Raw genomic sequence first — 121,896 nt, forward strand, 5'->3', positions numbered from 1 at the left:
GGATATTTCAAAACTTAGATTAAAAAAATGATGTTAAAGGGATACTTTTCTAGAAAATTCTATTTTTAAACAAAATTCATCCCAGTGTTTTTTTATTTTTTAGGAGATTAAGATTTACATTTGTTATTTACAATCCTATGATAATTTTTTTTAATATTCCTAGGTTATCCCTTTATATATATAAATATATACATACATATATATATATATAACTTAATTCTAATAAAATCTTCTCACTCCTTATCTATCATTTTTTTTAATTTTTTTCTTCTCCTCTATTTCTTAATCATAGATGATACATAAAATGATAAAAATAGATAAATGATGAAATGAAATAATATGAAAATGGAAGAATAGGAAGGGAAAGTCAATGTCATTATAATGCACCAAAAAAGAAAAAAAAAGTAGGTAAAAACTGAATTAGAGGAGTTGTAAATAATAAAATATTAATTTATTATTGTTTTAAAAAGATCATGAATAATAATGATGTTGTGAATACTATATTATTATTATTATTATTATTATTATTATTCCAAGCACACTCCACCACTGTCACCCCCAGATTTATCTTCTTCTTCCTTTTGTTCTGCTTCCTCCACAACTTTATCTCTGACATGGGGGGCGCTTAAGAGTTGTGGGGGAGGTTTTAGTCTTGAAAAGGAGTTGTTTGGCGCCGGATGATAAGCGATCCATGGAGGTCGTCGCGTTAGAAGACTAATAACCAGAGATTTATTGCACAAGAGAAACGTTTATTGTATCAAGAGAAGAAATAGATTAAATATATATAAAAGAACAAACTCTTGGAAAGGTTTCTTAAAAAGAGTAATTTATTTTAAAAATAATTAATGTAATATTTATGTGGGGGCTATATAAATTTCATATGTCGAGTCATAAAATATATAGAGTTTTGAAGTTGTAAAAAATTTTAAGTGAAAGATAAAAGATGTAGTTTTGTCATACTCTTCCTGTGATAAATATATCTCTTTTTAATTTATTTATTTTTTATATTTAGTATCAAAGTAAAGGTTAAGCTATGACTTTTTCTGCAAACACTATCTAATTCCAGATCCCTAAAATGACAAAAGAAAATTATGATATATGATATATCTAAATGAAATTTTTTTTAGGTTCCCAAGATATATATGGAAGATTTTATAAGATGAATTTATTTAACCAAGTCCAAGAAAAGGAGTAATGAGTGTAGAAGTAAGAACAATTCAAAGATAGAGAATGAAAAAAGAGAAAAAAACATTGTTCATGATCTATCAAGAGCTTAATGATATAATATTCGAGATCATTGCTCCAGAAATACTTCAAAAGAGATTTGAGAAAAATCATTTAGTGATGTAAATAAGGTAAAAAAGTTTAGTCCAAAGTTTTAAAGTTGAGTTTGAAAAATTATAGTAAGATACTTATGAATCTATTTTTTATTATTTTTTAAAAGTTATTTCTATTATTCATCAAATGAGACAAAATGATAAATAATTAAGTGATCAAAAAGTAATCAAAAAATACTAAGATCTCTGGATCTAAAGTTTGATTTTATTGCTATAGCAATGGAAGAGTCTAAAAATTTAGAACAATTAATGGGTTCTTTTAAGTTCATAAATAAAAGCTCACAAAAAGGGAAGAAGAAAAATCTAAAATTATGTATATCATTATGAATATTATTTCTTTAATATCACTTAGGACTAATCCCTTAATATTATTTTATAGGTTATTGATCTAGGTCACTTTAGTATCTACAAGACCAATACAATAATATAAATATAATTTAAAATATTCTATAAATGATAAAGCTTTTATTATAATTCATATCACAAAAGCCTATCATCCCAAGACACTTTGGTAACTACAAGTTAGATGAAACTTAGGGAGATGATTTACAAATAATATTCATTAATTTTTTTTAATTTAATTTTTGTTAAGCAGTTAAATAATAAAATAACAACCATAATAAATATTGAATATTAATCAGCAAAAAAAAAAACTCATATGATAATCATGATAACATATAAATTATGCCTTCACGTGAAAGATGAACATTATTTTATAATTTCAAATATATACATGTGATTAACCAAATAAATATCCAAAACAATAAAGAGATTTTATTTATCACATGTAAACATATAATCATGATCAAATTCAAACATAATTATAATAAATCATATTTATCAATTTTCTAATTGATGATATAAATTAGAATTCTCAATTTCGTAAGGTAAAACTATAAATATGTTGACAAGATATCAATTAGAATTATGAAATTTATAAAGGACGGAACTATAATTTGATAAAAAAACTAGCCTCGAAGGTAAAATTATAAATATGTCAAAAACCCTACTGCCTACGCCACTGCTGCCTGCGCGTGTGCGGCTACCGCGGGGCTGTCGTCACCTACGCATGGTCGATCGCGGTTCCTACCCGCGTGTGGCTGCTGCTTGGGTGCGGCCTATGCCTGCGCGCGGTTGCCGCTTGACCTACTCACGTGCGACTGTCGCTTTGGCAGTTGTCTGCCCTCGTGCGACCGCTGCATAGGCGATGTGATGCTCGTGTGTGTGTCGCTTAGACGTGACTACCACCTATTGCAACTATTGCTGCGGTGTGCACGTTGCCTAGCGTAGCCTCTACCGCCAGCAGATTTGTTGGTCGTATGTAGCAAGGTTGGCGACGACCATTTGCTTCACGTTCGTAGAGATCGTGTTTACAACAAATCTAACATTACTAGCAGCAGACAACAAAACAGAATAGATAGGAATACAAATCGATGAAATATAGATCATTTAAGCATCGTAAACAAAAATAATAGATCTAATACATTTGATCTCAAGAACCTAGGTTTTGATATCAATTGTAAACATAAAATCTATAATATACTATATTAAATATAGAAAAATCTTTGTTAAGATTGAAATCAAATAAAATTAGATATGGTTTTACGATGCTTACTTTTTGATGTCATCTGAAAAATAGATCTCTGTGTGATCTGCAAAAGCACCATCTTTAGATTCAAGATTGCAGTTAATCTAGAAAGAGAACTAGATCCTTCTTCTGTCTTCCTATCATTTCATAGGACCACTTAGATTTATGATTAGAGAGAAGAGTTAAGAAAGAGACTATAATCCCTATGAGTTATATAACCTCTATCATCTAATCCCTAGAGATCTTGTCTATTTATAAGCAAGAGAAGAGGGTCTATGATAAGTTATTATGAGAGTTCCTCGACATCATATATAATGAATCATACTTTAATATAAACTTTTTTTCTATTGGTTAATATATATCATCAAAATTTAATTAGTTACATTATATATCTTATCCAATTATAAAGGACCACAAAATCTAATCATTCCTTTAGTTAACCCTCCGTAAAACGCTTATACGAACGCGGAGTAGAAAATACACGAGGTTCTACCACTTAGTAAGGTTAGTACCAAGTACATAGTAGTGGTCCATACCGACAAAAAGGTCTAAGTGAGCTCCTCAAATTGTATTTTATCTTTCTAGCGCTAAGCATATCATATTGCCCATAATAATTTTATACTAGAAAATGATTTGTTTCACTTAAACCTATTCTTTTTCTCGTCATTCATTCTATGACGTATGCATTTGCCACATCATGTCAAGACAACTGGATAAATGATCAATATACTCGTAAAAACTCTTAAATTTAAAATATTTCAATAACTAAAAAAAATTTGGCATATTAGATGTAATAAATTTAAGGGGTGAGAATACTGAAATTAAACTTATTAAAAGTATGATAAAAAGATTCATTGCATCAAATGAGAGGTTTATTAATAACCATATTATTAATAATCATAAAGAAAAAAGGGGCTCTCTGAATGCATGAAATTGACAAAGCTTCAAAGGAAACAACAGTCAGCAGATGCTTTGGTCAAGCAGCCGAGCAATCCAGACTAAGCCATGCATCATTTGCTCCGCGTGACATCCTCATCAAAGAACGATGGCATCTTCAACACGCCACTTTCGCTGCGTTGCTGCACGCCATCTGTGAAACCTGCAAGAAACAGTCAACACCGATTTCACTTTCTTTGTGCTCGCCTCATATATTTTGACTGACGCCTATTCTCCTACGTTTTAAGTCCAAATGCTGGGTCTTCCAACTAAAAACTTGATCACCAAGCAACGCAAACATTCCCTTCCCCTATAAGAACTCGATCTGTACAAAGCATTCTTCCTCGAGTTACTACACTTCAGTCTCCTCCCGTCCCCGAGTTCATCTTCCTGCGTTGGGCTAAACCAAAAGCTAGTCATGGAGATCAGCAACGAAGGCCATAAGAACTCATTCCTGTCGGCGTTGGCGTCGTGGTTCCGATGCTTCTTCCGCGCCAATCATGCAAAGGGAGAAAAACCGGCGGGATCGGCTGCGCCGGACGCAGCGATGGTTGCCGCTGCTAAGCATTTCTCTCACAAAGTCAACTTAGGATAGACTCGTGTTCTTGCATGCCACCACTGTAGTTTGTATTAGTGTTTTCTCGTATATATTTGTAAGCTCTTAAGCTAACTGTACATGAAAGAATACGCAAGATTTGCTCGTGCTATGATCGATAGAAGTACCTTTGTGATCATTGGAGAAACTTGATGGGAGTATTGATGAAGCTTTTTTAGTTGTTGATTAGAACATGATAATAAAAAATTGAAAAGCATGCTTTCCTATGGAACAATCTCTCCATGGAAATATGTGTCAGATGACGAATAGTCCTTGTCGTTGTGAGCCAATGATTCTATATGCAGCTGAGAAAGCTTCCAGGAAAACTGTTGTTGAAAGTTGATCCACAGGAGTGCATGTATCATCAAAAAGTCAAACGACCGCACAACCACAAGTCAATTAGAAACCGGCATGAAGAAGAAGACGAAGTCGCGCTTCCCTTGCCCTCTCTTCATGTAGATCGACTGCCTCCTCATCTGCTGCTTCGAAGTCCAAACGCTTACTAATTCTTTGACCTCGGCTGCTTTCTTCTTTCTAGGAAAGAGGGAGCGCAAACACTTGATCGCCAAGAAATGTAAACCTCGACTGCTCGTTACCATCCGAAGAAAGGTCAAAAGCCATCAACTGCAGAGAGATAGGACATGTTGAAAATGTTGTCAATAAGTTTCATCACTTATATTCTAACATATATATACTCTTATGTATATATATAGTGTCACTTTAATAATAATAATAATAATAATAATAAAGCAGCAAATTTAGTTCTTCCATTAAAAACATTTGGTATACTCAAATGTTTGTGGCCCTATCAATCTAGTATCACTTGAAGAAAGTAGGTATTTTCTTACATTCACTTAATGGCAAAACTTGAGTTTATATGTTAATGGAAAAAAAAAAGTTTTAGAAAATTCGGGTTTGATTGAAAGATAAGGAAATTATAAGATTAAATATTTAAGAATATATAGAAGTGGTGAAAACATATCTAATGAATTTAAATTTTTTTAAGAAATAATAGAATTTTATATTAATTCACTATGTTATACACACCTCAACAAAATGAATTTTAAAAATTTTCTGAAGTATTATATTTTCTAGGATACCAAAAGAAAAAAGAACAAAACTTAAGGTTGACAGTAAAAAATACATCTTATTAGAGTATGCTGAGAATTCCAATTATTACAAACTCTACAATCCTATTATAAACAAAGTTATGATATGAAAAAAGTTTGATAAATAACAGATTTAGAATTGAAAAAATTAATGAGTAGAATAAGAAAACTATATTTTCATAAGAGGGTGATATAATACAAGCAAACACCGAAGAGTCTTTGTTTGAATCATCACCTAGATCGGCTAGGTCACATAATTTAAAAAGTCTGATTATAAGAAAAACAAGAACGATTCAGGAGCTATATGACGTGACTCAAAAGGTTGATACTAACAATGATAAACTTTTTTTATTTTATCTTTTTATAGGATAATCCATTAACGTTCGAAGATTGCAAAGAAGAGAAATGACGACAAACTATAAATGAGGAGATTCATGTTATTAACAAAAATGATATATGAGAACTTACTATACTTCGAGAAGACCACCAAAGTGTGTATCTTCAAAATAAAAGGAAATGCACAAGAGATCGACTATGAAAAAATATTCATGTTAATTGCTCGATTAAAGATAGTAAGAATACTTATTTTCTTAGTAGCTTATATGAAATGAAAAAATTTAGAAATGCTTACGGGGCACTAAGATTTACTGCTCTTCTCCTCTACCGCAAACATGCTTGACTACCACAGATAGGAAATCGCCATTGCTACATGAACTATCAAGCCAATTAGTAACAGAGGCTCGGTGGCTCTTACTCCTTGTTTGGCGAAAAGGTTCTTTTCTAGACACCAATCGACCTACAAGCTCAGGACTCCTCAGACAAGTACTGCACTTTGTATTAACGAAGGAAGATATGCCTGGAAAGTTAACGGATGAACTCGAAGTTTTCCATTAGATAAGATAGAGTGACTTTAGTATTTCTTTAAAAAGCTATTATCTACATCAAGAGAAGGTGGTTTAAAGAAAGAATAAAGCCAGCGGACGAGACTGACCATTGGGACAGACAAAGACAATTATCAATCATTGGAAAATCTCTTGTCGACAAGGGATATATGGAATCTCCATAAGAGGAGCTGTGGTGGTATCGTGCTATTAGACTGTCTGACTGGGTTGGCTATTTTCTACGCTCCCAATGACTGTATTGGATGAAGCACTGGAAAGAGAACAAGACAAGGCTCCAATGACTGATTCTACTGCTCCTCCACCCAGGGAAGGAATGGAGCTTCGCTCTCTGAAGAGAGAGTTGAGAGTTCTTGCTTCCTGCCTTCAAAGTAGATTCAAAGAGATAAGATATGATTCCTTCAGCTGTCCATTCACAGCGGATGAAGAAATAACATTGTACAGTGCGAACGCGGAGTAGAAAAGACGCAAGGTTCTACCACTTTACCTCATTCGTTTTCTCGTCATTCATTCTCTATGCATTTGTCATATTATCAACAAAATCTCTTAATTTTTTTCTAAGAAAAAAGTTAGTTTATACTTTCCAGAATTATCTTCTCTAGAAAAGAAAAAAAAGGGGCTCTTTGAATGCATGAAATTGACAAGGCTTCGAAGGAAACAACAGTCAACAGATGCTTTGGTCAAGCAGCCGAGCAATCCAGACTAAGCCATGCATCATTTGCTCCGCGTGACTTCCTCATCAAAGAACGATGGCATCTTCAACAAGCCGCCTTCGCTGCGTTGCTGCACGCCATCTGTGAAACCTGCGAGAAACGGTCAACACCGATTTCACTTTCTTTGTGCTCGCCTCTTCTCCTACATTGAAGTCCAAATGCTGAGTCTTCCTACTAAAAACTTGATCACCAAGCAACGCAAACATTCCCTTCCCCTATAAAAACTCGATCTGGACAAAGCATTCTTCCTTGAGTTACTACACTTCAGTCTCCTCCCGTCCCCGAGTTCATCTTCCTGCGTTGGGCTAAACCAAAAGCAAGTCATGGAGATCAGCAACGAAGGCCATAAGAACTCATTCTTGTCGGCGTTGGCGTCGTGGTTCCGATGCTTCTTCCGCGCCAATCATGCAAAGGGAGTAAAACCGGCGGGATCGGCTGCGCCGGACGCAGCGATGGTTGCCGCCGCTAAGCATTTCTCTCACAAAGTCAACTTAGGCTAGTTTTGTGTATCTTTCATGCGACTGTAGCTTGTATTTCTCAGCATTTTTATGTGATTGAGTTATGAAACTTATTGTTCATAATCCATAAAAAATGTATATGTATCTCACAAAAGTATAGAAGATTACCGCATTATGTACTTTTAGATCGACAATTTCCTTGTTTTCTAAATATCTGCAAGACTGCAATGATTCATCACAAATTAAAAGTATATATATATATATATATATGTATATATATATATATATATGTATATATATATATATATATGTATATATATATTAAGAATATAAATAAATAAATAATAGGATGCTTCTTTCTCATTAATAAACAAGAGGGTTTGGAAATTATTATTTTCTGAAATTTTGAAAAGTTTCTTGAATTAAAATTGCATTAAGTCAACCACATCGTTATCATTAATTTTCATTTTATTGAATTTTTTTATGACTCGATAAAAAAAGAATAAGCTAATGATTTTTTTCCATGTTTTATTTCTTCTAGGCGTGAAAGAGATCAAGAATCCGTTTAAGGACTAAAAATAAATTATTTATTTTGACTTTCTTTACCCATATTAATTTTATGGCCTTTCTTTCTGTTTTCACTCGTATTAATGATTCTCAGGTTATTTGATTAAATATTTTTTGTAATATCTAAGACAATTAGCTGCGTCTCATAGTTGGAGTCCTTTGATCAAATATATTTTAATCTCTAATATAATTAACAAATTATATAATATTTTGGATAAATTCTTGAAAAAATACTCAGCTTTTTCACCACTGATTGATAGAATTATCAAACAATGTTAGCTTTTTACCTAACACCTTTGAATATCTTTTTTTCTTCTTTTTATAATGGATCGGTAAACGGGTCCAGAAATAATATAATGCAGTATAAAAATATTATAATATAATAGTTTTTATAAATTTATGAAAATATTATGCTTTTATTATTATTTTTATATTATGTTATCGTAGTTTTAGTAATATTAGAAAAACTATAACATTATAAAAAAATTCTATAAGATTTTATTTTTTATCTTAATCATACCAAAAAAATATAACACAGCGTTTTTATTCTATATTATAATATTTTTAGTTTTACTGAAAATATTTTAACATAATATAAAAAATACTGTAAATTCATCGATCCACTCAATGGATTGATTTAAAAAAAAAAGTAAAAAAGAGATAAAATGGGGGTTGGTGACAGGGGATATTTCAAAACTTAGATTAAAAAAATGATGTTAAAGGGATACTTTTCTAGAAAATTCTATTTTTAAACAAAATTCATCCTAGTGTTTTTTTTTATTTCTTAGGAGATTAAGATTTACATTTGTTATTTACAATCCTATAATAATTTTTTTAATATTCCTAGGTTATCCCTTTATATATATACATATATACATATATATACATATATACACATATATATATATATACATATATATATATATACATATATACATATACATATATATACATATATATATATATATACATATATATAACACTTAATTCTAATAAAATCTTCTCACTCCTTATCTATCATTTTTTTAATTTTTTTCTTCTCCGCTATTTCTTAATCATCGATGATACATAAAATGATAAAAATAGATAAATGGTGAAATGAAATAATATGAAAATGGAAGAAGAAGAAGGGAAAGTCAATGTCATTATAATGCACCAGAAAAGAAAAAAAAAGTAGGTAAAAAATGAATTAGAGGAGTTGTAAATAATAAAATATTAATTTATTAATTTTTAAAAAGATCATGAATAATAATGATGTTGTGAATATTATTATTATTATTATTATTATTATTATAAGAATAATTATTATTATAAGAATTATTATTATTATTATTATAATTATTAGATGATAGAGGGTAGGGGTGGAATTTTTCTTAAAAAATAAGCTACTTCCGTTCATGTCGTCAGTAGCTTCCGAGCACACTCCACCACTGCCACCCCCAGGTTTATCTTCTTCTTCGTTTTGCTCTCCTTCCTCCACAACTTCATCTCTTACTTGGGGCGCTTGAGAGCTGCGGGAGAGGTTTTAGTCTTGAAAAAGAGTTGCTTGAAGCCGGATGATAAGCGATCCATGGAGGTCGCCGCTTTGAGAAGACTACTAACCAGAGATTTATCGGACAAGAGAAACGTTTATTGTATCAAGAGAATAAATGGATTAAATATCCATAGAAAAACAAACTCTTGGAAAGGTTTCTTAAAAAAGATAATTTATTTTAAAAATAATTAATATAATATTTCTGTGGAGACTATATAAACTCCATATATTGAGTCATAAAATATATAGAGTTTTGAAGTCGTATAAAATTTTAAGTGAAATATAGAAGATTTAGTTTTCTCATACACTTCCTTTGTGTGATAAATATATCTCTTTTTTATTTATTTTTAATATTTAGTATCAAAGTAGAGGTTAAGCTATGACTTTTTCTCCAAACACTATCTAATTCCAGATCCCTTAATTGACAAAAAAAAAAAAATATGATATATGGTGCATCTAAATGAAGGTATTTTTAGACTCCCAAGATATATATGGAAGATTGTAAAAGATGAATTTATTTAACCAAGTCTAATAAAAGATGGAGTAATAAATACAGAAGCAAGAACAATTCAAAGATAGAGAATAAAGAAAGAGAAAAAAATATTGTTCATAATCTACTAAGAGCTTAATGATATAATATTCGAGATCATTGCTCTACAAATACTTCAAAAGAGACATGAGAAAAAGCATTTAGTGATGTGGATAAGGTAAAAAAGTTTCGTCCATAAGTTTTACAAGTTAAGTTTGAAAAATTACAACAAGATACTTATCAATCTATTTTTAATTATTTCTTAAAAGTTATTTCTATTGTTCGAGATAAAATGGTAAACAATTAAGTGATAAAAAGTAATAGAAAAAAAATACTAAGATCTCAAGATTCAAAGTTTGATTTTATTGCTATAGCAATCGAAGAGTCTAAAGATTTAGAACAATTAATGGGTTCTCTTTAAGTTCATAAATAAAGGCTCACAAAAAGATAAGAAAAAAAATCTAAAATTATGTATATCATTATGAATATTATTTCTTTAATATCAGTTAGGACTAATCCCTTAATATTATTTTATAAGTTATTAGTCTAAGTCACTTTGGTGTCTACAAGACCAATACAATAATATAAATATAATTTAAAATGTCCTATGAATGATAAAACTTTTATTATAATTCATATCACAAAAGTCTATCATCCCAAGACATTTTGGTAACTATAAGTCAGATAAAACTTAAGGAGATGATTTACAAATAATATTCATCAAATTTTTTTAATTTAATTTATGTTAAGCAATTCAATGATAAAATAACAACCATAATAATTATTGAATATTAATCAACAAAAGAAAAAGTACATATGATAATCATGATAACATATAAATTATTGAAAGATGAATATTATTTTATAATTTTAAATATATACATGTGATTAACCAAATGAATATCCAAAACAATAATTAGATTTTATTTATCACATGTAAAAATATAATCAACGATTCATATGAGAAAATTATAAATGTAAATCATAATTTATATTTTTAATAAAAAATTAAATCCAATCATAAATACAATCATGATCAAATTCAAACATAATTATAATAAATCATATTTATCAATTTTCTAATTGATGATATAAATTAGAATTCTCAATTTCATAAGGTAAAACTGTAAATATGTTGACAAGATATAAATTGGAATTACGAAATTTATAAAGGATGGAACTATAATTTGATAAAAACCTAGCTTCGAAGGAAAAACTGTAAATATGTTAGAAACCCTACTACTTGTGCCACCGTTGCCTGCGCGTGCACGACTACCGCAGGGTTGTCGTCACCTACGCATGGTTGATACTGCTTGCGCATGGTTGACCACGGTTCCTGCCCACGTGTGGCCGCCACTTGGGTGCGGCCTGTGCTTGCACGTGGCTACCGCTTGGGCTCGACCTATCCACGTGCGACTGTCGCTTAGGCGGTTGTCTGCCCTCGTGCGACCACCGCATAGGCGATGTGATGCTCGCGTGTGTGTGTTGCTTACATGTGACTACCGCCTATTGCAACTACTGCTGTGGCGTGCACGTTGCCCGGCGTAGCCTCTATCGCCAGCAGATTTGTTGGTCGTACGTAACAAGATCGGTGACGTCCATTTGCTTCACATTCATGGAGATCGTGTTTACAACAAATCTAACATTACTAGCAGTAGACAATAAAACAGAATAGATAGGAATACAGATCGATGAAATATAGATCATTCAAGCATTGTAAACAAAAATAATAAATCTAGTACATTTGATCTCAAGAACCTATGTTTTGATACCAATTGTAAACATAAAATCTATAATATGATATGAAAAAAATCTTTTATGCTGAAATTAAATAAAATTAGATATGGTTTTACGATACATACTTTTTGATGTCATATGAAAAATAGATCTTTGTGTGATCTGTAAAGGCACCGTCTTTAGATCCAAGATCGCAGTTAATCTACAAAGAGAACTAGATCATTCTCCTCTCTTCCTATCCTTTCATAGTACCACTTAGATTGATGGTTAGGGAGAAGAGTTAAGAGAAAGACTATAATCCCTATGAGTTGTGCAACCTCTATCATCCAGTCCCTAGAGATCTTATCTATTTATAAGTAAGAGTAAAGGGTCTATGATAACTTATTATGAGAGTTCCTCCCATCTAAGGTATCATCCCTAAGGAATTCTATTTTAATATGGACTTCTTTTCTATTGGTTAATATATATCATCAAAATTTAATTAGTTATATTATATATCTTATCCAATTATAAAGGACAATAAAATCTAACCGTTCCTTTAGCCCACTCATTCATAGCGGATGAATTAATAACATTGTAACTTCAAATGTTTTTGCTAACCCTCCCAAAAGCTCGTGCGAACACAGAGTAGAAAAGACACAAGGTTCTACCACTTAGTAAGGTAAGTACCAAGTACATAGTACCGGTCCATACCGATAAAAAGGTCTAAGTAAGCTCCTCAAATTGCATCTTATCTTTCTAGCGCTAAGCATATCATATTGCCCATAATAATTTTATGCTACGAAATGATTTGTTTCACTTAAACCTATTCTCTTTCTCGTCTTTCATTCTCTATGTATTTGCCACATCATGTCAAGACAACCGGATAAATAATCAATATACTCGTAAAACCTTTTAAATTTAAAATATTTTAATAATTAAAAAAATGACATATTAGATGTAATAAGTTTAAGGGGTGAGAATACTAAAATTAAACTTATTGAAGTATGATAAAAAGATTCATCGCATCAAGTGAGAGGTTTATTACATTAAGAGGAGAAATAGATTAAATGCTTATAGAAGGACAAACCAATATTGATTATTGTTTCTTAAAAGGATTTCTTGAAAAAGAATGATTTATTTTAAAAATAATTAATATAATATATCTATGAGATTACATAAACCCTGATCATAAAACATATAAACTTTTTGAAACTATAAAGAGTTTTAAATGAAAGATAGAAAATTTAGTCTTGTCCGACTTTTTCTTTATAAAATAATAGAACTATCTCTTCTTCTTATCTATTTTTAATATCTAACTACCAGTTAGAAGGTACTAAGATTTACTACTTTTTTTTTTTTCCACTAGCCGCAGACATGCGTTACTACTTGAACTATCAAGCTAATTAATAACCATAAAGAAAAAAGGGGCTCTCTCAATGCATGAAATTGACAAAGCTTCAAAGGAAACAACAGTCAGCAGATGCTTTGGTCAAGCAGCCGAGCAATCCAGACTAAGCCATGCATCATTTGCTCCGCGTGACATCCTCATCAAAGAACGATGGCATCTTCAACACGCCACTTTCGCTGCGTTGCTGCACGCCATCTGTGAAACCTGCAAGAAACGGTCAACATCGATTTCACTTTCTTTGTGCTCGCCTCCTCTCATACAATGAACTCCAAATGCTGAGTCTTCCTACTAAAAACTTGATCACCAAGCAACGCAAACATTCCCTTCCCCTATAAGAACTCGATCTGTACAAAGCATTCTTCCTCGAGTTACTACACTTCAGTCTCCTCCCGTCCCCGAGTTCATCTTCCTGCGTTGGGCTAAACCAAAAGCTAGTCATGGAGATCAGCAACGAAGGCCATAAGAACTCATTCCTGTCGGCGTTGGCGTCGTGGTTCCGATGCTTCTTCCGCGCCAATCATGCAAAGGGAGAAAAACCGGCGGGATCGGCTGCGCCGGACGCAGCGATGGTTGCCGCTGCTAAGCATTTCTCTCACAAAGTCAACTTAGGATAGACTCATGTTCTTGCATGCCACCACTGTAGTTTGTATTAGTGTTTTCTCGTATATATTTGTAAGCTCTTAAGCTAACTGTACATGAAAGAATACGCAAGATTTGCTCGTGCTATGATCGATAGAAGTACCTTTGTGATCATTGGAGAAACTTGATGGGAGTATTGATGAAGCTTTTTTAGTTGTTGATTAGAACATGATAATAAAAAATTGAAAAGCATGCTTTCCTATGGAACAATCTCTCCATGGAAATATGTGTCAGATGACGAATAGTCCTTGTCGTTGTGAGCCAATGATTCTATATGCAGCTGAGAAAGCTTCCAGGAAAACTGTTGTTGAAAGTTGATCCACAGGAGTGCATGTATCATCAAAAAGTCAAACGACCGCACAACCACAAGTCAATTAGAAACCGGCAAGAAGAAGAAGACGAAGTCGCGCTTCCCTTGCCCTCTCTTCATGTAGATCGACTGCCTCCTCATCTGCTGCTTCGAAGTCCAAACGCTTACTAATTCTTTGACCTCGGCTGCTTTCTTCTTTCTAGGAAAGAGGGAGCGCAAACACTTGATCGCCAAGAAATGTAAACCTCGACTGCTCGTTACCATCCGAAGAAAGGTCAAAAGCCATCAACTGCAGAGAGATAGGACATGTTGAAAATGTTGTCAATAAGTTTCATCACTTATATTCTAACATATATATACTCTTATGTATATATATAGTGTCACTTTAATAATAATAATAATAATAATAATAAAGCAGCAAATTTAGTTCTTCCATTAAAAACATTTGGTATACTCAAATGTTTGTGGCCCTATCAATCTAGTATCACTTGAAGAAAGTAGGTATTTTCTTACATTCACTTAATGGCAAAACTTGAGTTTATATGTTAATGGAAAAAAAAAAGTTTTAGAAAATTCGGGTTTGATTGAAAGATAAGGAAATTATAAGATTAAATATTTAAGAATATATAGAAGTGGTGAAAACATATCTAATGAATTTAAATTTTTTTAAGAAATAATAGAATTTTATATTAATTCACTATGTTATACACACCTCAACAAAATGAATTTTAAAAATTTTCTGAAGTATTATATTTTCTAGGATACCAAAAGAAAAAAGAACAAAACTTAAGGTTGACAGTAAAAAATACATCTTATTAGAGTATGCTGAGAATTCCAATTATTACAAACTCTACAATCCTATTATAAACAAAGTTATGATATGAAAAAAGTTTGATAAATAACAGATTTAGAATTGAAAAAATTAATGAGTAGAATAAGAAAACTATATTTTCATAAGAGGGTGATATAATACAAGCAAATACCGAAGAGTCTTTGTTTGAATCATCACCTAGATCGGCTAGGTCACATAATTTAAAAAGTCTGATTATAAGAAAAACAAGAACGATTCAGGAGCTATATGACGTGACTCAAAAGGTTGATACTAACAATGATAAACTTTTTTTATTTTATCTTTTTATAGGATAATCCATTAACGTTCGAAGATTGCAAAGAAGAGAAATGACGACAAACTATAAATGAGGAGATTCATGTTATTAACAAAAATGATATATGAGAACTTACTATACTTCGAGAAGACCACCAAAGTGTGTATCTTCAAAATAAAAGGAAATGCACAAGAGATCGACTATGAAAAAATATTCATGTTAATTGCTCGATTAAAGATAGTAAGAATACTTATTTTCTTAGTAGCTTATATGAAATGAAAAAATTTAGAAATGCTTACGGGGCACTAAGATTTACTGCTCTTCTCCTCTACCGCAAACATGCTTGACTACCACAGATAGGAAATCGCCATTGCTACATGAACTATCAAGCCAATTAGTAACAGAGGCTCGGTGGCTCTTACTCCTTGTTTGGCGAAAAGGTTCTTTTCTAGACACCAATCGACCTACAAGCTCAGGACTCCTCAGACAAGTACTGCACTTTGTATTAACGAAGGAAGATATGCCTGGAAAGTTAACGGATGAACTCGAAGTTTTCCATTAGATATGATAGAGTGACTTTAGTATTTCTTTAAAAAGCTATTATCTACATCAAGAGAAGGTGGTTTAAAGAAAGAATAAAGCCAGCGGACGAGACTGACCATTGGGACAGACAAAGACAATTATCAATCATTGGAAAATCTCTTGTCGACAAGGGATATATGGAATCTCCATAAGAGGAGCTGTGGTGGTATCGTGCTATTAGACTGTCTGACTGGGTTGGCTATTTTCTACGCTCCCAATGACTGTATTGGATGAAGCACTGGAAAGAGAACAAGACAAGGCTCCAATGACTGATTCTACTGCTCCTCCACCCAGGGAAGGAATGGAGCTTCGCTCTCTGAAGAGAGAGTTGAGAGTTCTTGCTTCCTGCCTTCAAAGTATATTCAAAGAGATAAGATATGATTCCTTCAGCTGTCCATTCACAGCGGATGAAGAAATAACATTGTACAGTGCGAACGCGGAGTAGAAAAGACGCAAGGTTCTACCACTTTACCTCATTCGTTTTCTCGTCATTCATTCTCTATGCATTTGTCATATTATCAACAAAATCTCTTAATTTTTTTCTAAGAAAAAAGTTAGTTTATACTTTCCAGAATTATCTTCTCTAGAAAAGAAAAAAAAGGGGCTCTTTGAATGCATGAAATTGACAAGGCTTCGAAGGAAACAACAGTCAACAGATGCTTTGGTCAAGCAGCCGAGCAATCCAGACTAAGCCATGCATCATTTGCTCCGCGTGACTTCCTCATCAAAGAACGATGGCATCTTCAACAAGCCGCCTTCGCTGCGTTGCTGCACGCCATCTGTGAAACCTGCGAGAAACGGTCAACACCGATTTCACTTTCTTTGTGCTCGCCTCTTCTCCTACATTGAAGTCCAAATGCTGAGTCTTCCTACTAAAAACTTGATCACCAAGCAACGCAAACATTCCCTTCCCCTATAAAAACTCGATCTGGACAAAGCATTCTTCCTTGAGTTACTACACTTCAGTCTCCTCCCGTCCCCGAGTTCATCTTCCTGCGTTGGGCTAAACCAAAAGCAAGTCATGGAGATCAGCAACGAAGGCCATAAGAACTCATTCTTGTCGGCGTTGGCGTCGTGGTTCCGATGCTTCTTCCGCGCCAATCATGCAAAGGGAGTAAAACCGGCGGGATCGGCTGCGCCGGACGCAGCGATGGTTGCCGCCGCTAAGCATTTCTCTCACAAAGTCAACTTAGGCTAGTTTTGTGTATCTTTCATGCGACTGTAGCTTGTATTTCTCAGCATTTTTATGTGATTGAGTTATGAAACTTATTGTTCATAATCCATAAAAAATGTATATGTATCTCACAAAAGTATAGAAGATTACCGCATTATGTACTTTTAGATCGACAATTTCCTTGTTTTCTAAATATCTGCAAGACTGCAATGATTCATCACAAATTAAAAGTATATATATATATATATATATATATATATATATATATATATATATGTATATATATATATATATATATGTATATATATATTAAGAATATAAATAAATAAATAATAGGATGCTTCTTTCTCATTAATAAACAAGAGGGTTTGGAAATTATTATTTTCTGAAAATTTGAAAAGTTTCTTGAATTAAAATTGCATTAAGTCAACCACATCGTTATCATTAATTTTCATTTTATTGAATTTTTTTATGACTCGATAAAAAAAGAATAAGCTAATGATTTTTTTCCATGTTTTATTTCTTCTAGGCGTGAAAGAGATCAAGAATCCGTTTAAGGACTAAAAATAAATTATTTATTTTGACTTTCTTTACCCATATTAATTTTATGGCCTTTCTTTCTGTTTTCACTCGTATTAATGATTCTCAGGTTATTTGATTAAATATTTTTTGTAATATCTAAGACAATTAGCTGCGTCTCATAGTTGGAGTCCTTTGATCAAATATATTTTAATCTCTAATATAATTAACAAATTATATAATATTTTGGATAAATTCTTGAAAAAATACTCAGCTTTTTCACCACTGATTGATAGAATTATCAAACAATGTTAGCTTTTTACCTAACACCTTTGAATATCTTTTTTTCTTCTTTTTATAATGGATCGGTAAACGGGTCCAGAAATAATATAATGCAGTATAAAAATATTATAATATAATAGTTTTTATAAATTTATGAAAATATTATGCTTTTATTATTATTTTTATATTATGTTATCGTAGTTTTAGTAATATTAGAAAAACTATAACATTATAAAAAAATTCTATAAGATTTTATTTTTTATCTTAATCATACCAAAAAAATATAACACAGCGTTTTTATTCTATATTATAATATTTTTAGTTTTACTGAAAATATTTTAACATAATATAAAAAATACTGTAAATTCATCGATCCACTCAATGGATTGATTTAAAAAAAAAAAGTAAAAAAGAGATAAAATGGGGGTTGGTGACAGGGGATATTTCAAAACTTAGATTAAAAAAATGATGTTAAAGGGATACTTTTCTAGAAAATTCTATTTTTAAACAAAATTCATCCTAGTGTTTTTTTTTATTTCTTAGGAGATTAAGATTTACATTTGTTATTTACAATCCTATAATAATTTTTTTAATATTCCTAGGTTATCCCTTTATATATATACATATATACATATATATACATATATACACATATATATATATATATACATATATATATATATATACATATATAAATATACATATATATACATATATATATATATATATACATATATATAACACTTAATTCTAATAAAATCTTCTCACTCCTTATCTATCATTTTTTTAATTTTTTTCTTCTCCGCTATTTCTTAATCATCGATGATACATAAAATGATAAAAATAGATAAATGGTGAAATGAAATAATATGAAAATGGAAGAAGAAGAAGAAGGGAAAGTCAATGTCATTATAATGCACCAGAAAAGAAAAAAAAAGTAGGTAAAAAATGAATTAGAGGAGTTGTAAATAATAAAATATTAATTTATTAATTTTTAAAAAGATCATGAATAATAATGATGTTGTGAATATTATTATTATTATTATTATTATTATTATTATAAGAATAATTATTATTATAAGAATTATTATTATTATTATTATTATTATTAGATGATAGAGGGTAGGGGTGGAATTTTTCTTAAAAAATAAGCTACTTCCGTTCATGTCGTCAGTAGCTTCCGAGCACACTCCACCACTGCCACCCCCAGGTTTATCTTCTTCTTCGTTTTGCTCTCCTTCCTCCACAACTTCATCTCTTACTTGGGGCGCTTGAGAGCTGCGGGAGAGGTTTTAGTCTTGAAAAGGAGTTGCTTGAAGCCGGATGATAAGCGATCCATGGAGGTCGCCGCTTTGAGAAGACTACTAACCAGAGATTTATCGGACAAGAGAAACGTTTATTGTATCAAGAGAATAAATGGATTAAATATCCATAGAAAAACAAACTCTTGGAAAGGTTTCTTAAAAAAGATAATTTATTTTAAAAATAATTAATATAATATTTCTGTGGAGACTATATAAACTCCATATATTGAGTCATAAAATATATAGAGTTTTGAAGTCGTATAAAATTTTAAGTGAAATATAGAAGATTTAGTTTTCTCATACACTTCCTTTGTGTGATAAATATATCTCTTTTTTATTTATTTTTAATATTTAGTATCAAAGTAGAGGTTAAGCTATGACTTTTTCTCCAAACACTATCTAATTCCAGATCCCTTAATTGACAAAAAAAAAAAAATATGATATATGGTGCATCTAAATGAAGGTATTTTTAGACTCCCAAGATATATATGGAAGATTGTAAAAGATGAATTTATTTAACCAAGTCTAATAAAAGATGGAGTAATAAATACAGAAGCAAGAACAATTCAAAGATAGAGAATAAAGAAAGAGAAAAAAATATTGTTCATAATCTACTAAGAGCTTAATGATATAATATTCGAGATCATTGCTCTACAAATACTTCAAAAGAGACATGAGAAAAAGCATTTAGTGATGTGGATAAGGTAAACAAGTTTCGTCCATAAGTTTTACAAGTTAAGTTTGAAAAATTACAACAAGATACTTATCAATCTATTTTTAATTATTTCTTAAAAGTTATTTCTATTGTTCGAGATAAAATGGTAAACAATTAAGTGATAAAAAGTAATAGAAAAAAAATACTAAGATCTCAAGATTCAAAGTTTGATTTTATTGCTATAGCAATCGAAGAGTCTAAAGATTTAGAACAATTAATGGGTTCTCTTTAAGTTCATAAATAAAGGCTCACAAAAAGATAAGAAAAAAAATCTAAATTTATGTATATCATTATGAATATTATTTCTTTAATATCAGTTAGGACTAATCCCTTAATATTATTTTATAAGTTATTAGTCTAAGTCACTTTGGTGTCTACAAGACCAATACAATAATATAAATATAATTTAAAATGTCCTATGAATGATAAAACTTTTATTATAATTCATATCACAAAAGTCTATCATCCCAAGACATTTTGGTAACTATAAGTCAGATAACTTAAGGAGATGATTTACAAATAATATTCATCAAATTTTTTTAATTTAATTTATGTTAAGCAATTCAATGATAAAATAACAACCATAATAATTATTGAATATTAATCAACAAAAGAAAAAGTACATATGATAATCATGATAACATATAAATTATTGAAAGATGAATATTATTTTATAATTTTAAATATATACATGTGATTAACCAAATGAATATCCAAAACAATAATTAGATTTTATTTATCACATGTAAAAATATAATCAACGATTCATATGAGAAAATTATAAATGTAAATCATAATTTATATTTTTAATAAAAAATTAAATCCAATCATAAATATAATCATGATCAAATTCAAACATAATTATAATAAATCATATTTATCAATTTTCTAATTGATGATATAAATTAGAATTCTCAATTTCATAAGGTAAAACTGTAAATATGTTGACAAGATATAAATTGGAATTACGAAATTTATAAAGGATGGAACTATAATTTGATTTGGAATTACGAAATTTATAAAGGATGGAACTATAATTTGATAAAAACCTAGCTTCGAAGGAAAAACTGTAAATATGTTAGAAACCCTACTACTTGTGCCACCGTTGCCTGCGCGTGCACGACTACCGCAGGGTTGTCGTCACCTACGCATGGTTGATACTGCTTGCGCATGGTTGACCACGGTTCCTGCCCACGTGTGGCCGCCACTTGGGTGCGGCCTGTGCTTGCACGTGGCTACCGCTTGGGCTCGACCTATCCACGTGCGACTGTCGCTTAGGCGGTTGTCTGCCCTCGTGCGACCACCGCATAGGCGATGTGATGCTCGCGTGTGTGTGTTGCTTACATGTGACTACCGCCTATTGCAACTACTGCTGTGGCGTGCACGTTGCCCGGCGTAGCCTCTATCGCCAGCAGATTTGTTGGTCGTACGTAACAAGATCGGTGACGTCCATTTGCTTCACATTCATGGAGATCGTGTTTACAACAAATCTAACATTACTAGCAGTAGACAATAAAACAGAATAGATAGGAATACAGATCGATGAAATATAGATCATTCAAGCATTGTAAACAAAAATAATAAATCTAGTACATTTGATCTCAAGAACCTATGTTTTGATACCAATTGTAAACATAAAATCTATAATATGATATGAAAAAAATCTTTTATGCTGAAATTAAATAAAATTAGATATGGTTTTACGATACATACTTTTTGATGTCATATGAAAAATAGATCTTTGTGTGATCTGTAAAGGCACCGTCTTTAGATCCAAGATCGCAGTTAATCTACAAAGAGAACTAGATCATTCTCCTCTCTTCCTATCCTTTCATAGTACCACTTAGATTGATGGTTAGGGAGAAGAGTTAAGAGAAAGACTATAATCCCTATGAGTTGTGCAACCTCTATCATCCAGTCCCTAGAGATCTTATCTATTTATAAGTAAGAGTAAAGGGTCTATGATAACTTATTATGAGAGTTCCTCCCATCTAAGGTATCATCTCTAAGGAATTCTATTTTAATATGGACTTCTTTTCTATTGGTTAATATATATCATCAAAATTTAATTAGTTATATTATATATCTTATCCAATTATAAAGGACAATAAAATCTAACCGTTCCTTTAGCCCACTCATTCATAGCGGATGAATTAATAACATTGTAACTTCAAATGTTTTTGCTAACCCTCCCAAAAGCTCGTGCGAACACAGAGTAGAAAAGACACAAGGTTCTACCACTTAGTAAGGTAAGTACCAAGTACATAGTACCGGTCCATACCGATAAAAAGGTCTAAGTAAGCTCCTCAAATTGCATCTTATCTTTCTAGCGCTAAGCATATCATATTGCCCATAATAATTTTATGCTACGAAATGATTTGTTTCACTTAAACCTATTCTCTTTCTCGTCTTTCATTCTCTATGTATTTGCCACATCATGTCAAGACAACCGGATAAATAATCAATATACTCGTAAAACCTTTTAAATTTAAAATATTTTAATAATTAAAAAAATGACATATTAGATGTAATAAGTTTAAGGGGTGAGAATACTAAAATTAAACTTATTGAAGTATGATAAAAAGATTCATCACATCAAGTGAGAGGTTTATTACATTAAGAGGAGAAATAGATTAAATGCTTATAGAAGGACAAACCAATATTGATTATTGTTTCTTAAAAGGATTTCTTGAAAAAGAATGATTTATTTTAAAAATAATTAATATAATATATCTATGAGATTACATAAACCCTGATCATAAAACATATAAACTTTTTGAAACTATAAAGAGTTTTAAATGAAAGATAGAAAATTTAGTCTTGTCCGACTTTTTCTTTATAAAATAATAGAACTATCTCTTCTTCTTATCTATTTTTAATATCTAACTACCAGTTAGAAGGTACTAAGATTTACTACTTTTTTTTTTTTCCACTAGCCGCAGACATGCGTTACTACTTGAACTATCAAGCTAATTAATAACCATAAAGAAAAAAGGGGCTCTCTCAATGCATGAAATTGACAAAGCTTCAAAGGAAACAACAGTCAGCAGATGCTTTGGTCAAGCAGCCGAGCAATCCAGACTAAGCCATGCATCATTTGCTCCGCGTGACATCCTCATCAAAGAACGATGGCATCTTCAACACGCCACTTTCGCTGCGTTGCTGCACGCCATCTGTGAAACCTGCAAGAAACAGTCAACACCGATTTCACTTTCTTTGTGCTCGCCTCCTCTCATACAATGAACTCCAAATGCTGAGTCTTCCTACTAAAAACTTGATCACCAAGCAACGCAAACATTCCCTTCCCCTATAAAAACTCGATCTGTACAAAGCATTCTTCCTCGAGTTACTACACTTCAGTCTCCTCCCGTCGCCGAGTTCATCTTCGTGTGTTGGGCCAAACCAAAAGCTAGTCATGGAGATCAGCAACGAAGGCCATAAGAACTCATTCCTGTCGGCGTTGGCGTCGTGGTTCCGATGCTTCTTCCGCGCCAATCATGCAAAGGGAGAAAAACCGGCGGGATCGGCTGCGCCGGACGCAGCGATGGTTGCCGCTGCTAAGCATTTCTCTCACAAAGTCAACTTAGGATAGACTCGTGTTCTTGCATGCCACCACTGTAGTTTGTATTAGTGTTTTCTCGTATATATTTGTAAGCTCTTAAGCTAACTGTACATGAAAGAATACGCAAGATTTGCTCGTGCTATGATCGATAGAAGTACCTTTGTGATCATTGGAGAAACTTGATGGGAGTATTGATGAAGCTTTTTTAGTTGTTGATTAGAACATGATAATAAAAAATTGAAAAGCATGCTTTCCTATGGAACAATCTCTCCATGGAAATATGTGTCAGATGACGAATAGTCCTTGTCGTTGTGAGCCAATGATTCTATATGCAGCTGAGAAAGCTTCCAGGAAAACTGTTGTTGAAAGTTGATCCACAGGAGTGCATGTATCATCAAAAAGTCAAACGACCGCACAACCACAAGTCAATTAGAAACCGGCAAGAAGAAGAAGACGAAGTCGCGCTTCCCTTGCCCTCTCTTCATGTAGATCGACTGCCTCCTCATCTGCTGCTTCGAAGTCCAAACGCTTACTAATTCTTTGACCTCGGCTGCTTTCTTCTTTCTAGGAAAGAGGGAGCGCAAACACTTGATCGCCAAGAAATGTAAACCTCGACTGCTCGTTACCATCCGAAGAAAGGTCAAAAGCCATCAACTGCAGAGAGATAGGACATGTTGAAAATGTTGTCAATAAGTTTCATCACTTATATTCTAACATATATATACTCTTATGTATATATATAGTGTCACTTTAATAATAATAATAATAATAATAATAAAGCAGCAAATTTAGTTCTTCCATTAAAAACATTTGGTATACTCAAATATTTGTGGCCCTATCAATCTAGTATCATTGGAAGAAAGTAGGTATTTTCTTACATCCACTTATTATTGTAATGACAAAACTTGAGTTTATATGTTATTGGAAAAAAAAAAGTTTTAGAAAATTCGGGTTTGGTTGAAAGATAAGGAGATTATAAGATTAAATATTTAAGAATATAGAGAGGTGGTGAAAACATATCTAATGAATTTAAATTTTTTAAGAAATAATAGAATTTTATATTAATTCACTATGTTATACACACCTCAACAAAATGGTATTCCCGAATTTTAAAAATTTTCTGAAGTATTATATTTTCTAGGATACCAAAAGAAAAAAGAACAAAACTTAAGGTTTGACAGTAAAAAATACATCTTATTAGAGTATGCTGAGAATTCCAATTATTACAAACTCTACAATCCTATCATAAATAAAGTTATGATATAAAAAAAGTTTGATAAATAATAGATTTAGAATTGAAAAAATTAATGAGTAGAATAAGAAAACTATATCTTCATAAGAGGGTGATATAATACCAGCAAACACCGAAGAGTCTTTACCTGAATCATCACCTAGATCGGCTAGGTCACATAATTCAAGAAGTCTGATTGTAAGAAGGATAAGAACAATTCAGGAGCTACATGATGTGACTCAAAAAGTTGATATTAACAATGATAAATTTTTTTTTATTTTGTCTTTTTATAGGATAATCCATTATCATTCGAAGAAGATTGCAAAGAAGAGAAATGACGACAAACTATAAATAAAGAGATTCGTGCTATTAACAAAAATGATATATTAGGACTTATTACACTTCCAAAAGACTATCAAAGTGATCAATGTTAAGTGGATCTTCAAAATAAAAGGAAATGCATAAAAGAATGCAGAAAAATATAAGACACGATTAGTTATAAAGAAGTATTCTTGCACGACCAGAGATAGTAAGAATAGTTATTTTCTTAGTAGCTATGAAAAAATTTATAAATGCTTACGGGGCACTAAGATTTACTGCTCTTCTCCTCTACCGCAAACATGCTTGACTACCACAGATAGGAAATCGCCATTGCTACATGAACTATCAAGCCAATTAGTAACAGAGGCTCGGTGGCTCTTACTCCTTGTTTGGCGAAAAGGTTCTTTTCTAGACACCAATCGACCTACAAGCTCAGGACTCCTCAGACAAGTACTGCACTTTGTATTAACGAAGGAAGATATGCCTGGAAAGTTAACGGATGAACTCGAAGTTTTCCATTAGATAAGATAGAGTGACTTTAGTATTTCTTTAAAAAGCTATTATCTACATCAAGAGAAGGTGGTTTAAAGAAAGAATAAAGCCAGCGGACGAGACTGACCATTGGGACAGACAAAGACAATTATCAATCATTGGAAAATCTCTTGTCGACAAGGGATATATGGAATCTCCATAAGAGGAGCTGTGGTGGTATCGTGCTATTAGACTGTCTGACTGGGTTGGCTATTTTCTACGCTCCCAATGACTGTATTGGATGAAGCACTGGAAAGAGAACAAGACAAGGCTCCAATGACTGATTCTACTGCTCCTCCACCCAGGGAAGGAATGGAGCTTCGCTCTCTGAAGAGAGAGTTGAGAGTTCTTGCTTCCTGCCTTCAAAGTATATTCAAAGAGATAAGATATGATTCCTTCAGCTGTCCATTCACAGCGGATGAAGAAATAACATTGTACAGTGCGAACGCGGAGTAGAAAAGACGCAAGGTTCTACCACTTTACCTCATTCGTTTTCTCGTCATTCATTCTCTATGCATTTGTCATATTATCAACAAAATCTCTTAATTTTTTTCTAAGAAAAAAGTTAGTTTATACTTTCCAGAATTATCTTCTCTAGAAAAGAAAAAAAAGGGGCTCTTTGAATGCATGAAATTGACAAGGCTTCGAAGGAAACAACAGTCAACAGATGCTTTGGTCAAGCAGCCGAGCAATCCAGACTAAGCCATGCATCATTTGCTCCGCGTGACTTCCTCATCAAAGAACGATGGCATCTTCAACAAGCCGCCTTCGCTGCGTTGCTGCACGCCATCTGTGAAACCTGCGAGAAACGGTCAACACCGATTTCACTTTCTTTGTGCTCGCCTCTTCTCCTACATTGAAGTCCAAATGCTGAGTCTTCCTACTAAAAACTTGATCACCAAGCAACGCAAACATTCCCTTCCCCTATAAAAACTCGATCTGGACAAAGCATTCTTCCTTGAGTTACTACACTTCAGTCTCCTCCCGTCCCCGAGTCCATCTTCCTGCGTTGGGCTAAACCAAAAGCAAGTCATGGAGATCAGCAACGAAGGCCATAAGAACTCATTCTTGTCGGCGTTGGCGTCGTGGTTCCGATGCTTCTTCCGCGCCAATCATGCAAAGGGAGTAAAACCGGCGGGATCGGCTGCGCCGGACGCAGCGATGGTTGCCGCCGCTAAGCATTTCTCTCACAAAGTCAACTTAGGCTAGTTTTGTGTATCTTTCATGCGACTGTAGCTTGTATTTCTCAGCATTTTTATGTGATTGAGTTATGAAACTTATTGTTCATAATCCATAAAAAATGTATATGTATCTCACAAAAGTATAGAAGATTACCGCATTATGTACTTTTAGATCGACAATTTCCTTGTTTTCTAAATATTTGCAAGACTGCAATGACTCATCACAAATTAAAAGTATATGTATATATATATATATGTATATGTATATATATATATATATGTATATATATATATATATATATTAAGAATATAAATAAATAAATAATAGGATGCCTCTTTCTCATTAATAAACAAGAGGGATTGGAAATTATTATTTTCCGAAAATTTAAAAAGTTTCTTGAATTAAAATTACATTAAGTCAACCACATCGTTGTCATTAATCTTCATTTTATTGAAAGTTTTTATGACTCAATAAAAAAAAGGATAAGCTAATGAATTTTTTTTCTTCTGGGCGTGAAAGAGATTAAGAAAACCTTTAAGGACTAAAAATAAATTATTTATTTTGACTTTTTTACCCATATTAATTTTATGGCCTTTCTTTCTCTTTTCACTCGCATTATTGATTCTCAGATTTGTAATATCTAAAACAATTAGCTGCTTCTCGTAGTTGAAGTCCTTTGATTAAATATGTTTTAATCTCTAATATAATTAACAAATTATATAATATTTTGGATAAATTCTTGAAAAAAAAAAAAACTCAGCTTTTCCACCACTGATTTATAGAATTCTCAAACAATGTTATCTTTTTTTCTTCTTTTTATAATGGATCGGTAAACGGGTCCAGAAATAATATAATGCAGTATAAAAATATTATAATATAATAATTTTATAAATTTATGAAAATATTATGTTTTTATTATATTTTTATATTATGTTATCGTATTTTTAGTAATATTAGAAAAACTATAACATCATAAAAAAATTCTATAAGACTTTATTTTTTATCTTAATCATACCAAAAAAATATAACACAGCGTTTTTATTCTATATTATAATATTTTTAGTTTTACTGAAAATATTTTAACATAATATTAAAAATACTCTAAATTCATCGATCCACTCAATGGATTGATTTAAAAAAAAAAGTAAAAAAGAGATAAAATGGGGGTAGGTGACAGGGGATATTTCAAAACTTAGATTAAAAAAATGATGTTAAAGGGATACTTTTCTAGAAAATTCTATTTTTAAACAAAATTCATCCCAGTGTTTTTTTATTTTTTAGGAGATTAAGATTTACATTTGTTATTTACAATCCTATGATAAATTTTTTTAATATTCCTAGGTTATCCCTTTATATATATAAATATATACATACATATATATATATAACTTAATTCTAATAAAATCTTCTCACTCCTTATCTATCATTTTTTTTAATTTTTTTCTTCTCCTCTATTTCTTAATCATAGATGATACATAAAATGATAAAAATAGATAAATGATGAAATGAAATAATATGAAAATGGAAGAATAGGAAGGGAAAGTCAATGTCATTATAATGCACCAAAAAAGAAAAAAAAAAGTAGGTAAAAACTGAATTAGAGGAGTTGTAAATAATAAAATATTAATTTATTATTGTTTTAAAAAGATCATGAATAATAATGATGTTGTGAATACTATATTATTATTATTATTATTATTATTATTATTATTATTATTATTATTATTCCAAGCACACTCCACCACTGTCACCCCCAGATTTATCTTCTTCTTCCTTTTGTTCTGCTTCCTCCACAACTTTATCTCTGACATGGGGGGCGCTTAAGAGTTGTGGGGGAGGTTTTAGTCTTGAAAAGGAGTTGTTTGGCGTCGGATGATAAGCGATCCATGGAGGTCGTCGCGTTAGAAGACTAATAACCAGAGATTTATTGCACAAGAGAAACGTTTATTGTATCAAGAGAAGAAATAGATTAAATATATATAAAAGAACAAACTCTTGGAAAGGTTTCTTAAAAAGAGTAATTTATTTTAAAAATAATTAATGTAATATTTATGTGGGGGCTATATAAATTTCATATGTCGAGTCATAAAATATATAGAGTTTTGAAGTTGTAAAAAATTTTAAGTGAAAGATAAAAGATGTAGTTTTGTCATACTCTTCCTGTGATAAATATATCTCTTTTTAATTTATTTATTTTTTATATTTAGTATCAAAGTAAAGGTTAAGCTATGACTTTTTCTGCAAACACTATCTAATTCCAGATCCCTAAAATGACAAAAGAAAATTATGATATATGATATATCTAAATGAAATTTTTTTTAGGTTCCCAAGATATATATGGAAGATTTTATAAGATGAATTTATTTAACCAAGTCCAAGAAAAGGAGTAATGAGTGTAGAAGTAAGAACAATTCAAAGATAGAGAATGAAAAAAGAGAAAAAAACATTGTTCATGATCTATCAAGAGCTTAATGATATAATATTCGAGATCATTGCTCCAGAAATACTTCAAAAGAGATTTGAGAAAAATCATTTAGTGATGTAAATAAGGTAAAAAAGTTTAGTCCAAAGTTTTAAAGTTGAGTTTGAAAAATTATAGTAAGATACTTATGAATCTATTTTTTATTATTTTTTAAAAGTTATTTCTATTATTCATCAAATGAGACAAAATGATAAATAATTAAGTGATCAAAAAGTAATCAAAAAATACTAAGATCTCTGGATCTAAAGTTTGATTTTATTGCTATAGCAATGGAAGAGTCTAAAAATTTAGAACAATTAATGGGTTCTTTTAAGTTCATAAATAAAAGCTCACAAAAAGGGAAGAAGAAAAATCTAAAATTATGTATATCATTATGAATATTATTTCTTTAATATCACTTAGGACTAATCCCTTAATATTATTTTATAGGTTATTGATCTAGGTCACTTTAGTATCTACAAGACCAATACAATAATATAAATATAATTTAAAATATTCTATAAATGATAAAGCTTTTATTATAATTCATATCACAAAAGCCTATCATCCCAAGACACTTTGGTAACTACAAGTTAGATGAAACTTAGGGAGATGATTTACAAATAATATTCATTAATTTTTTTAATTTAATTTTTGTTAAGCAGTTAAATAATAAAATAACAACCATAATAAATATTGAATATTAATCAGCAAAAAAAAAAACTCATATGATAATCATGATAACATATAAATTATGCCTTCACGTGAAAGATGAACATTATTTTATAATTTCAAATATATACATGTGATTAACCAAATAAATATCCAAAACAATAAAGAGATTTTATTTATCACATGTAAACATATAATCATGATCAAATTCAAACATAATTATAATAAATCATATTTATCAATTTTCTAATTGATGATATAAATTAGAATTCTCAATTTCGTAAGGTAAAACTATAAATATGTTGACAAGATATCAATTAGAATTATGAAATTTATAAAGGACGGAACTATAATTTGATAAAAAAACTAGCCTCGAAGGTAAAATTATAAATATGTCAAAAACCCTACTGCCTACGCCACTGCTGCCTGCGCGTGTGCGGCTACCGCGGGGCTGTCGTCACCTACGCATGGTCGATCGCGGTTCCTACCCGCGTGTGGCTGCTGCTTGGGTGCGGCCTATGCCTGCGCGCGGTTGCCGCTTGACCTACTCACGTGCGACTGTCGCTTTGGCAGTTGTCTGCCCTCGTGCGACCGCTGCATAGGCGATGTGATGCTCGTGTGTGTGTCGCTTAGACGTGACTACCACCTATTGCAACTATTGCTGCGGTGTGCACGTTGCCTAGCGTAGCCTCTACCGCCAGCAGATTTGTTGGTCGTATGTAGCAAGGTTGGCGACGACCATTTGCTTCACGTTCGTAGAGATCGTGTTTACAACAAATCTAACATTACTAGCAGCAGACAACAAAACAGAATAGATAGGAATACAAATCGATGAAATATAGATCATTTAAGCATCGTAAACAAAAATAATAGATCTAATACATTTGATCTCAAGAACCTAGGTTTTGATATCAATTGTAAACATAAAATCTATAATATACTATATTAAATATAGAAAAATCTTTGTTAAGATTGAAATCAAATAAAATTAGATATGGTTTTACGATGCTTACTTTTTGATGTCATCTGAAAAATAGATCTCTGTGTGATCTGCAAAAGCACCATCTTTAGATTCAAGATTGCAGTTAATCTAGAAAGAGAACTAGATCCTTCTTCTGTCTTCCTATCATTTCATAGGACCACTTAGATTTATGATTAGAGAGAAGAGTTAAGAAAGAGACTATAATCCCTATGAGTTATATAACCTCTATCATCTAATCCCTAGAGATCTTGTCTATTTATAAGCAAGAGAAGAGGGTCTATGATAAGTTATTATGAGAGTTCCTCGACATCATATATAATGAATCATACTTTAATATAAACTTTTTTTCTATTGGTTAATATATATCATCAAAATTTAATTAGTTACATTATATATCTTATCCAATTATAAAGGACCACAAAATCTAATCATTCCTTTAGTTAACCCTCCGTAAAACGCTTATACGAACGCGGAGTAGAAAATACACAAGGTTCTATCACTTAGTAAGGTTAGTACCAAGTACATAGTAGTGGTCCATACCGACAAAAAGGTCTAAGTGAGCTCCTCAAATTGTATTTTATCTTTCTAGCGCTAAGCATATCATATTGCCCATAATAATTTTATACTAGAAAATGATTTGTTTCACTTAAACCTATTCTTTTTCTCGTCATTCATTCTATGACGTATGCATTTGCCACATCATGTCAAGACAACTGGATAAATGATCAATATACTCGTAAAAACTCTTAAATTTAAAATATTTCAATAACTAAAAAAAAATTGGCATATTAGATGTAATAAATTTAAGGGGTGAGAATACTGAAATTAAACTTATTAAAAGTATGATAAAAAGATTCATTGCATCAAATGAGAGGTTTATTAATAACCATATTATTAATAATCATAAAGAAAAAAGGGGCTCTCTGAATGCATGAAATTGACAAAGCTTCAAAGGAAACAACAGTCAGCAGATGCTTTGGTCAAGCAGCCGAGCAATCCAGACTAAGCCATGCATCATTTGCTCCGCGTGACATCCTCATCAAAGAACGATGGCATCTTCAACACGCCACTTTCGCTGCGTTGCTGCACGCCATCTGTGAAACCTGCAAGAAACAGTCAACACCGATTTCACTTTCTTTGTGCTCGCCTCATATATTTTGACTGACGCCTATTCTCCTACGTTTTAAGTCCAAATGCTGGGTCTTCCAACTAAAAACTTGATCACCAAGCAACGCAAACATTCCCTTCCCCTATAAGAACTCGATCTGTACAAAGCATTCTTCCTCGAGTTACTACACTTCAGTCTCCTCCCGTCCCCGAGTTCATCTTCCTGCGTTGGGCTAAACCAAAAGCTAGTCATGGAGATCAGCAACGAAGGCCATAAGAACTCATTCCTGTCGGCGTTGGCGTCGTGGTTCCGATGCTTCTTCCGCGCCAATCATGCAAAGGGAGAAAAACCGGCGGGATCGGCTGCGCCGGACGCAGCGATGGTTGCCGCTGCTAAGCATTTCTCTCACAAAGTCAACTTAGGATAGACTCGTGTTCTTGCATGCCACCACTGTAGTTTGTATTAGTGTTTTCTCGTATATATTTGTAAGCTCTTAAGCTAACTGTACATGAAAGAATACGCAAGATTTGCTCGTGCTATGATCGATAGAAGTACCTTTGTGATCATTGGAGAAACTTGATGGGAGTATTGATGAAGCTTTTTTAGTTGTTGATTAGAACATGATAATAAAAAATTGAAAAGCATGCTTTCCTATGGAACAATCTCTCCATGGAAATATGTGTCAGATGACGAATAGTCCTTGTCGTTGTGAGCCAATGATTCTATATGCAGCTGAGAAAGCTTCCAGGAAAACTGTTGTTGAAAGTTGATCCACAGGAGTGCATGTATCATCAAAAAGTCAAACGACCGCACAACCACAAGTCAATTAGAAACCGGCAAGAAGAAGAAGACGAAGTCGCGCTTCCCTTGCCCTCTCTTCATGTAGATCGACTGCCTCCTCATCTGCTGCTTCGAAGTCCAAACGCTTACTAATTCTTTGACCTCGGCTGCTTTCTTCTTTCTAGGAAAGAGGGAGCGCAAACACTTGATCGCCAAGAAATGTAAACCTCGACTGCTCGTTACCATCCGAAGAAAGGTCAAAAGCCATCAACTGCAGAGAGATAGGACATGTTGAAAATGTTGTCAATAAGTTTCATCACTTATATTCTAACATATATATACTCTTATGTATATATATAGTGTCACTTTAATAATAATAATAATAATAATAATAAAGCAGCAAATTTAGTTCTTCCATTAAAAACATTTGGTATACTCAAATGTTTGTGGCCCTATCAATCTAGTATCACTTGAAGAAAGTAGGTATTTTCTTACATTCACTTAATGGCAAAACTTGAGTTTATATGTTAATGGAAAAAGAAAAGTTTTAGAAAATTCGGGTTTGATTGAAAGATAAGGAAATTATAAGATTAAATATTTAAGAATATATAGAGGTGGTGAAAACATATCTAATGAATTTAAATTTTTTTAAGAAATAATAGAATTTTATATTAATTCACTATGTTATACACACCTCAACAAAATAAATTTTAAAAATTTTCTGAAGTATTATATTTTCTAGGATACCAAAAGAAAAAAGAACAAAACTTAAGGTTGACAGTAAAAAATACATCTTATTAGAGTATGCTGAGAATTCCAATTATTACAAACTCTACAATCCTATCATAAATAAAGTTATGATATGAAAAAAGTTTGATAAATAATAGATTTAGAATTGAAAAAATTAATGAGTAGAATAAGAAAACTATATCTTCATAAGAGGGTGATATAATACAAGCAAACACCGAAGAGTCTTTACCTGAATCATCACCTAGATCGGCTAGGTCACATAATTCAAGAAGTCTGATTGTAAGAAGGATAAGAACGATTCAGGAGCTATATGATGTGACTCAAAAAGTTGATATTAACAATGATAAATTTTTTTTTATTTTGTCTTTTTATAGGATAATCCATTATCATTCGAAGAAGATTGCAAAGAAGAGAAACGACGACAAACTATAAATAAGGAGATTCGTGCTATTAACAAAAATGATATATGAGGGCTTATTACACTTCCAAAAGACTATCAAAGTGATCAATGTTAAGTGGATCTTCAAAATAAAAGGAAATGCATAAAAGAATGCAGAAAAATATAAGACACGATTAGTTATAAAGAAGTATTCTTAAGAATACTTATTTTCTTAGTAGCTTATATGAAATGAAAAAATTTAGAAATGCTTACGGGGCACTAAGATTTACTGCTCTTCTCCTCTACCGCAAACATGCTTGACTGCCACAGATAGGAAATCGCCATTGCTACATGAACTATCAAGCCAATTAGTAACACAGGCTCGGTGGCTCTTACTCCTTGTTTGACGAAAAGGTTCTTTTCTAGACACCAATCGACCTACAAGCTCAGGACTCCTAAGACAAGTACTGCACTTTCTATTAACGAAGGAAGATATGCCTGGAAAGTTAACGGATGAACTCGAAGTTTTCCATTAGATAAGATAGAGTGACTTTAGTATTTCTTTAAAAAGCCATTATCTACATCAAGAGAAGGTGGTTTAAAGAAAGAATAAAGCCAGCGGATGAGACTGACCATTGGGACAGACAATTATCGATCATTGGAAAATCTCTTGTCGACAAGGGATATATGGAATCTCCATAAGAGGAAATGTGGTGGTATTGTGCTATTAGACTGTCTGACTGGGTTGGCTATTTTCTACGCTCCCAATGACTGTATTGGATGAAGCACTGGAAAGAGAACAAGACAAGGCTCCAATGACTGATTCTACTGCTCCTCCACCCAGGGAAGGAATGGAGCTTCGCTCCCTAAAGAGAGAGTTGAGAGTTCTTGCTTCCTGCCTTAAAAGTAGATTCAAAGAGATAAGATATGATTCCTTCAGCCTGTCCATTCACAGCGGATGAAGAAATAACATTGTACAGTGCGAACGCGGAGTAGAAAAGATGCAAGGTTCTACCACTTAACCTCATTCGTTTTCTCGTCATTCATTCTCTATGCATTTGTCATATTATCAACAAAATCTCTTAATTTTTTTCTAAAAAGAAAGTTAGTTTATACTTTCCAGAATTATCTTCTCTAGAAAAGAAAAAAAAGGGGCTCTTTGAATGCATGAAATTGACAAGGCTTCGAAGGAAACAACAGTCAACAGATGCTTTGGTCAAGCAGCCGAGCAATCCAGACTAAGCCATGCATCATTTGCTCCGCGTGACTTCCTCATCAAAGAACGATGGCATCTTCAACAAGCCGCCTTCGCTGCGTTGCTGCACGCCATCTGTGAAACCTGCGAGAAACGGTCAACACCGATTTCACTTTCTTTGTGCTCGCCTCTTCTCCTACATTGAAGTCCAAATGCTGAGTCTTCCTACTAAAAACTTGATCACCAAGCAACGCAAACATTCCCTTCCCCTATAAAAACTCGATCTGGACAAAGCATTCTTCCTTGAGTTACTACACTTCAGTCTCCTCCCGTCCCCGAGTTCATCTTCCTGCGTTGGGCTAAACCAAAAGCAAGTCATGGAGATCAGCAACGAAGGCCATAAGAACTCATTCTTGTCGGCGTTGGCGTCGTGGTTCCGATGCTTCTTCCGCGCCAATCATGCAAAGGGAGTAAAACCGGCGGGATCGGCTGCGCCGGACGCAGCGATGGTTGCCGCCGCTAAGCATTTCTCTCACAAAGTCAACTTAGGCTAGTTTTGTGTATCTTTCATGCGACTGTAGCTTGTATTTCTCAGCATTTTTATGTGATTGAGTTATGAAACTTATTGTTCATAATCCATAAAAAATGTATATGTATCTCACAAAAGTATAGAAGATTACCGCATTATGTACTTTTAGATCGACAATTTCCTTGTTTTCTAAATATCTGCAAGACTGCAATGATTCATCACAAATTAAAAGTATATATATATATATATATATATATATATATATATATATATGTATATATATATATATATATATGTATATATATATATATATATATGTATATATATATTAAGAATATAAATAAATAAATAATAGGATGCTTCTTTCTCATTAATAAACAAGAGGGTTTGGAAATTATTATTTTCTGAAAATTTGAAAAGTTTCTTGAATTAAAATTGCATTAAGTCAACCACATCGTTATCATTAATTTTCATTTTATTGAATTTTTTTATGACTCGATAAAAAAAGAATAAGCTAATGATTTTTTTCCATGTTTTATTTCTTCTAGGCGTGAAAGAGATCAAGAATCCGTTTAAGGACTAAAAATAAATTATTTATTTTGACTTTCTTTACCCATATTAATTTTATGGCCTTTCTTTCTGTTTTCACTCGTATTAATGATTCTCAGGTTATTTGATTAAATATTTTTTGTAATATCTAAGACAATTAGCTGCGTCTCATAGTTGGAGTCCTTTGATCAAATATATTTTAATCTCTAATATAATTAACAAATTATATAATATTTTGGATAAATTCTTGAAAAAATACTCAGCTTTTTCACCACTGATTGATAGAATTATCAAACAATGTTAGCTTTTTACCTAACACCTTTGAATATCTTTTTTTCTTCTTTTTATAATGGATCGGTAAACGGGTCCAGAAATAATATAATGCAGTATAAAAATATTATAATATAATAGTTTTTATAAATTTATGAAAATATTATGCTTTTATTATTATTTTTATATTATGTTATCGTAGTTTTAGTAATATTAGAAAAACTATAACATTATAAAAAAATTCTATAAGATTTTATTTTTTATCTTAATCATACCAAAAAAATATAACACAGCGTTTTTATTCTATATTATAATATTTTTAGTTTTACTGAAAATATTTTAACATAATATAAAAAATACTGTAAATTCATCGATCCACTCAATGGATTGATTTAAAAAAAAAAGTAAAAAAGAGATAAAATGGGGGTTGGTGACAGGGGATATTTCAAAACTTAGATTAAAAAAATGATGTTAAAGGGATACTTTTCTTGAAAATTCTATTTTTAAACAAAATTCATCCTAGTGTTTTTTTTTATTTCTTAGGAGATTAAGATTTACATTTGTTATTTACAATCCTATAATAATTTTTTTAATATTCCTAGGTTATCCCTTTATATATATACATATATACATATATATACATATATACACATATATATATATATATATACATATATATATATATACATATATACATATACATATATATACATATATATATATATATATATATATATATATATATACATATATATAACACTTAATTCTAATAAAATCTTCTCACTCCTTATCTATCATTTTTTTAATTTTTTTCTTCTCCGCTATTTCTTAATCATCGATGATACATAAAATGATAAAAATAGATAAATGGTGAAATGAAATAATATGAAAATGGAAGAAGAAGAAGGGAAAGTCAATGTCATTATAATGCACCAGAAAAGAAAAAAAAAGTAGGTAAAAAATGAATTAGAGGAGTTGTAAATAATAAAATATTAATTTATTAATTTTTAAAAAGATCATGAATAATAATGATGTTGTGAATATTATTATTATTATTATTATTATTATTATAAGAATAATTATTATTATAAGAATTATTATTATTATTATTATAATTATTAGATGATAGAGGGTAGGGGTGGAATTTTTCTTAAAAAATAAGCTACTTCCGTTCATGTCGTCAGTAGCTTCCGAGCACACTCCACCACTGCCACCCCAGGTTTATCTTCTTCTTCGTTTTGCTCTCCTTCCTCCACAACTTCATCTCTTACTTGGGGCGCTTGAGAGCTGCGGGAGAGGTTTTAGTCTTGAAAAGGAGTTGCTTGAAGCCGGATGATAAGCGATCCATGGAGGTCGCCGCTTTGAGAAGACTACTAACCAGAGATTTATCGGACAAGAGAAACGTTTATTGTATCAAGAGAATAAATGGATTAAATATCCATAGAAAAACAAACTCTTGGAAAGGTTTCTTAAAAAAGATAATTTATTTTAAAAATAATTAATATAATATTTCTGTGGAGACTATATAAACTCCATATATTGAGTCATAAAATATATAGAGTTTTGAAGTCGTATAAAATTTTAAGTGAAATATAGAAGATTTAGTTTTCTCATACACTTCCTTTGTGTGATAAATATATCTCTTTTTTATTTATTTTTAATATTTAGTATCAAAGTAGAAGTTAAGCTATGACTTTTTCTCCAAACACTATCTAATTCCAGATCCCTTAATTGACAAAAAAAAAAAAATATGATATATGGTGCATCTAAATGAAGGTATTTTTAGACTCCTAAGATATATATGGAAGATTGTAAAAGATGAATTTATTTAACCAAGTCTAATAAAAGATGGAGTAATAAATACAGAAGCAAGAACAATTCAAAGATAGAGAATAAAGAAAGAGAAAAAAATATTGTTCATAATCTACTAAGAGCTTAATGATATAATATTCGAGATCATTGCTCTACAAATACTTCAAAAGAGACATGAGAAAAAGCATTTAGTGATGTGGATAAGGTAAAAAAGTTTCGTCCATAAGTTTTACAAGTTAAGTTTGAAAAATTACAACAAGATACTTATCAATCTATTTTTAATTATTTCTTAAAAGTTATTTCTATTGTTCGAGATAAAACGGTAAACAATTAAGTGATAAAAAGTAATAGAAAAAAAATACTAAGATCTCAAGATTCAAAGTTTGATTTTATTGCTATAGCAATCGAAGAGTCTAAAGATTTAGAACAATTAATGGGTTCTCTTTAAGTTCATAAATAAAGGCTCACAAAAAGATAAGAAAAAAAATCTAAAATTATGTATATCATTATGAATATTATTTCTTTAATATCAGTTAGGACTAATCCCTTAATATTATTTTATAAGTTATTAGTCTAAGTCACTTTGGTGTCTACAAGACCAATACAATAATATAAATATAATTTAAAATGTCCTATGAATGATAAAACTTTTATTATAATTCATATCACAAAAGTCTATCATCCCAAGACATTTTGGTAACTATAAGTCAGATAAAACTTAAGGAGATGATTTACAAATAATATTCATCAAATTTTTTTAATTTAATTTATGTTAAGCAATTCAATGATAAAATAACAACCATAATAATTATTGAATATTAATCAACAAAAGAAAAAGTACATATGATAATCATGATAACATATAAATTATTGAAAGATGAATATTATTTTATAATTTTAAATATATACATGTGATTAACCAAATGAATATCCAAAACAATAATTAGATTTTATTTATCACATGTAAAAATATAATCAACGATTCATATGAGAAAATTATAAATGTAAATCATAATTTATATTTTTAATAAAAAATTAAATCCAATCATAAATATAATCATGATCAAATTCAAACATAATTATAATAAATCATATTTATCAATTTTCTAATTGATGATATAAATTAGAATTCTCAATTTCATAAGGTAAAACTGTAAATATGTTGACAAGATATAAATTGGAATTACGAAATTTATAAAGGATGGAACTATAATTTGATAAAAACCTAGCTTCGAAGGAAAAACTGTAAATATGTTAGAAACCCTACTACTTGTGCCACCGTTGCCTGCGCGTGCACGACTACCGCAGGGTTGTCGTCACCTACGCATGGTTGATACTGCTTGCGCATGGTTGACCACGGTTCCTGCCCACGTGTGGCCGCCACTTGGGTGCGGCCTGTGCTTGCACGTGGCTACCGCTTGGGCTCGACCTATCCACGTGCGACTGTCGCTTAGGCGGTTGTCTGCCCTCGTGCGACCACCGCATAGGCGATGTGATGCTCGCGTGTGTGTGTTGCTTACATGTGACTACCGCCTATTGCAACTACTGCTGTGGCGTGCACGTTGCCCGGCGTAGCCTCTATCGCCAGCAGATTTGTTGGTCATACGTAACAAGATCGGTGACGTCCATTTGCTTCACATTCATGGAGATCGTGTTTACAACAAATCTAACATTACTAGCAGTAGACAATAAAACAGAATAGATAGGAATACAGATCGATGAAATATAGATCATTCAAGCATTGTAAACAAAAATAATAAATCTAGTACATTTGATCTCAAGAACCTATGTTTTGATACCAATTGTAAACATAAAATCTATAATATGATATGAAAAAAATCTTTTATGCTGAAATTAAATAAAATTAGATATGGTTTTACGATACATACTTTTTGATGTCATATGAAAAATAGATCTTTGTGTGATCTGTAAAGGCACCGTCTTTAGATCCAAGATCGCAGTTAATCTACAAAGAGAACTAGATCATTCTCCTCTCTTCCTATCCTTTCATAGTACCACTTAGATTGATGGTTAGGGAGAAGAGTTAAGAGAAAGACTATAATCCCTATGAGTTGTGCAACCTCTATCATCCAGTCCCTAGAGATCTTATCTATTTATAAGTAAGAGTAAAGGGTCTATGATAACTTATTATGAGAGTTCCTCCCATCTAAGGTATCATCCCTAAGGAATTCTATTTTAATATGGACTTCTTTTCTATTGGTTAATATATATCATCAAAATTTAATTAGTTATATTATATATCTTATCCAATTATAAGGGACAATAAAATCTAACCGTTCCTTTAGCCCACTCATTCATAGCGGATGAATTAATAACATTGTAACTTCAAATGTTTTTGCTAACCCTCCCAAAAGCTCGTGCGAACACAGAGTAGAAAAGACACAAGGTTCTACCACTTAGTAAGGTAAGTACCAAGTACATAGTACCGGTCCATACCGATAAAAAGGTCTAAGTAAGCTCCTCAAATTGCATCTTATCTTTCTAGCGCTAAGCATATCATATTGCCCATAATAATTTTATGCTACGAAATGATTTGTTTCACTTAAACCTATTCTCTTTCTCGTCTTTCATTCTCTATGTATTTGCCACATCATGTCAAGACAACCGGATAAATAATCAATATACTCGTAAAACCTTTTAAATTTAAAATATTTTAATAATTAAAAAAATGACATATTAGATGTAATAAGTTTAAGGGGTGAGAATACTAAAATTAAACTTATTGAAGTATGATAAAAAGATTCATCGCATCAAGTGAGAGGTTTATTACATTAAGAGGAGAAATAGATTAAATGCTTATAGAAGGACAAACCAATATTGATTATTGTTTCTTAAAAGGATTTCTTGAAAAAGAATGATTTATTTTAAAAATAATTAATATAATATATCTATGAGATTACATAAACCCTGATCATAAAACATATAAACTTTTTGAAACTATAAAGAGTTTTAAATGAAAGATAGAAAATTTAGTCTTGTCCGACTTTTTCTTTATAAAATAATAGAACTATCTCTTCTTCTTATCTATTTTTAATATCTAACTACCAGTTAGAAGGTACTAAGATTTACTACTTTTTTTTTTTTCCACTAGCCGCAGACATGCGTTACTACTTGAACTATCAAGCTAATTAATAACCATAAAGAAAAAAGGGGCTCTCTCAATGCATGAAATTGACAAAGCTTCAAAGGAAACAACAGTCAGCAGATGCTTTGGTCAAGCAGCCGAGCAATCCAGACTAAGCCATGCATCATTTGCTCCGCGTGACATCCTCATCAAAGAACGATGGCATCTTCAACACGCCACTTTCGCTGCGTTGCTGCACGCCATCTGTGAAACCTGCAAGAAACGGTCAACATCGATTTCACTTTCTTTGTGCTCGCCTCCTCTCATACAATGAACTCCAAATGCTGAGTCTTCCTACTAAAAACTTGATCACCAAGCAACGCAAACATTCCCTTCCCCTATAAGAACTCGATCTGTACAAAGCATTCTTCCTCGAGTTACTACACTTCAGTCTCCTCCCGTCCCCGAGTTCATCTTCCTGCGTTGGGCTAAACCAAAAGCTAGTCATGGAGATCAGCAACGAAGGCCATAAGAACTCATTCCTGTCGGCGTTGGCGTCGTGGTTCCGATGCTTCTTCCGCGCCAATCATGCAAAGGGAGAAAAACCGGCGGGATCGGCTGCGCCGGACGCAGCGATGGTTGCCGCTGCTAAGCATTTCTCTCACAAAGTCAACTTAGGATAGACTCGTGTTCTTGCATGCCACCACTGTAGTTTGTATTAGTGTTTTCTCGTATATATTTGTAAGCTCTTAAGCTAACTGTACATGAAAGAATACGCAAGATTTGCTCGTGCTATGATCGATAGAAGTACCTTTGTGATCATTGGAGAAACTTGATGGGAGTATTGATGAAGCTTTTTTAGTTGTTGATTAGAACATGATAATAAAAAATTGAAAAGCATGCTTTCCTATGGAACAATCTCTCCATGGAAATATGTGTCAGATGACGAATAGTCCTTGTCGTTGTGAGCCAATGATTCTATATGCAGCTGAGAAAGCTTCCAGGAAAACTGTTGTTGAAAGTTGATCCACAGGAGTGCATGTATCATCAAAAAGTCAAACGACCGCACAACCACAAGTCAATTAGAAACCGGCATGAAGAAGAAGACGAAGTCGCGCTTCCCTTGCCCTCTCTTCATGTAGATCGACTGCCTCCTCATCTGCTGCTTCGAAGTCCAAACGCTTACTAATTCTTTGACCTCGGCTGCTTTCTTCTTTCTAGGAAAGAGGGAGCGCAAACACTTGATCGCCAAGAAATGTAAACCTCGACTGCTCGTTACCATCCGAAGAAAGGTCAAAAGCCATCAACTGCAGAGAGATAGGACATGTTGAAAATGTTGTTAATAAGTTTCATCACTTATATTCTAACATATATATACTCTTATGTATATATATAGTGTCACTTTAATAATAATAATAATAATAATAATAAAGCAGCAAATTTAGTTCTTCCATTAAAAACATTTGGTATACTCAAATGTTTGTGGCCCTATCAATCTAGTATCACTTGAAGAAAGTAGGTATTTTCTTACATTCACTTAATGGCAAAACTTGAGTTTATATGTTAATGGAAAAAAAAAAGTTTTAGAAAATTCGGGTTTGATTGAAAGATAAGGAAATTATAAGATTAAATATTTAAGAATATATAGAAGTGGTGAAAACATATCTAATGAATTTAAATTTTTTTAAGAAATAATAGAATTTTATATTAATTCACTATGTTATACACACCTCAACAAAATGAATTTTAAAAATTTTCTGAAGTATTATATTTTCTAGGATACCAAAAGAAAAAAGAACAAAACTTAAGGTTGACAGTAAAAAATACATCTTATTAGAGTATGCTGAGAATTCCAATTATTACAAACTCTACAATCCTATCATAAATAAAGTTATGATATAAAAAAAGTTTGATAAATAATAGATTTAGAATTGAAAAAATTAATGAGTAGAATAAGAAAACTATATCTTCATAAGAGGGTGATATAATACCAGCAAACACCGAAGAGTCTTTACCTGAATCATCACCTAGATCGGCTAGGTCACATAATTCAAGAAGTCTGATTGTAAGAAGGATAAGAACAATTCAGGAGCTACATGATGTGACTCAAAAAGTTGATATTAACAATGATAAATTTTTTTTTATTTTGTCTTTTTATAGGATAATCCATTATCATTCGAAGAAGATTGCAAAGAAGAGAAATGACGACAAACTATAAATAAAGAGATTCGTGCTATTAACAAAAATGATATATTAGGACTTATTACACTTCCAAAAGACTATCAAAGTGATCAATGTTAAGTGGATCTTCAAAATAAAAGGAAATGCATAAAAGAATGCAAAAAAATATAAGACACTATTAGTTATAAAGAAGTATTCTTGCACGACCAGAGATAGTAAGAATACTTATTTTCTTAGTAGCTATGAAAAAATTTATAAATGCTTACGGGGCACTAAGATTTACTGCTCTTCTCCTCTACCGCAAACATGCTTGACTACCACAGATAGGAAATCGCCATTGCTACATGAACTATCAAGCCAATTAGTAACAGAGGCTCGGTGGCTCTTACTCCTTGTTTGGCGAAAAGGTTCTTTTCTAGACACCAATCGACCTACAAGCTCAGGACTCCTCAGACAAGTACTGCACTTTGTATTAACGAAGGAAGATATGCCTGGAAAGTTAACGGATGAACTCGAAGTTTTCCATTAGATATGATAGAGTGACTTTAGTATTTCTTTAAAAAGCTATTATCTACATCAAGAGAAGGTGGTTTAAAGAAAGAATAAAGCCAGCGGACGAGACTGACCATTGGGACAGACAAAGACAATTATCAATCATTGGAAAATCTCTTGTCGACAAGGGATATATGGAATCTCCATAAGAGGAGCTGTGGTGGTATCGTGCTATTAGACTGTCTGACTGGGTTGGCTATTTTCTACGCTCCCAATGACTGTATTGGATGAAGCACTGGAAAGAGAACAAGACAAGGCTCCAATGACTGATTCTACTGCTCCTCCACCCAGGGAAGGAATGGAGCTTCGCTCTCTGAAGAGAGAGTTGAGAGTTCTTGCTTCCTGCCTTCAAAGTAGATTCAAAGAGATAAGATATGATTCCTTCAGCTGTCCATTCACAGCGGATGAAGAAATAACATTGTACAGTGCGAACGCGGAGTAGAAAAGACGCAAGGTTCTACCACTTTACCTCATTCGTTTTCTCGTCATTCATTCTCTATGCATTTGTCATATTATCAACAAAATCTCTTAATTTTTTTCTAAGAAAAAAGTTAGTTTATACTTTCCAGAATTATCTTCTCTAGAAAAGAAAAAAAAGGGGCTCTTTGAATGCATGAAATTGACAAGGCTTCGAAGGAAACAACAGTCAACAGATGCTTTGGTCAAGCAGCCGAGCAATCCAGACTAAGCCATGCATCATTTGCTCCGCGTGACTTCCTCATCAAAGAACGATGGCATCTTCAACAAGCCGCCTTCGCTGCGTTGCTGCACGCCATCTGTGAAACCTGCGAGAAACGGTCAACACCGATTTCACTTTCTTTGTGCTCGCCTCTTCTCCTACATTGAAGTCCAAATGCTGAGTCTTCCTACTAAAAACTTGATCACCAAGCAACGCAAACATTCCCTTCCCCTATAAAAACTCGATCTGGACAAAGCATTCTTCCTTGAGTTACTACACTTCAGTCTCCTCCCGTCCCCGAGTCCATCTTCCTGCGTTGGGCTAAACCAAAAGCAAGTCATGGAGATCAGCAACGAAGGCCATAAGAACTCATTCTTGTCGGCGTTGGCGTCGTGGTTCCGATGCTTCTTCCGCGCCAATCATGCAAAGGGAGTAAAACCGGCGGGATCGGCTGCGCCGGACGCAGCGATGGTTGCCGCCGCTAAGCATTTCTCTCACAAAGTCAACTTAGGCTAGTTTTGTGTATCTTTCATGCGACTGTAGCTTGTATTTCTCAGCATTTTTATGTGATTGAGTTATGAAACTTATTGTTCATAATCCATAAAAAATGTATATGTATCTCACAAAAGTATAGAAGATTACCGCATTATGTACTTTTAGATCGACAATTTCCTTGTTTTCTAAATATTTGCAAGACTGCAATGACTCATCACAAATTAAAAGTATATGTATATATATATATATGTATATGTATATATATATATATATGTATATATATATATATATATATATTAAGAATATAAATAAATAAATAATAGGATGCCTCTTTCTCATTAATAAACAAGAGGGATTGGAAATTATTATTTTCCGAAAATTTAAAAAGTTTCTTGAATTAAAATTACATTAAGTCAACCACATCGTTGTCATTAATCTTCATTTTATTGAAAGTTTTTATGACTCAATAAAAAAAAGGATAAGCTAATGAATTTTTTTTCTTCTGGGCGTGAAAGAGATTAAGAAAACCTTTAAGGACTAAAAATAAATTATTTATTTTGACTTTTTTACCCATATTAATTTTATGGCCTTTCTTTCTCTTTTCACTCGCATTATTGATTCTCAGATTTGTAATATCTAAAACAATTAGCTGCTTCTCGTAGTTGAAGTCCTTTGATTAAATATGTTTTAATCTCTAATATAATTAACAAATTATATAATATTTTGGATAAATTCTTGAAAAAAAAAAAAACTCAGCTTTTCCACCACTGATTTATAGAATTCTCAAACAATGTTATCTTTTTTTCTTCTTTTTATAATGGATCGGTAAACGGGTCCAGAAATAATATAATGCAGTATAAAAATATTATAATATAATAATTTTATAAATTTATGAAAATATTATGTTTTTATTATATTTTTATATTATGTTATCGTATTTTTAGTAATATTAGAAAAACTATAACATCATAAAAAAATTCTATAAGACTTTATTTTTTATCTTAATCATACCAAAAAAATATAACACAGCGTTTTTATTCTATATTATAATATTTTTAGTTTTACTGAAAATATTTTAACATAATATTAAAAATACTCTAAATTCATCGATCCACTCAATGGATTGATTTAAAAAAAAAAGTAAAAAAGAGATAAAATGGGGGTAGGTGACAGGGGATATTTCAAAACTTAGATTAAAAAAATGATGTTAAAGGGATACTTTTCTAGAAAATTCTATTTTTAAACAAAATTCATCCCAGTGTTTTTTTATTTTTTAGGAGATTAAGATTTACATTTGTTATTTACAATCCTATGATAATTTTTTTTAATATTCCTAGGTTATCCCTTTATATATATAAATATATACATACATATATATATATAACTTAATTCTAATAAAATCTTCTCACTCCTTATCTATCATTTTTTTTAATTTTTTTCTTCTCCTCTATTTCTTAATCATAGATGATACATAAAATGATAAAAATAGATAAATGATGAAATGAAATAATATGAAAATGGAAGAATAGGAAGGGAAAGTCAATGTCATTATAATGCACCAAAAAAGAAAAAAAAAGTAGGTAAAAACTGAATTAGAGGAGTTGTAAATAATAAAATATTAATTTATTATTGTTTTAAAAAGATCATGAATAATAATGATGTTGTGAATACTATATTATTATTATTATTATTATTATTATTATTATTCCAAGCACACTCCACCACTGTCACCCCCAGATTTATCTTCTTCTTCCTTTTGTTCTGCTTCCTCCACAACTTTATCTCTGACATGGGGGGCGCTTAAGAGTTGTGGGGGAGGTTTTAGTCTTGAAAAGGAGTTGTTTGGCGCCGGATGATAAGCGATCCATGGAGGTCGTCGCGTTAGAAGACTAATAACCAGAGATTTATTGCACAAGAGAAACGTTTATTGTATCAAGAGAAGAAATAGATTAAATATATATAAAAGAACAAACTCTTGGAAAGGTTTCTTAAAAAGAGTAATTTATTTTAAAAATAATTAATGTAATATTTATGTGGGGGCTATATAAATTTCATATGTCGAGTCATAAAATATATAGAGTTTTGAAGTTGTAAAAAATTTTAAGTGAAAGATAAAAGATGTAGTTTTGTCATACTCTTCCTGTGATAAATATATCTCTTTTTAATTTATTTATTTTTTATATTTAGTATCAAAGTAAAGGTTAAGCTATGACTTTTTCTGCAAACACTATCTAATTCCAGATCCCTAAAATGACAAAAGAAAATTATGATATATGATATATCTAAATGAAATTTTTTTTAGGTTCCCAAGATATATATGGAAGATTTTATAAGATGAATTTATTTAACCAAGTCCAAGAAAAGGAGTAATGAGTGTAGAAGTAAGAACAATTCAAAGATAGAGAATGAAAAAAGAGAAAAAAACATTGTTCATGATCTATCAAGAGCTTAATGATATAATATTCGAGATCATTGCTCCAGAAATACTTCAAAAGAGATTTGAGAAAAATCATTTAGTGATGTAAATAAGGTAAAAAAGTTTAGTCCAAAGTTTTAAAGTTGAGTTTGAAAAATTATAGTAAGATACTTATGAATCTATTTTTTATTATTTTTTAAAAGTTATTTCTATTATTCATCAAATGAGACAAAATGATAAATAATTAAGTGATCAAAAAGTAATCAAAAAATACTAAGATCTCTGGATCTAAAGTTTGATTTTATTGCTATAGCAATGGAAGAGTCTAAAAATTTAGAACAATTAATGGGTTCTTTTAAGTTCATAAATAAAAGCTCACAAAAAGGGAAGAAGAAAAATCTAAAATTATGTATATCATTATGAATATTATTTCTTTAATATCACTTAGGACTAATCCCTTAATATTATTTTATAGGTTATTGATCTAGGTCACTTTAGTATCTACAAGACCAATACAATAATATAAATATAATTTAAAATATTCTATAAATGATAAAGCTTTTATTATAATTCATATCACAAAAGCCTATCATCCCAAGACACTTTGGTAACTACAAGTTAGATGAAACTTAGGGAGATGATTTACAAATAATATTCATTAATTTTTTTTAATTTAATTTTTGTTAAGCAGTTAAATAATAAAATAACAACCATAATAAATATTGAATATTAATCAGCAAAAAAAAAAAACTCATATGATAATCATGATAACATATAAATTATGCCTTCACGTGAAAGATGAACATTATTTTATAATTTCAAATATATACATGTGATTAACCAAATAAATATCCAAAACAATAAAGAGATTTTATTTATCACATGTAAACATATAATCATGATCAAATTCAAACATAATTATAATAAATCATATTTATCAATTTTCTAATTGATGATATAAATTAGAATTCTCAATTTCGTAAGGTAAAACTATAAATATGTTGACAAGATATCAATTAGAATTATGAAATTTATAAAGGACGGAACTATAATTTGATAAAAAAACTAGCCTCGAAGGTAAAATTATAAATATGTCAAAAACCCTACTGCCTACGCCACTGCTGCCTGCGCGTGTGCGGCTACCGCGGGGCTGTCGTCACCTACGCATGGTCGATCGCGGTTCCTACCCGCGTGTGGCTGCTGCTTGGGTGCGGCCTATGCCTGCGCGCGGTTGCCGCTTGACCTACTCACGTGCGACTGTCGCTTTGGCAGTTGTCTGCCCTCGTGCGACCGCTGCATAGGCGATGTGATGCTCGTGTGTGTGTCGCTTAGACGTGACTACCACCTATTGCAACTATTGCTGCGGTGTGCACGTTGCCTAGCGTAGCCTCTACCGCCAGCAGATTTGTTGGTCGTATGTAGCAAGGTTGGCGACGACCATTTGCTTCACGTTCGTAGAGATCGTGTTTACAACAAATCTAACATTACTAGCAGCAGACAACAAAACAGAATAGATAGGAATACAAATCGATGAAATATAGATCATTTAAGCATCGTAAACAAAAATAATAGATCTAATACATTTGATCTCAAGAACCTAGGTTTTGATATCAATTGTAAACATAAAATCTATAATATACTATATTAAATATAGAAAAATCTTTGTTAAGATTGAAATCAAATAAAATTAGATATGGTTTTACGATGCTTACTTTTTGATGTCATCTGAAAAATAGATCTCTGTGTGATCTGCAAAAGCACCATCTTTAGATTCAAGATTGCAGTTAATCTAGAAAGAGAACTAGATCCTTCTTCTGTCTTCCTATCATTTCATAGGACCACTTAGATTTATGATTAGAGAGAAGAGTTAAGAAAGAGACTATAATCCCTATGAGTTATATAACCTCTATCATCTAATCCCTAGAGATCTTGTCTATTTATAAGCAAGAGAAGAGGGTCTATGATAAGTTATTATGAGAGTTCCTCGACATCATATATAATGAATCATACTTTAATATAAACTTTTTTTCTATTGGTTAATATATATCATCAAAATTTAATTAGTTACATTATATATCTTATCCAATTATAAAGGACCACAAAATCTAATCATTCCTTTAGTTAACCCTCCGTAAAACGCTTATACGAACGCGGAGTAGAAAATACACAAGGTTCTACCACTTAGTAAGGTTAGTACCAAGTACATAGTAGTGGTCCATACCGACAAAAAGGTCTAAGTGAGCTCCTCAAATTGTATTTTATCTTTCTAGCGCTAAGCATATCATATTGCCCATAATAATTTTATACTAGAAAATGATTTGTTTCACTTAAACCTATTCTTTTTCTCGTCATTCATTCTATGACGTATGCATTTGCCACATCATGTCAAGACAACTGGATAAATGATCAATATACTCGTAAAAACTCTTAAATTTAAAATATTTCAATAACTAAAAAAAAATTGGCATATTAGATGTAATAAATTTAAGGGGTGAGAATACTGAAATTAAACTTATTAAAAGTATGATAAAAAGATTCATTGCATCAAATGAGAGGTTTATTAATAACCATATTATTAATAATCATAAAGAAAAAAGGGGCTCTCTGAATGCATGAAATTGACAAAGCTTCAAAGGAAACAACAGTCAGCAGATGCTTTGGTCAAGCAGCCGAGCAATCCAGACTAAGCCATGCATCATTTGCTCCGCGTGACATCCTCATCAAAGAACGATGGCATCTTCAACACGCCACTTTCGCTGCGTTGCTGCACGCCATCTGTGAAACCTGCAAGAAACAGTCAACACCGATTTCACTTTCTTTGTGCTCGCCTCATATATTTTGACTGACGCCTATTCTCCTACGTTTTAAGTCCAAATGCTGGGTCTTCCAACTAAAAACTTGATCACCAAGCAACGCAAACATTCCCTTCCCCTATAAGAACTCGATCTGTACAAAGCATTCTTCCTCGAGTTACTACACTTCAGTCTCCTCCCGTCCCCGAGTTCATCTTCCTGCGTTGGGCTAAACCAAAAGCTAGTCATGGAGATCAGCAACGAAGGCCGTAAGAACTCATTCCTGTCGGCGTTGGCGTCGTGGTTCCGATGCTTCTTCCGCGCCAATCATGCAAAGGGAGAAAAACCGGCGGGATCGGCTGCGCCGGACGCAGCGATGGTTGCCGCCGCTAAGCATTTCTCTCACAAAGTCAACTTAGGCTAGTTTTGTGTATCTTTCATGCGACTGTAGCTTGTATTTCTCAGCATTTTTATGTGATTGAGTTTTGAAACTTATTGTTCATAATCCATCAAAAATGTATATGTATCTCACAAAAGTATAGAAGATTACCGCATTATGTACTTTTAGATCGACAATTTCCTTGTTTTCTAAATATCTGCAAGACTGCAATGATTCATCACAAATTAAAAGTATATATATATATATATATATATATATATATATGTATATATATATTAAGAATATAAATAAATAAATAATAGGATGCTTCTTTCTCATTAATAAACAAGAGGGTTTGGAAATTATTATTTTCTGAAAATTTGAAAAGTTTCTTGAATTAAAATTGCATTAAGTCAACCACATCGTTATCATTAATTTTCATTTTATTGAATTTTTTTATGACTCGATAAAAAAAGAATAAGCTAATGATTTTTTTCCATGTTTTATTTCTTCTAGGCGTGAAAGAGATCAAGAATCCGTTTAAGGACTAAAAATAAATTATTTATTTTGACTTTCTTTACCCATATTAATTTTATGGCCTTTCTTTCTGTTTTCACTCGCATTATTGATTCTCAGATTTGTAATATCTAAGACAATTAGCTGCTTCTCATAGTTGGAGTCCTTTGATTAAATATGTTTTAATCTCTAATATAATAAAAAAATTATATAATATTTTGGATAAATTCTTTAAAAAAACTATCTTTTTTTCTTCTTTTATAATGGATCGGTAAACCGGTCTAGAAATAATATAACGTAGTATAAAAATATTATAATATAATAGTTTTTATAAATTTTATGAAAATATTATGCTTTTAGTATTTTTATATTATGTTATAGTATTCTTAGTAATATTAGGAAAACTATAACATCATAAAAAAATATTATAACACTTTGTTTTTTTATCTTAATCATACTAAAAAAAATATAATACAACTTTTTATTCTATATTATAATATTTTTAGTATTACTGAAAATATTTTAGCATAATATAAAAACACTATAAATTCATTGATCCACTCAATGGATTGATTAAAAAAAAAAGTAAAAAAAGATAAAATGGGGGATATTTCAAAAATTAGATAGAAAAGAATGATGTTAAAGGGATATTTTTCTAGAAAAATCAATTCTTTTTGAAAATTCATCCCAATATTTGTTTTATATTTTTAGGAGATTACTATTTACATTTGTTATTTACAACCCTATAATAATTTTTTTAATATTCCTACGTTACCCCTATATATATATCTTTAATTTATAACTCAATTTTAATAAAATCTTCTTACTCTTTATTTATCATATATATACATATATTCTTATACTTTATCACTTAATAATCGGAGATAAATAAAATAATAAAAAAATAGATGATGAAATGAAATGTTTTGAAGATCGAAGCTGTCGATAATAAAATATTATTTATTAATTTTTTAAAAGATTGTGAATAATAATGGTGTTGTGAATATATTATTATTATTATTATTATTATTATTATTATTATTATTGAGATGATGGGAGGGTAGGGGTGGAATTTTCCTTAAAGAATAAGCTACTTGGTTAAACAATACGTTCTTTTGCTTCCGAGGGCAGCGGCCGCCCCCCTCGCCGTCCGTGCCTGCCGCCGCGGCAGCTTCCAATCACACTCCGCCGCTGCCACCCCCAGGTTTATCTTCTTCTTCTCTTTGTTCTACTTCCTCCGCAGCTTCTTCTCTTACAGGGGAGCGCCTGAGAGCCGTGGGAGTGGTTTTAGACTTGGAAAGGTGCCGCTCGGCGCCGGATGAGAAGCGATCCATGGAGGCCGCCGCGTCGAGATCCGGCAGGGGGTTCGACGACGAGGATGACGACGATCAGGAGTTTGCGAAAAGAGAAGGCTTCTTCTTCTCCCATAAAGGTGGTTCCTTTTGTAGCTGTTTCTGTTCTCTCTCTTTTTTATTCGCCTTTCCCTTTCAGATGCGCTCCACTATTCCGTGTTCGGCGTCGGTAACCACCGCCGATGCATAATGTGGATTGTCTGACTGCAAATTGCAAATTGCAACTTGAATTGTAACGAAAGGGAAATGCTTTCGTTTTCATTTTTCCCAATTTTCATTTTATTATGGTTTTTAGTGGTAGTGATATAGACCCATGCAAAGATGAAATTTTGCAGGCGTTATAATGATTTCGTTTGGACATTAACTGATATCTTCTGAATTCTTATGCTTTTCTTCTTGATGGATAGCAGATTTGACCATCAAAGCAGATGGGAAAGGAAGTGGCACCGATGACCTGCCAACTACCCCGAGGTCTAAGCATTCTGCCATGGAGCAGCGGAGAAGAAATAAAATCAATGACAGGCAAGTGACCATTATGGTAATATATGCAAAAATCTCCAAATTCTGCTCTATATGTTACTTGTTTCTGCCCTAAACTTATTCTGGCATTTTCTTTAAACTGTTTTTTTTTGGGAGTTTGAAGTAGTTGTGTATCCTGGTTCTCCTTGGCGATTAATTTAGGAACCGATGAGACGTGCAATTTGGCACTTGTTTAATCAATTGGCTATAGCATGAAAATAACAATCACTATGTACTTTAGATCTTTTGGATGTGACCTTCTACATGTTCTTAGTTTTGCTTGGCCATAGTTGGTCCCTCTCAAAATTAATTAAACCCTAATCAAGAAAAAAAATGTATATGCTTATGCTTTCACTTTGATGGCATGATCTGGAAAGATTTGCTTAGATCTAGGAGATGGAGCGTGGTCTGCTGAGAGGGAAGCCACGTGGGAGCCAGTTGGACTATTGGCTAGAAGGACTTCTTGAGGTGTGGAGCTCAAAGGCAAAGAGGCACCAGATCATGAGCCAAGGTAACTCTGATGAGCGATGGAAGGAAGATAGTGTCGAGCGGTATACCTTGCTTGGCTGGAGGGGCCTCACTTTTGCAACTGATGATAATTGTTTGGTAGCATGCAAGACCCCCTGCTTTTCTGATGGAGGACAAGTTTTGCCTGTAGGTGATACTAACCACCTATAATCCTGACATTCATTGAGATATATAAGAGACCATAGGGTGAAGGTGACACATTGAATGAGTAGGCAGCAATCTGTGTAAGCCTAGAAGGTCCTTAATTTTGGTTGACCAAGGTCCTAGGTGGATGGCCAACTTCTCAATTTATTGGTCTTGGGCTTCTTATATAAACTCCCCTGATTGGTTATGTGCTTGGAGTCCTTGGATACTAGTGATTTAAAAAGCGCTAGGCGCTAAGGTCCAAAAACGCCCGAGGCGTTAGGCGCTCGCCCGAGCGAAGCGAGGCGCTAAAATATAAAAATATAAAATATAATTAATAAATATAATCATTTTAAATTTTAAATTAAAATATGCTATTAAATTAAAAAAATATATTAATAATATTGAAAATTAATAATTTCAAATAAACCTAACAATATTAATAGTATACAGTATACTGTTAACAGCATACTGTATACTGTTAACAGAAGGAGAAGGAAGTGTAAGAGGGTGCTGAGCCTGCTGACTGAGAAAAGAGGAAACGGCAACGGAGTGTAAGGAGGCAGCGGCAACGACAGCGGAGTGTAAGGAGGCAACGACGAGTAGCGGGATCGGGATTGGGAGCGGCAGCGGCGAGGGTTAGGGTTCGGTTGTCACTTATAGCAGTTTTAGTTGGTTCGATTGAACCAACTAACCATCGGAGACCGAACCAGGATCGAACCAAACCTAAAATCCTGGTTCGGTCGCCTTGGTTAACCCTAGCGCTCGCCCGAAGCGCCTAGCGCCTGGGCTCGGGCGAGCGCCCAAGTGGCGCTTGTTTGAAGCGCGCTGCCTGGGAGATTAGCGAGGCGCTCGGGCCTCGCCTCGCCTCGCCTCGCCCGAGCGCCTTTTTAAATCGCTGTTGGATACACAAGCAAAGTATGTGAGGTAGGTCCGTCTGTCAACCAAATAGGACCAGTCCACAATAGATTTTTTGTTTTTTCATCTTTCTCTCTGGTTGTTTTCTCTGAAATCTTTGTAAGGCTTAAAGGCCATGCATGGACATTAATTTCTCTTCTATGCAATTAACTGGTTTGTTTAAGTTGCTTATTTCTCTAATTGATAGTTTACAATGTTGTCTCACCTCGAATCGGGAAAAGCACTGATTGGATGGTCATACTCTATCAATTTAGGAGATAATATTAGTTGACTCTCAAGTCTCAACTGAAATTCATCTTTTCTTTTCAACCTTCTCTGTTTTCCTTTCCATAAATCTTTTTCTTTATCGCTATATATGGTGTTGCTTACTTATTGTTTGTAACAATACATGAATATTGTACTTGCCTGTTTAGTTTATGGCAACAAGTGACACTATATATGGTGTTGCTAACCTATTGTTTGTAACAATACATGAATATTGTACTTTCCTGTTTAGTTTATGGCAACAAGTGACGTGGTGCACTTGTTTTCTGTAGTTTAATAAGTTGAATGTTAACTGTCTTATGTACTTGCAGATTTCAGATACTTAGGGAACTCATACCTCATAGCGATCAGAAGAGAGATAAAGCATCATTTCTTCTGGAGGTATATATCACCAATAGTGCATAACTATGGAATATCTTTCCTCTTCTACATTATATTCTTTGACATTAACAGTTTTGCTTATTGTTTATTATACTTTTCAGGTGATTGAATACATCCAGTTTTTACAAGAGAAGGTTCAAAAATATGAGTCATCTTACCCAGGATGGAATCAGGATAATGCCAAATTGATGCCTTGGGTAATTGTTTGTTATGCTTCCTCTATGTATGTGCATGACTATGGCTATGCATGCAAATTTGCTTAAAACATGCAATCTGTGGTGAAATTGTCCGTCTAGGGAATTATGTTTCTAGGTTCTTTGTATAGCAACAGTATTTAAAATCTTGCATCTAATTCTTTTAGCTATGTTGTAGGTCTCTGCTTATTCATCTTTTTTTGTATAAAATAAATTCTTCTATAAATGACGCAAGCTCTGGTAACAAACTATTATGATTTAAATGATATTCTTTGTAACATAAAAAAGTACTAAAAATATTTTTTTCATATAGAACATTTCTCTACAGTTGATAATATTATGCTCTTTGGAATCTGCCTTGAGTCTGTTGTATCTTTTTGACAAATTTTCTTGCAGCATAATTTAATTTTTATCTGGGCCCAAATCAATCTTGAATTATTTTTTTAAAAAGATGGTTCCAAATTTATTTTGAAATCTTAATTACTTATGCAAATAAAAGCACTTTTCTAATATTTTGCTTTGTTTTTTTTGTTTTATGGCAGGTAAAAGTCTATTACAGATCATTCTGGAAGAATGCACAGGTGTCTGTCAATTAGGCAATATGACTATCAATTGACAATTTTTATGCCTCTTTGCTTTTATAGAGCTGTCATGGTGATATGCTTTACTGGTGCAATGATTTTTTGCTATTCTTCCCACCCATAATCCCTTTTTTTTTCCTTTCAACAGAACAACAACCAAACCCCTGTAGATGGTCTATCTGACCCTTCTCAAGTCATTAGAAATGGTTCTGCTCCTCCTGCATCTGTTTTCGCTGGACAGTTTGATGAAAATGATATCCCTGCTGCACCTGCTATGCTTTCAAATGCTCCGAATCCAACACAATTGGACATGACTACTGGTGTCCCCTACAAGATAATGGAAACTGCTACAGGTTTTGCTAGTAAGTGAACTACAACTCCTTTTATTGGCCAATATAATTTGCTTTTGTGAGGGTAAATAGTGGTGCAAATCAGAGATTGATTTCAGTTGCAGATAACATGCCCTCTCAGGCTCAGCCGCATTGGTTGGGATCATCCAGCCCTGCTGATTGTGCTGTGAGCAGTGAGATGTTGAATGAGCAAGAAGAGTTGATAATTGATGAGGGCACGATTAATGCATCTGCCAGCTACTCCCAAGGGTATGCGCCAAACTATTCGTTGATAACTATTTTTATGCTGCTTCTAGATTTCAGCTTGAATTATACATCCATTTACAAATTACTTTTCTGGAAGGATGCTTGTGTTTGCTCATTTCATCTGTGTGCATTTCGTTTATCACTGTTTGGGTGCAGTTTTCGTACTCCTTCACCTATTTCATTTCTTTCAATGGACTTTTCTGTTTGCTTCATTTCTTTCAATAGACTTTTCTGTTTGCTGCTTGAGTTATAATTGGATATTTTAACCAACTTGCTCAAGCTTAAGTCTTTCTTTTCTTGTACTTGGATATCTTGGGAGAGATATGTGAATATATATGATCATTCATATGTCATTATTATTATCACCTGATTTCCTGTTTCTTTTTGTTTGATTTTTTTTCTCATATCAAAGATCTCTTGATGTTTGCAGATTTGATGTTATGTTGCATGTCACATATAGGAAATATTCTTTTGCTGAACTGCATTAGAACCTGCAACTTGATATTTTCTACATATTTTGTTTATGAGTTTAATAACTTTGAAGTGCTTGGTACCAAACAGGCTTTTGACGTCGCTAACTCAGACATTACAAAGTTCTGGTGTAGATCTGTCCCAAGCCAACATCTCTGTGCAAATTAATCTTGGTAAGCGAGCAACTAACAGGAGACCTACTGCCACCACTGCATTGTCCAACTACAAGGTATAGGCTATTCTATTGTAAATAACAGCACATGTGTCTTTGAGCTACATATAATGAATGATCTTCAGCTTTTCTTGAAACGACAGTATGTGATGCTGCTCCGATCCTTAATTTTATTAGTTTGTCTAATATCGGGTGCAAAATATTTGTTTCTAGATTAGCTTCTTATATATCTTATATGTAGTCAGTTAATTGTTTCGTCTCTAGGATCTGTCATATAATATATTGGTGACAAACCCAAAGATTATTCTAAGCTTAATTTAATTATTTTTGGCTAAAACTGCCTAAAATAATGAAACAGATGAAACTTTATGAAACTAATCAGTTTGGATTGGAACTAGCCAAAGCTTGAAAAATGACCAAAAATGACCAAACTCTCAGAACAATGTTTGAAGAATGTCTCGGCCACAGCTTCTAATGTTACTTTAATGGTCAAAATTATTTTCAGGGTGCAAAGTCAACCATTCTTAATTATGCATGTATTGCTTCTCCATGGGTCAAGACTATCAACTTAGTCCTGCTTCATGTAAACCACTTAATTGGAGGCATTTCTCTATTGCCCTATGACCCTCATAGTTTGCTGTTTTTTCTTGCAATCACAAGGTTCATGATGAAACTCAAAACTGTTGCATTGTACTTGTGGCTTGCAGGAATAATTCTTATAATTGTTGTTTTCTAGTTCATCAATTTTTAAGTCTTGCCCTTGGATTATGTTAACCCTGCTCTTTTTCTTGACAAATTTGTCTAAATAGGTCCAAGACTCGATTCAAGAATGTGGACTTGTATAATTGTGTTATGTAACTAATCATGCTGTTGTTGTATTAATGTATTTAAATCATAACCACTATGAGTTGTTTGTTAATTTTGGCCATGAGCTTTATATAAAAATATTTGTTCTAATCCATCTCCTGCATGTACTGGGCATATGTTTATTGATCTCGTGTGCAGCTTGCACATGCAAACATCTAAAATAATGTCAGTTGCAGTTCTTGGAGCTGTCAGGTTAATTTTGGGTTATATCACCCTTTTCAAACATGATCTACTCTTGTTCTAATTCTCTCCTTAATGGTCATAGGATCCTGATGATCCGGCATCAACTAATCAAGCAGTTGGTCGCTCGATGATGGGGATCACCAATCAGGAGTCTTCACAAGCAGCTAAGAGACACAAGGCTGATAACTGCTAGTTCTTCCTTCCTCAGCTTAATGTGTCACCAGCATTGCTGAACCTTTGTTAAATGTGTTTATTCTGATCAGTCTTTCTAGTTTTAGCGAATTTGAGAACTGTTGGTATAATTTAATTTCCGTCGCCATCTGCCAATAGGCCTACATTGCAATATGTGAAGCTGCTTTTCTTTTACAGGCTTCCATATGTTTGTGGAGTTTTGTCTATTTTCTCATAGGAATGGTGTTGTAAGCTCATCAAGATGATTGTCCCATTGGCAGTATATTCATGTGGACTTTATTAGATATCTATCCTTTGAGGTTGTACTATATTTGGTTCTGCATTTAAATGGAAATTGAGCTAATGTAGTTAAATGAACAATGTGTGTCTAATGGATCAGTGTACTAAGAATGTTCTTGTTGGAGATTAGCACCTTCTAAACCATATTTTACTAGGACAAGCTTTTCTTGATCATTGCCACCTTATGCTTTAACTTCTTCTGGCACTTCCATGTTTAGGTCACTCTAAGATGCAACATTGACTAAGAATCATATTATTAGATCTACAACATTAGAGTTTCTTAGCACCTCCATACCCCAAGCCACCAAAATAAAGGTGTTACTTTGTATGGCCCCTTTCCTTTTTCTTTCTTCCATACTGTTGTAAAGGTGTTATTTTGTATAGTATTTGTGCTAAAAGACAGTTCAATTTGTATGTCTACCTGCAGCTGTGCCCACATGAACATGCATGAGTTTATGAGAAAAGCATCATGATAACTTAATTGCACAATATTAATCAATATCAAACACCTATTGGACACCAAAGGCTTAACTTTTACATCACTGTGCAACAATGATTAAGAAAACCATTATTAGATCAATAAACTAAAAGGATCCCCATTACCCATATACCTCCATCAGTGATCAATGCCTCAAGAGAAGGAATTATCTTTCAGCAACATCTTCAATCCATAAAAATAACAATCCTCTCTGTTCTATCTCCTGTACATGCAGCTGAGATAACCTGAAAGTTGGATCTCACTCCTCACTTTCTCACAGTCACTCACCTCTCTACACAGGAATCAATCTTATTTAGAAGAATGAAAGATATGCTATAAATATGTATATCCAGCAGCTGCATGAAAAACACTCCTCCAATGTGCTAATAACCTCTTTGCTATGCGTTTACCTTTTCTAAGCAAAACCTCCATCTTTTAGATCTTGGTCCAACAAGGGCCACCTTCATGAAGGATCGCTCTGATGGTTTTCTTGGGACAAATGTGTTCTAAAGAGATCAATACCATGATAAAGAACTCATGATGTCCATGGCTCATCAGGCTGTTGAAGGCACTCTTGGGGATTGGCATAGAAATAATCCTCCTCCTTTGGTCTATCAGGAATCACTGCTCTCCTGGTAGGCCTTCCCATGCGATTAGCATGAGCTGCCTTCACTGATGAAGAGAAGTCATCCCACCCTATTGTACCATTACTATACTGATCAATCAGCTCAACTAAAAGCGTCCGATCCAGTATGATAGTTTTCTTGAAACCCAAATATCTGCAAATTAGACAAAAAAACAGAAAATCCTCTTAGAGAAAGCCAAACAGAAAAAATTAATTGATAATAGCAAAGAAAATAACTTGTCTAGCTTTGTGCCAAGATCTTTTGTGCACAGTAATGGGTGGATCTAATCCACTATTTTCAAGGAAAACCCAAACAGATGTGTATTTAATAAATACTCAAGTAGCTGAGATCAGCTAAATGATATCTTCTCTAAAACATACACCACAAAATTTCAAATCATTTGTTAAGAATTAATGTAATTTTTATTATTTCTCACTTAGCATCATGCATAAACATTAACAGTGACCAAAATAAGCATATTCATCTCGAATTTTTTCACAGGGCTTCGGGTATGTTAACATTAGCACAAAGGAGCCACTTGCCAGCATAACATCGAAACTTTGATGCATCAAAGTAATAGAAGTCCAGTGGTCTAATGGAAACAATTCAACATATAGTTGTCCATAGCAAACACCAATTAAATGGAGAAGAGTCAATTTCGTTCACCATAATAACCAAGTTCAAATTGAAACTAAGGTCCATGATTGTCTAATAGATGTCAGTGATGCTACAGGAAGAGCAGTACCTGCGATGGCCTTCAACAACTTTAGCCATGTTGCCATCATATGTAGGTACAAAGATATCACTCTCTAGAGAAACCATGTAATCCAATGCTGCCATCTGTGATGAGTGGTTCTGGAAATATCTAAGGTCTGAGGGTCCAAGTAATAATTCCTTCCTTACCTGTTCGATAGGATTAAAATTAATTAGGCAAAATGAAATAAAAAACAAACAACTGACGGTTACTTCTACAGACACCCACCACATTTGGATAAGCATCGGAAAGGGCAGCCATTCTCCTTTCACCACCATATATTTCTCCTGCAGCAATATATACTTGGATATTGTGATCAATGTCCAGTGCCTTCAAGATCAGAGCAATCTCTTCTGGAGTTAGAGGACAGAGACCATCTTTCCTTTTCACTTCAGAGTTAATAACTTTCTCTTTCCACCAAGGATATGCATATCTGAAATGGATAAGCGTCTAGGAAGTCACTTGAAGAAACTTAAACAAAAGACTATGGAAGACCACCAATGAAGAAATAATATACCTCATTCTTGTCAGCTCTTCTACCTCTTCAATAGTGCAACCATGGGTACATCCAGAGAATGCCAGCATGTCCATTTCATATCGTAAATGGAGAACCAAAAAAAGACCATTCTGTCGCAGAATTCTAATTACCCGCCTACCCAACTCTTCGATCTGAGAGGTAAATCTGAGAGCAGCATAGTTCACCCGGCAACGCAACTTCTGGATCTCTGAAGGCAGGCCATTATTGGCAAGCCTTGCATCTGTCCTGTTGAAGTGCACAACCTTGTGCTTCTTTATCAAAGGAAGAATCTGGTTGCCAGATAATCATGACTCAGTACACTTGTAATAGCATTGCTATTAGATAGATTTCTTTCAATCAAGCTTAAAAAGACATACTAACCTGATTTTGATAATACGATATATTAGACCAGCTAACAGGTGGCATAGAGTATGCTATTCCCGGCTTAATCCTCCTTTTTAGTCTAGGTGGTAATTCTTTTAATATCCGTACCTCATCCCTCAATGAGGTGATAAAATGATCAACATCAAATATATCTTGGAACTCACTGCCACATCAATGATTGTTATTTTAGTTCTAGGGAGTAGTATGGAGAGTCCGGATAAAAAAATGTCAAGATGTGTGTAGCTCATCAAGTCATGAGAAAAACCATCCCAATAAGATATTTGATTAGGAGGGTTACATACACACCTGGGATCAGCCCAAAATGATGTTTTATCCAGCTCCGGTACTATGAGTGTCACATTCAAATACTTTGCAATAGCAACCATGTCACAGATCTGAAGAAAATGTTGAGCCATCAGTTCCATTGAAAAGCAAAAGAAAAAATAAAAGGCTAAATTGCTCAAGATAAAAAGCAAAAAAATATTGGGTACTTACTGCTGCTCGCATTTGGTTAAGCCCACCATTGCATGAAACCATTACATACCCATTATTTCTGTAGATTCCTAGAGGTAAATGCACCATAAAATCCACATGAGGAAACAATCATATCATCCCAGATGAGCAAACAATTATATAGCAACATGATTCAAATCCAACAATAATGTTTCACCATGTATTTGTCAGACGTAACAAGTAGATTACCTTTGCAAAAGCAAAATATTTTAACTGACTCAATAGTGAACATTATTTGGGCATGTCATCATGATATACTGATGACAGAAGATGTCATCACTAGTAATGGTTCAAAAGAAAGATTATGCCACCAACAAGGCCTTGGGCTTGAACATAGATAGTAGCAAATCAGTCAAAGGAATATTTCCCCCCCCTAACCCAAAATTGACTGTTCACATGCTATTAGCGAATTACTATTATTAATCGCATTTAAAGAAAATGACAAATAGGCATCAGGATATCACCTCAGTTGCGTTAATTGCCATATACATGAAGAAAGAAACATTTCAACCATTGAAAATTAGCAAAGAACTGGGAACCTAAATAAAGCTAAGTCACAATTTACTGACAACGACGCCAAAATTCAAGAACAACAGATCTCATCACCAAACCCATTAATCTGTCAGACACTAAATCAAATCACAAAGCGATCAAAATCATTAGAAATTTTAACCTTATAGGCACTAAACAGGTTTTATTTATGTAAAAGCAGAACAAGATACTGAAGAATAATTGGAAGTGAAAATTTTCTTTGTTGATCTGATGGAGGGCACAAAGAACTCACTTTTCGGTGGAAGAACGATCTTCTCAACGCTTGGAGTAACTTGTTTGACGGACAGCGGTGAATCCGAGAAGGTAACGCAAGATGACCAACCTTTCAATACCCTCGGCCCCCATGTCTCCCCCAGCGCCATGAGCTGGAGGAAGCACGTCCATAGCAGCACCGTAGTCGTCGTCCTGACCATCCAAAGCTTCAACTTGGATCTGCCCTTCAGCTTCTCCGCCTTCGCTTCGCCGCCGAGCTTCAGACCGTGGTGCCTCTGTCCTCTGCACTCAGATCCCATCGTCCACTCCAACCGACATTTTCTATGAGTCCAAAATGCACCCCGCCCCATACACAGCAACTCTTGAAAAGATCCCCTCCCGTTCTAATCATCGAAACCTCATCTAAAGCCTAAAAAAGTCTTTCTTTTCCCCATTCTTTTCCTTCAAAATCAACAACTAACCAAGCAATCTCTGCTTTAGCACTCCATGCAGCTTGGAAAGAGAAATTGAAACCCGGAAACGCTTGATACGTCTTCCCAAGAATCCAAAATTCCCAACGAAAGCCAAAATTTTGGAACCAACTATCTTTCCAACCTAAAAGAAATCCCGGAAAGAACGGTCAAGAATGCGATCGTTTCCTACTTCAAGCCACCACCTACTGCAGTCTGATGCAGCGAACGATCGATCAAGACCACCAAAACCACCTCCTTCCGCAAAAAGCCACGGCGAGTCGCCAAAGAAAGGCCAAGAGACATAGTATTGACGGGGGGTAAATGGAGGCCACAGGCCGGATTTGGAGGGACTCAGGAGGCGATAACCGATGCTAAGCGTCCGTGGATCGCGAGAGGGAGGCATAAGAGGGGAATTGGCGTCTGCCGTCCCCCTGCATTGCGATCCAGCAGACGGGAAGCTGTCGCCTTTGGAAGAAGAATGGGCGTAGGCGGCGACGGTGTCGTGGTGTTATTATACGTTTGATGCGGCCTCGTAGCCGTACGCGTCTCTCTCTATTACCCTTAACCGTGGTTGGGTTGTTATACAAGCATACATTCCTCGACCTGGTTGCCGACTCACGCGCCTCCAGCTATAACGGGTCCCGCTGGGACCCACATTGTGACCAATTAGAAAATGGTGAAGACAACGGTAGATTCTTAGCCCTCACGGAGCAGGCGGCAGGATACCAATTCGAGCTCATTTTCGGGCCCCTCCACGCATTAAACGCGGCGATGGTGACGCGTGGAAGAATCAGACGCCCGTGGCCCGATTTGAGTGACGATTTAGATCCCGACACCGGAGGTAATTAACCGGCCTCCGTTTGTGCGCAAGTCGTCAGTAGAGCCGGGACGAAAAGGAGTCGAGGACCTAAAATCTTATCTCTCAAAATTTCTTTCAGTTTTATCCTTTTTTTTCTTGTAAATTAGTGGTCCTCTCTTTTTTTTTTTTTTTTCTATTTTAATTTAATATAAATAGATAAACACACACACACACATATATATATATATACTATCACTTACCATTTCATATGATAAAATAGTAATTATGTTCACAATGGATAAAATAGAGTGTATTTTAGTGATTAGAAAATAGTTATGTATAGGTGATATCAGATAATTAAGATCCTTCGTGTTGATAGAAATTCATGAATCTCTTATGATATTATAATTTGTTAATTCATAAGAGAGTGTTTTGTGTCCATGGATAAGAGAGTGTTTTGTGTATAAATCATAAATTAATTAAGATTGAGTTATGAAGAAAAAATATTGTTGATATTTTGATTGAACTCATATGCATAAAGATTGTCTAAAGTATATTTGAGATAAAAATGTTGAGTTCTTGTATGAAGATTGATGTCGGGAAGGGTTTTCTAAATTAATCCCTCTGACATTCAAGTTAGCAATTCGAGATGAATTCAAGTAATCGAAAAAGAGTCCCTTAAATATTTTTATAAAGACTAGAAGGAAGCTTATGATTGTCTTCCTTCTCATAATCCTATGATTGTTTTATCATAATAGATGAAAAGAAAATTTATGATTTTTTTTCTATATGATAATAGATGAAAAAAAATCTTGTGATTATCTTTCTTATCATAATGGACGAGAAGGAAGCTTATATTTGTCTACTTTAAATCTCAAGCAAATAGGTGGAGGATGACTTAGATACCGAATTACGATTTGGATCTTAATAGATAAGATAATTGCCCATCCTCCATTTGCGAGCAAAGTCATATGAAAAGCCGAGAAGAAAAGGAGCCTTAAAAAAAAAGCATAAGATCTTATCTCATAGATTAAGAGAGATTGAGTTATACAGTTAGCTGTTAAGGAAAAATATTGTTCATATCATAATAAACCTAATATAGTCTCAAACTCGTATGTATAGGGTTATCTAAGGTGTCTTTGAGGTAGAATTATCAAGCTCTTAGAGTATCACATGCATAAAGATTGATGTCGGGAGGGGTTTCCTAACCTAGTCCCTCCATCAAGTTAGCGATATACCTTAAATGATAAAAAAAAAAATTATCATAATAAATAAGCTTGTGATTGCCTTTATTATCATAATAAATAAATAAAAAGTTTGTGATTGTCTTTTTTATCATGATGGATGAGAAGGAAGTTTCTGATTTCTATCTTTGTCATAATGGACAAGAATGAAGCTTGTGTTTGCTTGCTTTGAATCTTCGTTTATGTAGCTAGAAGGATGAAAGATGACTTGAATCTCACGTGACGATCACATGTTAGCTGACAGTGTATTCTCTACCATTTATCCCCTTTGAAAGAGTGGTTCGGGGTTCTTACAAGAGGGGTTTGAAATGTGTTGTTTAATTCATTCATCATGGGAGCATTTGATATCTCCTCTTGAGGGTCGAGATTTTTAAACTCATACGTCTCGAGCACATTTCGTTTAGCATTTCTATCATAATAGATTTATAGTAGTGTAGGTCAGGTTTTCCCAACTCACACGCTTTGGGCACATTTCGCTCTATACCTTCATCATAGTAGGTTTCTACTAATGTAGGTCTGAAGTATATTTATTATGTCAACTATGTCTTGAATAGACCCGAGGAATGATATTCCCATATCGAAAGATTAGCATTTACATTAGTAATAACAGCAACGAAGTTTTGTCCCTATTTTCAAGTGTATGTCATACATGTGATCATCGACCAACCACTCAGGTAGGTCCTTTCTTGAGTTGACATCTCGAGATGGCTGTTGAGGTGGTCGATAGACTTGGGTGAATTCAACATTCGAAATATGCCCAAGACTATCATAAAGGTTTATGCATTGGTAGATTTTATCTTAAATCTAACTCTCTTGCTTAAGATCGAGGCTGATAGTCCCACCTCCTCAACATGGACTCTATTGAGGATGGGTCCACCACCTTAAAAAGGAGCAATGTCGAACTTGTTCTGAAAGGTTCAAACAAATAGATGTATAAATAAGCTCTCTAGTTTGAGTTTAAAATTTCCAACAACGATATGAAACACTCGTTTCTAAGCTTTAGGTCTAAGACTTGATGGTGTTTAATGATTCACAAATGGTGGTAGGCTAGGTAGTCAAGAGCTACAAAGCTCAAGATATGACAATGGCAAAATACCTCGCAGTGATGTAAAAGTTGGCTCACAACTTCTCCAGACTCAACATACTATAGGTCCCACATGCAAAAGATGCAAAACAGATACTCTCACTATGTTAGCCTCCACTCGAGCTTTGGGGGAGGGTTGACTATTGGTCAAGACACTACCGATCCAAACTATTAAAAAACATGTGTCTATGGTCGAGAAAAAACCAAGTTGGATGGATGAGATCCTATATTATAAAAAAGATGAAAAGACTGTGACCAACCTCGCGACAGCCCAAAGAGTAAAACATGGTATTGTGTAATTAACAACTACTCGTACCACAGGTCCTTAAGTTGACCATTCCTTAAATGCCTAACATCCCAAAAGGCCGAGAGAGTACTCGTTTAGGTACATGAAGGTGTCTGTGGGGGGGCATATAGGTGGTCAAACTCTTACCTTCAAAGTGCTTTGATAGTAGTTCTACTAGCCGATGTTGCACAAGGATCCAATCACCTATACCTAAAGATGCCATAGGTGTCAAAAATTTACTCAAATACAACACCAACTGATGGTTCCTCTAAGTCCAATCGACTATGTATGACCCTTCGCCCAATATGAGTATCTCTTAGGACCCTTTCCACTATCTCGAGCTAGTAGAGGTTCCTTATTGTTAGAGTGAACTATGCCTAACTAAGCTACTAGGATCGATCATCGATAAGCAAGTAATGAAATTCGTGTGGAAAAATATCATCATCTACTTTGAAATCCCAAGGATACTCGTCACTAATAATGAGACTCAATTCAATAGTATAAAGTTCAAAGAATTTATATCAATCATATGAGATTCGGCTAAGGTTTAGCTGAGTTGCTCATCTTAAAACTAATAGTCTCATCGAGGTTACCAATCAAATTATTCTCAAAGGATTAAAGAGAAAAGCTAATGGAGTGAAGGGTACATGGGTAGAAGAGATGTCAAGCATTATGTGAGCCTCTCGAACGACATCCATAATCGACCTGAGAGAATCATCATTCAACTTGACATTTGACACTAAAGTTGTCCTACCACCAAAGATAATTTTTCTAACACCTTACACAAAGAACTTTGATAAAAAAATCTTTGAAGAGGGACTTCGAGTTGGGCTCGATCTAATCAATAAAATTAGAGCCAAGGCATGTTTACGAGCATTGAGGTATAAGAGGGCGATGGTCATGCTTTATGACCAAACCACCCCCAAAGGGTTAAGCTAGGAGACTTGGTACTTTGAAAAGCTGAGGTCAATAACCCGACGAGGTCTCGAGAGAAGCTAATGCCAAATTAGAAATGGTCTTATCAAGTTATTAAAGTTCTCTAAGATATAACATAACACCTCGAGATTTTATCCCTGAGACCTCTCTTGGGATTAGATCAAGGAGGACTATGCCTTGTGTATCAAATGTTGGCTTATCAAGCCTAGGGTGGTAATTATAGAATGTATTTTTAAAGTCCTAGTTTTGAATTAAAAAATATTACTTCTTGGAAGGTTACATCAACTAGGTCGGGTTTTTATATCCAAGGCAAAAATCTAACCCATCAAAATACAACATTGGTGGGATAGATATGAGAAACAAATCAAGTTGACTAATTAGAATACCAAAAAAGAAATAATTCAAATGGGTGGATGAGACGATAAGTCAAGACTGTCATCAAAGGGCATCTTGGTTGGCATTGAGATGTTCTAGTCCTTGGAGTAGTCCGTGAATGAATCTTTCTCGAGCTCTAGTTTAGGGTACCTCATCTTAAAGAGGGCTAAACTAATTTAGTACCTAAACTGGTATGAGGTGACCCCCGTCCTCCCCAAACCCCTCTTAAACCCAACGAAGGCCTTGTAGTTAACGATTGCTTTCTTGTGCTACTCCAGTACCCGATGTCACTCGAACTCTAATACCTCCCTAAGCTTGTGAACCCCCCTTTTAGTTGCCTTGACCTCCTTGTCGAGTTTCGAGTTACTTGATCTCATCGAGTTTAGCTTTCAAGTAAGCTACAATAATTCATCCTCTATTACTTAGTTATTACATCGAATGTCTTTCATTTGCTTGGTTAGGTCAACCAAACACTGCTCAACATCCTTCAATTGATATGTCAACTCGGTCACCCAAGCCTCGACCTTGACAATAACAAAAGGGGCTCCTCCCCTTCTTTAATTCCTTGATTTCTATCGACCATGAGAGACTACTAGTGAATGACGATGCTACCATCTCAAACACAAGTAAAATGAAAACAAAAAGGCTAGCTATAACCTAACTTACCATTACTTCATTCTGATAGTAGGTGTTAATTAGAATATCTAAGGGGTCATAGATTTGCTTTATTATCTATAGACATAGGGACCCATGATTACTTTACAATTGCACCCTTGTCCCACATCTTCTGCATCTCCTTTAAACCTTCCCACTTCAACTGCAATGAAGCATCTAAGGTTGATTTTAGTAAATTGACTATTTACAAAGAAACAAAGGGTAGGGGTTTCTCTTTGCACAAATCCAACATAGATCATGGCCTGCTCCCCCTTTTTTTCAAGGACCTAGAACTTTGACCATCGGGGATGTCGATATTGTTGTATTTCCATGAAACTCCCTCTCTTGAGTTGGCTCCTTGGGTTCCCCATCCCTTTGGGAATGAGGATCTTTTTGGCGATGACCTTATGATTCTTCGTTGGTCTATTGGTATCGCTATGATGATTAGACCAAGGTGGGTCTAGTGCCTCTACCGACAACTCGCAAATAGGTAGCATAAGTTAAACGAGGTTTCGTCATACTCGATGAGGAGCTAAGCACCTTCGAAAAATGTAGATTTATTTCTATTGAAGATTTAAATGACAAGGCTATAACTAAAAAAAGATGAAGAGAAGTGATGGGAGGTTCGGGCTGTACCTCGAGGAACCAAGCTGAGACTCACATCGATCAGTTAATCATCATCCATCTTTTAGACTATCTCGAAGGAGGAGCGTATATCTCTCAATCCAAGCACTTAACCTGTCTCTTTGTCCGACAAGACAAGAAGGAGGGGTGTTGTCAATGTACTATGTCAACCATATGTGGTTAAATGTCCAATATTGACTTAAACTTATGAGGAAAAAGAGCTCCTTTCATCCTTTGTGGTTGGAAGGGGCATCATTCACCTTGAAATCTCCATGAATAGTTAGGTAATAGTTACTTCTCTCCTTGTATAATTAAAAATATAACACCCTGATTAGTCCCATATCAGAAGTAGATAAGATTAAGATTGACTTATAAGGGTTTGATAAGTATATTATTATCAATTTTAGCCTAAGTATTTTGGCTAGTGATTTAGACCACACGAGATTGATAAGTTAGTTAGCTCATTAAGTATACATTTTGATATTCTTAACTACTTAATAAAGATTAAGGATTCAAGTTTATTATTATTTATTGATATTTTTTTACTTTATATTGTTTATTATATATATTATAATATCTATGGATCTATGCAATAAAAATCAAATCGTGATGAGATCACGATATTGAGACCGATTCGTCTTTAAACATGGCCTTTAAACACAGACCCTAAATACTCATCCATCCATACGATAGAAGCAACATATTTTTTATATACACATAATTTTTTATTTTGTGGATTTTTGTGCATCATTCTTCGCATGACAACGAGAAATCTTTTTTATGAAAAATCTAGGATTTTTATTTTCTATTCTTCCACTACATGTATAATGCTGTCATAATGGATAATAAGAAAGTTTGTGATTGTCTTTCTTATAGATGAGAAAAAAACTTGTCATAATGGATGAGAAAAAGGCTTGTGATTATCTTTCTTGTCATAATAGATGAGAAGAAAATTTGTGATTGTCTTTTTTGTCATAATAGATGATAATGAAGCGTGTTTCATGAGTATTCTCTATCAATAACCTATAATCTTAAATCATTTTTATGAATAAACATGTCAAACATCTTTTAAATTAAAATTTATATTCTAATACTCATAAAATATTTTTTGTTTTTATCTGATTAAAACTTATAAAAGTATACTTTCAAAACAAAGATAAATAAGATGAAATTTATATTTTTCCATCATCTTTTTTCGAGTGTAAAGTATTTTATCATTACTTACAATAATAACAATAAGTTCTAAATTCTCACGGGAGTTTATATATATATATATATATATATATATATATATATATATATATCATTGAGTTATGTGTAAAATCATATATTAAGATTAATCTCTACTTGTACATTCTAATAAAGTCTTTTTATCTCTCACGTTACTCTACCAAATTGTATTACCTTATCTAACCGCAACATAAATAGATATTCTTAGAATATATTCATACCTAATTTATTTGATAAAAAGTAAAATTACATTACATGACATTTACATACCTCATAGCAATTTTATGAATTGTTGATGGTAGTTTTACATTTTTACCTCCGTAGACTAAGGAGAGAAGTAAATCAATTTATTTTAAATATACAATATGGATTATAGCAATTCAATCGAGTCCGACCCTTGTATCGATTTAGATGAATCAATCTTTTCACATAGGTAAATCTTTGTGTGCCCCTCAACCCTTAAATAATATTTTTCTTATGATCGATATTTTATGTATCAGGAAACTATGTAAGCTTAATTTAATGTCATCGTGTTACCAAATTGCTGTTCATCTCATTCTTCATATTACCAATGGAATCGCCAGCTTCAACCAACTCTTTGCTATGCCAAATTAAGGGAAGCTTCTTGTTAACGTAAGACGTGACATCCTCTCCACCTACCTTTGGTCTCCTCGCATGGGTGGCAATCGATGACCATGATTGAGACACCCCAATGATCGATCACTCCACCCGGTGGCGAGTGGCCACTGCAGGCTGAGCACCTTCCAATGATCTCATTCGGGGGTGGAGAAGAAGTCTCACGCTGTGCACGCATTCAAATAAAGTCAACCGAAGAGACTACTACGACGGTTATTGTGTTCTGTGCTAGTACAGCTAAGTGATATTCTACAAGCTTATTTATGGGTGTGTTTGCAGGACTTACAATGGTTGACTTGAATAATTAGGTCAATTATATTTTACTTTAATTTTGAGTGTCTTTGTTCTTTGTTTTCATGTTGAAGATTTGATTTGAAAGCTTGGTTGCAGGTATTTGTGGTTGTATCAATAATGGTGGTCAAGTGAAGGAGGAAGCTTCATTAAATTAAGGTTCAATGTGAGGGGAGGAAATAAGAAGAAGAATTTTTTGAGTTATGTTGCTTATTTTTTTAGCTTCTTTCTCAAGAAGGATTACTTGGAAATACCAAGAAACATATAAAGAATGTTTGTTGTTGGGTTGAGAAGCTTAGATTAAAAAAAAATGTGAGAGACTTTATGCTTTCAGAAAGAGAGATGATGAAAGGATTACAGTCTTTTTTATGAGGAAGAAGTCATCAATACTTCAAGTTGTAAAACAGCATCAAATCAGGAAGAAGAATTGGATCTTAATTTCTCCAAAACACAATTTGATGGCATTCAAAGCTGTCAACTGTTCCAAATTAGCCTCATCAATCTGGCATACAAGTTTTCAGCAAGTAGACAGACACCTTTATTGGCACACCAAAAGAGGATCACCACCAACCTTGTAGATCTAATAAAAGGATTTAGAGCCTACCATACCTGTCCAACTCAATCCCCATGACTTGATAACAAAGAGAGAATAAAGTAGGCAACAATGAAACAAACATCATCAAGTGGGCAAGTCAATCATTGATCACATCATAAACAAAATATTTGCAGGAGGAAGACTTGTTGCTACAAAAAAGTAATGTTTCTGAAGCTCGAGGCAGTGGCAGTGGCTGTGTTCATGCACTAGGAAGGAAGGTGGAAAGGTCTCCAGCCTTTGATTGCGGTGTCCCACCATTAAGAAGAGAATGTGAGGAACAGCTAGCTAAGATGGAGAAAGAGTTAGAGAATACCATGTTGTCTTCATCTCTGTCTTGTGACAAGGAGATGCAATGTGATCAACACAGATTAATGTGCACCTTCTTCCATGAGAAAGTGTCATCATTGACCCATGTTGTAACTGAGATCATGCAGTGATGACCACAGAATGTGCTGCATCCACAGCTTGCATTGCAGCCATGGCCAGTGGGATACCATGTTGTCCTCATCTCTGTCTTGTGACAAGGAGATGCAATGTGATCAACACAGATTAATGTGCACCTTCTTCCATGAGAAAGTGTCATCATTGACCCATGTTGTAACTGAGATCATGCAGTGATGACCACAGAATGTGCTGCATCCACAGCTTGCATTGCAGTCATGGCCAGTGGGATCCATTGACAATAAAGCTTGAGAACATCGTCATATTAATATATTTTGCAGTGAAATGTGGCAAAAGGGACTACAACAGTAGGAGCTGAACTGCTAATTTACTGTAAAAACAAAGGTGAAAAGGCACAAAATTAGAGAACTAAGACAAAATATATTACCTTAAGATGATCTTTTTTCTTTTCACTTGTTACTGATGTGCCGTCTAATCTTTATTGCATCAAAGTTAGAGAACTAATCTTTGTTTCATTTCCAGTACATCCAACAATGATCATTATGAACAGGAAACAAAACTAGTTTTCCTGCAGCATGCAACATATTTCCCTCTCAGCATCTTAGACTTGCAAAACTTTCAAAGATCAATCTCCGAAAAGAGAAGCCATGAGAAAGATTGCACACCTCAAGTGATGCATCACAGGAAATGTTCTTTGAAACACTTCATGCTTTGCAATATGAGAAGTGAAATCATCAATATGAACTTTAATGCCTAACAATTTCTTTATCACAACATGATCTCAAGAAAACACAACAATATGCCAGAAGCAGAGAAGAAACTTGCAATTTTTGTTGATCATATATTAAGAGATGATTAATTCAGATCTTTAGAACTCATTGGTGGCTATTACAATGCTGACAACCATAAAATTAGAGGGAGAGGGGAAGTGAGGAAGCATCATCATCATGTAGCAAAGAGAAAGTGAAATAGCTTATCCTGTTGTTGTTGTTGGAACAGTGAAGCGATCCCATTCGAGCTATCGTCCATCGCCTGTCTCAACGAGTATAGGGAGAACTATTGTGCTCTCACAGATAAGGTGGGTCCCGCTTCACTCGGTCGTTGGACCCCAGCATAGGGGCGTGGCGTTCCCTGGCTCCGCCGAGACTTCCGATTTCCGATCTTGTCGGGTCCCCGGGGGGATCTGGTATTGGACCTGCGAGCGAGCGGTGATGGCGCACCTGCAAGATTCGACGCAATATGGATTGTAATCTGCTTTACTTGAAATTCTTACGTGGAGGGCGCACCATGGGCGTGACATCTTCATGACGAAAATATTCTGCGTCTTCAACACACTCACTACATGATAACCCGAATATTATACTCACTTCATGGTTGGCCATCTTGTTAACTGGGTTCTTCTCTCACGTCACACGTGGGTGTCGGTTGACCGAATGTTACACGCTCGTAAGCCAAGTTGTTCAATGGAAGGACGACCCCACGGTGGAGCCCATCAAAGGGTCAGCAAAAGTAATCAATGGCTCCGGTTCTTCCCTAAGCCCCCGTCTAAACAGCGGCAACGCGCCACCTCCATGGACACGTTGCCGGCGCACCGGCGACCCCGCGCCTCCTCCTCCGCCCAGACCAACTCCCCACCACTATATAAATCGAATCCTATCAACCCCTCCGAACCACCCATCGCGGCAATTCCCGACCCCACAAACCCTCGTTCCCTTCCTCCTCTCTCTGTCTCTCCTCGATCTTGCCGGAAAATGTATCGCGCCACCGCGTTCGTCGTCGTCCTCCTGGCCGCGGCGGGATCATCCGCAGCAGCCGAGGCCCCGGCGCCCGAGCCCGACACCTTGGCATCGACCCATTCTCCGGCGAAATCCCCCACCAGCGCCTCAGTCTCTGCCCCCGTCTCTGCAGCCACCGCCCCCACGAAGGCTACCTCCACCGTTGCTCCCACTCCGATGGCCACTTCTCCCGCGTCGTCGCCCTTCGCATCCGCCCCCGGTGCGCTGGCCCCCGATGCCGTGGCCCCCGATGCCGACCGGGACGACAATGGCATTTCGGAAGCTGAGGCTCCAAGCCTGGGCAGCCCCCCGGCGCCGTCCCTTGCCGCAGCGCCGGTGGAGGCAGACAGCCCCAAGACGGATTCGTCGAACAGCGGAGCGGTGGCGCCACTCGCCGCCATCGGCGCTCTATCTGCGGCTCTGGTGGTCGACGTCGCTCTCTGAAGACTGCGGCGGCGTTGATCGAATTAAGGAAGGAGGAGTTCTCGGAACTAAAAAATACATTAGCGGGTCGGGTAGAATCGTTCTTTTTGTGGTTTTTTGATTTATGATTTGTAATGATCATGGATGGGTCCCATGTACGATCAATCGGGCTTGATGGAGCTTCTTCTGAAGCTTGGCTTGTTTGACGTTGGATTTGCCGATTTGATTAATCCACATTTATTCTTCTTTCAATTCCTCCTTGTTGAATCCGATGGAGCTCCATAGGGAAAGAGTGTCTGTAGTCGACTTGAAATGCTTGTCCAACCCAACTCCAATGCGATCCAAAACTCAAATCAGGTGAGGTAAGAATGAGAATATTCAAACCTTTCGACTATTAAAAAAAAAATTAAGGTGAGGTAAGTTGTCATGTGTCGAATTCTGATTGGAATAAATATTTCGACTATCTAAAATACATTTCATATTATGCAAATTTTAGCATTAGTACTCAAAAAACCTTAAAAATACTTATTTAAACCCTTCCACATGTTACCTCCTCCATCAGCATTCAACGCATGAACTCCGTAAACCACTACTGCTTGCGGCTATAAAAGCCTAAAAAGATTCTTAACAACTCAAGCCACCTCCTTTTTCCTTCCCTTTCGCGGCACGCTTTGATCCTAGAAACAAAATTTTGAAAATACATCAAATAATGACTGTTCTAACTACAGCAACCTGATATATGTCTGATTCACAAATGTCGTTGTTAGTCATATCCTACGCATCCAAACCTTTGAACAACTTATCTCAACTTTTATTTTATCTTCCATGTAACATATCCCCCTCCAACAATAACAAAAACTATTAATATAACTCTGGCATTTACTTCCGCACGCAAGCGAGGTAAAAACAGAATAGCTTTCAAGAGTCGCTACAGAGAAGAAAAAGGAAATGACAGCACAAGCACATTCTCGAATCAATTTTTTTAAACATATCCATATACCTGCAGAACCATTAAATTCCATGACAGCATCATCCTAGCGCCTTCTTTATACACGAGCACACCTATACATCTACATGCATCGAGTCAGATGCAGACCCATGCTTCCTTGCTTGCATTTGGGAGACCCTCATTGAACACCAAAGACTGCGCCGAGCTTCACTCGCTCACCATCCAAGAAGAACCCTTGTGTAAGATCAATCGCACTGCCACCATCCACTCATCTTCTCCTACCCATCTTCACTCACCATCCAAGGTCACTTGTGTAAAATCAACCAGACCAACACCATCCACTCATCTCCTCCTACCATAACTATGATAGTACCCGCTCGAAGAATTCTGCCGTGGTCGCCCACCCGTTCTCGTGCCATCCCAATTTCCACGGCCTGCAGGCCTATTGCTGCCACTGTTTCCAGCAGGCATCCAGTTCCCAGCTTGTGACGATGCACCACTTAGTTCCTCCTCTTCCCTCTCATTGTACTCCAGGATCCTCTTCTTGATTTCCAGCTTCTCCTCAACCTCGGCAGCCTCCTGCTGCTTTGTGCTATGCACAAGGGAGCAATCCCGAGGGATGTACATTTGCTTTGTTTGCTGCTTGTTCCCTCTCTTCATCAGCACCTTTACTCGCACCCTGTTCTGTCCTCCACTGCCACCCTCCTCGTCAACTGTTTCTTCGCCACTCTCCCCTTCAACAAACCTTGGATCCTTGGAACCTTCAAAAACATTCATTGGTATCATCATGTTCAAGGTAGGCCTAGACCGTAATTCTAGCTTGCGTGACTCCAAGCTCTCCTGCATCAGAGCCTTCATCTCCCGCTCAAAGTCCTCTTCCTCCTTGGGATCAACCTTCACCATCTTCTGCCTGACCAGAACACTGTCTTCCTCATCAGAACCAACTGGACCCTCATCATCATCATCATCCTCATCACCGTCTGACCCATCATCTGATTTGTCTTCATACAAAGGCTCTTCCTCATCTTCATGCCCCTCCTGATAAACACTACCACTATCTGAGTAACTCTCACTGTCTCCAGCCTCTTCATGAACCCTACCATTCTCCTCAATTCCATTTGTGGTGCTTTTTCCATTGGCTGTGATGGTAGATGCCATTGTATGAGATTGACCTTTTTGAGATTCACCATCTGAGTGCTTATCATTGCTGGTCTTCTCAGTTGAGGCTGTGCGCTCATTTTCCTCGAGTTCAAGAAGTGCTGCATTAACTTCCTCAATTGAAGAGTACCTAGTCATATTTGGTCGTAAATCTGCAAAAGTATCCTGCAAGCATGTCGAAGTTAATAAGAATTGTTTGTTAAATTATGCCGTCTGAGGAATCGAGATAAACACTCTCTCTGCAAGAACTAATCAGGAGCTAGTAGTGGAGCTAGTGACTATCCAGATTTTCTGAAGGAGAAACAGTAGTGCATCATTTTTTCATGGACAAATTTCCCATAGTTTAAAGTGTCTAAATTTCTTGTGCATATCTTCAATATTAACCTGACAGGAGATACAATGAAGGCTTCTGAAAGGGTAGAAATCCATAACACTTATCCCAAAATAAATGACTAGTTGTTAAGTAATGACATCTTGACTAACCTGAATGTCAAACTCAACATCAAGTGGTATTGGACCTTTGCTGAGAACATATTGTTGGAAATATACTAAGAACCTGTCAAGCTTTCTCTTCGAAGAACCTCTATCAAAATAATGACCACACGTCTGAAGAAGTGTTATCACCAATCTGATCCGGAAACAATCTTCTGGTGGATCCAGGACATCTTGCTGACAACAAAAAAGAAGTAAGACTCTAACTCCCCTTTTTTTTTCGAAAATGAATCCTGCAGGTTTAACATGCTAAGATGATGCAAAACCAGGTATCATATGCATGCACAAGTAGGAAAAGTTATCTTAAGCCTTTCTGCAACAGATTCATGCAACTTATGCACTGTATTTCTCAGTGATTAGAGTACAACAATCTTCAAACTTGGTTTTTTTTCTTTGAATTATTTGACAGTACAGTTGAATTTGTCTTGAATTTTGTAACTCACAATACAGATATAACTTACTGGACCTACCACAAATTCATAACCAAGATTATACCATATGTTTGTATCAAGATGTTATATAAAAGTCATTCTTTGAACATAAATATTCGAGACATGCATTCATGCTATGCTTAATAAATACAAGTCAGTCACATGCATCAAAATGAATGACAGAACAATGACTTCTACATCCTACTTGTTATGCCATTTGGTCCGGATAGGCTTAGAAAAGCTGGCAGTTGTCACAATGATAATCTCAATCATAGTGGACAGAATTGGCTTATGCTAGTTAAGTCAGGTAAAATAGATTGAAGTCAGCACAATTTGAGTCTAAATTCCAAACACAATTAAATTGTCTATTTCAACCTTCAGTTCCGATGATCAACAAAAGAAAGGTAGCATCAAAAGTGAGACGATGCATAAAAAGGTGTTAGCCTACCAACAGCTACACGATGACTAATATTGCTACAACTAGGATGGACCACCTTGATCCAATCCGGGATATAATCAAAATCTACAAAATTTCAAAACAGGTCCTGCCAAAATATCTACATGTAAACTTTGGTAGGTCTATATTGAGAGGTTGGAGAACCTTAACATTACACATAAAAATGACTTTAAAAAGTTAAATCACCAATAGGACCATTCCTTCTTTCACGTGATGGATCTCAACATCCACCTACACTGCTGTTCAAGTCTCCAAGTTACCATGGCTGCTGGCAGGAATGATGGCAAGTATAATTGGATGTACACCACCCCTCTCTCTTTCTATATATAATTCACATAGACCCAATATCACAACCACAGTAAGGAGCCTTGCCAAGGCCCTCCCTCTTTTATCAATCTCCCTAAACAAAGACAACCTGAACCAACCTGTCCAATTCTTAATCACCAATGGGCTGGTATACTAGTAGCTGCAAGTAGCCACATAAAAGTGTCTACGAGTTCTTCCAACCCAAGCATGGCCCAATCAAAACTGAGTTAATTATTCTATAACTTAGTTGCATTCAATTTTTGCTTAAAGTAATAAAATGTATTTCATGATTCAAGCAGTTGACCATGTTCATATTTTTATCTATCAAGAAATGCTTTCTCAATCTTTCTACCAAAAATTTTCTACAAACATCACTAGATATCTTAATGCAAAGATAGTAAAAAAGCATAATAACCAAACAGTAATTTTGATAATGATACTTACTTCTGGTGTTCCATGCCCAAAAACAATAATCAAGTAAAGTGTTTCAAAGACTACTGAAGAATCAATATGCTCATAATTGTATAGCTCTCCTAGCAACCTCATATGTGCAAGCCGCCGTTGCTGCATCTCATAATCATTCAACTCCAAACCCAATCTAATTTCCTCTAGTACCTAAAATAGTTGAAACAGTATGGTTAGCAACTTCTAAAGTATTCATCAAAGCTAATTAAAATGCATCACACACACACACACACACATACATACATAAAAAATTATATAAATCAGAAAGCAGAATAAGATCCCACCACAGAATAAGATCCCACCTACATTAGGTGATACCTAAGTGCTAAAGAACCAGAGAGACAAGATATCGTCATGTTCATGGAACTGTCTTTAGAGCACGAAATTAATTGATTTATAATCAATTGATAAGAATTCCAAAATGCAAGTCTTTTACAGAAACAAGTAACATAAACCTTTTTAACTAGCTAATATGAACAATAAAAGCACAGTGTGTATAGATATATATATATATATATATATATATATATATATATATAGAATGAATGTGCATATGTATGTGTGTATTTGTATGTATATGTTCATGCATACATGTACATGTGACTGTATGTATATGTAAATATATATGTAATATATTCATGTGCACAAAGACATGCATTACTATAAATATTGATAAAATCCAAGAAAAATTGTCAGACCATGTCAGTAATGTTAAACCCTCTTAAATTTACCTAGATCAGTGTCTTTAAAAGCGTTATTGAGCTAGGCACCAAGGTCCTAAAACAGCGCTATGCACTCGCTCGAGCAAAGCAATGCACTCTTAAATATTAATTTTTAAAAAGCATTGTTGGGCTAGGAGCCAAGGTCCCAAAACACCCGAAGTGCTAAGTGATGGCCCAAGCAAAGCGAGGCGCTCTTGAATATTAAATTTCAAAAAATATATTACAATAAGTAAATATGATCACAAAAATAAAAATGATAGAGACCTATGCTAAACAAGTTTCCAACCAGTGCTAAACAGTTCTAAAGAGTGGATCAATATGATACTAAACAATTCTAACCAATACTAAACAATTCTAAAGAGTGGATCAATATAGTGCTAAAAAGTTCTAAAGTGGGAATTGAGAAGAGGAGTAACCGATGGTTGTGGAGGAAGATGGGGAAGGAGGGGCAATGGATAAAACAATTGTTGAATCCTGAATTTTGATGATGAAATCAATTGATGAGTTTATGAACTAATAAGCGTTTGAGATAATTGACGCAGGAGAAACTTTGATCATCGACTTGAACCATCGAAAGGCAAATCGTTGAAGCAAGAGAATCAGATGTTGGACCGAAGAGCATTACGTCAAAGATTGGATGTCGGGCCGGAGGATTGATCGACGTGCCGAAGGATGGACTTCGTGCCATGAGTTCGGGTGTTGGGCCAGAAGGATCAAGTATTGCGCCAAGAAGATCAAATGCTGCGAGAGGTCAACATGCCAATGGATCGGGCAATACGCCGAAGGAAAGGACGATGCGTCAGAGGTTCGGACGAAGTGCCAGATAAACAAATAACATGTCAGACAACGTGTTGAAGGCTTTATGATTATAATTAGAGTTGTTGAGTCTTGATCAAAGTCATTTAGAATCTAATTGAGTTGATTTTGGGGCATAACCATGCCAACTTGATTAGGAGTCTATTAAACCTCAACCAAAGCTGAATTGAGACTGTTGGAAGGCCAATTCAATAACTTGGGGTTGGGCTGAGCGATGGTACTGCTAAAGCTCGGATTCTCAGGCTATCAAGCGATAGTACCACCCAGGCAGGCGATGGTACCGCCAGAGCTCGAGTTCCCAAGCTATCAGGCGATAGTACCATCTAGGCAGGCGATGGTACCATAAGAGCCCAGGTTCCTAGCTCTGTCAGGTGGTAGTCCTGCTCGGCGCAGGCGGTAGTACCGCCAGTACCTTGAAAACCTGAAGATTTGAATTTTTAGTTTCATTTTTGAAACCATTTGGGGTCTATAAATACCCCACCCATGCTTGCTTGATGAAGCAAGAAAAGAGCACGAACACTTGTGATTTTAAGTGTAAACTTTCTTGAAAAGTGTTGAGTCTCTTCTTCCTTTAGTTTAGAAATCATTCTAAAGGTGTGAGGTCTTCTTGTAAAATAGATGTGTAAAGGTTCTCTCCTAAGCCTGTGAAAAGAAGAAAGTTGTAACAAGGGTAGTTGACCCTCGCCCATTGAAAAAAAGATTGATAGTGAAAGTCGGTGGCCTCGAGGGAAGATGAATCGAGAGTGAACGTAGGTCAGGACGATCGAGCCACTATAAATCTGGTTTGCATTTCTCTTTATGCTTTTCCTTGCTATTACTAACTGATTTAGTTGCTCACTACCCTAACTCACATTCTAATTTAAACGCATTTCTGATACGTATTTTTCGATCGAACTTTCAAATCGAAACTTTATTTCGATCGTAGTTTCGCTTTCACCTCTGTTTTCCTAGCTTACTCGCTTGCCAACTTAATTTTGAACCAAAGTTTGAACCCGATCTCGCTTATTTCAGTACCAAATAACATATACTAATGTGTCAAAAAAAAAAAAGACAAACAATTACCTCTCCCACATATCTCAAAATCATATGGATCCCTATTCCCATATATTCCTTTCAGAGAGCCATTCACCCAAGAGTCTATTTTCATTCTATATCAAGCATAGAAATCACTATACCTATCTGAGTTTCTATTTCTCACTCAAAAACAATCAAACAAGGCACATTCACTCATTTATTCACATTGCAACATTCTAAATTACTTGTAGAAAAACAAATTATTAGCAAAACCCATGGTCTCTCTCTTAATCCATTAGGAAGTTTACCTAGGCAAAATATTTATATTTTTAACTAGATTAAATGGTACTTTGGCCTCTACGCATAAAGACATACATGGTATCATTTCCTTTTCTATCAATACTATAAGATAATTTTCTTTAGTTATGTTGCTTATTTATATTGCTTCTAATGGATGTGAATATTTATATTGCTTCAATAGCAAATGCCTTGAATTGAACAGGTTTAAGCTTTTCGATAACTCAGAGAAAGCATGAGGTTACTGAAAGAGTAGATGGCAACTAAATGAAAGCCAAACAATCAAGTATCTAAACAGCTTCATGTAATGCAAATATAATCCAGTTGACATTCAGAATTGAGCAGGAAAAGCTGCTTTAAAAAGAGTATAGGCAATACAGTGGATCTAAGAAAGAATTATATATATATATTTTTCCATAGATTCTTCAGCTATATGATTTCAGGTCCTTAAGAAACTGACCTCGTCAACAAGTGCAACCGCAAATTCATCATGGTAACGAGCAAGCCCTGCGGTGAGTAAAGCAATAAGATGCACTTGGCTGTATTTTCCCTTGTGCACCTTCAAAAAGCACTTTAAGATATACGAGTCACATTCAGACCAAGGTAGCTTCCGCAGTTGCCGAAGAACATGCTCAACAGTGGACTTATCAAGATCTGAGAAAATTAGTTTCCTGATATACTGTAAGAGAGAAATATATGTCAAAATAGCTAGTTCATAGTAAATGAAGAAATAAGCAGAGAATTCAAATAGTACAAAATTGCCAAACCTGATGTAACGGAGGACGGACTTTAGTAACTCGTGCAGAACGTTCAGGTGGTTTGCACAAGTAATAGGCATTTTCTACCAGAGTACTATGGCGTGGATCCAGATTTTTGACATTTTTCAATCGCACCAAAATCTCTAACATGTTTGACATGCGTATGGTAGTTTCAGGTGATCGGTACAAAAACCGACCACATGTCTCAAGAAGGTTGCAAGCAACATCAATATTATGATGGGTGAAATCATCAAGACAGGCCTGAATAACAATAGAATGCACCTTAGTTTGTGAGGAAGTCATGCAAAGCTTTTGAACAAATGCCATTTACTGATAAGCTGAAGTTACAATAGTTAGAGTACTATGAATAATGCACAGAGAGAAATAGAAACAATGGCAACTCAAATCATCAAAACTTACTTCATGATTCAAGATACAAAATTAACTAAAGACAACTACCAACAAAAGATTGTGCAAGGAAAAATAAAATCTTATTTTTCAGTTCCCTGCATCTTCTAGAAAGATTGTTTGAGATGCTATGTACATATCCAGCATGTTTTCTTGAACCAGTTGAAATCTTCTGCATACTCCTGATCAGAGATGTCACAAGTTAGACACCACATAGGAATCTCAACATAGCTGGTCAGCGGATTGGGAATCGTAGAGAAGAGAGGTTTCATTTGTTTTCCTCCTCAAATGGGATACTCAAAAACAACCAATAACAAGCTTCAAAGCAGACAATCAACCACCAAACTAGCAAATATGGATCACTGGAATTCCTTCCCGTGTCGGATACAACATCTTAAAACTGACTCCATAATTGGCCTAAATTGACTCCTAATCAAACCCAAATTTGACCCATACCAACTCTAATTTGAACCAAATTAAACTCAACACAAAATTCAAATAAAACAAACTCAATTGAAAATATATATTACAATAACCTAAAACATCATAATCAAACTCCAACCTGACCAAACCTTAATTTGCAAGACCAAATTACAAACAAGTCCGAAAATCCCTAAACAAAGATAAAAGAAATGTACAATTGGATTAAGCATCCCCCACAAAAATAAAACCTCATATGACTCACCAAAAATAACTCAATATATCAAATGTCACTTTGGTGTCAAAAGAGACAAAACAGCACTCCCTGATAGGCATACCTTTTTTGCATTTTGTATAAGTCCGCAACCCCTTGTAATTGTATAAAACTCCTTTAATTAATTTGTTAGATAATTGTGCAAATGGTATCTGTTCTAGTAGTAACCAACGAGCATCCATTGGATGTCACTCTGCATCTTGAGACCAAATGTTTTTTGTAAGATACTTTTTTACATTAAACTTTGGGGAAAACATAGATAACTTTTTTCTGTAAGCAATATCTTGGTACCACATCAGTACCAACCAAAATAGTTTCAGGCACTTTGCACAAGATCCCCACTTATGCGGGGTCTAGAAGTGGTCAATGTATGTAACCTTTCGGAGGAGAGTCAAGATAAATAAATAATTTGATTTATCTAGTGGTTCCTCCTATAAAAGAGTTTCTTTGCCATGATGCTGTAACTGGAACTTCTATATGTAACCCACCTTTTTGTATAAATTATTAAATTTTCGTAAATTGCAAAATATTTTGGGTACCTCATATAAATTATGGTCATTAGGTTTGGGTTCTCAATGAGTTTGCAACTTGCTTATATATTTATTTTTTAATTATTGATCTCTCAAGTGAATAAATATATTTACAACTTTTTGTCCTATAAACTTTATAGTATAAGGTCTTGATCATTATTTTTGCTTTTTTATGTATTAGAACCAGAACTAAATAAACATTTTTTTCACATGAAACTTAGTATCCTTAAAAAAATAAGAATATGCTTTAAATAGTTGGGCATATTGGTTCATTAAATTTTTTAATATCCTGATTTTTTTTATTTTTATGTTGGTCTCTCTATCCCCATGTGTTCTACGTGCCACAGAACTACTGAAGAGAAGAAAGTGAAATGTTAGGTCATCATCCAAATGAAACACACATAAATCCAATGCATCAAATAGATGTTCTGATTTCAGCTAATGACCCTTCTTTGTGATACAAACACCCACACTCCCATTGTAAAACAAAAGGTCACAATAGCTAAAAAGAAAAAGCATGCACCTATGTGTTATTCCTTCTTACCCCGGCTTGAGTCCCACTTGCTATTGGAATTTGTGACCAAATAGCTTCAAATAGGAAACCTGGGCATTGACATATGGACCCTAAAAGAGATATCTTTTGCATGGTCAATATTGAAAAAGAACCAACCAATAGCATATTTATGTTTTCACCTTTATGTTCTCTAGCTCTTAAACCCTTTTATGGACAAAAGAGATTAGATAAAAGACGGTTGAACAGAGAACACCAGCTAACTCTGATGCAAGCTTTATCAAAACCAAGATTCACCATACTACAACATACCGCTCGATATGGGTGGTACATACCAATCTGACAAGGGACTAATACGGACAATACATCGGTACGCTCCCATATATCATGTGTCGGTATGCTCAATATGACTCAGTGCAGATCGGCACATACCATACCAATAGCTGGTTGGTACATCGGTACGGACCGGTAAGATGAACCATGATCAAAACCCTAAATGACTCCAGCTTTATCACCAAAACAAAAAAGAAACACCATGTGACCAAAACTGACCATTAAAGATAATGAAAAATGAACTAAGTACTTAAAATGTGTGCATAACCTTAGACCAAGCATAGCAGGTCATACACCATGCAGATCAGGGCTTAAACTGGACGTAAGTCGATCACATTGTTTCGAATAAAGAATCAAAGTCTGCCTTCCAAGATTAGACAGTTGATGTATGTTAAAATCCTTACAATGATAATCTAATGACATATAAGTCCCATAAAAATAGCCTCAAATGTCTTAATTGCTAATTATATATAAGAAAGACTCGTTAACATCTATTCTTCCATCTCAAATTGATCATTTGCCTTCCACTACCTAGTCTACTTATAGGAAAAAATATTCCTTGTAAAAAGCCATATTTGCAAAATGTATATACTCTGAGGAAATAGAATGTGCAAGATATTAAACCTGTTTTGTGTCTTTGATTCTAACAGAACCTTAATAAGTATATCGCTGTTATTGAATTTGCAAGCTGGCATATGAGTTGGTGCTGGTCAAATGCATGAGAGTGGCATTCTTGGAAAAAATAACACGAGAAAAGTGTGCAAGAACCAGGTGCAAGTTCAGGTAATATGCTTCTGTGGTTTCTCCTTTCATACTGCAGTCAATGAACTGAGTCTGCTTTCATGTATACAATAAAATGACAATCAAAGCCAAAACACAACAAAAAAATTTCTGAAAGCTCTGAAGTAACTCACACATAAGGCTACAATAAAGCAGGATGTTAAAAAGGGTTGAGAAGGATTACAACAAAATAGCCATGTTACCGGAAAATGTGTACCTAAACAGGAACATCTAAATTAACTGCTCTTGATATTAAAGCAAGATGCAGATAGTTGAACAACTTAAGAAATCTTTAGCAACCAAAATTTAAACAAATGACACATACAATCTCGTTCTTCATAGTAACTAAGACTGCAGATGATGATTTCACAGCATACCTTCAAGCAACTAAAAACAAGACCTGCAGAAGCAATTTTGAACTTGCATAGCTCTCCAATAAACCTAATGTTCTTTATCTTTGTTTCAATGTTTGTTTGATCCTGAAAGAAGGAAATCATGAATGAGTGCAACAACAGAAACAAAAAAACACTTGTATAGTTCTCCACATCACTAAGAATCTTGTCGATCTATGAGCTCTAATGCCACAGTGCAAAGTAATCAAGCGGATAGATCCAGTTCTGTTGCTTTGAACTGATTATGGATGCCAGGTACAGTGTAATTTTTTTGTGTCTGAGAAGGTTGTTTCTCCAATTAAGATATAGGATATAGTCAAAGGGTCCAATTTAAAACATGGATATGGAGGACATGAATATACAAACAATAGTCAAGTTTAGATTAACTATGAACTACCATCTTAAATATTCTAGTTTTTATAACAATTTTAAATTTTAAAGACACATCTGCTTCATAACTAACATAAAATAACTGTATTTTAAATTTATCAGAAAAACTATTAAAAGTATCTAATTTGTTAAACATTTGTGTATCCTCTTCTACTTTTCTCTTTATTCTCCTCTTTTCTTGTCTGCTCATCAGTTGACAATTGAGATACAGATAAGATCATTAAATATTCACTACAGAATCTTCGCTCAGAGTACTATTGAATTCCACATCATGTGATCCGCAATAGAATATATCATGTGAGTTATGAGGCTTGCTTCCTTTCTCCCCCATTTCAACTCTCCCTCTTCTCTCACACAACAGTGCAGCCAGGACTGTGTAGAGCAGCAGCAGTAGCACAGCAGCATCGAGGCACTTCTCCTTCAAGGATCAGTAGCCACTTACTACATTTTATTCTTCACCAGCAAAAAACTCAGTCGAAAGATGACACTGGCCTATTTTTAGCTGAGGAGAACAATTTCTGGGCGATGCTAACAGATTTTAAACCTATATCATACCAGAGCTTCTATGTGTCATATTGACACAGGTGCAGTGGGATAAAAAGGTGAGTTCGAGAATCTTAGGAACAATTATGGCAGAGGCTGCCTAAGTGGGATTCTATTCTGAGGCAATCTATTTATTTTCAAGCAATCAACATGTCATAAACCGTGTGAAGTTATACACAAAAATTCATAAAATGCATTAGCATTAGTGAAGTACACCACAATGCTACAGAACTTAGCTTACAAATGATGCTGCAACCATATTGATGAGCCTATCCAAGTTCACGTAGATAACATTGGTAAACTTCATATTCCAATAAAAAAAAAGATGATTGTGTAATGTGCAACTTAAGATGGACTTCAAGTCCTCGTGTTTTACCATAACCTAAGTACGGACTTGGTAATAACAAATTGTGGTATTATCACCAACACATTCTAAAACCATCTGCACTGCTATGAGGAGCTAATGCATCAAGCATAACAATAACTACATTCAAATATATCTCATCATATTACAAACCAATTAATCCAACTACCAAAGCACCTAATCCTGCTTCTTTTGGATATGACACTTAATATTATAAGTGCTTAAGTAACCTTGCTTTTGTGACTGCATCAAACCACAAACTGAAGTTATCTCAATAACAAGAATCAAGAGTCAACAGTAAGAGGAATATTAAATGTACCTTCTTATTTATCAAAAAGTTGAATTCCTCTTCCAACATCGATAAAAGCATTGTTGGGACATCTTTCATACAAGTTGACAATGTTGCCACCATACGAGAATAGTATGGCAATAACTCTAAGGAGGTCCTTGGGACATTGAACAAGGCACGGACTAGTTTCTTTCTATTTGCCTTTGAATTTAAGTAGCAAAATTCTACCTGAGGAAAGGTCATTAGATAACATATTGATTAGTTCAAGTTTCAAACAGAATAAAACATTACACACAAGAAAACACATGGTAATTACCGTCAACTGATCAATAAGATCACGGCTTACACAGCCTGGAAGCCTCTGTAGTAGACTGTCCAAGCTTGTTCCATCAAGGCCTTTGATCTTATCCTTCTCCCCATCTTTCCGTTCAGTGTCCTCTTTAGATTTTTCCTTTTCAGAATCTCTGATTCTTTCTTTATCTTTGTCATCTTTATCCTTTCCCTTTTCATCTGTTCTACACTCTGGTGAAAATTCTGAATCAGCACAGGTCTCAGCAGTATCTTGCACGTCATTGTCTGGCTCCAATGTAGTTTCCTTAAATATCAGAATAGTTCAAAATTAAACTCACAAAAGAACAACAAGGACCACAATGATTTAATGAGCTAAGAGGTGTATAACAAAAGGATGTCTAAGGAGTATCTTGGTGCCTAAGAAATAATATGCCTGCAGAGTTTGAGAACAAGAAACTGATGGAAGCAATGCAATGAAAGAATCATAAGAGAACAAAGAACACAATTTGACCTTCAAATTTTATAATTGAAACTGTCAAACACACCAAAAAGCATTCATTGCTGTCAAGGTGTGAAGGTGAATAGTATGTCATTCAGTTTACTACGTGCAACACATGATTCCCGTGGATATGACTCCAAGAGAATTAACCAATACAAAAAAAGTGACGATTTTATATAAAAAAAAACCTGGAGGATATTGCGTTAAACGATATCCCACTTAAAGTAGTCTCCAGAAGGAAAAGATGACAAAAATTAATGGAAAACCCTATTGACATATTCCTCTTTCATCCCTATAAATGTGTAATTTGAAGCTAAGGTGGCAGATATAGAAGAATTAGCTAATATGCAACAGTCTAGCCATCATATATTTCAGCTAGCTTGAAATGTTCAGAGTAGGACTTGAGAAATCGCTTGGTTTTATATGTGCAAATTTGTACCTCATCTCCTTGTCCACCATTAGACTGCATATAGTACGGTGCATGCAGTGTCTAATTTTCCCTCTTTAAGTTAGGTTTAATGAACCTCATTTATATTTGTCCATTGCACTTGGATCTACTTTAGTAGAAAACTCATCTATGTCACATCCATCATCATGTTCCAAAGCATAAACATACACTGGTTAGCACCATTGTGTGCTTATCCAGCTGGCAGGGACCAGCAGTGGTTGGAATAAGCAGCAGAATATGCACTTTTTATTGTTTTCTCCTTTCAACAACAACAATCACTATTTCTGCAAACACTGCATGCTTCTATGAAGCTTTCAGGAAGATTCCAACAAGATAAATCCAATAACAAAAAAATTGAGTCCATTGCATCCTTACATTTTGTTGATCATGTGCTTTCAGTTGTTGTTCATTCAACTTTGGTTCAGCTTCTCCAAGTAAAACAGCAGGAACAAACGCTCTGCTCAGTAATGGAGAGTTAATTTAGATTTACAAGAAACCATAAAAAAGCAATCATAAAATCAAGGTATCCAGACAACAAATAGTATACGGTACCCAGAACGCAATACAGTTAAACTTCTATGCAGTAGTTTCAGAAATTTTATTAGAAGTACTACAAAAAATTTACTGCCTAACAAACCTGAGATCAGGTAATGATTCATAAAATGCTCGTGTATCTTCATCATCCCATACAGGTTCAAGAACAGATGTTTCTTTGGCAGAAACAGAAGACGATGCATCAACTCCTGTTGTAACTCGAGTTGCATGCCCATCATCTGGCATTACAGGAGGTTGCATGTCAATGGCTTCAGCTAAACTGTACAAGAAGAAGCAGGTAAGAATGTGAATGAACAAATATAAGAAGCTAATTTGGAAATGCACAGCATAGGTAATCAAGAATAGGTTCCAATGAAATGATAGACAATAGCTAAAATACATACTGACATTCAAGCATACAATTTAAAAGACATTTTGGTGTAAACAGCAACTATGTTTGTAATCTCGGCAATACTGGCTTTTTTGTCAGCGAAGCCTATTTGGAAAGATTATTCCAAAAGCACTAGTATATATGAATCAATCATCTAATGATTTTTATGGACAATCCAACATTAACGTGCATCCATGTGACATAGTCATCATAATCCATGTTCGAAATAGAGGAGACTGGGGCCCTACACAATGAGCCTAACAACCCTGGTGATATTTTGAGCCTTTGCATTCAAAAATCTGAATTGGGCTAAGACCACAAATTGCAACATCATAAAGAGTACTAGAAGACTACTGATGCATTGGGTTAGGTTTGCACGACAGATAGGCAAATTTGGGGGACCTTGTCACAATCCTTACTGATGCTAAATCATACCATTCTTTAACCAATTGACATCAGCATCATTATCATCATTATACTTGCACTTCTACATACTATGTGAGTTGGTTATAGACCCAAAGAATCCATGGAAGTTGCAACAAAATCATTAAAAAAAAGCCTAACAACCTAGTGTCTCCTTTAAAGTCAAATGGAACCAGATCCCCTCAATCAAATAAGATTTTCCTGATTTGAGCAAAACATTGACTGAAGTTTTGATTGAAATCCAATGGTGTCACTCCAAAACCAGTCAGACAGCTACATGCCTCTGTCACATCTCAGAGCTCATTTAAGAATTCCCATCTTACCTCTTCTTTTACTAAAAGCCAACAAAATAAGATTCCCTCCAGGAACCCTCATACTTGCAGTACATCACAGTACCACACTACGGTGGCTGTTGACAATGTGATTTTATAACTAAGGCAAAATTTTAAATTCGATTTTTTTTCCTTTCTTTTATGATTCAGAGTAGGAATTTTAGTTCCATGAAAACGGTTTCCTTGCTGCAAGAAAACATTTGAATTTATCTTTAACATGAAAACTGTTTCCTTACAACAACAAAACTAATATTTTGACTATATTATTTTTAGCAAGAATTTAGCTTTATTCTTTTCACAGTCTAGAGTAAAAATTTTTATGAATCCATTAAAACAAGTTACTGCAAAGAAACATTTGGAAACAATACGTAAAACTAATATTTAGTTTTGGTGTATGTTTGGCAAGGAAAAAGTATACAAGCACAAACCACTATGATTACCTTCCTATGTTAATAGAATAATCTTTTTGGTAGCTTAAATAGTCTTACCAATTACCTTTTCTAATTCTTTTACTTATTCTTTTTTATCTTTTCAAGTACTTTGGCCACTGTAGTTACCAATCTTTTGCCAACAATAAATAAAGTATTATCTTTCACTTAAATTGCAAATTTTAATATGATCAGAAGATTCAGAACCAAGAATTGCTGTAACAGCACAGGGTAATGTTGATACAGTTGATGCAGGCAGCCAAAAATCAACCTAAACCTTCGTTGGCATCTACAGAAAAGATTTGCAGTGTGCAACAATACCTTTCAAAATAATAGATTTTGACTCAATGAGTGAGGCTCCTAGGCCCTACAGAAATTTCTGATAAGTTGTAGCTAAAGGGTCAAGCACGAGTGATATTATGGCTAAACTTTCTGCATATATCCACTGAAAATAAGACCATTTATTTAAAAAAAATTAATTGTGTTCATATAAAGTTAAAATGATTTGCGCAGTCTGAAATTAGGGGTCGGAATCCTGACCATGTTCATATAAAACGAATGGCTTCAGAGGTGGAATCAGAGTCGAGATCTTGATATGCTATTGACTCAGATCAACTTTGAGTCAAGCATATGTTTCCTTGACAGAATGATAAATCCAACCAACCTATTTTCTTTGCTTGAAGAATAATGCAGCACACATCTTGATCCATAAAACCCAACCTGACTTATTTCGATCCAACCTAACCAACTAGTGATGTGTTGAGCCCAAGTCAACAAATCTTGAGCTGCTGGCCATCCTTTGGCCTTCAACACTATGACCTCTCTGCAGTGCAGCACTTGTTCATACCCTTGTATTTCCTCAGCCATGTGCATGGGTAAAGATAATATTAAGTCAGCCCTATATAACAATAAAATCACATCCAAACCCAGCCCAACCCAACCAAACCCCATAAATTCACCCCCCCTATTTCACACTAATTTAAAAGCTTGTTAGATCAAGACTTAACCAAGAAAAATGTCTTAACATATTAGATAGTTAGGTATACCACAAAAGAAGGTCAGTGCTTGTTCTGGATTTTATTACATCATAAAATAGTTAAGCTAAATAAATGTCAATCAAAACCTAGATGGTGTAATGTGGTTTAGTTTCTTATGCTTTATCAGCTTAATATTTTTCATGCTTTACAGATCTAAAATGTGTTGCTTATTAAAACCGGTTATGATCCAAACATCAGTTGTCTGAATCTAAGTAATCTCAATGCATGTTAGCGCGACAAAAATATCTCCACACAGGCCAAAGAGCATCAAAAGTGATACAAGCACATATTACTGACACACTGCTATTAATATAACAAGAGAAAAAGAAAATTCATTCTAATTTATGATTGCTCAAAACACAAGTATATTATCAGGAAGAAGTCTTACGAAGAGACACCACGAAACAAGTGATCGAAAGACTTCCGAAGCTTCTCATAGGAAGCAGCATTCTCATCGCTAAGCTCCCCCTTAGCGCTTAATACCTTTGCATTCTCAAGTTCCATTAGCCGAAGTGACTGCAACAAAATTTAACAGCAAATAATACAAACATGAAGTGAAAATATATTCATAAAAATCAGAATAATAGATAAATCATAACAAAAAAGAATAAATGTACAAAATAATACTTCTCACTAAACAAGCTTACATTATGTTCAGAAAGAAGTAATTCAGTGACAGCGTCATAATACGAGTGCAATGCTTTCTTAAAAAACTTCTTCTGATCCGCGGTGACATTAAGGCCTTTAAAGAACTGCAGCAGACCTGACAGAAGGTTACTTGTTTGAAAAGCAAGGAGCATTGCATGAGGATTATGATAGACAAATTTTAGATGCGACAGTATAATCAACGTAATACTTTAAGTGGAAACCCTACTGAGCTATCAAGGAATCCCATCATAGTGATGCACACTTCATATAGCAATAGCATGCAGTCTATTAAAGCATAAAAAACCCTCATCAAAGGTAACAAACACATTATTCAGCAGAAAGTCTGAAATTCACACATAATTTTGTCATAGAAAGTGACAAGAATCATACAACAGAATATGACAAACAAATGGAAACATCCAAAGTTACAGCATACCTCATCATAAATTTCTTGTCCAGGTTGCTGAAGGCCTAAAAAGAATCTTCCTTGTCGGGCAAAACTTGTGAGAAGGGACAAATTTGTCTGTGTCACCTCCCTATCCTTCAAATGATCCAAGGTAGTAAGATCCTTTACAATGTTTACAAGTATGCTGCAATCATCAATCACACCAACAAAATAGAGTTCCATAAGAAGCTTCAGAGTACTCCGCTTCTTAATTGCCCTCAGGCTTTTATCAACATCTAATTCATCTCCACATTTTCCAGGAAAAAAAACTTTTAAAAGGCCCTGAACAAGGGAAGGTGAGAAGTCTTTGTATCTCTGATGAAGCAAAGAGCAAACCTACAAAATAAATGGTATCCAGAATGAGATTAGGGAAACAAGCAAGGCCTTCAATTGTGTTTCATCACAAGACACCTGCTTAAATCTGATTCATTTGTCCCAAAAGGCTGAACAATAATAAAATTCTGATGCTAAGTACCAAATGAGCACAAAAATGTAAACTTCTAAACAGCACAGCATTACATGATTTACAGTGATTTCTTAAAGCTGGCAAGATAATAAAGAGCAATAACAATTTAATTAACAATAAAAGTAGAAATCCTAAATGACCATTATCCCCACCCTCACTCCAAATTTTTTTCAGTGTTTGTATTTCTGAAATTACCTCAAGGTCAAGGAACAAATCTTAAATAATAAAAAGCAGTGACTCAAAGCATAAGAAGACAATAATAATCAAATTAAAGACTGACACACATGACCAAGAGCTCAAAGAACAGTTCATGAAGAGAGAAAAAAAAAGAAAAAAAGATCAACTGCAAATTATTTAAACAAATTTATACAAATGCATCCATTATAGTGGAAACTAACAGTGCTACCATTCAATCAGAATAACACAGCATATTATAGAATCTAAGCTACATAAGATTTATACAAGTAAAAGATTAAATCCATTACCAATATCAGCATTTAACATTGCCCTAGTAAATTACTCCTTATACAACTGGGACTATGATTTTTTGTCTCATAAAAAACCAAAGTTATACATTAATAGAAGTTGAAACAAACAAGTCACTCAATAAATGCACAACAATGTATTTTAACATGCACTAAGAGACCCTAAGTTACATACGTGGCAATTAGCTTAACAAATACAAGTACGTGCACACTACTCAAAATGTACCTGCACAGCAGCCTGAATGTCTGAAGCTCTAAGCTTGGCATCGCAAATAGCAGCAACAGCTTCACTAACGAATTTGCTCAAGTTAACACTTCTTAGCTCATCCAACAAGCCTTCTCTTTGCTCATCATTTATCTGTTTAAGCTTTTTAATAACTGCAGTATTACGTCTGATACTGGAGTCCAGTGTCCTGAGAAAACCAGAATCTGGAACAAAATACCATAAGCACTACTGTGATAGAAATTATCGAAACAATGCTAAATTACAATGCTAAATATGACATGTTTGATACTTCAATATAATTGAATTTCCCAAACAAAACTAGTATGTCTCCTGATATATCATGTAGTGGTATAGCTCAAAGGCTTACCTTGGCACTTAACCCAAATATATCAGCCTATAAGGTCCACAGCATCACAGAGAACTAGTTTTTCTAATCAATTATAGGTCAAAAAGTCATCAGCTTTTAGGATAAAAATTTGGATCAAAAAACAGTATCAAAGACAGTGTACCTAGAAGATTCAAGCCCTGCTGCCGGATAAAGACCAAAAACATACATATCCAAAGGGAATACTAGAAGGCCCAAGCATAGGGCCTGAATTAGTCAACTCTACATGGGCCACTAGAGTCTAGCATATAGATTGACCTTGCTGTGCTCTTTGAGTTCAGGATTGAGTATTTTATATTTTTTAAGCCTAATGTGTCTGAGTTTGCAATAAAGTTGGAGTTCAAAATATAAATGCTTAGTCAAGTCTAACTTGTTACGCATCATAGTTACAGTTCATACCGCTGAAGCTTGAAAAGCAGCACTATTAAGTGATCAGCTACAATAACAGCACTATAGAGGACTTTTAGATCTTTGTTTCCTTAACAGTCCTATAGTCCTAATGGATTTTGAGTAAGACTCTAATGACTTCTAATGACTAAAGCAGGTCAAGCAAGTGAGATACCCCAAAAAACTTCAACTTGATGCCACCCCTGCACCGTTTCCTTAACTTCTCTATTCTCATTTTTCTTCTACTTAACTTCTTGTGATCTCATCTCTCTCTCCCCTTCCTTATTTATTCTTATGTTGTCTGTTATTTTCTCTAAAGACCAATTTACTAGCTTCCCATCATAGTGCTCTGAAGACAACAAGCTTTAGCACCACAGTAGGATTGCTTTATGCAATTTTGGTAATCAAAGTTTGACAAGACTTCTTACATGGATCTTCCCTGAACGCCACATTGGTGAAAACCTCATGAATTGAACCACCCTTTTTGTTTTCCTAGATAGTGAATATTATTTTTCTATAATTGGACAGATTTAAGATGATATCAACGAGCCATTAGAAACTTCTGGAAATCTTCAAAGATTAAAATGGTAGCAGGAGGACAGTGCTGCTCCAACCACTTCCCTCTACGATGACCAAATCGGATTGAGTTTGGGTCCGAACTTGTCCTACCTAAGAAGTAGGCCACATTACCATTCATAACTTGAGAAGACTTCTGTTTGAGCTCAGAAGCATTAGATCTAATGGCAAAAATCAATGTTTATCACTATAGCTTCAAACAACTTCAAAACAATTTAACCCATTTAGGAGGAATAGGCAGCAATTAAACCACCACAACTGCAAACGTTCAGTACGATCAAAAATTATATCCTACAACTATATTATCCATTAGTAAGGCTGCAAACGTTCAGCACGATCAACTCAGGCTCAAGCAATGTGTTCCAAAGCGAACCTTTAAATTATAGTTAGGAACTGATGCCATTCAACCACGGTTGGTTTTAATCCAAGTTTCAATTCAATAATCAGCTTAATTTGTTTGTAAATGAACCTGCACAGAGCCTTCATCAAGTCTTGCTTACCAATTTACCATGAAAACCTAATTATAGTATTGGCCTCTGTGATCATTATTCGAAAGTGGACGTCTAATTTCTGAAGAGAAAAAGATAAGTATATTGATATTTGAAATAAGTGGCTTATCAAGCAATTAAAAACTAAGTTCACATTCCCGATAATGTAAAATTCTATCCATTATATTCAAGGAACAAAAGAATACTTAAAAGAGTATGTGTTCTGTTACATGCATACCTGGTCTTTCAGGATTCAGATTACTATGACGGAGAGCTATTTTCGCATCAATTGATTTTCGATGTTCCTCAAGGCGTGCAATGCTTTCCTGTAGAGAAAAAAAATACAAGATACTGAAAGTTTGATATAAGGGTAAAAGCTCTTATCAAATGAGTATTAGATTATGGATCAACCATGCAGGTCCAGAAAAAAAAAAGTAGAGAACAATATCTGCAATATCATGACTGATAACAAATTTAAGTATCTCATATGAGAACTTGAAGGCCAAGTTATCATGTATTCTATGACATAAGTCGAGCACCGAAAGAGTACCTGTACCTTACTATGCTGTGCCAAGCCCATCCATAATATGTATAGAAACATTTCTGAATAAATTCAATGTCAGTGACATTCATGGAAGACCTATCTTCTTGAACTTCTTCACCATTTCAGATGCCATCAGCACAAAGACTAGTACAGCAAATTACATTAAACAATGCTCCCACTGAGCAAGGACCCTTAGAAGAGTATAGACTTAGGTATGAAATATAATGCACCCTTGATGAGGTTGTCATTGCGAGAGAAAGAACTGAAACAAGATATGCCAAACATGTCCCAGATCAAAGTGTTTTAGCATACAATTCTTTGGTCAATCAACTGTCATGAAACCCACAAAGTTCACTACCTACTGGCATGATTATAAGACTGTACTAAAAATAATGGACAGGTCTCACAAATCACAGATCAAAATGATTTGAAATGGCTTTTCTGCCTTCATCCATATATTATCTAATTCATCGTCAATCATGGATAATATCAAAGAGTTCCATCCTATCACCTCCTCCATTGGTTTTTTTCTCAAATCTTCCTTCAATCATAAGTTATCTAAATTCTTTTTACAATCATTTTTTTAACTTGTGATAGGCCCCAAACCAAAATCACCAAACTGCCAAAACATTTCAATCTAGCTTAAACCCAAGACCAAGACGGAAGTGGAACATGGAATGATAATAACAAAGGCAACTATGATAAAAGCAAATCAACAACAGAAACTCTATCAGATATAATACTTGACACGCGAACATTAAAAATTTTGGAAACAATGCTACCTCATTATCAACTTTCTGTCCAGAAGTATAGATATATGCATCACACTTCTTACAAATTGGTTACTGACTTAAGAAAATGGTACCTACAGCAATTGCCTGATTTAATGATAAATAAGCTTTAGACACGAGATGAAGCAAAATATAAGGAAGTAGACATGAGACTTGATTTAACCCCTGCATTAGTGATAGTAGATATCAGCGATCAGATATTAAAAATTATACCTCATCGTCCTGTTTACCATGATGCTCGCCACCCACACGGCACTCATCTTCTGCGTGTTCCATTGCTCTAGAAAATGCATTTGCAATTGAGAGATGAAAAATCCATTAATAAACAAAATTAAAAATAACAAACAATAGAACAATTAGCAAACATAGATTGCTATTCAAGAAATAGTAATTTGGTGGCGGAAAAGGAGGAGGATAAGGGAAAGAGGAGGGCGGTGGCGGCGGAAAAGAATGGAGAGAGAAGGACGAAGAGGAGGAGCGGGGAATCAAGATGGCAGGTGACGGAAAAGAAGGCAAAGAGGACGAGGTACCTCCAACGGCTGCAGCGTGCTCCAGAAAGGAAGAGGAAGACTCCGCCAACCGGACGACGGGGAAAAGAGAACTGCCGCGTGTGCGATCAGAGGAGTACGACGAAACCCTAACTTGATCCCTATTTTTAGATTATCAATAAACGGAGAGAAGAGGGGACTGAGGAGCGCAGAGGGATGTGGAGCCGAAAAAGAAGGAAAAAAGGAAGAGAAGGAGGAAGACGGATACCTCCGGCGGCTGCGGCGTTCGCCGGCGAGGGAGAGGAAGACTCGGAGGACCGCACGAAGAGGAAGAGAATCGAAGCGCGTGAGCGACGAGAGGAGCACCACTAAGCCCTAGCGCGATCTCAATCCTTACAGCCTCGGCTTTCGCCTTCTTGCCTGCGAAACCACTCGCAACTTGAGAAGCCAGCAATCGGACATGGAACCTTAACACATCCCCACCATTATAACGCGATCCCCAATTGTCATCGTCGCTCCACCGTCATATTGCTCCTGAATGGCGACGAGGCCTTAATCTTGAGACCGATCTCGTCCCAAGAAACGATCTTGACCGTCCATTTCAGTACACACAGTTTGTTAAGTGTCTTTAGCAGAATTGTGTATAGACCCCTCTGTTGTTAGTAATTGTTATATGTATCCCTCTAAACCTTTACTTTAACATATGTATTTCTAAAATAATATAGATGTACATATGGCATTATAATTAATATTTTAAATGATATTAGTGTCTTTGAGAAATTCATTATGAAGGTAAAGATTTTATTTTTTTGTAATTTAAGTTGGCAGATACAATTATAGTTAGAAGTAGTTAATTAAATTTCTGAATGGATACTATTTGGAAGTATATAAACTCTATTAAAATATGTATTTGCTAGATTTCTATTTAAAAATTTTACAATAATAGATATATAAAGAACCATTTTTTCTTAAATACATGCAGTTCTTTGATCAATCAAACTTTGGGAGAATAATAAAATAGTTTTATAGAAGAAACTTTGAGTCAGTCAAATCTTGCCTTCATGATTTATTCTTTAAAAAATAATAATTTATTATTGGAGGAAAAAAATGATGACATCCTTGAATTTTCCATATAATTTTTTAACATATTTTAAAAATTAATTAAAATTGGGTGCATATCAATTTTCCATCATAGATCGTATGTTTATATATTAGGAAGTGAATTTTCCATAATTAAAATTCTTTATCTAATATATTTTCTTTATCTAATATATCAATAGAATTCAGAGATTATTTTGCCATTATTTAGGGTTTTTGTCTTTGGTTTTCCATATATTTTTTTTTTATCAACATTTTCACAAGCATCATTTGAACAACATAAAGCAGTCTTGAGGATGGTGGTATTTGCAGAAATTAACAAGATAGATAGCATAATTAAGAGGAAAGATTCTGATTCCTGTGAACCTCAATTGTTTTATGATGGCTAGTAGCACCAACTGAAAAAGATTTCATGTTTTCCATATGTTTGATTTATTGTTCTTTATCAGTCAACAAGGATCTACCTCAAGTCCTTGTGTGTTGACCTCATTTGTTTTACCTTCTCATTTGTGGGTTGACCTCAAGTGTTGCTCAAAATAGGGAGGAGTTCACCCCTGCTAGTTCAACAAAAGAATGATTCTTCAGGTAGTCCATGAGGCAAAATACCCTGTAATATTAGGTAAAATAACCTCTCTAATTAAAAGTGGATCGGTCAGAACAAGAAATTTAACCAAAAACAGAAGGAAAAAGATTCTTAGTAATGAACAGGAGAAAATGTCTCAGCATTCATTCAGAAGTATTGAGTACAAATCATGGAAAACCATATGCAACTTGCAGTATGCAGCTTGATAGAAATTTGACAGTTGATACAAAATACCAGCTGCAAACACCAAACATTTAGAAAAACTGTAGACCCTCTCCTGACACAGCAGAGGTACTCAGTGGAGAAGCATTGCTAGAAGAAATCAAATTCAAGATAGTTATCAGATCCTTTCTGATTGATTGCAGGTGCAGATTTTTGGCTTGTTGATGCCATAGGCTGTGGGGACCTGTCGATCTCGACAGGTCTCGGGATTTCTGGGGGGCTTGCACACCGTATCAAGGCCCAATTTACGCCCTCGAAGAACGGATGCTGCTTTATCTCCGTAGCCCCACGCTTATATGCAAGCCTGTGCTGTGGCTCTTTCACGAGCAGTCCCCTTATCAGGTCCCTGGCAGAGAAGCTCACAATTGGGGAATCCGGAAAGCGCAATGGCTGCCCGATGACATTGAACAATGTGGCCCTATTACCTGATCCCTTGAATGGAGTTTTCCCGAACAAAAGCTCATACAGAAAGATGCCAAAGGTCCACCAGTCAACGGCACTCCCATGGCCCTCACCCTTGATGATCTCAGGGGCCAAGTACTCATGTGTACCCACAAACGACATTGAACGGGCATCTGTGGGTTCTGCTATGAGCTCAGGTAAGGGGCTAACCTGGTTCCCTATCTCGGTCTTAGATTTCCGGTCCTTCTTGGACTTGGAGGAGAAAAACCGAGGGCCAAGGCATGTCGTGGGAGCAATACAAGAAGGCTGGATACAGGAGGGTGGTTCGATGCAAGCAGGCTGGACACAGTAGACTGGGTTGTTCTTCCGTGATGATTCCGATTTTGGGTTGGAAGACTTGATCAGTGTGGGGCTAACTACACATCGAAGGGAAAGGTCAAAGTCAGAAAGCATGATGTGCCCATCCTCCCGAACAAGGACATTTTCTGGCTTGAGATCACGGTATATAATGCCAAGCATGTGCAGGTATTCTAGTGCTAGGAGGACTTCTGCTACATAGAACCTGCAATATCAATGTCAAGAAGAAACAATTATAAGTCGCAAGCAGATCAGTGTCAGCTCTTCTAGTACTACTAATTATGTCTAATGGAAAAAGAATTGTTAGTATGTCAACCACTGTCCTCCAGCACTATATGCCCTGCTTAATATTTCAAAATAAGGCATGCATAATTGCATAACTTCATCTAGAACCAATTTAGAAATATAACCAAAGCTTATTGGCTCTGCAATCATTTCTGTAATGTAGAAGTGGCACAGCAGATTATAAGTCAAACAACCGCCACCTAATTTAGATTTGGATTGGGTATCTAAGAACCAAGGCGGTTGGCCAGTTTAAAGAATGATTTTCTACATGATGACATGCTTCCAACAAAGGAGGTGGATGCCCATAACCAGATAGACATGTCATGGATGAGAACTTAACAATGTCAAAGAATCTCTCAATTAAACAAACCTGGGAATGCTCCATGAAGTTTTCCACAACACAATACGTGTGTTAGCCACTTCCAATATGTGAACCTTCATAAAAATTGACTGCTGAGCATTTTCTAGATCTTTAAATCTTTTTAATCCAACATGATTATGATTACAGTCATGACAATAGCAATATCAAATCATGAATAAGACCAAGAAAACCAATGAGCTTTGAAGTAAAACATCTGAATATGAAAGCCCTAAACTCGAACCATCTATACTGCAAAATTAACATGAAAAAAATGTATACAAGCATATACAGATTTTATATGAAAATGAAGAATCTTGAAAAGAATAACAAATAGTCTAAAAGCTGTAACTCAAGTGCTTATAGGAAAGTGAAGTATAGGACTTACTTCACTGCTTGTTCAGAAAAATATTTCCCTGGTTGCCTCTGCCGAAGGGTGTGCAAGTCTCCTCCCGGGCAGAACTCCATCACCAGACAGGAGAATTTATCAGTTTCAAAGTGGGTATATAGCGTCGGAAGAAATGGATGATCCAGACATTGTAATATCTCCCTCTCTGTCTGAGCTCTTAGAAGCTTTTTACGACTAGCCAATGATCCCTTGTCCATGACCTTCATTGCAAAATAACTTTTTGTGCCGCTTAACTCTGATAGATAAACACTACCAATGTCACCACATCCCAACCTCTTTAGCAGCCTAAAATGGCTTAAACCCAGAAATCCATCTCTAGCTCGTATCATTTGAATTGCTTCCCATCTTGAATCGTTTCCCTTATGGGGCTTAGTAATGCTGCTACTCAAGCTACTGCATGAGCTCTCATCACTGATATCACTGCTTGTACTAGGCCTGCACATGCTGCTTTTCCTGTTCTCAATAACATCAGCTTTGTCACTGATCTTAGCACCTTCACTAGCCCTTGTTATACTGCTGTCCTCAACACTAGCTTTAGCAGAAACAATACCATTATTTGCACCGTGTTCAGATTTCTTTTCTTGATCTCCATTTCCTTCCAAGATAATGGTCCCACTTGGTTCAATGGAATCGGCATGCTGTGTTGGTTGCTTCCAACCATCGGAAGATGGATTCATGTCATTGTTTTCTGAAGAAAGCATGACCGTAGAACGAACCTTATCTGTTATAGAATCAATAGTGTCCTTAAGCGAGTAGTTTGGTTCTTTATTCTCTGAAACTTCGGACAAAATATGCTTTGTCATGCTCTCGCCGACAGCTACCAAATTTTTTGATGCAGTAGGCTCTGATTTGCTTGGCTTTGCAACATGTTCAGTATGTGGAAAATTTGGCTTTACTTTCTGGTTCCCAGGTGTTTTAACTTGTTTCTCAGAGCGGTTACTTGAGGTAGCCTTTGAAGCCATTAATAACCCCTGTGTGTCGAACAAGGCCAAATTGACCAACAAATTACTACTCCATTTTTCCCAGAAAGAAAAAACTATTTGAAGCACTCCACCAAAGAACCAAAAATATTTTGCTCCATCACCAATAGATCTTCTCAAGCCAGGATCTGCCGTCATGACAATTACAGAAAGTTACCAAAAATTGCCAGAAATAACCATCTCATGCATTGCTCTTCAGCAACACAGATTTTTACAGGGAAGGTAAGTATTAAAATCATGATCTGCAAATGCAATGACATGGAGGAAGCATGAATGAGGTGACAAGATCACAAATAAGAGACTTGAGAAATCTGCTCTAGGAAAAAGGACGGGCAGAACATATAACCTACAGATTAAGAACATCTGAATCCAAACATAATATACATATCAAGATAAAGAAACAGTTCTCAAATACCAATCCACCTCACAATAGACGATGACCGATCAACACATTCCAAGGAAAGCCGGAATGCCAAGATCTAAGAGCAAAATCAGAAAGGTCCATTAACTTGTCATCTTAACTGGAATGCAATTCAAAGAAGCTTCATATAGTAGAACATTGAGACCTCCCAAAGCTACTTAAAGACATTGGTCCACAAGAGGGCACCAACCTCTACATAATAGCGAAAGGACTGAATAAAAGATCACACAAAAGCACTTAAAGATACAAACTTTCCACAACAGCGAGGATGGTGGACCATAACCCACCTTAAAGCAAATAACTTTTTTTCTGCGAGGGGAAGAAGAAGAAGTAGATGCAGCATTAACACCTTTCTAAGCGAAAACTCCAATATCTCAAAAGTACCAGTAAAATGTTTGGAATCATGAATCAAGAACCAAGGATCATTCCAGCCGCAAAAATCGCAACTTCTGCTCATTATAAAATATCAGATCCTCGGAATAGCAAGATGAAGGACTTTTCAGTAAACAGAAAGAAAACAATGAATGCTTCCCATGAAATCTTCGTCCATTAGTCCTAGAGCAGGTCCGATCCACCCAAACCGAAGACAACACGTAGATTTAGGATGCCAGAGAAAGAAGAAAAAGAGACAGAAAGGAGAAAACAACAAATGAAAATGGCGAGATGCAAGAATTCAACCAGAAGTGAGAGGGAAAGAGCCCAAAGTCATACCTTGCTCCCAAAGATCACAACTTTAGAGCTTTCAGTGTGCGGATGTTGGATGGCTCCGCCTGGCATCCACGACTGAGGGGAAGCAGCAAGGGGAGGAGGGGAAGTTTGCTGAAGAAAACTAAAGGGAGACAGCAAAAGGGATTTTTTATTTGGAAAGTGTTTGGGGCTGCTTCCTTGTGGTGGCTTTGGATGTGTGTTTGTGGGTGTGCAGATGTGCATGGAAGAGGGAGAACGGTCAAAGCAAAAGCTACAGCTTTTTGTGATTCCATTAGCTCCCTCTCTCACCTATCTCAATGCCCCTTCAGTTTTACCACCCAAACCCCAAGTATTCAGGCGCCGTTCCCAACACCAAGAGTTCCCCCAAGTTCCATAAACACCCTCCCACCCTCCTGTGACTCTTTGATTGGCTCCTCAAAGACCCCCATCTTTTAGCCATTTGGAAATGATAGAAACACCCTTCAATCCCAGCTTGTCCCGAATCCCCGACCCCATTGCATGTTTTGGATCAGAACAAGAGGGATGTACACTATATATACTCTCACCTGTGCCGTTCGAATCCGATTCAAGAGCTTGGCACCGTGACGATCATGGCTCTGCCATGAACCTGCATTTCTCAGAGTGAGCTTCCCTTCTTTTCAAAATGTGGACCTTTCTTGTAGAGTTTAGCTAGCAGCAAGATTCGAGGTGGGATCCCAGGCTGACAGAGCAGCATCGATGGCGTGCCCGTCCATCAATGGAACAGTGCTGGACTCTCACCAAGTTGTGGAGGAAGTACAGGAGAGATATGCTCAGAATATGCCTCCAGATATCCACAGTCACTGTCAAGTTTACTCACTAACAGTGCTCATTGCCTCTGCTGCTGATGACAACAAAAGATGGCCACAATTAGGAGACTTTTCAGGTGTACTCTTCAGGATTCACACTCTTGTTTCCTTTTGACCACACTGAAGATCTTCAATTCAAGCATGTCACAGTCAACAGCAGCAGCAGTAATGAACCAGCCCTCAGCTTCACGAGTGTGATTCCTCAGGATGATGGTACCCAATTATTTGACCAAAGTAATTGGTAGGAGATCACATCTTTTCCAAGATGAGTCGCAGCAGCAATCTCATAGGCTTAGTTATTCTATACCGATGGTCATTTATTCATGCCTGCTAGGCTAAGTTGCCTTCAACCCAAGCATCATGAATTGCTTTATGGTGTTCACAGTCATCTGCCATGGAGATCTTTATCAGGCTAAAGTAGGATAATCCATGCTTAATAAAACCCATACTAGGAAGGGATAGATCAGATCATCATGTCTACAACAAGGTCTTCTAGAGAGCAAGTGCAGTGCTGTCATTGATCCATTGATTAAGATAACAAAACAAAACCTCATGAAGCCTATGCATAGGGAGATGAGCTGAAGCACATGGGTCTCGTCTTGTTGGGCATCTCCTAAACCTCACCCAGCACTGTAAAAGCTCCAAAATTTGTGCCATAAAATAACTCTCTTTGTGTGCTACCTGCAGGAGGCATGTGCACTGCATATGCTGCACTGCAGCAGCACTCTGGAAATGGCTCTTCCAAGTAAAGACTTTGGATTGTGAACGAGAGACAAAGAGCCTTCTGAGAATACATTGCAAGGTGACTCAGTTCCTGTAAGATGATGCAACCATGAAACTTTGCTGAAGCCTAAATGGATGTGTGATGCTTGATTAAGTTTCTCCTACACCCAAATCACAATCAAGGCATGCTCCAGTCCTCTTGCAGGATGAGACTATGAAAGCATAAACTAGTTCTTGGGATTGGCACCATTAACTGTTAGGTTAGGACAGCAATGCATGCTGACCAAGGTTATGATGGAGAAAGCTCACAGTAATTGTTTAAGTGGAAGATGCTACCATTGAAGTTGCCAGACATTGACAGAAGACTTCTCAGGAGGATCAATTAGATAGATTCTGGCATATGCATGATAAAATAATAATAATAATAATAATAATAATATAAGGAGAGGAGGCCATCATGCAAATTAAACAAGCTCAGCAAGCTGCAAACAGCCAATGTCTCAAGACAAGATTGGAGGATCCAATGAAGCACTCTTTTGAAGTGCTTGCATGTTCTTATGAGAATAATATCTTCATTACTGTGGCTTCTTTTCTCCAGTCAAATCCAAATTTAAGTGGCTGATACTGATGCACGTTGCTGGACATAAGAGGCTATGACTTGTGGCAATCAAACGTGATTTGGCATACAAGTGCAGAGACTAATGAATTCTCTGAGGATTATCTAAAGAGTTCAGTCTTTGTGCTTTAATTTTCTTTTTCGCTGCCCCTCAATGGAGATTAAAAAGAGATTCACATATCTTAAAACAATAACACTTTCTCACGATGGAGCTTATTGTATCACTCCCTTCAAACCAATAATGGAACTGAATTTTGATGTGTTGTAGCTTAGCATTGCTGTAGATATAATCCATGAAATGGAAAACAGATGCGTACCCTAACAAGTGTTAACCATAAAAATCAGCATGGTGGTACAAAGATCACTATGTTGTTTCCAATAACAAGCATAAACAATCTTAGAACAAGAAATATTACAAATAAGAGGAATACCACATTTAGGCAACCAGTATAACTCAATTCAGTCAAAATTTGCTCCATTCACCACCAGACTTGTCCATCAAATGCAACTCGGTATGTGCCATAAAGGCACACCAATCACTGATTGTTCCATGGTGTGAAGAAATGACAGGCACAATTAAACATAAGATCCCCATCTTAAGCAGCCGTTATAGCTCCTCATATCAGTCTAAACTTGCTTGCGTCATTTACCAAATTCGTTAGTTCATCTTGCTATTCCCAGGCTGAGTTCTGTAGACAGCTAGTAAACCACCACCATATTATCGGGTTTCCTTCGGCTTTCTCTTTTTCAGGGCCTTCCTTCTCTTTTCTCTGTCATCAATAAACATACAGTTTCAAAACAACATCAATGTAACTAGGAACAAAACTCACTATTCTTGCTACTCAATAGTTGGTATATCTTGATTCACAAAGAAAATGTCATTGCAGGTTCAGTGAAGCCTTACCTTGAGTCAGTGACTTTCTCTTTAGATGAAAGCTTCCGTTTTTTCCCTGCCTGGTTCTTAGATGAAGTTGATATTACTCCACTCTGGACACCACTCTTAGATTCTCTATTTTTCTTCCCTGCATGTTTTGGTATTTTAAGCTGTTCAGGGTTCCCATTTGGGGTTTCTTGAGAATCCTTGTTGCCATCAATAACAGCTGCTTCATTTTCCACTTCTGAAGTTTGGTTGGGTTGAGAAGCTGCTGCTGGTTTGGAATTGCTCAACTTTTTCAACTGTAAATAGCAATGATGAAATTACGGAGTCATGTTCCAAAATCATGGAGTTTCAACCTATATCACCATTGCTTATGACACATAACTCATGACAAACATTTAAAGTTTGGTTTAACTAGAACCCAATTTGTTGAACTCTTAAGCCCAAGACAAAGGGCTGGGATGGAAGATGTAAATAGTAAAGCATTTACGATAAGGTTTTAGTGTATGCACATCGATATATGAAAATACTATATCACAAGGAACAATGGCTGGACTTGTAAAAAATCTCAGGGGATCAAAGAAAAATTGGACAAGAATTTTATGATATGACACAGTAAGCCTACAGGCAGAGATCAAGAACCCCAAGAAAAATTCCACTACTAAGAATTTGAAAGGTGATTCTATCATAATAAGATCAAAACCAATGGCACCACAGATGGGCATGTAAACGTATATAGTAAAGTGCACAACATATTGATAGATGGGCTTTCAAGCTAATAAACCATTTTCTTCACTCATAGTATTGATAAGCACAAAAGCAATTTAGATTCTGCATGTTTCTTCATTTTACCAGACAACTGTTTCAGATGTTAATCACTATCTTGTCAATTGTAATGCCACCTACTGTAAGTCGTTATATTGTAAGAAAACACTTCAGCTCTAAATCATCAAGAAAGCATCACAGTGAAAACATGTTGCAAGATAAAAATGTACCTTTGCAACAAAAAATCCTTCCATATTGTTTACATGTGGATAAAACCGCCTTGTTTTCTCCAATGATGGATGAAAGCGATGTTCCCTGAATCGTATGAATCTGAACAAATACTCATTAGAATAAAACTGACTGTTCTAGACTGCCATTCAAGCAAACATTAAACATTTATTTGAACATACCCTGGGCGACCAAAGTCCAATCCACATGGCACGACTTTCACATCTCTCTTTTTCAGCGCATAATCTATAATTGCCTCGTTCTACAAATAGAATGGAATAGAAAGATAAAAATCAGCAGATGAATATTTAAATGAATCTCTTTAACCATTCAATGCTTCACAAACCTCATGAATCAACATGGAGCAGGTTGAATATACTATATAACCGCCTGTCTTCGAATTAGCATCTACTAGATCAATTGCTGCTAAAATAAGTTGCTGCAAGAGATTGGCTACTTTAGACAATCATTCAGTATCATGCAATATGATCCAAACACTAAGAATATTAAGCATCCAATTCATATAAATCAATGAACACTTAAATAACATTATCAGCCAGAAATTAAATAAAATTGCAGTAGCCAAAAGGGGGAAACTATCAAGTTTTCAGGGAAAAAAAGATTTTGCAAAGGTCAGATTGTTGTAACATGAGAAAAGGTAAATTTACAAGGCAGAGAGACATTCATCAACTTCATGTCAGTCAAACCATGCTTATACGTGTTCCACTAATGAACAGGCAAAGATAATATTTGTGGTGCACTTCTCAGGAGCACAGGCAACTTACGGTTAGAGCTTAGAAGTCTAAAAAACCAATGATTTTGCTTTTTAAAAAAAAGCACACAAATTCTGTAAGAAATGTGAAGAGAATCACATTGTTTCCTTTAGAGGCCACTGAAGGTGTTTTAGTTGAACATTAGTCAAATATCAAGAAATATCTAAATGTCCCTAGCAAAAAGGATCATTTTAGCATTCCAAGTTCAAAAAAGTAGGAAAAGAAAAGAAAAAGAGGACGGGCTACAAAGTTGATGTCAGGCTTATGTGTGTACTGGCATCGTCAAGCATGTTCATGTAAATTTTATTTGGTGAATAGAAGTTATAAGTTCTTGATATATTTTAGTGATACAACTTTAAATCTCATAATACAATAATTTTTTTTCAGACTCCAGATAAGTTCCACAGAGTTTAAGAAAAACCTTTATAATAGCCCATCCAAGAAAAAGGTATACATTTCAGAATCATCCATCTTGCTTGCTATAAAGTAAGGTCTATATATTCATTCGTTTTCAGTAATTGATACAAAATTAGAATCTGTTATCCACTGAAGTGAACATGAATGCATTAAACTAAGTATCAGCAAACCCTTTGCAGACGACAACATTATCCCCCATAAGATGACCAGACTCAAAAACCAAGAAAAAAGAGATACTAGCAGAAGTGACATTTACCTTTTGCACAAAGGCATGGGTCTGTACATCTTCAATGGTCTTGGATGTTTTAATAGATTGTTCTTTTGAGATAACCTTTAACCAAGAATATAGTAAATCAGTATCTGGTGATTTACTTCATAAGAAACATGTCATCCAACTGTGCTAGCAGAACAAAAGAATGATGCACTCGTCTTACCCCAGTTCCAGTGCAGGGAGCATCCAACAATACTCTATCAACAGAATTAAGTCCAAAAACTTTCGGTAGCTGGGATTAACAGACAGACACAACAACATGAAGGATGTTCAATTTCATAAGCACTTTGATAGTAAGCAATACATATTTAAAATATCATACTTCAAATATAACAGAAACAAGACATCCAAAATATTAAAGGTTTCGGCTTGGAGAAAACAATCAATGTGGAAAATTGACTATAGGTGTTAACTGATGAATCATGTAAAAAAATGATCATATGAGATCATATGCTTTATCATAACTAACCTCCTTCCCATCATAGTTGCATATTATTGTATTAGTAACACCCATACGATGTATATTAGCTGATAGTGATTTGAGCCTGGTCTCTTTGAATTCATTTGCATAGATTATTCCTGAAAACATCAAAGTGAATCAACTTATAAATATTACAAAATTCAGTAGTTTGCCTTGGAAGCGACAACAAAATAAAAGAACACATCAATTAAAGAATTGACAACTCAAAATACCACAATAAAAAGTTTAACCACCAAAGAGCACCTAGCACACTTTTTTAAAGTTAATAGCCATGTGTAACAGAGTGATATATCATGATCTAACATCGCCATACTTTGTCATGACATCATGGTTGATGCAGTATCTAAAACTCTTAAAATATCTTGTTTTTTAAAAATCAATGTCTGAGTCCATTATAATATGCTTGATTATCAGTATCACACAAATAAACAATCCAATTTCAGCCAAATTTGTTGTTTTATCTACAGGAACTGATTGGAATTAAACAATCAATCAAATTCAACTCAGGTAGGCCGATTTTGACCAATAGTGGAGACCATCAATATCTTTATTGCTATGGATAAGTTAATAAATCTTCTTTATAGTTTCTTATTCAATAAGATAGAGAGATCGATGAAGATATTATTCATAGAATAAAAACAAGATAGTTAAAATGGTGTGAGGCATCAGAGTCTTGTGTGAACATCGGATACCCTTGAAATTAAGAGAAAAAATTTGTAAAACAGTTGTGAGATCAACAATGCTTTATCGATCTAAGTGTTAGATAGTTAAGAAATAACATATATAAAAAGTTTATATTTTCGAGATGAGAATGTCGGAATGGATGTATAGAGTTACTAAGAAAGATAGGAAAAGAAATATATTTATTTGTGAACAACTAGGTATTGCTTCGATAGATGATAAGATGAGAAAAACTTGTTTAAGATGATATAAGCATGTGCTTACGAGACCTCCGAATGTGATAATCAGAAGACAAAAAATGATTAATGTTAGTGGTACAAGGAAGTAGAGGAAGACCTAAAAAGACTTTAATAGAAACTATAAATAAAGACTTAAGTACTCTGAACTTAAATAAACATGTGATTTTTTACAAATATCAATGATGACAAATGATCCATGTAGCCGATCATAAATAGTTGACACTTATAATATGTTCTATTTATTTCATGCAATTTTTTATCTTTTATATTTCAATTCCATATTTCTTTTGGAAAGTTAATATCTTAAATTATATTCATGACCAATATAGATTCTACTAATATAATCCATTTGATCCCAATCATTATATTAAAGCAAGAAAACCATCCACATCTTCTACTCATGGTCATTTAAGTTAAACGAGAGTCAAGTTCGTAAAAGATAAATGTCATTGAAATGACTTTTCATACCCAAAATGTGCCTTTAAAAAAACCAAAATTGTGTACCTTCCAATTTCTCCAATATTTTTATGGGCTTTCTCCATTTTGACAAAGTTTGGCATAAATAAATCATGAGAAAGAAAAAACTTTTCTCTTAAAACAAGAAAATTATAAAGAAAAAAATACAAATAAAACAATAATAAGTCAGTTCTAAACTCTTTGGTTAGCCTACACTGATCCCCTTTTGATACATTGAGACATCAAATATGTTTTTTATTAACTGTTTCTAATATATTTGGTCTCCATCAACTACTCCTTGCATCACTAATATAAATTGATTCATTACACTCAGCAAGTGCATTTACAGCTACTCGTTGAATACGTACACTATGCGGTTTTCCGTTGTTTGACACTCAAACTTACACTATCCGTAATTTTTCATATATGCAAACACTACTTAGTCAACAGTTTCTGATAATCCTGTGCATCAATCTTCATCTCAAGCATAAAAAAAGTGATCTAAAGCATTGAATTAAGTCATATGAACACAAACAAGAAACATTAGTGAAAAGGTGAAGATGATAAAAATATTGAGAACATGCAAACTAATCAAGTAGAGCATATTGTGCTTACCTGTATTCTTCATGAGGGCTGCAATGTATGTAGTTTTACCACCTGGAGCAGCACTGAAGAACAAAAGGTGCTATTAGGAAAAAGAGTATTGAAAAACAAAGAGAACCAAACATTCAACGTCAACAGAGAAAGTAATAGCATCCAATATTTTGTCACTGACACAAGGCATTGGATCACTTGCATGTCGCAACTCAATCAACATAGCTCAACAAAGTATCAAAGAATTATCTGATAACGTGAAAGCACTTGCATTTCAAACTTACAACTTATAAGGTACAAAATTTTTCAGCATAAGATATTAGACAAACAAACAGAGCTGAATATTCAAGATCAACAAAGAAAGCAACGGCATCCAATATCGTGTCACTAACACAAGGCATTAGATCACTTGCACGTTGCAACTCAAACAGCATAGTTCAAAAAGGTTTCAAAGAATTATCTGATAATGCGAAAGCACTTGCACTTCAAACTTGACATTTATAATGTCCAAAATATTTCAGCATAAGATAGACTCTTCCTGATTTTCTTCTAGATGACATCATGTACTCCCATGCCTATGGATTAGTAAAAAAGAAGTATTCACAACCATATATAATAGTTTCTACTTTATAACAGCACTACTCAGACCGTGAAGGTTTATGTCCAGCATCCAGACAGAGTCCATCTTAGCAAAAAAAAATTTCTTAGGTATTTCCAACTTAGTTTTAATAGAACAAATTGGAAAAGTTTCGATGAAACACTACTGCTGCTAGTTAAGTCAAGAACCTTTTTTTTATAACAGAATAAATCAGCATTCAATTCCAGCTAACCAAATTTTATCACAACAAAATATCCAAGTCCTTCAAACATTTTTTGAGGAGTACTAGTAGATAGGGAGGAAGCAGGCCTCCTCCTTCATCTACTTGTCTTTTGTTTTTCTTTTCTCCCTTTTCTTTCTCTCTTCTTATGTTTCTCCTTATTATTATTAATCGACCACAACCACTTCTTTGCATTTAGTATTAATCACATTTAGCATATTAAGTGGTCAAACTGTAGACATCATATGATAAGTAAATTGTCTAGGCATCACTCAGTAATTCAAATTTTTATTTAGCTTAATATCTGGTGCATCTATGCAGCTGATAATTTGAACAATTCATCAACTGAAATGACTGAAAGTAAAAAGGCACAAAAAATACTTTCCAAACACATGACTAACAGTACTTACGCCATATCAACAATTCGTTCCTTTTCTTGAGGAGCAAGCGCCATAACTGGTAAAAAGGAACTTGCAGCTTGTTTCTGCATACATAGTGAACATCAAAAAATCTAACAAGAAAATATATAAACACAATCAATGGGCTTAGCAAGGAAAACAAAGGTCATAACATTCTTACCATGTAGTGACCAGCCAAATACTCTGGTGTTGCGCCAATAGGCACTTGAGAATCATATACAACTAACCCCACCTGTCATATTCAATCACACATATATCTTCAAAATTTCAAAGACAAACTACAAGGAAAATGTTTAAGAAACAATAAACCAAAATTACCTTTGACCACTTGCCAATTGGGTCTAAATTCACACCCCTGTTAATTAGAACTCCAGCGAGATCACGTCTACGAGTCTGTTGACCAAAAAGTTAGAAGCACGCAGGGTCCATGCACATAATAACCAAATATTCAAAAAAAGAAGAAACTTGTAGAAATATAATCTGTTCACCAAGTAATAACCATGGTGGCATAGTACATCCTTAAGGGAAAAAAATGGATAAAATTCTAGTCACCTTTAGAGTATTTGTACGCAGACATTCAGGTCTACCCTTTTCAAAAGCCTCAAGTAGCTCAATAAGTTCAACAGCTGGGAATATCTGAAAAGACAAAATTAAGCAAGTATAAGAAACAATAACTCAATGGTGCATAAGACCATTAAAAGAAATAGGGTAAGAAAAACAATTGCATTGCCTCAATAAAAGCCTCTATTAGAAATTCATTATAGCCATAATAAGACATTAAATCTGCCTTAAGCTGATTGACATAATCCTTCCTTGAAGCACCCTCCTGCCTCAGACTGTTGAAATTAGATAGCACACGAACAACTGTCAAGAGAAGCAAAGACAAGAACAATGTATCTTTAAGTACCATAGAAGTAATTAAAGAATGCAACCTTGAACGAATGACAAATATGAATGACTGCAATAGCTCAAGGACTAGGGAAACAAGACTACGCACTCTCATTGATCCGCCTACGAATGTTCTGCAAATTGGGCGGCTGACGAGCTTCATCTTCAAGTTCCTGTAACATTAGTCATGCTTCAGTAAAAGAGCAAGCTTTCCCAGAAACACGAGCAGAAGATAGAAAGTTATTAAACGTAAAAAAGGAGCAAATTTTGGATAAAGCTGACCTCTTTGGTGGGCAATCTGAACTCATCCGACTCTTCCTTTATATTAAGCCTTAATTCCTCTTCCGCCTCCTCCTCCGCCCTGGACTTGGCTTCGTCTAAGGCTCTCGATTTTGCCTCCAGATCAGACTCATCTGAATCCGAGCCCGACCCCGACCCCGGCTCTTCCGTTTCCTCTGAAACGCGAGCAGAAACATCAGAAAACCCAAAATATCAAGCCCAACGATCACCACGATAAGAAACCTAAAAGAAAGACAAATCGGCGGTGAAAAGCACCGTTATCGCTGCCGCCAAGGAAATCGTCGGTAAACGGTTCGCCATCCGAAGAGGCATCTGATGGAGACTCATCGTCTTCAACATCCGACGATTGGCTGCGGTCGTCCTCCTCCATCTCTTCCTCGGAGCCTGGGTCGAATTCGAGGGCATCGATATCCTTAGAAGCAAGCTCCTTCTCATCTCTTTGACTCTTCTTGTTCTTCTTCTTCATGAGGTTAGGGCTGGCCGACTTGACGGCCTTCCGCTGCGCCCGAGAAGCCATAGGCAATCAAGGGAAGGGAAAAAGAGAGAGCACGGATGAGTGATGAAACCCTAGGGTTTAAGAGCGAAGGGTCCGGGTTCCTCCTTTCGCATTCGCAAGAGCGGACGACGTAAATATACTCGCGCCCATGTACCCCAGTCACGACGGCTGAGCCGAGGCTTTATTATGAGGGTCCCACAACGCCTCTTGGACTGAATCCAACTCAAGGGTTCGTGGAATACGGGTTCGGGTTCTTTCTCGCTACTCGCAAGAGCCGACGGCGTAAACATACTCGCGAAACCGCACCCAATGTGACGTCTTGAGAGACACCGAGCGTCATATGTGGGACGCATTACCGCCTCTAGACGGGTACATCGTATGGGTGGTGTGGAGTGGGGTCGGGTAGAAAAAGTGATTTTGCGAAACAATAGCCCAATGGGCGATTATATTATGACCGATAGGTTTGAGATGAGTATAAATACTTCGAATCAAGGTTTAGACAAAATTTGAATGCTTGGATAGTGAATCGATTAGAGAAGGGGACAAAGAACACATGATTTCTAGATTAAGAGAGGCTCATCGATGCATAATTATATCTCCTAACTCTATTTTGGATTAAGATTACAGATGACCGATCAACATAATGATATATCGAAAGTTCGATCAGGTCATCCTAAAGTCCTATAGTTTTTTTTTTAGCAAAAGAAAATTTTAAGCGATAAATTAAACCAAAACATCAACGTTGGCATCAGAGCAAACCAAAAAGTCAAGATTGATCATGACTGTTTATGTCAGTGATTTCTGTTGAATTTAGCAAGAACTGCACACTCCTATCTATAACTTGAAAGACTGATACGAATTCTGCATATTGAGGAAGCAAAAAAGCAAATACGATAAATAGAAACATCTCCACAGTTGACTTTATAGTCGTACCAAAAAGAAAGGTTGAGCTCATCTTTGGCATCAAGAAAAGGAATACTGCAAGGCAAGCAGGTTTTGCAGTTAAACCACCTTGTCGATAAACTATAGTAAGGCAAAGGTAAAGGCATTGCATTCTCAGAGCATGTTTCATGAGCAAGAAAGCCAAGCTTAATAACCAGAAGCCATAGCTTGGAAAGGTATATTTACAAGTTAAAAGTAGATTATCCTCCGAGCCTCTTGTTACATATACACTTCCCTTTCACAAGTGAATATAGATACAAGGTGATATCTCCCTTCCACAACAGAAGAATAAAAAAGAGTTTTGGATATAGACACATCTGAAATAAAAGCCAAACCTGGAAGCAAGACACCACAACCGCAGAGTGCAGAAAGGTCATTGCGTACCAACTGGTCCTTAGATGAGTCCGAAAAAAAAGGAAGTGTTAGAAGGATTAGTGTAGATGAACATAAGTAGTGGCTCTTAGATGGACCGATCAAACACTCTGGTTATCCAAAATTGTAGCACATATATGCACCAGCCACCATGCAGGGAAAAAATGGACAACATGTGCAAGATTAATGTGGCCATCTTACAACGGAAAATTTGTAGATGGAGTTACCTCTGAAGCTTACGAGAAGTAATTCCAATTCCAATTTATTCAGTTGCCAATCAAATTGCCTTTCTTATTTTCCTTTTCATTCCTTATAACGGGCGATGGGCAGCCAATCTCAATTTTTGGTTTCTCGAAAGCTTAATATCATAGTAGGCAAAATGCTGCTGTACTCAACAGCTTCTTGTTTCGGAAAGTGGATCATAGTCATAAGCTTCACCGGCCTTGACAAACCGCCCCTTCACCCTTCGTCTGACATCTGCTCTAGCTTTGCGTGAAGCATACCTGATTTTTTTCTCAAACCTGAAAGAGGAGAAACTGAGAATTTAGTCACATATGCTCCCTGAATAATTACAAGTAGACTCTAAATCTAGATCTTTATGTACACAAAGTTCATATATAATTGGATACAACCACGAATCCAAGGTTATAGAATCCTGCAGAACAAGCAGCAGACAAGAGCTTGAATTTTACACGGCAAAGTGGACATAGGTGCTTTTGAGAGTATTTTTGGCACAAAGATGCGTTTTCTTTTGGGCATCCAGAGACAAGTTGGAAGTGATAACTAGGAAAGGCCCTATTCTCACTAGCAGGATGAAGCAGACTGATAAAATTTTATCCTATGGTCTAATCCACGCTCCTCCACATCTTCAATATCTTGAAACTCAGAATTACTGGGGGTTATTAGACAGTATATACATACAAATATCATATATATGATATTTTTTTCTCACTAGTAGTTGCCCAAGATCAACACAAACTCATGCTGATTGATCTAGCATTTAAGCATTACCACCCTTTGTTGCATTTAAATGCACCATCCTAGAAAGGGAAATATATTTTAATTGCACAAAGAAGTTTGTCTATACGGTTCAATGACCAGGAATTCAAAAGTGTATATTTAGAGAAATGGTTGTGCCGGCTTTGGCACATAGCATCAGCAAACAATACAAATCCATGACAGATTGGCTGTTTCAGTGACTCGAACCTTGGTCTCCCAAGTTGCAAAGGAGCAACCTTACCGACCAGCATGGTAATCGAATAATAGGTGTTCAATTAACAGATAAAGGCATATAAATTCTTTGGAAGTCTGCTTTGAGACTCATGATCTGAACTTACTTGCGAGTTTTCTTCTTTTCCTTGTAACGGATGAGAGCACTTTCCCTGTTAGATGTAGGCAATGAAGAGCTTCCTGGACCAGCATGGTAACAAGAAGGCTCACCTGTTAGAAGCATTCCCGACATTCCACAATCTTGATATTCTCCTGCACTGCTTTCACCAGTCACACCAGAAAAGGAAAATGATAGAGTGGACTGCACCTGGCGTCCTGGTAAAGCCAGGCTAGAATCTGCATTTCCTTCTGGATTTGACATTGCAGGATCAGCAGATACTGCATTACCGCATGTTGCTTGTGTTTGTTTAACCTGCCCATCAGATGATTCTTGAGAATGATATTGAGGACAGCACTAATAATTCTTAGTTCAAATGAATTGAATAAAAAGAAACATGAGCAAGAAAGAGCACTAAAATTTAATTAGTTCACGCAGAAATGACAGATAAAAGCAAGTATCACGCTTGATAAGTTTTTAATCAAGTAGCACATTCTTGCATTTGGATGAGTTTTGCAGGATAGCAGAGGGTGGGTAATTAAGAACCACTCGCTTCATTGAATTTTCTTTTTCTTCTTTTTCAGCTGCTGGCAGCAATAGGTCAGTCAAGACTGGTTGAAATTGGCTAATTCCAGCTGATTCTGATCAAGTTCCAGGCTCTTCAGCCATCTATATTATAATTCAGCCAAGAATCAGATGTTCTCTGCCAGGTTCTAATCCTCGCTGACCAATCCGGTTGGGATCATACAATTAGGCAAACCATGACTTTAATATTAGGAAAAGAAGTTTGTCATCATGATAAAAAAAATAAATAGTAACTCGAGTTAAATCAAGATGAACTTACTGTTCTAAGAGTACCAGGGTAGGTAGAATATGTCCATACAAACTGAAACCTATATGTCAGAGATTTAATTCAATAAATATTTATCTGGTTTGTAATTATTCAACCATGACATTTATCCCTACCCCAGATACCAGTTCCATCAAAGCTCAAAATTCCTTTTATGAGTTAAGCATTCAAAAGCTAATGAGAACTTATATTTGAAATAGGACCAAACCTAATAGTTGTATTCTACAAGACAAACAACTAAGCATTGGTCCCCAATGCATGGCAACAAGCTAAACATTACATAGGCAATTCGTAAATCTAACATGCAATGAATAAAGGAGCTGGAGCATATGAATGACACAATTTCATTCAATAACTAAGAATTCAAGTTATGATTTTTCACTTTGCAATGTGCTACAACAGCGGAAAAAGCTACATGATATACCTCTTCGGCAGATTCACCATGGCAAATGGAATTAGTAGCAGAGTTTTCCTTCATGTCAAAAAAACTATCAATTCCAGCATCATCAAAAAGATCCCCTGTTTGGTTGTGTGATGCACCAAAGAGTTCTTCATAATTCTCGAATGTCATGTCTACATCGCCCATTGTGAAACCTTCATAGAAATCATCTTTACAGAAATCAACATCATCTGTCCTGGGACAACTTGTCTGGACACAGTCAAACAATTTAAAGTGATTAGCAGTCGCATTAGTAAAAAGTTCTTTTAGGTATGCTCGATGACAATTCAAAAGAGCAATCATTGTCTTGAAGTTCACAGAGACTGTTGATAACTGCACTGGTTTTTTCATAATTTAAAGCTATACAACTTTCTTGGCGAGAATGTGTATTGTGTCACAAAATAAAACAGAAGATGATAGCCACGTATTCAAATAAAAGGTTCTGTAATAACTATCTAGAAGATTAACAATAAGCCAGATCTCAATAACATCATTGTAGCATTCATTATAAAGCAGCACAGAGACTATCTCATATGACTCCTCCATAGTGTTCAGAGAAAGGGCACACAACTTCTATATATTTATCACGAAAAATCCTTAATAATGGTTTGCCCAAAAAGAATAAACTTGACTCTCAAATTGTGGAAAGAAGTTCCATTAGAAAGCATAGGAGTTTGCATTCCACAAAAAAGTGCAATAAATTTGCATCTCAATAAATTCAAATTTTGAAGCTACTAATATGCACTAAAAAAATCTGATGTACCTTGGGTGTAGTTGAATCCATTGAACCAGCTGGTCGATTAGCACTACATGACATAGCATTTAATCCAGATGCTGAAGATGACTCCACCCAGGGATTGGCCTTCTCAACTGCTTTTATATCATTCATCTTCCCAGTGCTGCCGAGATTGGCAGTACTGCTGTCCTCTGGAGGTCCCCAACAATTGGTAACACTGTTCTCATTGATAGTCATCAATCCTTTCTCAAAATCAGGTTCTTCCATATCAGGAAATTCAAAGAAGGACCAGATTCTAGAAAATTCTGTTGCTGATGGGCAGCCTGAGTAGCAGTTGATAGTCTGCCTCTTGTGTTCTGAAGTCAATGCCAACCCATCATGACCATTCCAATCACAGTTTTGGCAAAGCGAAGCATTTTCTTCTATGCACCTTACTATAGCAGGTTGGGTAGTGCATCTGTCACATAAAAGTGTACGCGAGTGCCGCCGAGAAAGTGCATTTGCAGAATGAATATTACGGTCACATGACAAGCATAAGGAAGCAGCATCAGACCTGCAGTAGACCACAGATCTTTGCTCCATGCAGAAATCACAAAGACGGCCCATGCTAGTTCAATGGACAAAAGATAGCTGAACAAATCAACACAGTGAGCCTCTAGAACAGTTCCTGTAATATACAACACAAGCTCCTCCTTCTCCAAGAGACTTCATAAGTGCAAAAGCCACTAACGTCCACATGCCAAAGAAAAGGAATAATAATCAAAGATTAGAATGACATGCCTATAAAGTAAAGAATATAATGGGCTTTAATAAACTAAATCGTTCTATATAAAACAATTGCCTAAATCATGAAAACGTAAATTCACGATGCACCAGGGAAGTTCTATAAGCATTTAAAGAGTAATACGGCCGCAATGACTAACATGAGTACAACTCTAGCCATCACCTAGGTAGGCTGGAGGTTGAGCATCTGGAAGGCTTCCGTTTGGTCAGAGTTTCTAACATTAGGTTTAATGCCTAATTCATCCGAATCTTCAAAGCAAATATAAACAGATATATACAGCTCTTCAATTTTACAATTAATTAGTTATTGTCTGTCATCTAGACATTTTCCAATAATCGGACGTGAGCATCCAACAGACTATTTCATAGCCCAGAAGTTTCCATGGCATAAATTTTCCTTCAACTGAGTCCTAAACAGAGGAAAAAGTCTAAAATGAAAATAGAAGTTTAAGTCAAATCAAGTTGAAGGAGAAATTTCATATTATATAAGTCGTTAATACCATCTCCAGTATCTTAATGGACTTAGATAACCTCTCTTACCTAAAATAGCAACCTTTTCTTGGATCATTCTCTGCCAATAATTTTCGTAGAAAGGAGAAGCTATATCCACATACTATTAACAAACTGATCTAAAGTGTATATACTGTTCTCTCACGTTTATATAAAATCCAAACATTTTACGGCAGGAAGAAGTATCAAATCTCATGATGAACTTCAAAAAAAAAAAGAAAAAGAAGAAGCAATACTCTAATTTGAACCCCCAATTAAAAAGAAAAAAAAGATTTTCTGCAACAATCAAACTGTATCGAGATTCAAAACCAAAGAAAGATAGAGAAAACATATCTGTTCCCTTTCAAGATCAAATCTTTGCTAAAACGCCTCAGTATAAAATAATAACCCGAGACATCACTAACTCTATGTAGCTACAGCGGCTAAAATCAAATCCAACGTCAAAAGAAGATATGTAAATCTATAATCAATCATTACCGATCCCGAACGGCCTTCGCGAACCGCAAGCTCCCTTCCTCCGTGGCAAGAAGCAGAGAAACCCTAGCGTAGGATGAGCGATTTGAGGAGACCCGATTCCTTTTGGGGGGAGTAATTTAGATAGAGATGAGCAGATGAGACGAGCCTGTGGGACTAAAAACAAGGGGAGGCCTAATGGGGGGCCCGCTGGGACCCTCGAAAAGTGCAACGCCGTTGCACTTTTCGGTGGCATTGATGTAATAACATTATTCGTTTATAGGCCTAACAGTAACTTTTCGTCCACGTACGTTCGACACGAAGCCACGACCAGCTGTGTACCGTAACCGTTGTCGATGGTTGATTACCGTAATACCCTCACAGGTTAACGAAACTATCCGGACTGCCCCTGACTCTCAAAACTGACACTGCGGGCCCACTCGTCGATGATGATCCAATCAACGAGCAGCAGTCGCTGTGACGGCG

General features: G+C 35.1%; 6 protein-coding genes across 12 annotated transcripts; 1 reads left to right on the forward strand and 5 right to left on the reverse strand.

Annotated features, from left to right (window-relative positions):
* Nucleotides 1-52,521: 52,521 nt before the first annotated feature.
* On the forward strand, nucleotides 52,522-59,057 carry LOC135617630 (transcription factor BIM2-like; the record flags this gene model as incomplete). Its single annotated transcript, XM_065118047.1, has 9 exons — nucleotides 52,522-52,864; nucleotides 53,195-53,306; nucleotides 55,448-55,517; nucleotides 55,619-55,714; nucleotides 56,254-56,292; nucleotides 56,441-56,654; nucleotides 56,741-56,891; nucleotides 57,450-57,588; nucleotides 58,664-59,057. Coding segments are annotated over 9 exons (1,275 nt in total), but the record flags the coding sequence as incomplete, so codon positions are not given.
* Nucleotides 59,058-59,683: 626 nt separating this feature from the next.
* On the reverse strand, nucleotides 59,684-64,103 carry LOC135617628 (rhamnogalacturonan I rhamnosyltransferase 1-like). 4 transcript variants are annotated; one of them, XM_065118044.1, is made up of 8 exons: nucleotides 63,199-64,103; nucleotides 62,307-62,374; nucleotides 62,118-62,206; nucleotides 61,809-61,974; nucleotides 61,428-61,717; nucleotides 61,139-61,343; nucleotides 60,902-61,059; nucleotides 59,684-60,309 (listed from the first exon to the last, which is right to left on the reverse strand). In XM_065118044.1, the coding sequence occupies exons 1-8, from the start codon at nucleotides 63,437-63,439 to the stop codon at nucleotides 60,066-60,068; spliced, it is 1,461 nt and encodes a 486-aa protein (XP_064974116.1). In that variant the 5' UTR covers nucleotides 63,440-64,103; the 3' UTR covers nucleotides 59,684-60,065. The 4 variants fall into 4 exon arrangements, with proteins under 4 accessions (XP_064974116.1, XP_064974115.1, XP_064974117.1 ...); XM_065118043.1 differs by having other exon boundaries at nucleotides 63,109-64,099; XM_065118045.1 differs by having other exon boundaries at nucleotides 62,307-62,364; nucleotides 63,199-63,399.
* Nucleotides 64,104-75,756: 11,653 nt separating this feature from the next.
* Nucleotides 75,757-98,782, reverse strand: LOC135617631 (regulator of nonsense transcripts UPF2-like). 2 transcript variants are annotated; one of them, XM_065118050.1, is made up of 18 exons: nucleotides 98,575-98,782; nucleotides 98,349-98,467; nucleotides 98,032-98,098; nucleotides 96,722-96,809; nucleotides 94,648-94,850; nucleotides 93,462-93,806; nucleotides 93,025-93,129; nucleotides 92,766-92,893; nucleotides 89,870-90,046; nucleotides 89,608-89,689; nucleotides 88,311-88,589; nucleotides 88,025-88,222; nucleotides 86,394-86,495; nucleotides 82,770-83,021; nucleotides 82,463-82,681; nucleotides 79,133-79,303; nucleotides 77,486-77,671; nucleotides 75,757-77,167 (listed from the first exon to the last, which is right to left on the reverse strand). In XM_065118050.1, exons 3-18 carry the CDS (start codon nucleotides 98,092-98,094, stop codon nucleotides 76,187-76,189), a joined length of 3,579 nt encoding a protein of 1,192 aa, XP_064974122.1. In that variant the 5' UTR covers nucleotides 98,095-98,098; nucleotides 98,349-98,467; nucleotides 98,575-98,782; the 3' UTR covers nucleotides 75,757-76,186. The 2 variants fall into 2 exon arrangements, with proteins under 2 accessions (XP_064974122.1, XP_064974123.1); XM_065118051.1 differs by lacking the exon at nucleotides 98,349-98,467.
* Nucleotides 98,783-100,083: 1,301 nt separating this feature from the next.
* On the reverse strand, nucleotides 100,084-104,473 carry LOC135584600 (serine/threonine-protein kinase D6PK-like). 3 transcript variants are annotated; one of them, XM_065118052.1, is made up of 3 exons: nucleotides 104,133-104,473; nucleotides 102,000-103,242; nucleotides 100,084-101,173 (listed from the first exon to the last, which is right to left on the reverse strand). In XM_065118052.1, exons 2-3 carry the CDS (start codon nucleotides 103,136-103,138, stop codon nucleotides 100,300-100,302), a joined length of 2,013 nt encoding a protein of 670 aa, XP_064974124.1. In that variant the 5' UTR covers nucleotides 103,139-103,242; nucleotides 104,133-104,473; the 3' UTR covers nucleotides 100,084-100,299. The 3 variants fall into 3 exon arrangements, with proteins under 3 accessions (XP_064974124.1, XP_064974125.1, XP_064974126.1); XM_065118053.1 differs by having other exon boundaries at nucleotides 102,000-103,128; nucleotides 104,133-104,471; XM_065118054.1 differs by lacking the exon at nucleotides 104,133-104,473 and adding an exon at nucleotides 103,424-103,577 and having other exon boundaries at nucleotides 102,000-103,128.
* A 2,136-nt stretch (nucleotides 104,474-106,609) lies between these two features.
* Nucleotides 106,610-115,099, reverse strand: LOC135617632 (26S rRNA (cytosine-C(5))-methyltransferase NOP2B-like). The gene is made up of 17 exons (XM_065118055.1): nucleotides 114,758-115,099; nucleotides 114,485-114,657; nucleotides 114,312-114,375; nucleotides 114,045-114,178; nucleotides 113,867-113,950; nucleotides 113,633-113,707; nucleotides 113,475-113,546; nucleotides 113,306-113,379; nucleotides 112,099-112,151; nucleotides 110,096-110,205; nucleotides 109,790-109,858; nucleotides 109,612-109,686; nucleotides 108,512-108,604; nucleotides 108,348-108,427; nucleotides 108,168-108,267; nucleotides 107,200-107,471; nucleotides 106,610-107,065 (listed from the first exon to the last, which is right to left on the reverse strand). Exons 1-17 carry the CDS (start codon nucleotides 115,017-115,019, stop codon nucleotides 107,014-107,016), a joined length of 1,842 nt encoding a protein of 613 aa, XP_064974127.1. The 5' UTR covers nucleotides 115,020-115,099; the 3' UTR covers nucleotides 106,610-107,013.
* A 988-nt stretch (nucleotides 115,100-116,087) lies between these two features.
* Nucleotides 116,088-121,666, reverse strand: LOC135617633 (zinc finger protein CONSTANS-LIKE 10-like). Its single transcript, XM_065118056.1, has 5 exons — nucleotides 121,435-121,666; nucleotides 119,692-120,389; nucleotides 118,914-119,138; nucleotides 117,650-117,954; nucleotides 116,088-116,833 (listed from the first exon to the last, which is right to left on the reverse strand). Exons 2-5 carry the CDS (start codon nucleotides 120,268-120,270, stop codon nucleotides 116,704-116,706), a joined length of 1,239 nt encoding a protein of 412 aa, XP_064974128.1. The 5' UTR covers nucleotides 120,271-120,389; nucleotides 121,435-121,666; the 3' UTR covers nucleotides 116,088-116,703.
* Between the last annotated feature and the right edge of the window lie 230 nt (nucleotides 121,667-121,896).

This window comes from Musa acuminata, chromosome BXJ2-7, assembly GCF_036884655.1.
Source record: "Musa acuminata AAA Group cultivar baxijiao chromosome BXJ2-7, Cavendish_Baxijiao_AAA, whole genome shotgun sequence".
NCBI classification, from domain to species: Eukaryota; Viridiplantae; Streptophyta; class Magnoliopsida; order Zingiberales; family Musaceae; genus Musa; species Musa acuminata.

Coding starts and splice junctions, on each gene's coding strand:
- LOC135617633 (XM_065118056.1), bottom strand. CDS start 120,270: ATGGGCCGTCTTTGTGATTTCTGCATGGAGCAAAGATCTGTGGTCTAC. Junction 119,139..119,691: donor TGGATTCAACTACACCCAAG/GTACATCAGATT, acceptor GACTGTGTCCAG/ACAAGTTGTCCCAGGACAGA. Junction 116,834..117,649: donor GAAAAGAAGAAAACTCGCAA/GTAAGTTCAGAT, acceptor CTCCTCTTTCAG/GTTTGAGAAAAAAATCAGGT.
- LOC135617628 (XM_065118043.1), bottom strand. CDS start 63,439: ATGGGGCGGGGTGCATTTTGGACTCATAGAAAATGTCGGTTGGAGTGG. Junction 62,375..63,108: donor GATCGTTCTTCCACCGAAAA/GTGAGTTCTTTG, acceptor ATTTACCTCTAG/GAATCTACAGAAATAATGGG. Junction 62,207..62,306: donor TTAACCAAATGCGAGCAGCA/GTAAGTACCCAA, acceptor CATTTTCTTCAG/ATCTGTGACATGGTTGCTAT.
- LOC135617632 (XM_065118055.1), bottom strand. CDS start 115,019: ATGGCTTCTCGGGCGCAGCGGAAGGCCGTCAAGTCGGCCAGCCCTAAC. Junction 108,605..109,611: donor CCCATGCCTTTGTGCAAAAG/GTAAATGTCACT, acceptor AATCTCTTGCAG/CAACTTATTTTAGCAGCAAT. Junction 107,066..107,199: donor GAGAAAGTCACTGACTCAAG/GTAAGGCTTCAC, acceptor TATTGATGACAG/AGAAAAGAGAAGGAAGGCCC.
- LOC135584600 (XM_065118052.1), bottom strand. CDS start 103,138: ATGACGGCAGATCCTGGCTTGAGAAGATCTATTGGTGATGGAGCAAAA. Junction 101,174..101,999: donor TTTTCTGAACAAGCAGTGAA/GTAAGTCCTATA, acceptor TTGATATTGCAG/GTTCTATGTAGCAGAAGTCC.
- LOC135617631 (XM_065118051.1), bottom strand. CDS start 98,094: ATGGAACACGCAGAAGATGAGTGCCGTGTGGGTGGCGAGCATCATGGT. Junction 92,894..93,024: donor TACTTCTTTCTGAACATAAT/GTAAGCTTGTTT, acceptor ATTTTGTTGCAG/TCACTTCGGCTAATGGAACT. Junction 82,682..82,769: donor TCCGTCCTCCGTTACATCAG/GTTTGGCAATTT, acceptor TCTCTCTTACAG/TATATCAGGAAACTAATTTT.